Raw genomic sequence first — 126696 nt, 5'->3', positions numbered from 1 at the left:
ATTTTGTATTTCCTCATGCTTTTTTTTTTTTTTTTTTTTTTTTATATAATTTTTTTTCCATGCTTCCCCCCCCCTCTTTTTTTTTTTACATATATATATATATTTTTTTCATGCTTTTTTTTGTACATAGTGGTATTTTTTCTGTATTATCTGTATTTTCATATTGATTTTTGAACTGTTTGGTTGCTACTATATATGTCTATGAAATTAATTCAAGGACCCCAACGGAAACAAGTCCGCAAGGACTTTTTTGGCCGGACCTTTTAGACAAAAGTATTATAAATGTAACTGTGTTGTTTTACATTCTTTTGCCTAATAACATTTTCAATCAATCAATCAATCCTCAATCCTCTTCCTCCTCTTCCTCCTCCTCCTCCTCCTCCTCCTCCTCCTCTGTCTCTGTCCAGATCATCATAGCCATGATCCAGCTGATCTCTGATGTGACGGTAACAGACCAGATGTGTCGGCATGTCCAGGACTCTCTCTCCATCATCAACAGTTTGGCCAAAAGCGACCTCAGCAACTTCACAGAAAGTGACAAGGTAACAAGGTTACTTTACTACTTTATTAAGAACAAACACAGAGCTGTAGTACCAGAGGAGCACAGCGTTCACAGGGCACTTGGGCTCCATTACATTTGTATTATGACGTTTCAGGTCGATGAAGGCCCTTGTCATGCTTTTGTGATATACTTAGTTTTTCATGGAGCAAATTACTGTTGAAGGCAAGAACAGTTTATTTGTATAAACATTTCATACACAAAGGTGATTAAAAGCACTTTTCTTAAAAGTGTAATGGAAAGAATTAAATACAGAACAATTTAGATATAAACATTAAAAAGGCAATACATTGACTCTCCCTGTTTGTAACCTGTTTGTAACCTGTTTGTAACCTGTTTGTAACCTGTTTGTAACCTCTGTAACCTGTTTGTAACCTCTGTAACTCTTGAGCATTTCATTTAAAACTATAAAAATGTATGTGCTCCTCGGAGCGCAGGTCTCCGCCAGGCCAGGCCAGGCCAGCTTATTGTGGGCCATCAAAGTAAAAACAAAAACACAACATGGTGGAAATGGGCGTGGCTTATTTAGGGAGTTGCGTAATAATCCAAGGAATCCAAGTGGACAATAATTGTGATTGTATGACCTACAGTTCAAGAGCTACTGTACAGGCCAAAAGGTCAATCTGCCTGTTATAGCGCCAAACTGTGTGTCGTACTGTATATGTGTGTGTGTGTGCTTGCAGCCCACTGCTTTCCCCGTGGCGGTGGAAGGCCTGACCCAGCGGATCTGCACCGTGCTGAAGGTCAGCACTCAGATGAGGGAGCATGAGAAGGACCCTGAGATGCTGCTGGACCTGGAGGACGGCCTGGCTCGCTCCTACGCCAGCACCCCTCAGCTCAGATGCACCTGGCTGGACAACATGGCCCAGGCACACCTCAAGAACGGAGACATGTCTGAGGTGATGGAAGCTGTCTGTCTGTCTGTCTGTCTGTCTGTCTGTCTGTCTGTCTGTCTGTCTGTCTGTCTGTCTGTCTGTCTGTCTGTCTGTGACTCTTCGCATCAGCAATGCGTTGTGAGCTTGTAGATCAGTTTTTCTTGTGTGCTACATCGTCATACAACAAAGCATGCATCAGGCTTAATGCTTTGAGTCACAATTCAACTCAAGTAACAGATTATTGTCACAAGTACAGGTGTAAAATATAGGGTGAAATTATTCTCCATACACGCTCCCACAATCTGCAGTTACAACAAAGATAGAGGGGGGGGGGGAACCGGGGGAGGAACATTTCGATAACAAAACAACAATATGAAGTATACACAAGGTGTGTACTCACTACTCAATCATTTATTTGTATTTCTTTAAATAAAAGTAATCATAAAGGTAGAGTACCTCAGTCTCTTGTACAAGTAGCAGCAGATATGAATTATATATGAAGTGAGTGGTCCTAAGATATGAATTATATATGAATTATATATGAAGTGAGTGGTCCTAAGGCGCCAACCTGGTATTGAATGAACATTTGAACATGAACATGTTTTGGGAAAACATTTTTCCTCCTTATATTATAATAATAATAATAATAATAATAATAATAATACTTAGTGATCAGGATTTAGTGCGAAATAGAACCATTTTTTTAAGTAGCAGGGCCAATAGTGGGGGATGAGGCGCACCTCATAACAAGGTACCCTGCAGATATCAATGAGCCAGCTCTACAACCTTTACCGTTATCGTTGTTTCAGAGGAAAGTTATTGTGTTAAAAGACCCAAAACTACTTGTGCACACTGTGCAAAGATCAACGTGTGTTGCTCTTTGTATCTCTTCCTCACTCCGTCTCTGGCCGTGGATGTGATAATAATTCAAATTACAGTAGACCATATTTAATGAATTAGTTGAACCTTTGGTCAGTTAGTTTGTTAAGTCGCATGGCTTATTGGTGTACGTGTAGCATAGTAGCCCTGTCCGAATTATTTTCTTTGGCCATGCAGTTGGTATTCCCCTCTGGCTAGACCTTGACCTTAGTGTTGAAGCCCATACGGAAAATAAATTGGAGAGAAAAGAGAAAATTATTAATAACTTACATTCATTGCTCTTGTGTCAACAGGCGGCCATGTGTTACGTCCACATCGCTGCACTGGTGGCTGAATACCTCCACAGGAAAAGTAAGGCTCTCCATACAATCATCCAGACACAGTTACACAGTACAGAATGTGTTTCATTAACTGGACCCATAGTTAAAGGAGTAGTTCACCCAAAAAATTACTTATTTTCTATCCATTACACCAGCCCATGAAGCCTTGAATTCATGGAGATTTGTTTGTTTTTGTCGCATTCCTAATTATGTGATGACCGGCGGACTCTCCAGTAGGAGACTCAATGGAGACTCCTTTGTGTCTCCTACCGGATACATTAGCATCTTTCTGCCCGTCATCAAATTATTGTCTCAGGAATGAGGCAAAAACTGAAACATCTCCATGAATTCAATGCTTCATGGTGTGTGTAATTGATAAGAAATACGTAATTTTTTTAACTACTCTTTTAACACAGGATTTTGCTGTTTATTTTCACTTCCACTGATGTGTTTAATTCAGTATTAGTGTTTGTTTGTTTGTTTGTTTGTTTGTTTGTTTGTTTGTTTGTTTGATTGATTGAATGATTGAATGATTGATTGATTGAATACTTTATTAACAGTTTGCAAAGACAAGCACAGGGAAGTACAGTTCAATACAAGGTGTGATACAGTATACACTACAGTGATGCTACTGTATCCTATAGGTGGAGAGTTCTATTGTCCTGACTGGCTAAGAACTAACTATGTAAAGTTGGTTTAAAAAAGGCTTTGTGTCATATAATACTGGAATTAGATAAGATAAGATAAGACCTTTATTGATCCCGCTAGGGAAATGCAGGCACCAAAGACACAGCAGTTAAAAAACGATTACAGGACCAGGGCAAAACCAAAACCATTTACAACTAGCCTAAAGGAGAATTCCCCCTTGACACAGGGAGATATAGGACATAGCACTGCCGGCTTAAAATAATCAATATAAATATCTTCGGAAATCTCTATGGAAAGATGTATGGGCTTTCGATCAGTGGCACCACAAAAATGTCCGCCACTGCTTTGCCCTATTAGGCGTTTGGTCATCAGGCAGAGGCTCTGAGCCACAACTCCTACACATCTTAAAAGACGTAGAAAGACTCTATCCATAACCGGATAGAGAGATTATGTGATCCAGTTTGATGGTTGCCTGTAGATCGTTGAATGACCACACGGTCCCTGATCATTGATGATCATTTCTGCTCTGTCAGAGCTGTTCCCCAGTGGAGTGGAGGCTTTCCACAAGATAACCTTTAACATCCATGAAGAGGCGGCCATGATGGAAGACACCAAGGAAGACACAGGGATGCAGGACAGTTACTACACTGAGGTACAGTAACATTACAGGACAGTTACTACACTGAGGTACAGTAACATTACAGGACAGTTACTACACTGAGGTACAGTAACATTACAGGACAGTTACTACACTGAGGTACAGTAACATTACAGGACAGTTACTATACTGAGGTACAGTAACATTACAGGACAGTTACTACACTGAGGTACAGTAACATTACAGGACAGTTACTACACTGAGGTACAGTAACATTACAGGACAGTTACTACACTGAGGTACAGTAACATTACAGGACAGTTACTATACTGAGGTACAGTAACATTACAGGACAGTTACTACACTGAGGTACAGTAACATTACAGGACAGTTACTACACTGAGGTACAGTAACATTACAGGACAGTTACTATACTGAGGTACAGTAACATTACAGGACAGTTACTATACTGAGGTACAGTAACATTACAGTAACTACAAAAAGTGCTCCTCGGAGCACAGGTCTCCGCCAGGTCAGGTAGGTTATTGTGGCCTCCTGGTGGCGCTATAATAAGCCAATGTGAAAAGGGTGGCATTTCTTCTTAGGCCTTTCAATCAGACACTGCATTCATGATTTGAGGCATTTTGTTCCAAAAATGTGTTTTGCAAAATTAGACCTGCTGGTGGTGCTATAACAGGCCAATGTGAAATGGGTGCATTTCAGCCTAGTGGGAATGTGCGTGTGAAATTTCACTGAAATTGCATGCTGCGTTCATGATGTGAGGCATTTTGTTCAAAACGAACCAATCCTGCAAACTTTGGAAGCCAACCTTAGGCAATCAGGATGGAATATGGTAAATCTGACATATCCGTGTTGATCACATGACTATAAAGATACTGTGTACCGATTTGTGTGATGTTTGGACAAAATCTGTAGGAGTAGTATCAAAAAAAATGTTTTGCACAAATCGGCCTCCTGGTGGCGCTATAACAGGCCAATCTGAAAAATTGGAATCCAGGGAGTGTGTGTGCACAGTTTCGCAGTGACCGGGCCAACGGTGCCGGAGATTAGCTGTTCACAGACAGAAGGACGGACGGACGGACAGGGTGCAAAACATACTCTCTCGCCATGCCTTTCGGCCTGGTGGAGACAATAATATCACCGTGATATTATTGTCTCCACCAGGCCGAAAGGTATCACGGTTGCCTTTTACAGTTTATCCGTCCAGATGCCGGTAGTTGAAGAGACATAATCCATTCATCTCCATTCTAAGATTTTGTGTTAATTTTCCTCTGATGGGGCACAAATTTAACCAAATGGACCTGTTCCATTTGTACAGTGTAGGCTGCAGAAAGAAAACTGCTACCGCAAAGTCTGAATATTCAGTAGGAAGGATGCAATTACCTGTTTTGTGGGGTTTAAAGGAAAAGTAATATAACAAGTAGGCCTGTCCCCGACTAAGGATTTCTATAGTCGAATCTGATTGGCCAAATGTTGCCTATAGTTGACTAATGCAACACAACAATTGCCATGATTCTAAGAGATGAGATGACTAAGAGATTGGCAGTCGACTCAGACTCCCCTCGAATGATTAGTCGACTATTCGAATAATCGAGGTCAGGCCTAATAACAAGTAATGTAACTAGTTGGCAGGGAGTAATAAGTAAAGTTATATTACTTTTGAAAAGAGTAACGAGTAATATATTAGTGAATATTGTCATTATGATTGAGGGTGTCATATAATCCCATGAGGGATGGGCCACCAGGTGGCATGACGCTAAAATAAAACCATTCATTCATTCATTCATATTCCCTGCTTTTCAGTAATGAGTCCAACAGTGCTGAGGTATGTCAGATAGAATGGACCCCATGTCCATTCAGTAGCTGGGACAGAATCCAAGTCATTTTAAATACGTTTGAAGCAGTTGTTATGCACACAGAGGTGTCCTGTGGTAACTCGCCTCTAGTGCAACATACCGTGCTGAAATATTCCAAAGCTTCATTGAAATATACATATTTTCATTACAGGTGAACGTATACAGTAAATGTGTTGCAATGGCTTCTGGGGAAGTGTAAAGTCATATAGACTTACACATATAGTCTAACTTCTCATTTAATCTGTGAGAGGTTCAGTTTACATGTTATAACCCTGCACATTTACAGAGTTAACAGATGCTTTATCATCCTTTAAACTGCCACTGTTTTCAGGAGGTCCTGGTTGAATATCTGGAGTGGTGTGTGGAGGCGCTGGTCAAAGCCGAACGCTACGAGCTCGTCACCCACATCGCCAGTCTCCTCAGCCCCATGTATGATAAGCGCCACTTGTTCAAGGTATAGTACGCGGCAGCTGTGTGCCCCACACTACTACTATTACACATTACATGAAAACCCCAAATCTCTTACATGTTCTTTGTCTCTGCAGAAACTGCGGGATCTGCATGGCGAGCTGCAGAAGGCATACACAAAGGTCATTTTATTTATGCAGGCTCGAGGCTCGAGGCTGCTGGGGACTTACTACAGAGTGGCTTTCTATGGAAAGGTGATTATAAAAAAACACTCATACAGTAATATATATAATTATTATTTATTATTAACACTGCATCAAAACAGATATATCTATCTTTTAGAATTATAGTTACCTCTTGTTTTTACTGGTCTTTTACTGCGGTGTCTTTTAACTGTGATATATTCATTTGTCGTCTTGTCTGTACTCTGTACTGACCTGAGAACAATGTATTTCCCTTGTGCATAATGAAGGACATCTAATCTGATCTGATCTATTCTAATCTCATCTGATCAAGTCTTATGCCATGCATCTCTTTATTGTACTTGTATAAAGTGTATAAAAATTGGACAGCGTTGAGATGGACAGCGTTCAGCTTCACATTATGTTATTTATTTATGAATGATCAAACGTGTCTAGGAGTTCAAGGAGGAGGACAGGAAGCAGTACATCTACAAGGAGCCCAAAATCACCACACTGTCAGAGATCCAGAACCGCCTGCTGGCCCTTTACGGGGAGAAGTTTGGAGCAGAGAACATCAAGATCCTTCAGGACTCCAACAAGGTAACACGATGTGGAAAAAGTTTAATCATTTTTTCCCCTTTTTTTTAATTAACAATTCTGTCATTAAAATGTACTTGACATTTTGAGCTCTACTTGATACAGTTTCCACACCACATGAGATGCTTAGTATGCTTACAGTCACTGTTTCACCATCCTTGACTCAATTCAATTCAATTCAAAGGGCTTTATTGGCATGAGAAAACATACGTTTACATTGCCAAAGCAGAAAGCACAATACAACAATACAATCAAAACAAAAAATATGTACATTTTAAAGTCAGAATCTTCAATAGATAAATTTCTATGTACCAAGATCACTGGGTGCAGGTATAGTGCAGGAATATACACAATGACTCTCTGTGCTTACAGGTCAAACCTGAAGACTTGGAGCCCAGGTTCTCCTACATCCAGCTGACCTCTGTCCAGCCATACTTTGAGGAGGAGGAGGCGGACACTAAGACAGACTTTGAGAAGGTCCAGAACATCAAGCGCTTCATGTTTGAGACGCCGTACACCCTGGTGGGGGGGAAGCATGGCGGCATAGAGGACCAGTGGAAGAGGAGGACCTTGCTCACAAGTATGTACAACTCAATCTCTCTCTCTCTCTCTCTCTCTCTCTCTTAAGACATTTTTGAGCGGTGTAGCCGCTCCTATAAGGGGTTGGGAATTCGTCCTTCCCTGTACTGTGATTGGCTGACTCTATTCACACCCTTTCCGTCTTTCCCTGTACTGTGATTGGCTGACTCTATTCACACCCTTTTCGCCCTACCGTGATTGGCTGACTCTATTCAGACCCTTTGCTTTGATTGGCTAGCGAGACGCATGATGAAATTAATAACCTATAAATAGTACCACGCACTTCAAAAAAAATCATATTTTTTTTAAGTGAGCTTCACTATGATGACCTTATGATGACCTTAAATAACACCGCTCACTTCACACTGGGTGTGATTTTTATGATCAGTATTAACTTGTATCCTATAATAAAATAATAAAATGCTGTTTTGGTAGACCCACCCTTCTCATTAATAAACCAATTGTAATCCAACATTAGCAGAAATGTAGAAATAATGAAATAATGTACACAATTGCACCTAAAGTTGTATGAAGATAGAGTACAGCTCAGCTTACTGCAGCCCACAGCTCCCAGTCCTGTAAACTGCATTGGGTGCATGGATAAATCAAACAGACTAGCTGGGAGGGAATATGTCTAAAAGCATAAAGATTTGGCTCTTTGTGACAAGTTTCAGATTTTTGGCACGGTGTTGGGTATGGGCAGGTTGTCAAAAAACATTGCATGACTTGTATGGTCCTTTAACTATAGGTTGTACTTAAAGGGAAAGGACGCTTTGGGTTGTGTAGTTGGCAACTTTACCAAAGTGTCCATGCACTTCAACTGTGTGTGTGTGTGTGTGTGTGTGTGTGTGTGTGTGTGTGTGTGTGTGTGTGTGTGTGTGTGTGTGTGTGTGTGTGTGTGTGTGTGTGTGTGTGTGTGTGTGTGTGTGTGTGTGTGTGTGTGTGTGTGTGTGTGTGTGTGCGCGCGTGCGTGCATGTGCCCCCTGTGTGCATGTGACAGCTTCCCACACCTTCCCATACGTGAAGAAGCGCATGGAGGTGGTGCACCAGGAGGAGCAGGAGTTGGAGCCTCTCTCCATAGCCATCGATGAGGTGCGGAAGAGAACCTCCACCCTGACCAGACTCTGTACCTCTGGCCATGTAGACACCAAAATGCTGCAGCTGCAACTGTCAGGCAGTGTGGCCGCCAAGGTACAGGCTCTACCATTTAACATTTACCATTTAACATTTACCATTTGCCATTGCTGGAATTCATGGCCATTTTTTTGCATTCCTTCCTCTGGTAAATCCTAAAACGGACAGAATGTTTGATGAACTGAAGTTAATAGGACCCCAAGAAGAATAAAAGTTGTGTTTCCAGTCGTATGCTTACGACAAACAGTCTCGCACATGAACGAGGAGCATGCATGGGCAGTACAGTGGTGCCTGCGGACCTCAGTAAAGTAAAGGTTGAGCGAAAATGTACGTGTTTTGTAAGTACTGAGCATATGACTGGATATAATATACACTAGGATTATCCTGTGAGAGTTGTGTGACAATTTATAAACTGATTGTTTTGCTGTTGTTAAACTTGCCCTCCTATTAACTTCAATTCATCAAGCATTTGATCATTTTTTGTGTTCTTAATTTACCGTGAGAAAAGCCATAATCCGCTCTTTTTGGCAAGCGACTATAAGATGACATTTTAGAGGTAAAACTTGGTTAATGCAAATAAGTCATGATATGGCTATATTTTGTTCTCTTCTGTACAATGTAATTTGGCCAACTCTAAACTCATCAGAAACATACCGTAGGTGGTATTGTTTTCTTGATAAGAGAATGTTACTTATTGCACATCTGTGGCATGCAGGTGAATCCAGGTCCTGTGGCCTATGCCAGGGCCTTCCTGGATGACAGTAAACCCACCCAGTCTACCAAGGAAGCCAAGGATCTCAAAGAGAGATTCAGGTAGGCCACCGTTCCTCCCCAACGTCTTATCGTTTGGGCACTGTGTGTGTGTGTGTGTGTGTGTGTGTGTGTGTGTGTGTGTGTGTGTGTGTGTGTGTGTGTGTGTGTGTGTGTGTGTGTGTGTGTGTGTGTGTGTGTGTGTGTGTGTGTGTGTGTGTGTGTGTGTGTGTGTGTGTGTGTGTGTGTGTGTGTGTGTGTGCGCGTGCGCGTGCGCAGTGCATTGACCTCAGTGTCTGCATGTGATTGCAGGAAGTTTGTCCAGGTGTGCATGGTGGCTCTGGACACCAACGAGAGTCTCATCAAAGAGGACCAGCTGGAGTATCACACGGAACTGATGAACCAGTTCAACACCATGGTGGAGGAGCTCTCTGCCCTCATCAACTAGCACAATATACCAGGTGGGGGGCCATGTGACAGTATAGGAGCAGAACATACCAGGTGGGGGGCCAGGTGACAGTATAGGAGCAGAACATACCAGGTGGGGGGCCAGGTGGCAGTATAGGAGCAGAACATACCAGGTGGGGGGCCAGGTGACAGTATAGGAGCAGAACATACCAGGTGGGGGGCCAGGTGGCAGTATAGGAGCAGAACATACCAGGTGGGGGGCCAGGTGACAGTATAGGAGCAGAACATACCAGGTGGGGGGCCAGGTGGCAGTATAGGAGCAGAACATACCAGGTGGGGGGCCAGGTGACAGTATAGGAGCAGAACATACCAGGTGGGGGGCCAGGTGGCAGTATAGGAGCAGAACATACCAGGTGGGGGGCCAGGTGACAGTATAGGAGCAGAACATACCAGGTGGGGGGCCAGGTGACAGTATAGGAGCAGAACATACCAGGTGGGGGGCCAGGTGACAGTATAGGAGCAGAACATACCAGGTGGGGGGCCAGGTGACAGTATAGATGGGTTTCCGCGCGACGTCATCACAGAGCAGAGTGTGCATTCTGCGCATGCGGGAGGTAGAACGACCCGGAAGTGCCATTCACTCTATTGTTATTTTCGGGATTTAGATAGGCATAATGCTGCTATTATAGGCAGAATAGGCATAATGCTGCTATTATATACAGACAGATCCAACTTCCGACAAATCATTTTTATTGAGTAAAGAAGATATTACAAACTGCATCATTTAATCTACTTTCATTAAACCCGGTGAAGACCATTTATTTTATCAATGTACAGTGGCCAGAGATGCTGCGGGTAATAGCGCCCTCTACAGGCTCTTCCCTCCACTGCGCGCGCATCATCCTCAATGTTTACAAACGGGAAACCCATCTATAGGAGCAGAACATACCAGGTGGGGGGCCAGGTGACAGTATAGGAGCAGAACATACCAGGTGGGGGGCCAGGTGACAGTATAGGAGCAGAACATACCAGATGGCAGTAAAGGTTGACTTTCAGGTTGTCTATTGTTACAGATGAATGGAACACCAAAAAGGCCAGATTTCTGCTAATGAACAACCTTGTTTCAGACGCACACTGCCATTTATGTTTTCATTATTTTTTCTCTCATGCAATAGTTAAAATATGTATAATTTTTTTGTTCCACAATGTAGGAGGTTTGTGGTCTTCCTGAGACTGTAATGATTTATTGTTGAGTTTTTTTCTGTGAATGTGTTGCTTTACAGAGGCCTTTATTGTTGCACTTTGTACCTTTTATAAAACTTAATAGGACTCATCTTTGCATCAAAACGAAATTTTATGTAGCAGTAGTAACTCTTAATTACCTTTTTACATCAGCTAGAGGCAACAAGTACTAATCTCAGAGTATTGAACATTCTACTCAGAAGATTCACCACTGTCTTGCTACAACCACCCCCACCTTTCAAATGTCTGTGACGCCCCTGCCATCTCCTAACACCATCATTCAGCATACTGAACACTTTGCACGTCATTCTTCTAAGTTTAGGAACACCTGGTAGCGACCGTTCCGAGGTCACCGGATTTGACCCGGGGCGAGTCTGTTCATGTGTGCGTTGTGCTGATGTCCACGTTCTCTCTGACCACAGATCTACTAGGAGGCCATGATGAGAACTCTACAACTCGCGCAAAAAATGTATGCCCCAATATCCTATGGACAATATAATAACCCGCTCTTAAATATCCCTACCAACTGTTTTTATCTTAGTAGTTTTCTGTTATGGTCTTATTTAGTTTTTTTCTGTGTTTCATATCTGTATGTTTTACTGTATGTTTACTGAGGGCAAACCTCAATGCTCTTTTCGAGAATAAATAAAGGTTTCAATTAGTGACAGCCTGACAACAATCACAATGACAGGACAGCCCATATACCGCCCAGTCAGAAACGTACTCTGTGCTCTTTAGATACCTCAGTAAAATTTTATAGAAAAGAAAAGAGGCCAAAACACAAAGTGTGATGATGGTGTTTGTTGATATGTTTGACCACCCTGTTCTCGTTGACTTCAGTGCATTCCATCAAACTTCCAGCTCCAGTTTGCCTCGCAGTGTGTCACATGACATGGAACATATCCTTACCTTATTTACATAGAAATGGTCAGTTCTTAAAACTATTGTTACTGTGCGTATCTCTGTTGTGGCACTAGAAGGAATGGAAGCCTTCTAGTGTGTAGTTTTGGTGTTTTGTCTGAGCTACTCAGATTCTGTTCTGCCTAGTTTTTCGGTGTCTTCTGAATAAAGGGCTTCAATACCTTTAATAAATACATCTTTAACTTTATACTGCCTGCCTCCATGTTTGACTCTACACCTGGGTTCTCTACACCTGGGTTCACTTGCTACACACAACACCCTTATTTATTCTCTGCTGCATTTCATCCAAGGACCCTAAACTGAACCCTATACATTCACATGAGTCCTTTCTTTTTTGTATTGGATATACCGGTATATCAATTCATGGGACTTTGGTATTTACTGATGAACCCTAACCCTGTGATTTCTTCCCTCCTCTTCTCTACTACCTGCCAAAAAACCCTGTGCTGGTCATGTTGTTCAAGTACTGTAGCCTCACTTGCTGTGTGGATGTAGACCTTGGGGTGAAGCGCTGTGTTACAGCCCATGTACTTTGTATCACAGCCACACTATCAGTATTTTAGTGAATGTGACACAGAGCAGCAGAAAGTCAGGTTTAGTTGTGCCTCTGTCCTGCTGCTATGCAAATCGAAACAGTGGAGTCACTGGGGTATATGTTGTTGATCATTGAGTGCCATCTTGTGGTTTTTCTGAGTATTGCAATCTTAACAAATTATCCAATAAGATTAGACTAGAATCTTTATTGTCATCGTTTCTGGGAGGTTAGCCTACAGGCTATTACAGATGAAGATGTTTTGAGGAAAGCATTCTTTATGCCGATCTCACACCAGCTGCTGCTGTAGAAATGTCTACCTTTGTGTTTTTATGGATTCATGTTCTCAGTCGCCATGACTGAGTCATTTGGATTCCATATAAGCTAGCATGTCTTCTATGGAAGCATGTCATAGCTGATCTACAAGCTCTCAAAGCATTGCAGCGCAACGTGTTGTGAGCTTGTAGATCGGCTATTTTTGGTTATTAGTTATTTTACGATTAAGGAGTGTTTGGTTTAATGTTCAGAAGCATCTTCCATCAAAACATAATGGTCTCTGTTTTCATAAAAACAAAGGTTAAAGCCTCAATCTGCGATTTCATCAACTGGTTGGCTCACTTGGCTGTATGTAGAAGAGCAAGAACATATAGTTTTAGAACACATAATACAACAATTGTAATAAACAAAAACATTTTAGCCATGATATTGTATTTGGCTTTATTCCATAAGTCTGTCTGCTAAATGGGTGTGTAGAAATGTTTGAAACACCCACATCACATTCATGTGTCATTGCGTAGAGATGTAATCATGTGCTACAATACAGTATGCCAAACTACATGAACTTGAACTACTTGATTTGCAGGAGTCACTTCTCTGTGCAGGTTGACTCTGAAGGAAGAAGCTCAGAGACTGTGGACTCATATCTGATACGACACACATTAACTTACACAGGTAAGCACTTTGAATGAGAGAAATCACACACACACACACACACACACACACACACACACACACACCTTCTAGGCCCCACGGCTCACTGGGGCTATTGTTGTTTTTTTCCCCCTTTTTTTCCCCTCCTTTTTTTAATATATTTTTTTAATTGCCACAAAAACTTTCATTACAAGGATAAGGAATCTGACATGGTTCACATTGATTGATTGATTGATCGAATATTTTATTAGGCAAAAAATGTAAAACAGCACAGTAAAGGCGGTTACACACCGGCGAATGTGCGAATATACGCAAAATTCGGACTCGTTCCGAATAATTAAAAGACGCTTTTTCGCTTCGCTTTTCCGCTTTTTCGCGCCATGTACGCTTGCATTGACTTTATAAGGTTTTTAAAAAAAGCGTATTATTCGCACGAAAAAATCGCCCCGGTGTGTAAGGACCTTTACATTTAAAATACTTTGTCTAACAGGTCCGTTCATGGAAGTCCTTGCGGTCCTGTTTCCAATGAGGGCCTTGGTATTCAATTCATAGACATAATGAATGGAGTTGGAGTTTCAAGACTAATGGGTTTATTTAGGAAGGGGGCGTGTCTGATAAAATGAATATCAAATACCAAAATATTGAACCAAGCAACTTAAAAACAGTGTGGGATGCACACAAAAGCCTGAGTAGACGTTAGAATGACCCCAGAAGTGTTTTTTAAATTGAAATAACCCTTTTAAGTGTTTGATTGCAACTGCATAAACAAGACAGGGTGTCAAATGCAACATAGCTTGTCATTCTGTTGTTGCTTAATGTAATGATGGAATGATGAAGATAACAAATGGAAGATAGAACACACACAGAATGTAGCTTACATTCCATGGGTGTGTGTTCTATCTCTATACCCATCTGTGGTTGATTGTGGAGTGTTGATAGTGGCCTCTGTGTGGAGACTGAGACAGTCTGACAGTGGTTCTGTGAGCGGCTTTGTTCTGTTGGGTATTTTATCCCTGTGTGGCAGGGTGCTGGCTCACTCAAGACGAGTGGGCACAAGAAGAGTGGGCACAAGAAGAGTGGGCACAATGGAAGAGTGGGCACAAGAAGAGTGGGCACTTCGATGTAAAATTTGCTATTTTGTAGAAAACAAAAAAGGTAAGGTAAGGTATTGACAAAAGATGAGGCCGCACAGCTCTTAGTCACGATGCAAAACGTTTTAAATACTCATGGAACATGTACAGTATTCTCCAAATATAGTAGTGAACGCCTCGCTTTATTTTTTTGATTTAATTTACCTCTTAACTGGTCTGTCATCACAACTGACCTACAATTGACCTTAATAATCAGTCACCTTGGCATTAGCAGAACCAGCCTATTAACTGTTAAAACTACTTTCTACATGTGTATTATACTGTACTAAATACACTAAATATCATTTACACATTTATTATTATTATACACCTGCCACTTTACCTGCTGGTAACTGAATCCTGATCTGATTTGAAACTGTTGCTGAATTTATATATTATATAATGATCTATTATTATATTATATTTGGCTGTATAATTTGCAGCAAATCCTTAAATGTTGAAGTTGAGGTAGTAATAAAGTATTGCATTTTGGTGCATTACAGAGTATAAAGTAAAAAAGTAGAACATTATATCTAAATCTATATGACATGTGTATGTGTCAAAGGTAGCATAGTAAATGCAATAATAATAATAATAGGGTGCTGGAATTTATTTTACTGTTGTAGGTCAAACAATAGCTTTAGACAGGATGTCCAGTGGAACCTCAACATACATAGACACACGCACACGCACACACACACACACACACACACACACACACACACACACACACACACACACACACACACACACTAGTACACACACGCATTACGCACACACCTTCTGACCATGGTGACATGCAGAACAACAGAGAGTCCCTCTTTGTTCTCTCTTCTGTTTTGCCTTTTTGAGGTCAAGTTCGGGTGTCTTTTTCGATGTTGCTATGTAGGCTATATAGCAACATGATTCTTTGTATAGAAAGAATTATGCAAATTTGAATAGAAAATTGAAGTTTTTCAGAAAACTAAAATGTGGTTAAAAGTGGTTAATGGACATAGTAATGAATTAACCATGGCAATCAACAGTTCCCGAGTCATGTGGACTAAAACATGAACATCAATGGCAACCTTAGGCACGGGTACAACCATTGGCACAGGGGAGTGTAATCACTGGCACACTTGCATGAGTGTGAGAGAGAGGATTTTTCTTTAAAAATGAAATCTTGAAATTATTTTTACTGTCAATTAAGTCTCCTCGCATTTGCATTCAATGTATCCCCTGCTCATAATCCTTACATCTTGGAGCGTGTAGCCTGTATCTCACACTAGCTCGCAATGATTGCACAATAACACAGTTATGGCTCAGAGAAAATGGCAAAGACAGCTAAAATTGATGATCAGGCTCTCCAGCCCTCATGAAAAAAAAAGTGCTTTTGTCTATGTTTATGTCTTGAAAATGTTGAGACTAAACATGAGGGGTCTTTCTAAGATCAATAAGACGGGGAGGGAGTCTGGGAGATTGGTGGAGTTATTGATCTCAGGGCTAGTAAACAGGATATTTGCTCCGATTATGCTGACGGGGACCTTTTTTGGGGCTCGCCGACAAAACCCCCGATCTGACGCAGATCGGGCTTTGATCGCCGAGGTTTTGCTCGCTGTGTGTGAAAGGCTCTCGATTGCGAGCGAATCTTGGGCATAAATATTGTCTAGTATGACGGTTCAAAGATCCAATCATAACCCTCTCGAGTTGCTCACAAGACGGTCGGGGGCGCCCGACCATTTTCAAACATGTTTGATATTTATCTGGATCACCCCAGACAGCACCCAGCGTCGCTGCGACGTCAGAATAAGAGCGTCATATCGCCGATACATCGCGTTCGATTTATGTGCATAGCGTGGGTGTTGCTAGGGGATCGGCAGAGCGACTTATTTTCCCTGTGTTGGCTATGTAGGGGCTATGTTGCTGCTACATCGGTGCTATGTCGCGGTCAACAGGATGGATTTTAATCAAACTTAAACAGTTACCTCACTTGCCTGCCAGGCCACAGGGAGGAGCTGTGAACCACTCCCACTTTACTACTGAGCTGCCCTGAGCCCAGCTGGTGATATACAACATTTTCTCCGGCCGACCGTCGTTTCTCCTCATTTCAGCTGTTTAAAACAGGTTTGTAATGTAAAACATCACAGTTATGCACTAGAAATGGTTAGGTTATGTTCTAAACTTCATAATTTCATCGATGATATGTCAAATATGTTTATTTTTGACGTTATATCAAGCTGAAAACTTCAGTTCTGTTAGTAAAGTACCGTACGCCACGCTAGACTAGACACTACACACAGGGCAGTACCTGGTTTATGGCTACACATGTTTTTCTATTTAATATTCGACTCATTGACAGCTTCTTTTTTAAGATAATGGTTCAAAATGACACAGTGTACTGTACATAGCTGTAGAATACAACTCTCGTAGACTTATTTATGATTCTGACGTTTTCAATCTACGAGAGTTGTAGGGTTCACGCCCCATGGAGACAGGGACTTTCAGCACTATGCCCCGTAGACACTCCAAACATGTTCAAATTGAAAATAAAGGTGCTTACCCCCAAGCCCCAAATGTTAACTGTCTCTACGTGGTAGTAGTTTAATGTAATAATCCATATCTTTCAATAAAGAAGTGTTTTAATGCCGTCTGTGGCCGATTCTGGAAGTTCCCAATGGGCGGTAGTGACAGGTAGTGACGGGGCGCATCCGGTGAAACCCGGAATTACACTAAATGTAAACAGGAAGTAAACGAGGGTGAAAAAATGGCGTTCGGCCACAGACGGCATTAAAACACTTATTTATTGAAAGATATGGATTATTACATTAAACTACTACCGCGTAGAGACAGTTAACATATGGGGCTTGGGGTTAAGCACCTTTATTTTCAATTTGTACATGTTTGGAGTGTCTACGGGGCATAGTGCAGAAAGTCCCTGTCTCCATGGGGCGTGAACCCTACAACTCTCGTAGATTGAAAACGTCAGAATCATAAATACGAGAGTTGTATTATACAGCTAACTGTACACATGAGGAAAAGAGTGCCAGGCTTAGCTTATTATGGTATGCTCCTAGCCCTGTTTGGAACCTCACTCTGTACGAAAGCTATCGTGGAGATAGCCATGGTTCACATGACGCTTAGCGTCATGGTATGACAGTCATGTTTCAGGGCTATCGTGGAGAGTGAGGGTCACTGTGTGTATATATTTGGCCTTGAGAGAGAGGTGTGTGTGTGTACTAACCTGACATGTTGGAGATGATTCTTGAACAAATTGAATGATAAATAAATTGTTATTTATTTTTTATAATGTTGTGTATGTATTTTTATGTGATGTCTATCTGCTCTGTTTTTGTTTGATTGTTTATAGGCATTTTTTTCCCATACCATAAGAGCCATACTGTTTTATATAATTGAAAAATGCCAAAAGAATAAGGGGAAAAAAGGAAGAGATTGGTACTGGTACAGAACTTGTATTATCTGTTAAAACTGTTATTGTGTGTCATGCTTGGTGCCTTTAGATTTTTGGCTGATGGCTGCTGGGACTGATTCTGTGACCTATGAACTACGAATGAGACACATGACCAGACAAGACCACGGACATACAGTCAGTGACCGGCGACCACAGGGCACGAGAGATCCAGGCTGAGAAAGTATGCTGTGCATATGGTACGTACTCTGCTATTATATGTCCCTCTACATTAAATCTTTTTGCCAAAAATTGCAGATCTACTTTGAAAGCTCAACGTGTTGTGAGCTAGTATAATTGGCCATTTTTGCTAAATGTTCACCCCAGAATATGGACTCTAAGGTTCAATGTACACTAGTGTAGGTAAGATTACCTTTGGCTGCTCTGGAAAAAGCACAAAATCACTTGAATAGAGGACACTTATGAAGAGAACAACAATTTAAGCTAACATGTACACCAGGAGATTAATTGTGCAATGTATAGACATCACTGAAAATACCTTTTACTTCTGCGATGGTGGCACAGATGTTGATCTGGTCACCAAATATTTGAGCCTGAAAGACATTTACACATTTAAGACGTAGTGCAATGAAAAATAAGTTTATCACACTTTAGAGCATATCTGAGGTCTTAATATGGACATACCCAACAACAGATGCCATTGTGTATTTTTATATCAAAATCTTATCGTCCAATCTTAAATACATCATGTGAACGAAAACATGCTGCGCATATCTGAGGTCTTAATATGGACATTAAGACCTCAGATATGCTCTAAAGTGTGATAAACTTATTTTTCATTGCACTTACATCTTAAATGTGTAATGTCTTTCAGGCTCAAATATTTGGTGACCAGACCAACATCTGTCCCACCATCGCAGAAGTAAAAGGTATTTTCAGTGATGTCTATACATTGCACAATTAATCTCCTGGTGTACATGTTAGCTTAAATTGTTGTTCTCTTCATAAGTGTCCTCTATTCAAGTGATTTTGTGCCTTTTCCAGAGCAGCCAAAGGTAATCTTACCTACACTAGTGTCTACACATTGAACCTTAGAGTCCATATTCTGGGGTGAACATTTAGCAAAAATGGCCAATTATACTAGCTCACAACACGTTGAGCTTTCAAAGTAGATCTGCAGTGCAGGCGGCAGTGGCTCAGGGGTAGAGCGGCCGGGTAGAGTGAACTGGAAAACCGCAAGGTTCCCAGTTCGATCCCGGGCTGGGGCGCTCCCCTAGAGTTAGTGTCGAAGTGTCCTTGAGCAAGACGCTGAACCCCTAATTGCTCCCGATGAGCAGGTTGGTGCCTTGCATGGTTTCGTCCGCCATCGGTGTATGAATGTGTGTGTGAATGGGTTAATGGCACAATCAATGTAAAGCGCTTTGGATAAAAGCGCTATATAAATGCACCATTTACCATTTACCACCCTAGACTTCACCAGCGACTATATAGACGCCTTAACAGTCTACGTCACACTAATAAGAACCAGTATGCGCACGCAGGCCAGCACCAACTGAACCCCACCGCTCATAAGATGCGATGTAAAAGTGGTCACAGCCTCACGCGTAAAAATGCATCCCATTAAACTTTCAGATGCTGTTTTTCTCCCAGTATGGAGGAAGAATGCTTAGGATTGTTACTGTGATCTCTCGCTCTTGAAATATATAATCCTTGGTTTCTGTTGTGTGTAAACAATAATAGCAATTCAAAACAGTTGTCCCCCAAACCCCACCTCCAGTGGCTGTCATAAGAATGGAGGGAGCGCTCTATGATCATGGCACCAGAACCTGCTCTTGCTCGCGCAGCTGCAGCCCGTCCGCGAAGTTGCGTAGAGAACGTCTGAGAACAGCAGACCTCCAAGCGCACAACAGTCTCATCCGCGACGTGGTTGTGAGCTTGTATGTCAGCTGTTCTCGGCGCGCAATACCGTTGCGGGGTGAAGTATATATGTCTCACTAGGACGCACCTCACTAGCCAACACACAAGTTGAATGAACTAAAACCAGCGCACCCCAAAACAGCAGGTTTGGCGATCTGTTGGGAATTGATTACATGAAGCAGTCACCTGTGCGTCCAGTGTCAATGTTTGTTAACACATAATTGGTCTATACTACACTGACTACTTATATTGACACATCAAAATGTAAACTTTGTTCAATTGTAAACCTTTGTTGTATTGCCAAGTGTTCCATTTTTCTTTTCCCATCTTTTTTAAAAGATTTTTGTTGGGGTCTTTTCTGACTTTATTTATAGGTATAGTGGAGAAGGACAGGAAAAAAGATGTGAGAGATGGGGAGAGACGTGCAGTAAAGATCGTCGGGAACGGGACTCGAGGCCTCCCATCTTCTTTTTAAGTAGCTCAGCCAACACCAGACATTTCTGAGACTTGTATCCCAACAACCTGAATGTGAGTTTTTAATTTTGATGCTTTTTTATTCAATGGTGTCCTCTTTGTAGCTGAAGACTGAAGACTATCTATTCCACTGTACATTTGTAATAATTATCCTCTCTAGGTAACATGCTGGCCATGCCAGCATGTCACTGTTGTGCTGTTGACAGCCCTCTCCACACCAGGTATACTGTACTTAAAGAAAGGCTATCTTGATTGACTTATGATCCCTACCACCTAAGCCGTTTTTAATAAGCTACTGTGTGTGTGTGTGTGTGTAAAAACTAACCAAAAAACAGATGTTTCTTTTCAACTAATTGAATGATAAACCAATGTTTATTTAAAAATAGACTGATAAAGGTACAGAGAAACACAGCAACCAGTACCATATGTTCATTTCATCTGTTAATACTGACATTTATCTGTTATTGTGTGTCATGCTTGGTGCCTTAAGATTTTTGTCTGATGGCTGTTGGTACTGATTCTGTGATCTATAAACGAGACATATGACCAGAGAAGACCAAGGATATGCAGCTAGCGGCAGGCGACCACGGCATGAGGGGACTTGAGAGCAGCTCAGCCAACACCAGACACCTAAATGTAAGTTTGCAATTTGTATCTTTTTTTATTCAACGTGTCCTCATTGTAGCCAATTATGAAGACTGTATTCCACTGTACATATAGAATAAGTGTCCTCCCAGGTACATGCCGGCCATGTCAAATATGCTGGTGACAGCCCCTCCCCACACCTCAACACCAGGTATACTTAAAGAAAGGCTATGTTGATTAACTCCCAAACAAACGGATCAGGTTACTACTAAACCTCACACCTAGGACTCGCCTAACCCCCCGAAGGGGCGAGGCTTCCCCTATTGGGCGGGCACGCGGGCGGGGACTTCTTTCCTCTACATTAGAAGAGTCAGGACGCACTAACATAGCACTAACATAGCTCGCGTCGCCAGGCTCTCTCCCCACCCGCCACCCGCCCCCTTGCGCTTAAACTACATGCAAAAAGGCTGTTCGCAGGATGGCTCAGGGTAGAGGACAGAGTACAGCAACTTGCAATGGGCCTGGTCTTAAAGATACTCAAGGGATCATTGAGCCCATGTACCTGTCTAACTGCTTCAACAACGTGAGAGACACATGCAGGCACAACACCAGAAGGAGCTCCACTGAACTCGTTGAACCCAGATTCGGCACAAACTTGGGGTTAAATTTGTTCTGTTATGCCACCAAAATGTGGAATGCCCTACCAACACCCATCAAAAAGTGAGACTCCGTACCCTCCTTCAAAACCGCCATAAAGAGCACCTGTCTGCAATTTGCAACTGGTCCTAGACAAGTCTTCTAAGCTTGACACCAGAAATGTATTCAATCAATCAAAATAGCTTGATACCGTAATGTCAATCTTTACAGCAGCTATAAGTATAAATGTCAAACCACATAACATTGAATTTATTTCATTGTGTTTTCCGCTGTAGATCTTGAAAGTACTCTCTACTGCACATCAAGAGCCAGAACAAGCACAAGGTATCTATATGTATATATTAAAATATTGTTTATGTTGACTGTTTTTGTTCATTCGTTTTCTCACATGCATTATCAGGCCAAAAACTAAATATGCTCTAAGCCCTCTTGAAGAAAACGGCACAGGGCTAACAATCTGTAGAGCTGGAAAGTGTTAAACTGTATTTTGTATTCAACATTGGGGCCATATTCCTTTACAGCAAAGAGTGAAGACTGCACAAGGTACATTTTAGCCACATTAACCCTATAGTCCCTATTCTGGACACGTCATAATAGACAAACCATCTGTGAAAGTTGCCGATCTATAGCTCACAACATGTCGCGTTGCAACGCGTTGTGAGCTTGTAGATCAGCTATTTTCGGCACAATGGATTTGGTGTTGCAGTGATGGCATCGAAGAGATGCAAGGCTTTAACTAACACCATATTGGTGTATATCAGTGGTTTTCAACCTGTGGGTCGGGATCCCCAGGGGGGTCCCCACATGATTTTGGGGGGGACCATTACTGCATCAAACTATACCATAAACGGGTAAAACATTGGCCAAATTGTCAAATAGCCTAATATAACAAAATTGTGAAAATAGCCGATATACAAGCTCACAACGCCTCGCAACGTGAGGCATTTTGAGCTTGTAGATCTGCTATTTTCACAATATTTATCTGTGGAACCGAGTCAAACTAAATTGAATGCCTCAACTCCTTACATTCCAAGTGCTTATCAGGGTGAGGGGGTCCCGTTCAAATATGATCATTTTGGGGGGTCACGGCCTGAAAAGGTTGAGAACCACTGGTGTATATAACACCATATTGGGAGGCTTCCACGACTAGGTGGTCATATTAATGCTCTTCTCCTTAAACGGGAGAATGGCGAAAGCCTGAAACGTCACAGCAGCACTCGGGTGCAATGAAGCACTTTGCAACAGGAGCCCACAGTGTGCAAGCCTTTTTTGTTTTACAACATGGGAAGAGCGCCTTAAGGAAGACAGCCGCTGGGGCGCCCGCTGGCCTAGTGGTCCTTTGCTGTGTGTCACCCCCCATCTCTCTCCCTGTTTCCTGTCAGTCTACTTTCCTATCAATAAAGGCAGAAAAAGCCCCCAAAAATATCTTAAAAAGAAAGACAGCCATCCATTCTGTCAGTGGAAGAGTTATCTGTTGATTGCTTCTTCACGGTGTACACATGTGATTGATAAGATGTATAGTCATGAAGGATTTTTTTTTCTTGTCTGTACTACGCGACATCTACAGTATATTTGCTGTTGATGTTTTTTTGTTTGTTTGTTTTTTCATTGCAGAAGCCATTGGGACTACATGTACATGCTACAAAGCATCAAGTCAACAGCGCCATGACCGATCACTTCAAACAGGCTTCAGGTCGAAAGTGGTGGTGGGGGCTAAAGAAACGGACTGCAATCAACAACAGAATGAAGTGGTCTTCTTGTCTTTGTGGGCTCCTCAGCTTTATCAAGCCGTGAAACAGAAACCTTGCATGTCTAAAACTGTTTCGTTTTCAGGAAATGGGGAAAAAGAACCTGTGTTCCAATGTAGTATTTAGTCACAAGCTCTTTTCATTGGTTAAATATTTTTTTAACCCACAGACACACTTGACCACTTTCGCTTTAATTTTTTTTTTAAATGGCAGATCTATAAGATCACATTCTGTCGCTATGCGTTGTGAGCTTGTGGATTCACTGTTTTTGCTACTTAAACTCATGGTTCAAGGTTGTTTTATGTTGTTACATATTGTGCACAGATAAATGGACTGCATTTATGCATTTAACGGCTTTATAGTCTTTCCGGCCCTTCAAATCGCTGTACGATGTACTTCACATTCACCCATTCACACACCGATGGCGGAGGGAAACCATGCAAGGCACCAACCTACTATCAGAAGCAGTAGGGGTTCAGTGTCTTGCTCAAGGACACTTATGATACTTAGCCAGCTCTTGTATGTCAAAGTAGAGCATTAATTTACTAAATATTCTAAAATAATAGTCTGCACACTATGGCTTGCAGGGCACCCAGTTAAAAGCTTTATTGGGTATATCAGAGGTCTTCAACATTTTTCAGGCCAAGGACCCCTTAGCTGAGAGAGAGATGGAGCAGGGACCCCCCGCTACATACTGGATTCATGTTAAATGTGTGTTTTCAGACATTTACCCACTTAAAACCCTCAATACTTTGTAAACTTGAGCTTTGACCTGCTCTTTTTTTCCCTGTACACAAAACCTCTTTGCCGAAAATAGCAGATCTACAAGCTTGTATGCTATTTTCGGCTAATGTTCCCCCCAGAATAGGGATGCAAGGGTTCAAGTGGTTAATGTAAAAAATGAGAAAAAAAATCCCTATCACACAAAGATTTGACGGCCCCTCTTCAGTATCTCTGAGGGGTCCTAGGGGTCCCGGAGCCCCTGTTGAAGACCCCTGGTGTATATCATACAATAAAGCTTTTGACTGGGATCCCTGCAAGCCACAATGCAGACTATTTTAAAATTGCCTGTGATTTTTGACATTTGTGACATTCTGCATGATGAGTACTTTTACTTTTGGTACTTTAAGTACATTTTGATGCCAATACTTTTGTACTTTTACTCAAGTACATTTTGAATTCCGGACTTTTACTTGTAACTGAGTACTATATTGCAGTATTGATACTTTTACTTCAATAAAAAATTTGAGTACTCTTTCCACCACTGGTGTTGTGACACTGCACTTTTTGGACTTGTTTTATTTGTATATTCTGCTCTGTATATTATGATTATATTTGCACTGAAAATAACAGACTACATAAAGAAAAAGGTTTCGTACAAAGCTTTGCTAAATGTTTCTTTGTTGAAATGACAGGGAAAAGGGTATTGTGAATGAAGTAGAATTTTGCAAGGTATAGTAAGAAAATGTGTCATTTCTATGCAGTGGTAGGCTAAACAATTACTTCCACTAACTTATATTTAAATATCCAGTAAGAGACCAAGACATTTTAATTTATATTTATCATATGAAAGGCTTACCAGGTACAGCAGGTAAGGACTTTTTCTAATAAATGTTTTTGTTTTAATAAATGATATATTCATTTTAGATTTTTGGAAAATATTAACCATCATAAAACAATGTTTGCACATGTAGAGTAGTGTAGAATAAGTGTAGAATTGACAGCGTGAGAAGAGAGGATAAAGAGAGGACAAGGAGAGAATGAGGAGAGGGTGAAGGGAGGATAAGCGTCCAACCGTCGGAATTAAGATCGAACAGAGAGAGCAGCGATGTCGGCGCAAAAGCGGCCAGCGACGTCGCGGAGACATCTTCCCAGTGAGCAAACGCTCCCCACGCGACATAGCCCCTACAATGCTACAGAGGGAAGTAGGCATAGGCACTACATCGGCGCTATGTCACTGTGCTGTCTGGGACTACTGTATGGAACGGCACAGCGGGGGACTGAGAGACACTGCACGTGTGTGTGTGCGCGCGCACACACACACACACACACACACACACACACACACACACACACACACACACGTTACATACCGTCAGGTTGTTTATGTGTTGTTTTTTGCTGGCAGACAAGAAGTTAAATGTGGTACTATAGTATAGTAGTCAGACAAAGTTAAATATCTTGGTCACATCATTCAGGACAATTTATGTGATGATGATGATGATGATGATGTGTGTGAATTGTATGCACATGCCAACATGCTGGCGGGCAAATTCTGCATTTATTTAGTGACAATGTCAAAATATGTATTTTTAAACTAAGCTTACTGTACTTCACTGTACCCTGGCCACCTCTGGGGTTGGTATATTAACACATTGACTGCCAGAGTTTATTCATAATGTACTCACTCACTGCCAGCCATTTTAATGATTTATTATAGAAAAAAATGTGAATTATTTGTGTTCATTTTTTAACATTGAAGTGAATGAATTTTTTTTTTTTTTATATATATCTCCTAATTCGTTGTGAATATTTGAAAAAAATGTAATACTCAAAAATTAGAGAAACATTTTAGAAATTCAAAAACAAAATTAAAAAAATAATAAAAAAGGGAGAATTCTCCTTATTGGCGGTGAATGTGTTAAAGCTAAGATTACTAAGCTGCAGGTGAGGGTGCTCGGGTGGCGCAGTGTTACAGTGATTGGCACTGATTGCCCACCACCACAGAGGTTGTGGGTTCAAATCCGTCGAGGTGCGTCCGGCTTTATAGAGAGTATGCACGCGCCCCCCTCATCTAGACTGAGTGGTAAAACATTGAGCAGCATGGAGCGTTGGAGTTTGGAAGCACTCGTTGGAAATCACTCAATCACACATTTCCGTACAGCTGCCATGTTGGTGAGTTTAACGTCGTTTAATACAGTCAGACAGGACTTTTCTGTTTGGATGTATGGGCTGTCAAGACCAGAAAGTATTATTTTTTTTGCCACTGCAGTAGGCGTTCCCGTATAACTTCCGGGTAGGATGATATCACGCGCATAGCCTCTTATACGAACACAATTAGCCCGTGTTTGGGGGGGAGGGTGATATCACTGACTGTGTTTGGGGGGGGGGGGGTGATATCACTGACTGTGTTTGGGGGGGAGGGTGATATCACTGACTGTGTTTGGGGGGGAGGGTGATATCACTGACTGTGTTTGGGGGGGGGGGGGGTGATATCACTGACTGTGTTTGGGGGGGGGGGGGGTGATATCACTGACTGTGTTTGGGGGGGGGGGGGTGATATCACTGACTGTGTTTGGGGGGGGGGGGTGATATCACTGACTGTGTTTGGGGGGGGGGGTGATATCACTGACTGTGTTTGGGGGGGAGGGTGATATCACTGACTGTGTTTGGGGGGGAGGGTGATATCACTGACTGTGTTTGGGGGGGGGGGGTGATATCACTGACTGTGTTTGGGGGGGGGGTGATATCACTGACTGTGTTTGGGGGGGGGGGATATCACTGACTGTGTTTGGGGGGGGGGGTGATATCACTGACTGTGTTTGGGGGGGGGTGATATCACTGACTGTGTTTGGGGGGGGGGGGTGATATCACTGACTGTGTTTGGGGGGGGGGGGTGATATCACTGACTGTGTTTGGGGGGGGGGGATATCACTGACTGTGTTTGGGGGGGGGGGTGATATCACTGACTGTGTTTGGGGGGGGGTGATATCACTGACTGTGTTTGGGGGGGGGGGTGATATCACTGACTGTGTTTGGGGGGGAGGGTGATATCACTGACTGTTTGGGGGGGGGGGGGTGATATCACTGACTGTGTTTGGGGGGGAGGGTGATATCACTGACTGTGTTTGGGGGGGAGGGTGATATCACTGACTGTGTTTGGGGGGGAGGGTGATATCACTGACTGTGTTTGGGGGGGGGGGGTGATATCACTGACTGTGTTTGGGGGGGAGGGTGATATCACTGACTGTGTTTGGGGGGGAGGGTGATATCACTGACTGTGTTTGGGGGGGGGGGGGTGATATCACTGACTGTGTTTGGGGGGGAGGGTGATATCACTGACTGTGTTTGGGGGGGGGGGGTGATATCACTGACTGTGTTTGGGGGGGGGGTGATATCACTGACTGTGTTTGGGGGGGAGGGTGATATCACTGACTGTGTTTGGGGGGGGGGGGTGATATCACTGACTGTGTTTGGGGGGGGGGGTGATATCACTGACTGTGTTTGGGGGGGGGGGTGATATCACTGACTGTGTTTGGGGGGGAGGGTGATATCACTGACTGTGTTTGGGGGGGGGGGGGTGATATCACTGACTGTGTTTGGGGGGGGGGGTGATATCACTGACTGTGTTTGGGGGGGAGGGTGATATCACTGACTGTGTTTGGGGGGGGGGGGTGATATCACTGACTGTGTTTGGGGGGGAGGGTGATATCACTGACTGTGTTTGGGGGGGGTGATATCACTGACTGTGTTTGGGGGGGAGGGTGATATCACTGACTGTGTTTGGGGGGGAGGGTGATATCACTGACTGTGTTTGGGGGGGGAGGGTGATATCACTGACTGTGTTTGGGGGGGGGGGTGATATCACTGACTGTGTTTGGGGGGGAGGGTGATATCACTGACTGTGTTTGAGGGGGAGGGTGATATCACTGACTGTGTTTGCGGGGGAGGGTGATATCACTGACTGTGTTTGAGGGGGAGGGTGATATCACTGACTGTGTTTGAGGGGGAGGGTGATATCACTGACTGTGTTTGGGGGGGAGGGTGATATCACTGACTGTGTTTGGGGGGGAGGGTGATATCACTGACTGTGTTTGGGGGGGAGGGTGATATCACTGACTGTGTTTGGGGGGGGGGGGGGGTGATATCACTGACTGTGTTTGGGGGGGAGGGTGATATCACTGACTGTGTTTGGGGGGGGGGGGTGATATCACTGACTGTGTTTGGGGGGGGGGGTGATATCACTGACTGTGTTTGGGGGGGAGGGTGATATCACTGACTGTGTTTGGGGGGGGTGATATCACTGACTGTGTTTGGGGGGGGGGGGTGATATCACTGACTGTGTTTGGGGGGGGGGGTGATATCACTGACTGTGTTTGGGGGGGAGGGTGATATCACTGACTGTGTTTGGGGGGGGGGGGTGATATCACTGACTGTGTTTGGGGGGGGGGTGATATCACTGACTGTGTTTGGGGGGGAGGGTGATATCACTGACTGTGTTTGGGGGGGGGGGGGTGATATCACTGACTGTGTTTGGGGGGGAGGGTGATATCACTGACTGTGTTTGGGGGGGGGGTGATATCACTGACTGTGTTTGGGGGGGAGGGTGATATCACTGACTGTGTTTGGGGGGGAGGGTGATATCACTGACTGTGTTTGGGGGGGAGGGTGATATCACTGACTGTGTTTGGGGGGGTGATATCACTGACTGTGTTTGGGGGGGGGGGTGATATCACTGACTGTGTTTGGGGGGGAGGGTGATATCACTGACTGTGTTTGGGGGGGAGGGTGATATCACTGACTGTGTTTGGGGGGGAGGGTGATATCACTGAGTGTGTTTGGGGGGGTGATATCACTGACTGTGTTTGGGGGGGAGGGTGATATCACTGACTGTGTTTGGGGGGGTGATATCACTGACTGTGTTTGGGGGGGAGGGTGATATCACTGACTGTGTTTGGGGGGGAGGGTGATATCACTGAGTGTGTTTGGGGGGGTGATATCACTGACTGTGTTTGGGGGGGAGGGTGATATCACTGACTGTGTTTGGGGGGGGTGATATCACTGACTGTGTTTGGGGGGGGGAGGGTGATATCACTGACTGTGTTTGGGGGGGAGGGTGATATCACTGACTGTGTTTGGGGGGGAGGGTGATATCACTGAGTGTGTTTGGGGGGGTGATATCACTGACTGTGTTTGGGGGGGAGGGTGATATCACTGACTGTGTTTGCGGGGGGGGGAGGGTGATATCACTGACTGTGTTTGGGGGGGGGGAGGGTGATATCACTGACTGTGTTTGGGGGGGGGGGGGGAGGGTGATATCACTGACTGTTTGGGGGGGGGGGGGAGGGTGATATCACTGACTGTTTGGGGGGGGGGGGGGGAGGGTGATATCACTGACTGTTTGGGGGGGGGGGAGGGTGATATCACTGACTGTGTTTGGGGGGGGGGGGTGATATCACTGACTGTGTTTGGGGGGGAGGGTGATATCACTGACTGTGTTTGGGGGGGGTGATATCACTGACTGTGTTTGGGGGGGAGGGTGATATCACTGACTGTGTTTGGGGGGGAGGGTGATATCACTGACTGTGTTTGGGGGGGAGGGTGATATCACTGACTGTGTTTGGGGGGGGGGGTGATATCACTGACTGTGTTTGGGGGGGAGGGTGATATCACTGACTGTGTTTGAGGGGGAGGGTGATATCACTGACTGTGTTTGCGGGGGAGGGTGATATCACTGACTGTGTTTGAGGGGGAGGGTGATATCACTGACTGTGTTTGAGGGGGAGGGTGATATCACTGACTGTGTTTGGGGGGGAGGGTGATATCACTGACTGTGTTTGGGGGGGAGGGTGATATCACTGACTGTGTTTGGGGGGGAGGGTGATATCACTGACTGTGTTTGGGGGGGGGGGGTGATATCACTGACTGTGTTTGGGGGGGAGGGTGATATCACTGACTGTGTTTGGGGGGGGGGGGTGATATCACTGACTGTGTTTGGGGGGGGGGGGTGATATCACTGACTGTGTTTGGGGGGGAGGGTGATATCACTGACTGTGTTTGGGGGGGGTGATATCACTGACTGTGTTTGGGGGGGGGGGTGATATCACTGACTGTGTTTGGGGGGGGGGTGATATCACTGACTGTGTTTGGGGGGGAGGGTGATATCACTGACTGTGTTTGGGGGGGGGGGGTGATATCACTGACTGTGTTTGGGGGGGGGGTGATATCACTGACTGTGTTTGGGGGGGAGGGTGATATCACTGACTGTGTTTGGGGGGGGGGGGGTGATATCACTGACTGTGTTTGGGGGGGAGGGTGATATCACTGACTGTGTTTGGGGGGGGGTGATATCACTGACTGTGTTTGGGGGGGAGGGTGATATCACTGACTGTGTTTGGGGGGGAGGGTGATATCACTGACTGTGTTTGGGGGGGAGGGTGATATCACTGACTGTGTTTGGGGGGGTGATATCACTGACTGTGTTTGGGGGGGGGGGGTGATATCACTGACTGTGTTTGGGGGGGAGGGTGATATCACTGACTGTGTTTGGGGGGGAGGGTGATATCACTGACTGTGTTTGGGGGGGAGGGTGATATCACTGAGTGTGTTTGGGGGGGTGATATCACTGACTGTGTTTGGGGGGGAGGGTGATATCACTGACTGTGTTTGGGGGGGTGATATCACTGACTGTGTTTGGGGGGGAGGGTGATATCACTGACTGTGTTTGGGGGGGAGGGTGATATCACTGAGTGTGTTTGGGGGGGTGATATCACTGACTGTGTTTGGGGGGGAGGGTGATATCACTGACTGTGTTTGGGGGGGTGATATCACTGACTGTGTTTGGGGGGGAGGGTGATATCACTGACTGTGTTTGGGGGGGAGGGTGATATCACTGACTGTGTTTGGGGGGGAGGGTGATATCACTGACTGTGTTTGGGGGGGAGGGTGATATCACTGACTGTGTTTGGGGGGGAGGGTGATATCACTGAGTGTGTTTGGGGGGGTGATATCACTGACTGTGTTTGGGGGGGAGGGTGATATCACTGACTGTGTTTGGGGGGGTGATATCACTGACTGTGTTTGGGGGGGAGGGTGATATCACTGACTGTGTTTGGGGGGGAGGGTGATATCACTGAGTGTGTTTGGGGGGGTGATATCACTGACTGTGTTTGGGGGGGAGGGTGATATCACTGACTGTGTTTGGGGGGGTGATATCACTGACTGTGTTTGGGGGGGAGGGTGATATCACTGACTGTGTTTGGGGGGGAGGGTGATATCACTGACTGTGTTTGGGGGGGAGGGTGATATCACTGAGTGTGTTTGGGGGGTGATATCACTGACTGTGTTTGGGGGGGAGGGTGATATCACTGACTGTGTTTGCGGGGGGGGGAGGGTGATATCACTGACTGTGTTTGGGGGGGGGGAGGGTGATATCACTGACTGTGTTTGGGGGGGGGGGGGGAGGGTGATATCACTGACTGTTTGGGGGGGGGGGGGGAGGGTGATATCACTGACTGTTTGGGGGGGGGGGGGGGGGGAGGGTGATATCACTGACTGTTTGGGGGGGGGGGAGGGTGATATCACTGCATGTAATCCTACGGGCTGGAGGCTCCTCACTGGCAGGTGAGTCAGTAGAATACAGCAGTGACAACACACAACTGTACTGTTTGTGGTGACTAACTAAACTTTGTGGTAAAAGCAACCAAAAAAAGAGGTGACATTTGATATAATGATGCACACAATAGGACTGTTTACCCTACGAACGCAGGATACATTCAGGGAGGACTAATATGGTTATTAATTGTACAGTGATTTATGATATCATCAGTTCTGTGATATCAAATAAAAGATGTATTGTGGACCTTTTGATCAGAGTCATTCTTACAGCAGGTTAATGATTACAGTTTCCTCTTCATTTATAGGAATCACATCTCAGTGCATGTTGACACTGGAGGACTGAAGGTTTACCGTCTGGACATGTTTCTTGTGTAGACAGGTAATCCACTGAGCATGCACCAACCTTTCAATACGGGAAACACATTCACTTAATACTTCTCTGAGCCAGAAAGACAGCAGTGTGATTGCACAATCATTGTGAGCTGCCATGTGACGTAGGCTACAGGCTAATAAAACTAAATAGCACAGACTACATAAACAGGATGAAGGATTAGTGCAGGAGGTCATTTGAATGCAGATCTGAGGGTACTTAAAAAATAGATTTTTTTTTGTAGAACATTTATAAAAGATCTCTCTCACACTTATGCCAGTGTGCCGGTGATTACCTTTCCCTTTGCCAATGGTGGTACCCATGCCTATATAAGGTTGCCTACCACTGACCTAAAGTGTTGTGTTATAGCGCCACCATGAGGCCAATTAGAAAAGTATTTGGGAATTTACTTCCTTTTCCCACTGGCAGCATTCACCACATATATGACCCTGATCAGTGTAGGAGTTTGTGAGATTAGCCTGAAAACACTGCAGTTGAACATATAGAGTACGATTTCCCTCTTCTTTAATTATATGCGTGCGTGCGTTTAGAGAGAGAGAGAAAGTGCACAGGCTAACTTACAGCCCTCTTCCATTGTTTATAATGTTGTGTGATAAATAATGTTACTCTACACAGTCAGTAATATTGTAATATAAACTTAGTTTACTGTTTTACAGTTCAAACAACAGCTGTAGACATGATGTCCAGTGGAACCTCAGCTTCCATCAGAGGTGAGTTATTCTATTAAAGTTCTATTAAAACAGATGAAACCAACAAACTAATAATGGTTTAGTCACATCTGTGATCTTTGTGAATATTATATTAATTTTTCCAACCAGGGAAGAACAGCGACCCAGAACTGAGAATTGTTCTGATCGGGGGAAGAAGTGGATTTGAACCCAGTGGAAAGAGTGCAGTAGGAAACATCATCCTGGGCAGAGATGTTTTTGACACAAACACAAGAACAACCAAGAATGTCTTGAGACAACAGGAAGTGTCTGGGAGACAGGTCACTGTGGTCGACACTCTAGGATGGATGTCTTATCATCCCTTAGATCTGACCCCTAAACTGACTCAGTTAGAAATCCAACAGAGTGTGAATCTGTGTCCTCCAGGACCCAATGCCTTCGTCCTAGTGATGCCACTGGACAACACATATGATGAAACAGGGATCTCAGCAGAGGAGCATGTGAATCTTCTCCTCAGTGACAGAGTGTGGAAACACACTATTGTGGTGTTCACTGTAGCTGATAAAAACAAAATGATACCAGTGAGAGATCTCATTAGAGCTGACCCTAGCTTAAGATCTCTTATAGAGAAATGTGAAGGACGCTTCCATGTTCTTAACATTACTGACAGAGGAGATGGAAGTCAGGTCACAGAGCTGATGAAGAAGATAGATCAGATGGTGACTAGTAATGGTCACTATGAGACAGAAGAACACGTCTCAGAGGAACTGAAGGAGATGGAGAGAACTTTCAGAAGAACAGCAGAACAAAGGAGGACAGACGCTCAGAAACAAACAACTACACTTCCAAAAGCTATTGGTATGTTTTTGTTTTTAAGTAAACAATATTTCATGTTAATGTTCAGTTGATCTATAATAACCTGAATATTGTTGCTTTGTCCATTAAACAAAAAGGTGTCATAGTGAAAGTAAACAATATGTTTTCTCTGACAGGACTGACTGACCTCAGGATTCTGTTGTTGGGATGGTGTGGGTCTGGAAAGAGTTCAACAGGAAACACCATTCTGGGAGGAAGTGATTTTAAAGTTAGTCATGGAAGTCAGAGGTCAGCGCAGTGTGAGGTGAGACATGGTGAAGTAGCAGGGAGACATGTGACAGTGGTGGACTCACCAGGCTGGTGGTACAACAGTCCACTACAGGACACCTCAGAGATGGACAAACTGGAGATCCAGAACAGTGTGTCTCTCTGTGCTCCTGGACCACATGGAGTTCTTCTGATGATTCCTCTTGATACAGCATTCACCAAAGCACAGAGAGTAGCAGTAGAGGAACACATGACACTTCTGTCACACAGTGTGTGGAGTCACACTATAGCACTGTTCACTGCTGGAGACCGTCTGGGAGACAGAAGCATTGAGCAGCACATTGAGGCTGAAGGGGAAGACCTCCGCTGGCTTGTTGACAAATGTGGGAACAGGTTCCATGTCTTCAACAATAAGAAGAGAGATGACACTCAGGTCACAGAGCTTCTGGAGAAGATAGAGGAGATGGTGACAGGAAACAAAGAACATCATGAAGTTGATGGAGATGTTTCAGAGAAGTTGTCAGAGAGGAAGAGGAACATAGAGGAACATGTCCACTCATTCTTCACCAGGACACACAGACAGAAAGCTGCTCTGAAAGCTCTTTTTGAAGGTGATGATAACAAAAGCTGTCTGTCTGTATGTCTGTATGTCAATAATACATCACTTGTAGATTAGAGTACATTTTATATTTATTGTTGTAACATACGTTGTACATTCTTTGTCATGAAGTCCACTTTAAAAAATATGACCAGCCGTCTGATTACTACGACACTATATTTATAATATAAAATGAGTGATACATCAGTTCTATCATTCTGTGGTCACTTGGAACAACATTAATAATTCATAATAATTCATAATTCAATTCATTATTAATAACTTGATCTCTGAATATAGGCCTAAATGTTCAAATCACTGTGAAGTGAACTAATGTTGAGTTTGTGTTTGTCAGGAGAACATCAGAGTCTACCAGATGTGAGGTTGATGTTGGTTGGTGGAGAGCAGTATGAGAGGAGCACAGCTGGAAATCACATACTGCAGGAGTTTGTGTTTACAGTACCTCCACTGAAGGTGAATAATAATATATGAATTATTATTATGAATGTTTGAATGAATTATCTCAAAGAACACAGTAAAGAGAACCAATATAAATACTTTTCTGATGATGTGTTAAAGTATCTGCTGTCATGAATGACTGAGAACTGTCAGTGATCTATACACACTTCCCTCTTAATATAATTATTGTCCATTACATTTACATGAAATTGAAGATTGTCTTTGGTATTCTGGTAGTCAGTTAATTAAGTAATTTATGATGTTCTGGTTAAGAAGAACCACAGCAGAGGACACTTATGACCTCTAGTACCATTCTTTATCATTAGTGGGACATTGATTCTCCTGTCTGATGGCATCAAATATAATTATGATTTAATGGGTAGAATCGCTGTAGAACTGGGTTGTTCCTGTGGCACTGTTAGTGATGGAGAATAATACGTTCAGTGAGTTAGTCTCTGACCAGGTTGAGAGGGAACTCTTCAATGGGGACAGAATAGAAGGAAGGTTTTACTTAAATCCTGTTAAGAGTTGATAATGATGTCTAACATATTGTAAATCTCACAACATTCAAACTAACATGCAGTGAACCTCATATTCCAGGATTTTAGAGCCCAGACTAAACTGACAGAATGTGTCAGACAAAAGAGACAAGTTGCTGGAAGAAATGTGAGTGTGGTGAACTGTCCAGACTGGTCGACTACACCTCCATCACAGAAGACCAGAGATGTCCTTCTACACGGTGTGACTCTGTGTTCTCCTGGACCCCATGCTGTCCTGTTGAATGTTCCTGTCATGTCCAGTTTCTCTGAAGCTGACAGGAGATCAGTGGAGGAACACATGGAGCTGCTGGGGGACAGAGTCTGGAGACACATTCTGGTTCTGTTCACACAGGGTTGGTGGCTGGGAGAGAGACGTGTTGAGGAGTACATTGTGTCTGAAGGAGAAGCTCTGAGGTGGATCCTGGAAAAATGTGGCTACAGGTACCATGTTCTAGGGTGCTCTGGGAAGGACATTTCATGGGTAACAGAGCTTATGGAGAAAATAGAAGACATGGTGACGAGGAACAGAGGACACTTTGGACCTTCAGACTCAAGAGAAGACGGGTCTGTCAGAGACACTGGACCCTTCAGGGAGGGACATGAGAGAAGACAGAAAACACTGTTTGAAAGACTGACGGGAAAACAAACGATTACCACTGAAAAATTGAGCAGACGAGAAGAAGAATGGAAGAAGAGAGAGGCGGAATGGAGGAGGAGAGAGGAGGAATGGAGGAGGAGAGAGGAGGAATGGAGGAGGAGAGAGGAGGAGATGATAGAGAGGGTGTTGAAGTTTGTGGTGAAGGAGTCAGAAGAACCAACCCTGCCAGCTGTCAGGAGAAGGAACAGCATAGACATAGGCCACATGCCTCCAAGCAGTGAGTATCAATATAATTGATCTGCTAACAGACTTCAATGTGATCATTCTGACAGTGACTTTTCTTTAAGAGGTGGTGCCATGGTTTTGCACTTTTTCTGTTTTTCATGTGTCTATGAGGTTGATGGAACTTCATTAAGCCCCTTGGTGGTGTTTTTATGGTGTTTTATGTCTTCTCTGACTATTTTGAGTTTCTTCCTGGAGGCTGAAACCTTGAGGGTCAAACGTGCCAATAGAGAAACAGCACTTTAATGACAGTAAAAATATACCCTCCCCCTCATTATCATAACAAAACAGGTGTGGGCATGAGGAGGAGGAGGGACTAGGACAAGTGGGTGGTGCTAAGGTGGTGGAGGAGGTGCTAAGGTGAGAACCAGGTATAATTAATGAACTGGAGGCGTGTCCACATAAAAACATAATTTTAACACTTTCTGTACACTTTTTTGAAAAAAATCTTCCTCCTAGTATAACCATAATACCTGATGATTATGTTTTAGGGGGGGGGGAAATCACTGAAAATCACGGCACCCCATCTTTAATGTAACATTTCTTCACCAGATAAACTCTGGGTTATAGGGTTTTCATAACATTTGAATGTGAATAACATTTAATACTTGAAAAAGTGACCTACGGGGCACAGTGGCGCATTCGGTATCGCTGTCGCCTCACAGCTAGAAGGTCCTGGGTTTGATTCCCGCCGGGGACGCTGTGGGCGCCGGGGGCGTGTCTTCTCCTCCGCGTCATCAGCGCCCATACCCTAGGTGGGGTTGGCGAAAGGGCCTACTCTGTGTGGAGTTTGCATGTTCTCCCCGTGTCTCCTAGGGTAGTTAATACCCTCACAAAAACATGCAGTAATCCTGGTCGCTATACCGCCTCCCCCATGACAACCGGGGCGCCTGATGGAGGGGAAGGCAACTAGTTGGAATAACGTGTTCCTTCCACGCGCTACGTCCAACCAGGGAAACTCCCCCCTGTCAGGTGATAAGAAGGTCAGTTGGCTCTCATGCATTGAAGGAAGCATGAGCTCGGCCCTGGCCTCCCTAGGCTGTGGGGGACTAGTGTAGTGCTGGTGTAGGGCTGGTGTAGCGCCCAGGATCACTTAGGAAATTGGCACCAGGTGAAAAAAATGGGTTACAAAAATCGCGGGATAAAAAATAGAAAAAAAAGTGACCTAGACTTTAATAAATATTCCACTTTCAGTGAGTGCATCTAAACTGAATTTGTAAATATTAACATTATGTACGTAATATAATGTTTTGTTATTGTTGTTATTGATTATGACAACAATAAGAACCAACAACAATAATAATGATAATAATAACTAGTCCATACCCATCAATGTGCGCAGCCAAACTATATACAGACTTTTGGGTTATGCGCTTTGAGTCGGTTTGCATAGTTTAAAGTTTTGGACAGTGATTTAATTGCATTGACGTGTGTGTGTGTGTGTGTGTGTGTGTGTGTGTGTGTGTGTGTGTGTGTGTGTGTGTGTGTGTGTGTGTGTGTGTGTGTGTGTGTGTGTGTGTGTGTGTGTGTGTGTGTGTGTGTGTGTGTGTGACAACCCGATCATTTACGACCTGACGTGGAATGGTTGCCACCCACAACCATGAGAAGTTGATGTTTATGCTGTTCTAAGCAATGTGTGCTAATAACACAATGTGGATTCAAACAGTGAATGTGTCAATGTGCGTAACCATGGGCTGTAACCATGACGACTGATCCCATAGCCTGAACTTCGAATCTCCAGTGTTTAAAGGGATTACATAGTTTATAAACATAGTTTATGTTTGTCCGTTTGTCCCGGACAAACATAAACTGTTCGGTTTCACTCGAACAGTTCACACGGACACGGACGCGCACATGCGCGCACATGAGCGTCCATGTCCGTGTCCGGGACAAACATAAACTATAGGGAAAATACGGATTTCAGAAAGAGGACTGTGTTTCAATGCAGGATAACACCCCAGCATCATTATATAGTAGCTGATAGAGGGGAACAAATTCAAAATATATATATATAAATATATTTAAAATGTAGGCTTAATGTTGCCTAGAATCCCTTTAAAGGAGAATTCCGGACAAATTAAGTGTTATCTTTGATGTCTCGTTACTCACCTACCGATGTGAAAAGTAGCGTTCTTTTTTTTCATATATTCCCCTGTCGTCATTTTTTAAACACCCTCCGTTGTTATAATGGGAGCGTGAGGGTTAGTGAAATTCGTCTATTATAACCGACGCAAAGTTGTTTTTTTCACTACTAGTATTCATAGTAGAGTCTCATGATAGTCAAACATGCGTTGAAACTATCTGCGAGGCTGCCGTCAATGGCGAACGATTTAACACTGGTTGCTTGTTTCTTCCAGAACCTGGCAACTCGTGTTGCCAGATTCTGGAAACAAGCAACCAGTGTTAAATCGTTCGCCATTAACGGCAGGCTCGCAGGAATTTTCAGCGCATGTTTGACTATCATGAGACTCTACAATGAATCGTAGTAGAGAAAAAAATAACATTGCGTCGGTTATAATAGACGAACTTCACTAACCCTCACGCTCCCATTATAACAACGGAGGGTGTTTAAAAAATGACGACAGGGGAATATATGAAAAAAAATAACGCTACTTTTCACATCGGTAGGTGAGTAACGAGACATCAAAGATAACACTTAATTTGTCCGGAATTCTCCTTTAACAAACAGCTTAAATTTTGGGAAAGTGAAAAACGGACTTGGTCACTGTCTGCATGCTAATGGTCAATGTCCGTGTGCAAGTTCAGATCAAATGCTTAACCCACTGAGGAGAACCATGCTGAGTGACTGAGTGAATGACAATAGTGCAAATAGTACAGTGTAGGACAGAGGTTTCCTTATTTATATGTAGGATAATAATTATACATGTTGTGTGTTGTGTTGTGTTGTGTTGCAGTGAGTGGTGGAATACCATCTGAAACAGGAAGTTCATACTGCTGGTCACCTGCCAAGGTTTCTGATTGGCTGCTGAAGAGACATCTTGGACCAATAGCGTCCTCTTCAGGATATGAGACCATGATGGAAGCTCCCAGGCAGGCAGACACTGACGTGATGAGTGTGAGCGATGAAACTTCACACACACACACACACACACACACACGCGCGCGCATACACGCACACACACACACATACATCACTTACTACATACAGTATAACATACATATAGGTTGGTTGGTCATACATTCATGCACACAGCAACTGCAGCATGGAATGTGTTAACCTGCAGACAGAGTAACAGTTCCTATGTTTCTTGTAAATCTTCTCTAATGGTTAAGGGGGAGCAGAGACAGGGTCTAGACTAGCAAACAATATCATATAATGAAATGGTTCACCGAAGAATCACCTAAAATACAAATAAAGTCAGAATAAACCACACCCAGCATACATCTCTTAAAGGGATATTTCACTTTAGAAAAAACTTTAGGTTTGTGAATTCCCCAGACAGTTTTTAAGTTGCTTGATTAATTATTTAGATATTTGATATTCATTTGATCAGACATGCCCCCTTCCTATACAAACCCATTATAACTTCAAACTCAATTTTTAACATGTTAGATTTATCAAACACACCCGTCCTTGGTTCTGGTGACTCACCCTGCCCTCCTAATACGTGAGGGGGCCGTGTTTTTTTTATTACTTTTTTCATGTATTTTATAAAAAAAATGTATTGTATTTTTCTTTTCCAATAAAAAAAAAGAAGAAATGATAAAAGAAAAAACACGGCCCCCTCGCGTATTAGGAGGGCAGGGTGTGTCACCAGAACCAAGGACGGTGTTTTTGATGAATCTAACAGGTTAAAAATGAAGTTTGAAGTTATAATGGGTTTGTATAGGAAGGGGGCGTGTCTGATCAAATTAATATCAAATATCTAAATACTGAATCAAGCAACTTAAAAACTGTCTGGGGGCTCACAAAGGCCTGAGTAGACGATAAAATGACCCAAAGTTTTTTTTAAAGTGAAATATCCCTTTAACATTATATTAAAAGGGTAGTTCACCCAAAAAAAAACTTTTTTTCTTATTGCTTAGTCACCCCATTGTTTTTGTCTCATTCCTAAGCCAATAATTTGATGACCAGCGGACCGGTAGGCAACGGTTCCGGTAGGAGACACAAAGGAGACACTTTGTGTCTCCTACCGGAACCGCTGCCGGTCATCAAATTATTGGTTTAGACAATGAGACAAAAACTAAAAAATATCCATGAATTCAAGTCTCCATGGGGTGAGTAATCCATAGGAAAAAATGTAATTTTGAACTATCCCTTTAAAGGACAACTTTGTTTTTTTACAACCAAGGTTTATGTTTTAGCTTGTAATTAAAGTAAATAAAAGAGTTTTAGCAGTTTTCGCGATATTTTTTACAGTGGGCGGGGGCATTCGGGCAGGTGGCTAAATATGTATTTTTTACACCATAACAAAAGGTCCCGTGGTCTTTGACGGCCAGTTATTAGAAAAACAAAGTTGTCCTTTAATGTTTAAATGCTCATTCTAAATGTTGAAGGGTTCTAGCCTATACCTGACATGTCCTTCCTCTGCTCTGATTAATGGTGCTCTCTTTCTTTAAGGTACCTGATGAGTCCATGAGCTCTGGTGAGTCCATGACCTCCGGTGAGTCCATGACCTCTGGTGAGTCCATGAGCTGGGGCGAGGCCTTTAAGGCGGCAGCTCTTCCCCTGTCTGTTTGGGGCCGGGCGAGGGCGTCCATGTTGGTTTGGTTGGGTTTCTTGTTTGTTTTCTACCAAGCAACATCCCTAAATATTCACTGATCACTAATACACCTCACACTGATGTCCTGAACTTAAAGGTCCAGTGCAATGACATTTTCAGTCATTTTATTTTTGAAGTTTCAGTCTGAAACGGCCTCGCAACCAATCAGAAGGTTCCATCCCTTCAGACTATGGCACGGTAGAACCTCACTCACATGGTGCGCAATTTCATTGTTGGTAGCCTGCAGGGGCAGGCTGGCCAAGGGAGAGAGAGACGGCACTGTGCAGAATGTTTATTACCAAGTTGCTTATTTCTAACCTAAAATGTTTTCAGACACATATTTTAGTGCTGATTAAGTTTACAATGAGTAATACACCGTCTGGACGTCATCTTGAATGAGATTCAAAACGGAGTAGTTCTGTAATTAAAATCAGCTGTGTTTGGAAGAACGTGCAGGTATGGGAATCACACAGGTGAACGAAATCAAGATTCATTTATATTCATGAAAGTGAATATATAATATGTCATCATGCAGCACGTTTTCGATTGGCTTTTTATGGCTTTTGATATAAAAATACAAAAAAAAAAAAAAATTGTTTAGCATCTATTGTGTTACTGTAGCTATACCCATACGAAGACCACGTCTATGCTTTAAAATTGTGAAAAATATATTTTTCATTTCACTGACTAGATGATGCAAATGATTAGGTTTTTGTGGCGGGGAAAGGTTCAATCTGTAGACAGACATACAGTAGTAACCAATGTCATTAAGACATACAGACACGCACGCACGCACACACACACGCACAGTTAATTCGGACAAGGTATTAAGCACTTTTTTTGATTGAGTGAATACTATTGAGGTACAGGCAGCGAGTTAAAAAACAAATGGATGACACAAAAAGCCAGAGGCTTTTTTTCCATTGTGGTCCATTCATATTCAACACTCATATTTTCGGACAATATTTGTTTCCAGTGTACCATTCACGACTAGGCAGTCAATAAGATCATGACTTGTCTGCTGAAGTGAACACACATCCTGGATCAATAGCGCCCTCTTCAGGATGTGACGCCATAGAGAAGCTCACACACGTTTTAATTCTTATTTCTTTACAATTGAAACAAACATGTAACACTGATTCATTCATCTTATTTATTCAATCATTCATCATTCATGATCATTGTAAGAACAGTAATATTTGTTCCTTTTTCCTCTCTGGGTCTTATTTCTGTTATAATTTTAGGGAAACAGGAATATTTGCATTTCATTTTCATAACATTGAACAAATCTGCTCTCTTTGAACTTCAAAGGGGTGTGACTGCACTGAGTTGATTGATTGGGCCATAAAAGTGTCAAACTCGTTCTGTGCTCGTTATGCTCTCTCTAATCAATTAATGCATCAAAGACAGCCATCACTTTGATACCTGTCAGAGAGGGGGGGGGGGTGTGTGTTTAACTTTAGTGTGTGTAAAACTTACCTATTGGCCTTTAGATATAAATAGTAACTATGTCTACCTGCTGATTCATTGTGAACACAGAGATTATGTTTGAAATACAGATTCATGCATTTTATATTGATTTATGGATTCATGTTGTATTTGTTTTATATTCCATGTTGTGTGTGATCCTGTAAATTAATATACAGTTGTTTTGTATCAAATAAATCACTGGTTTGACCTATTGGCCTTCGTCAGCGTTTTGTTTGAAGTAAGAGAAATATAAATTTGATTGACTATAAGATGGGGTCTGGGGGGTTCATGAGAGACTGAGAAATGGAGAGAGAGAGGGGGAGGGAGAGACGGAGAGAGAGAGAGAGAGGGGGAGGAAGAGGGAGAGAGAGAGAGGGGGAGGAAGGGAGGAAGGAAGTGAGAGAGAGGGAGAGTGAGAGATGGAGGGAGGGAGAAAGAGAGGGAGGGAGGGAGGGAGAGAGAGAGACATATTGTATGTGACACACGCACGCACGCACACACATTTATTTAGGGCTGTTGTGAGGCCCTCGATATTCTACTACTGTATATATACTATAGACAACTAATCTGTTCAGACAGAGACTACTTATTTATGTATATATTATATTATACACCTGCCACTTTACCTGCTGGTAACTGAATCCTGATCTGACCTCATTTGAAACTGTTGTTGAATTAATATATTATATTATTATCTATTAGTATATGATAATTGTCTTCTGGCTGTATAATTTGTATGAGCTAATGCAGAAAATCCTTCAATGTTGAAGTTGAAGTAGTAATAAAGTATTGAATTTTGGTGCATTACAGAGTATAAAGTAAAAAAGTAGAACATTATATCTAGATCTATATGACATGTGTCAAAGGTAGCAGTTCAGATGTGTTGTCTGAGCATAGTAAATGCAATAATAATAATAATAGGGTGCTGGAACTTATATCACTGTTGTAGGTCAAACAATAGCTTTAGACAGGATGTCCAGTGGAACCTCAACATACATAGACACGCACACGCACACACACACACACACACACACACACACACACACACACACACACACACACACACACACACACACACACACACACACTAGTACACACACGCATCACGCACACACCCTCTGACCATGGTGACATGCAGAACAACAGAGAGTCCCTCTTTGTTCTCTCTTCTGTTTTGCCTTTTTGAGGTCAGGTTCAGGGGTCAAATTGATGATCAGGCTCTCCAGCCCTCATGAAAAAAAAAAGTGCTTTTGTCTATGTTTATGTCTTGAAAATGTTGAGACTAAACATGAGGGGTCTTTCTAAGATCAATAAGATGGGGAGAGAGTCTGGGAGATTGGTGGAGTTATTGATCTCAGGGCTAGTAAACAAGATATTTGCTCCGATTATGCTGTCGGGGACCTTTTTTGGGGCTCGCCGACAAAACCCCCGATCTGACGCAGATCGGGCTTTGATCACCGAGGTTTTGCTCGCTGTGTGTGAAAAGCTCAGCCTAGATTGCGAGCGATTCTCGGGCATAAATATTGTCTAGTAAGACGGTTCAAAGATCCAATCATAACCCTCTCGAGTTGCTCACAAGACGGTCGGGGGCGCCCGACCATTTTCAAACATGTTTGATATTTATCTAACATTAACGGTACATGTTACATACCGTCAGGTTGTTTATGTACAGTAGGATGGACAATCAGGTGCAGCTGCGGTGGATCAAATTGAGTGACAGGTGATGACATAATATATTTTCATATTTCACCCGTCATCCCTTCATTTATGTGCAGTAGGCTATGTATTTTATGTTTACCATACCAAAACTCTAGGTGTTTTTCCGTATAATGTATCTATCTATCTATCTATCTATCTATCTGTCTGTCTGTCTGTCTGTCTGTCTATCTATCTGTCTGTCTGTCTGTCTGTCTGTCTGTCTGTCTGTCTGTCTTGATTGACACATTGTGGTAAAAAGCAACCAAAAAAAAGAGATGACATTTGATATAATGATGCACTTAGAATCCTATTGAAGCTCAGTTGGACGAGTGCAAGTCAATCGTTTGTGTGCAGTGATGTTCCCACCTTGGACGCCTTGCTTACAAAGTGTATGTATACGTTTATGGAGTGCCTAAAAGGTTAATATTAAAATGCAGTACCACTGTGTACTGTAATAATGAATGATAAATGCATGGATGACTTCTATAATGTTAAGACTGTTTACCGTACGAATGCAGGATAAATTAATGGAGTACTTGTATGGTTATATTTGTACTTCACTATCAAGTGCAGCGTACCTTTGATCAGAGTCATTCTTACAGCAGGTTAATGATTACAGTTTCCTCTTCATTTATAGGAATCACATGTCAGTGCATGTTGACACTGGAGGACTGATCGTTACTGTCTGGACGTGTTTCTTCTGTAGACAGGTAACACACTGACAACTTATAATCTTACTATCTGGGTAACCTGTTCAATAATTAAAAAACTCTTGAGAGATGACTAATATTTCAATATAAATGATGGATGTGCAGTATAACATAGTGTGGGAATCCCTGTCTGTCTGTCTGTCTGTCTGTCTGTCTGTCTGTCTGTCTGTCTGTCTGTCTGTCTGTCTGTCTGTCTGTCTGTCCACCTATTTTGGGAACGGTTCTCGAGAGCCATTCATCCGATTGACTTCACACTTGACTGCATGGGTGCTGATTTATGTGTCTGTGGGTGCTTCGGTGGGTGCTCAGTTGGGTGAGCACCCACCCACCACCTCAGCACTCCCACAAGGAGTGCTGGGCATGCTACATGTTGGATGTTGCATGCAAACAAGTGAGGATCGCATTGTGCACCAACTGGTTCCTGAGATGGGCACATGTAACAGAAAACCATGATAGTCATGGGGGCCATTGCAGTCGAATTGCAGCCACCTGTAAGTGCTCTTTTAGAGCGGTTTTGAAGGAGAGTAGGGATTTACACTCCTTTATGACTGTTGGTAGACATTTTTGTGGCATAGCAGGAGAATGAATTTAACCCCTTGTTTGAGCCAAATCTGGGTTGAAACGTGATTAGTGGAACTCCCTCTAGTGATTGTGGACGTCATGTGACGTTTGTTTGTTTGACAGGTACATGGGTGTCTTTGTGGTGTAGTGTATCTTGTAGACCAGGCCCATTGCAAGTTGTACTCTGTCCCCTGAGACATCCCACCCTAACATAATGAGCAGGGGTTAGATGAGTTGTAGATGTAAGGTTTGGTTAACTTTTTTGATTACTTTATTTGCCATTTTATCACTGGAAAGATTTGCCTCTAAAATGGAACGCAGGTAGGTAATTTCCTTTTTTCTTGCTCAGCTTTCTCCATGGGTGCTCGGGCCCTGAAGCAGCCACAGAATCAGCGCCTATACAGTGTCTAGTGTGAAGTTGATCGGATGTGTGGTTCTCCAGAACCAGTCAACACTGAGTGGGTCTGCGTTCAGAACGGCAGACATGGGCATGGCTGATTGTCATTGCAGTTGATTGGATGTACATTTGACCTCATACCTCATACTACTGCAGTTAGTTCAGATACGCATATGGGAGTTTCAATGTGAGGTTGGCAGAAACCCTTATAATGATTAACTACATTCATTCACACTGGCAGTGTAAGAGTTATGACATTGTTTGGTGTGCGTGTGCGTGCGTGTTTCAGGCTAATCTCACAAACTCCTACACTGATCAGGGTCATATATCTGGTGAATGCTGCCAGTGGGAAAAGGAAGTCAATTCCCAAATATTTTTCTAATTGGCCTCATGGTGGCGCTATAATGGAACACTTTAGGTCCCACCATTGGCAAAGGGAATGGTAATCAATTTTTTAACACATCAGGTGCCAGCATTTTATAATAACAGATTATGTTCGGTGCCGAAATCTCACCGTTGAGCTGCGCAGCGCTGTTTAAACTGTAGACTCCACGACGTGCATTCCATGAGAAAAAAAAGCATGTCTCCATTTTAGCCGATGGTGCTGGCTAACGCCTGAAACGATAACATCTCTCACGCGAGTAACAATGGCGGAGCGATCGTGCACACAAAATGAGTCGTTTTCCCCAGCGTAAAATGTTTCGGAGTTATAGGGGTTTTAGAGAAGGAAATAGAGCGGAAGCGGATGTGCGCCATGTTTTTTGACACGATGATGCATCTGGCCCATCCTTGTCAGATTCACCGTGGGTGATCCCAAAGCTGCTCCAGCCCCTTACCTCCCGTATGGGAAAAAACGGCACCAGAGCGCTACTATGTGAAAACACGGTCCAGACCGTGATCGGCACCCGATGTGTTAAGTTCCCTCGCATCTGCATACAAATGACCTCCCACTAATCCTTCATCCTGTTTATGTAGTCTGTGTTATTTAGTTTTATTAGCCTGTAGCCTACGTCACATGGCAGCTCACAATGATTGTGCAATCACACTGCTGTCTTTCTGGCTCAGTGAACAATGGCAAAAACGGAAACGTGTGTGTGGGTGTAATAGTAATTCATTACATGTCACTATATATTTGCACATACGTGAAGCATGGAGCAGTGAGCAGCCACTGTGCGGCACTCGGGACATACAGGCTCTGGCTCCCCTGTGTGTGTGCGTGCGTGCGTGCGTGCGTGGGTGCGTGTGTGTGTGTGTGTGTGTGCGTGCGTGCGTGTGTAAATGGTAATGATTAACAAAAAGCAGCATGAAGCTCATTGTCACATGATACCTGGGACCTCATTTAAAGTAGTTCACCCCAAAATGACTTTTTTTCTATGGATGACTCACACCATGGAGCCTTGAATTCATGGAGATTTTTTAGTTTTTTCCGCATTTCTAAGCCAATAATTTGACCCACACACAAAAACAAAAAATCTCCTTGAATTCAAGGCTCCATGGTGTGAGAACTGTTTACTGTACATATTTTAAAAATGTCTTTCCTTTAAGCTGTTTATATGATGTTCTGCATAGTAGTGTATATCTGTCTGTTTTTTAATGTCTCCATGAATTGAGTAGGCTACATGGGGATCTCATTTGAAACAAGCCATTGCGGCTTTTATTAGCGATCCATTTTAGTTGACCTTGCATTGTAAACTGTACTTCCATGTGCTTTTTCTCTGCAAACTTCTGAATAAAGTATTCAATCAATCAATCAGTAATCGATAGAAAATAAGTAAGTTTTGGGGTGAACTACTCCTTTAAGGAACATTGGTCCAAAAATAATAATGATCCTAAAAGCAAGGTTCAACAACCTCTGTCTCATGAAGTGCCATGTTTTTATTTTCTTGATAGTTGGCGTACCATATCAACATAAAGCATCATTATGACACCACATTAAAATTTAGATTTAGATTGTCCACATAAATGCGTCAACATTTTTAAGAAACATTTTATTTCACAGCAGGACATTATAATGATCACTATAAACTTGTCTTAGAGCCACAAACCACCAATCTCCCAGACTCCGAGCTCCCCATCTTATTCATCAGCTTACATATACTGTACTTGGACTTTCAAAAATGTTTGAAAGTCCAAATATCCATTTAACACTGGATGTTCGGCCAACAAATTATGTTCGAGACATAAAACCATATTTCTTTGCCGTTTTTGCCATTGTTCACTGAGCCAGAAAGACAGCAGTGTGATTGCACAATCATTGTGAGCTGCCATGTGATGTAGGCTACAGGCTAATAAAACTAAATAGCACAGACTACATAAACAGGATGAAGGATTAGTGCAGGAGGTCATTTGAATGCAGATGCGAGGGTACTTAAAAAATAGATTATTTTTCGTAGAACATTTATAAAAGATCTCTCTCACACTTATGCCAGTGTGCCGGTGATTACCTTTCCCTTTGCCAATGGTGGTACCCATGCCTCTAAGGTTGCCTACCCCTGACCTAAAGTGTTGTGTTATAGCGCCACCATGAGGCCAATTAGAAAAATATTTGGGAATTGACTTCCTTTTCCCACTGGCAGCATTCACCACATATATGACCCCTGATCAGTGTAGGAGTTGATATGTGTGTGTGTGTGTGTGTGTGTGTGTGTGTGTGTGTGTGTGTGTGTGTGTGTGTGTGTGTGTACGCATTGTGTTGATCTGTGTCTGGTTTTTGTTTGTATTCATGGTGTGTCTATATACTATATTATGCTGGCATAGTTTTTTGTCATATAAATTAATTTAACAAATCATAACAAAAAGGACTTTATGCATAATGGGAATATTTCATACAGTATGTTGTTATCTGACTGTGTGTGTGTGTGTGTGTGTGTGTGTGTGTGTGTGTGTGTGTGTGTGTGTGTGTGTGTGTGTGTGTGTGTGTGTGTGTGTGTGTGTGTGTGTGTGTGTGTGTGTGTGTGTGTGTGTGTGTGTTTAGAGAGAGATTAAGTGCACAGGCTCACTTACTGCCCTCTTCCATTGTTTAATGGTGTGTGATAAATAATGTTACTCTACACAGTCAGTAATATTGTAATAAGTAACTTATTTGACTGTTTTACAGTTCAAACAACAGCTGCAGACAAGATGTCCAGTGGAACCTCAGCTTCCATCAGAGGTGAGTTCCATTAAAACACATGAAATCAACAAACTGATACAGGTTTACTCACATTATGTGATCTTTATGAATATTATATTTATTTTTCCAACCAGGGAAGAACAGCGACCCATCAGAACTGAGAATTGTTCTGATCGGGGGAAGACACAGAGTTATACCCAGTGGAAAGAGTTCATTAGGAAACATCATCCTGGGCAGAGATGTTTTTGACACAAACACAAGAACAACTAAGAGTGTCATGAGACAAGAGGTAGTGTCAGGGAAACGGGTCACTGTGGTCGACACTCCAGGATGGATATCTCATTGTCCCCTAGATCTAACACCTAAACGGACTCAGTTAGAAATCCAACAGAGTGTGTATCTGTGTCCTCCAGGACCCAATGCCTTTGTCCTGGTGATGCCATTACAATACATAAATGAAGCAGATGTAATGTCAGCAGAGGAGCATGTAAATCTTCTCCTCAGTGACCGTATGTGGAAACACACTATTGTGGCGTTCACTGTAGCTGATAAAACCAAAATGATACCTGTGAGAGATCTCATTAGTGCAGCTCCTAACTTAAGATCTCTTAATGAGAAATGTGAAGGCCGCTTCCATGTTCTTAGCTTGACCGACAGTGGAGATGGAAGTCAGGAGTTAATGGAGAAGATAGAGCAGATGGTGGCTAGTAATGGTTGTCACTATGAGACAGACAAACATGTCTCAAAGAAACTAAAGGAGATGGAGAGAACTATCAGAAGAAGAGCAGAACAAAGGAGGGCAGATGCTCAGAATCAAACAACTAGACTTCCAAAAGACATTGGTATGTTTTGTTTAACTTTTTTGAGTATTTGTAAATTCCATGTTAATTTCCAGTTGATCTAATTTGTCTCCATTTGATTATTATAGAAATTGATTATTATATAGAAACACAAAAAGGTGTCATAGTAAAAGTAAATGTTTTTTTCTGACAGGACTGACTGACCTCAGGATTGTGTTGTTGGGACAGGATTATTCTGGGAAGAGTTCAGCAGGAAACACCATTCTGGGAGGAAGTGATTTTAAAGTAAATCAGGGATTTCACAGGTCAGTGCAGTGTGAGGTGAGACATGGTAAAGTAGCAGGGAGACAGCTGACGGTAGTGGACTCACCAGGCTGGCACTACAACAGACAACTACAGGACACCTCAGAGATGGACAAACTGGAGATCCAGAACAGTGTTTCTCTCTGTCCTCCTGGACCACATGCTGCTCTTCTGATGGTTCCCATTGATGAAGCATTCACCAACGCAATGAAAGTAGCAGTAGAGGAACACATGACACTTCTGTCACATCATGTGTGGAGTCACACAGTAGTACTGTTCAACTATGGAGACTGTCTGGGAGACACAAGCATTGAGCAGCACATTGAGGCTGAAGGGGAAGACCTCTGCTGGCTTGTTGACAAATGTGGGAACAGGTTCCATGTCTTCAACAATAAGAAGAGAGATGACACTCAGGTCACAGAGCTCCTGGAGATGATAGAGGAGATGGTGGCAGGAAACAAAGAACATTATGAAGTTGATGAAGATGTTTCAGATAAGTTGTCAGAGAGGAAGAGGAACATAGAGGAACATGTCCACACATTCATCACCAGGACACACAGACAAAGAACTGCTCTGAAAGCTCTGTTTGAAGGTGATGTTTATAAAAGCTCTAGTCTGTCTGTCTGTCTGTCTGTCTGTCTGTCTGTCTGTCTGTCTGTCTGTCTGTCTGTCTGTCTGTCTGTCTGTCTGTCTGTCTGTCTGTGTGTGTGTCTATATACTGTAGCTATCTGTCTGTCTGTCAATCTGTCTGTTTGCATCTTAAGAATCTGGCTGGTAAAGTATTACTAATTACTGCCATAAGGTGTGTACAGGCCATGACTGTATGGTCCAGTCTACCGCTCTTATTTTTATTATTGTTATTGTGCCTTTTTGTATTTAGTAATAAAGCTCAGTAATTTGAATATAAGTCAGTGATCTGCTCTGCTACATGCCCTTTGCTCTTGGTTACATAATGACCAACTCATTCACATCTTCAATGATTAATTTATCAATTTTCAACACATTACATTGATCACATGGGAACATACACTATAATATCAACCCAAGAACCCAAGATATGATGATTTGAAGATTTGCTGCTCCATTCACTTCTTGTTTAACTTTTTACTGAAAAAGGCTGTATCTCGGCTCCTAAGCACTTTTTTTTTTACAATCAATTTTGGTTGTGGCACTCAGAACCAAAATTCCATAAATAAGCATGGCATTGAAAGAGTTAAGTGATCTAATGTTGATTTTGTGTTTTATAGGAGAACATCAGAGTCTACCAGATGTGAGGCTGATGTTGGTTGGCGGAGAGCAGATGTATAGGACCATAGCTGGAAATCGCATACTGTGGGCGTTTGCGTTAACAGAAATTATTACAGAGGTGAGTCATTTTATATGAATTATATATATATATATATATATATATATATATATATATATATATATATATATATATATATATATATATATTTCCCTTTGCCAATGGTGGTGTGTGTATATATATATATATATATATATATATATATATATATATATATATATATATATATATATATATATATATATATATATATATTTCCCTTTGCCAATGGTGGTGTGTGTATATATATATATATATATATATATATATATATATATATATATATATATATATATATCAATCACACACACGCACACACACACACACCATGATAGATTCATTGAAAACACACATTCGTTCTGGTGACTGATATTGTCCTTCTAATGCGTGAGGGTTGTGGGCTGTGTCAATTGCTTTTTCATTTATTTTAGTTATTTTATTTATTAAAAAAAAAAAAATACATGAAAAAAGTAATTGAAAAAACACGACCTCACGTATTAGAAGGCCAATATCAGTCACCAGAACCAAAGAAGGGTGTTTTCAATAAATGTAACATGGTTAGTTAGCATCTCCATGAAGTCAAGGCTTGGGGTGTGGGCTGTGTAATTGATAGAAAATTTGTATTTTTTTGGGTGAACTACTCCTTTAAAATGGAGTTAATGGGTTTATAGGAAGGGGGCGTGTCTGATAAAATGAATACCAAATATCTAAATACTGAATCAAGCAACTTAAAAACTGTCTGGGGTGCTCTCAAAAGCCAGACTATACGTTAAAATAGCCACAAACATGTTTGAAAGTGAAATATCCCTTTAATGTGGAAGTATCTGCTGTCATGTTTAAGCCATGACCAATGTAATATAAGTGATCAATACACACAGATGTTCCCTCACAAATTAATGTACAGTTATCAATTAAGATAATATTGAAACATTTAAGTGTCTTTGTTATTCTGATAGCAGTTAGCAGTTAAGACTTGTGGTTAAGCCTGGTGGAGAAAGGCTTGGAAAATGGCCAAACATGTTCAGATATATTTAGGTTGTTAAATGATTCAATTAACGTGTCACTGTTAGGCAACATGGTGAAGAATAATACATTTAGTGAGTTAGTCTCTGAAAAGGTTGAGAAATAACTTTTCAATGGGTTAGGGTTAGTGAGTACAGAATAGAAGGAATGTTTTACTTAAATCATGTTAGGTATTGGTTATTATGTCTAACAGCAAACCTCATAATATTCAAACTAACATACAGTAAACCTCATATTCCAGGAGTTTAAAAACCAGACTAAACTGACAGAATGCGTTGGACACCAGAACCATTTCGAAGGAAGAAAAGTGAGTGTGGTGAACTGTCCAGACTGGTCGACTACACCTCCATCACAGAAGATCAAAGATGTCCTTCAATGCGGTGTAACTCTGTTTTCTCCTGGACCCCACGCTGTCCTGTTGAATGTTTGTGTCATGTCCAGTTTCTCTGAAGCTGACAGGAGATCAGTGGAGGAACACATGGAGCTGCTTGGGGACAGAGTCTGGAGACACACTCTGGTTCTGTTCACACGAGGACGGTGGCTGGGAGGGAGACGTGTTGAGGAGTACATCGAGTCTGAAGGAGAACCTCTGAGGTGGATCATGGAGAAATGTGGCTACAGGTACCATGTTCTAGACTGCTTTAAGTGGGACATTTCAGAGGTAACAGAGCTGATGGAGAAAATAGAAGACATGGTGACGAGGAACAGAGGACACTTTGAACGATCAGACTCAAGAGAAGACGGGTCTGTCAGAGACACTGGACACCTCAGGATGGGACAGAAGACACTGTTTGAAAGACTGGCAGGAAAGAAAACATTTACTGCTGAAGAATGGGACAGACGAGAAGAAGAATGGAAGAAGGACGAGGAGAAGAAGAGAGAGGAGGAAGGAAGGAAGAGAGAGGAGGAATGGAGGAGGAGAGAGGAGGAGATGGTAGAGAGGATGTTGACGTTTGTGGTGAAGGAGCCAGAAGAACCAAGCCTTCCAGCTATCAGGAAATGTGAGAGCATGGATGGCCGTCGTCCAAGCAGTGAGTATCAATAGAATTTACCTGCTAACAGACAATGTGATGTAACATTTCTTTATCAGATTAACTCTAACAAAGTGACCTAGGCTTTAATAAATACTCCACTTTCAGTGATGGTGCATCTAAACTGAAATTGTAAATATTAACAGTATATATATATATATATATATATATATATATATATATATATATATATATATATATATTTATATATATATATATATTTGTTTTTATTGATTATATAGGCAAACAACAATAATAATAATACTGTAATAATGAGCAGTTGCAGTATTTTCTTATTTCATTATTATTAATTATTGCAAATATTTTGCTTTGTGTTGCAGTGAGTGGTGGTATATTATCAGTGGTGGAAAAAGTACTCAAATGTTTTACTTAAGTAAAAGTATCAATACTGCAATGTAGAGTCCGGAATTCAAAATTTACTTGAGTAAAAGTACAAAGGTATCAAAATGTACTTAAAGTACCAAAAGTAAAAGTGCTAAAATGTTTGAAAATGGCAGATCTACAAGCTCACAACACGTCGCGATGTGACGCGTTGTGAGCTTGTAGATCGGCTATTTTCAAATAGCCTATGTATAAAATAGGGTTAATGTGGTTAAAGTGGTTAATGTATGTTTTATAATGTAATAATTTATATCTGCAAAGTAACTAGTAACTAAAGTTTTCAAATAATTGTAGTGGAGTAAAAGTACACTATTTGCCTCTGACATGTAGTGGAGTAGAAGTAAAAGTACTGAACATTGGAAATACTCCAGTAAAGTAAAAGTACCTCAAAACTGTACTTAAGTACAGTACTTGAGTAAATGTACTTAGTTACTTTACACCACTGTATATTATCATTATTATTGATAATGATATTTTTCTTTCTAATAATAATGCATACATGTTGTGTTGTGTTGTGTTGTGTTGTGTTGTGTTGCAGTGTGTGGTGGAACACCATCTGAAGCAGGAAGTTCATACTGCTGGTCGCCTGACAAGGTTTCTGATTGGCTGCTGAAGAGACATCCTGGACCAATAGCGTCCTCTTCAGGATTTGACACCATGAGTGAAGCTCCCAGCCAGACAGACACTGATGTGATGAGTGGGAGAGATGAAGATGTTTAATTCAGAGATTAAACTTTAGTTTGACTTCAATTACACACATTTTAATTCATTCATTAAGGGAAATATTTGCACCGCCATAATATGTGTTGGTGCAGAACAACCATCTATCAACTCATAGGAGATTGGTGGAAAATTACAAATCATGGCAACTAAGAACAATATCTATTATCTACACTGCTTCACCATGACAACCATGACAAAAACAAATACAATATTTATTGAAAAAAAACAACAACAACTAAGAAACCAAAACTCCCACTTCACTTGTAAAGCGAAAACCCACAAATCTTAAGATGTTTTTAAGTTGACAACATTTTTTAACAACAATCAGGGTCATTTGTCTGTATGACAGCATCATCCTATACGCTGTACATTTATATGATGCAAACATTTCATCTTTAGGTTGTTGTGACAGTGACAGGGTCAATCTGTATCATAGACATAGACTTACAGTAGACAAGTAGTAGTGTTGGACACACATTCTGAATCAATAGCGCCCTCTTCAGCATGTGACAGTAAGCTCACACATTGGAATTCTTATTTCTTTACATTTATATATACTGTACCTGCTGATCATTATGAAGTCCAGTTCACTCTGAAATTATCATTGAAATACAGATTCAATTATTTTACATTGATTTATGGATTAATGTTTGTCATATTGTCTCATATTCCTTGTCATGTGTGATTCTGTATATTAATGTACAGTGTTTTGTATCAGTAAATAAACCACTGGTTCATGTAAATGTCCGGTACTGCAAGTTATTATTTTACTAAATGATAAAATTATGTTTACTAGATGAGTGATATAAATAGATGTATAATGTTTACTACCGTTATCTACTGTGTGTGTGCGTGTGCGTGTGCGTGTGCGTGTGCGTGTGCGTGTGCGTGCGCGTGCGCGTGCGTGTGTGTATATATATATATATAATTTGACAAATGAAAGGTGAGTTTCTCTTCAGTATAAATGGAACAAACATCATCGTAGGACAGTGGATTTTAACAAGTTACAGTAGATAGAAGTTCTAAGGGACATTCTTTATCTCATTACGTTAATGTTATGCTTCAAATAAGGTTCAATACAGACCCTTCTGATGTGTTACAAGTTATTACCTGTTGTGTACCGATAATACAGTTAAACTATTAACATCCCGTCATGCTCTGTGGCATGTATACTAATGCTGACAGGCCCAGTTGAGGTAAATTTAGGATCAAGATAGGAAGAGAAATAGAAATTAAAAGAACAACCTCATTCCGTGGCATAGTAGCTGCAAACCCAATTAAATTTAATTAAATCGCAATTTCTAGAGTGACAATTAATAGTCAAAAGGTATTGTGTATTTTCCCACACAATGACAGTGTACACACACACACACACACACACACACACACACACACACACACACACACACACACACACACACACACACACACACACACACACACAGGGAGTGCAGCTCACCTGCTGCGTCAGCAGTGGTGTAAAGTAACTAAGTACATTTACTCAAATAATATACTTAAGTACAGTTTTGAGGTATTTTGACTTTACTGGAGTATTTACAAATTTCAGTTTTACTTTTACTTTTACTTCTACTCCACTACATCTCAGAGGACAATATTGTACTTTTACTCCACTACAATTATTTGAAAACTTTAGGTACTAGTTACTTTTCAGATATAAATTATGATATTATGAAACATACATTAACCACTTCAGCCCTATTTTATACATATTGATCTACAAGCTCACAACGCGTCGCGTCATGTTGTGAGCTTGTAGATCTGCTATTTTCAAATATTTTACAACTTTTACTTTTGGTACTTTAAGTACATTTTGATGCTGATGCCAATACCTTTGTACTTTTACTCAAGTGAATTTTGAATTCTGGACTTTTACTTTTTAACAGAGTATTTCTATATTGCTGTATTGGTACTTTTTCTTAAGTAAAGAATTTGAGTACTTTTTACACCACTGTGCGTCAGTGGGTGCCTGGCGACGGCCAGCGGTATCGTGGGGGGGCCTGGCTCCCTTGTCGACCATAGCGAGGCGCCCGTGGGACACAGATCACAGCAGCTTCAGTCATAAACAACAAACACATCTTCTTACTGTAGAGGTGACTGAATATCAATGCAGGACGGGATCGGATTGTATCAGTAATCTATTAACAACTACAAAGAGAGATATTATAAAATGCATACCCCTCTTTACAAAGATGAATTAGATTAGAGAGTTCAGTGATGACAGAAACCATCAACACTGGGTCTACAGAGATGTGGGAGATTGTTATATGTTCATTTGAGTAATCCTTCACTCTTCTCTACAACATGGTGAGTACATGTGTTGTTCAGTGTTGATTTTGACAGCAAATTCTGATGTAGTTTTAGTCATAGTCTTTTGAATAAAATTCCATTTAGTTTTAGTCATATTTTAGTCATTCTGAAATGTTTTAGTTTTTGTCTAGTTTTAGTCGACTAAATATAAGATTATAGTCGACTAAATCTACAGGTGATTTAGTCGACTAAAATGTATTCTGACGGTGCCTTGATGGTGTCGTAATGGCTGATTTTACACTTGGTTGCATGCTGAAAATAGACGATCTGCTTGTAGAGCTTGTAGATCTGCTATTTTCAGAGCACAACACCGGAGCAACCAAACATAAAATGACTTGTCTTTTAGTTCTACTGGGTCTCTTCTCCACTAGATCCTCACTAACATTTTAGTCTAGTTTTTATTTGTTGACGAAATTGTGAATATAATTAGTCTCAGTTTTAGTCATCATAGCTTAGTTTTATTTTGTTTTTATTTAGTTTTCGTCAGTGAAAAAAGGTAGTCGACCAACATTTTTCGTCATAGTTGTAGTCCACGAAATCAACCACTGCTGTGGTGTAATGTACACACAGAGAACTGTACAGGTCTGAATGTTTGACCCCTCTCACAGTGAGGGGGTCCGATTGTTCTGTTATGCTGTGGGCATGCTGTGGGGGGGCATTGTCTTGACCTGTTTGGGGTCCACTTGCACCCTTAGAGGGAAGGGTCACCGCAAATCAATACAAAGTCATTCTGAGTGACCACCTTTATCCTGTGATGAAACATTTATATTCTGGTGGGAGTGGTCTCTTCCAGGATGACAACGCCCCCTCCAACCACAGGACACGATGGACCTGATGGTTTGATGAGAATGAAGATGATGACCTTCTCACAGCTAGAAGGTCCTGGGTTCGATTCCCGCCGGGGACGCTGTGGGCGCTGGGGGGGCGTGTCTTCTCCTCCGCGTCATCAACACCCATACCCTGGGTGGGGTTGGTGAAAGGGCCTACTCTGTGTGGAGTTTGCATGTTCTCCCCGTGTCTCCTAGGGTAGTTAATACCCTCACAAAAACATGTAGTAAACCCCTCCTGTCAGGTGAAAAGAAGGTCAGTTGGCTCTCATGCATTGAAGGAGGCATGAGCTCGGCCCTGGGCTCCCTAGGCTGTGGGGGGAGTGTAGCGCCCAGGATTAAAAAAACGGGTGAAAAAAAGGGTTACAAAAATCACGGGATGAAATGAAAAAAAGAAAAAAAAGAATGAAGATGATGTGAATCATATTCTATGACCAGATCTCAGTTAGTTGAACATCCTATGGACATTTAACCTTAACCCTACACTTAACCCTAATCCTAACCTTAAAGTTGTACAATGCAGAATCACAAATAACGATTTTTAGCAACCTCTGCTGGTCACTACCGTCACTGCATACAATTTCCCTAGTCCTCGATTACCCAGAATTCCATTCGTTTTCACCGGAAGCCGGAAGCGTTTCAAAAAGCGATCTTTTAATTGTTTTATACTATCTACGGATCGTTTCTCTTAGCCAGTGGAGCATTAGTTACCATGAGCTGTGCTTTCTTTTTCTGTTCTTTTTCGATCTTCCAATCCTACATTATCTTAAAATCAGCGTGAGGTTCCTTTTTGTTAATAGCGCGGTAGTTCCTGGCCAAACAGGAAACCGTTGCGGTAGTTCCTGAGGACGTCGGCCACGACGTCATGACGTTGGCCAGGAACGTCATTTTCCCGGGAAAGTCCCCCCCGTCCACGTTCAATAGAAAATATATAAATAAAAGGCTTCCGGGGGTGAAATTCACGGAGTGGGTGTTGTGAAACTTTTGCCACTCGCAAAAGATATACAATTTAACTTTAGTTTTGTTGAAAACGTTACCTAGTATTAATTTAACCTCACACAAAACTATGCCTGATAATCTCACAAAAACTATGCATACTAAACCTGACCTTAACCTCACAAAAAACTAAGCCTAAACCTAAACCTAACCCTAACCTTATAACCTTAACAATTAACCTAAATGTTGAAACGCAACATACCTAAAATGTAACATTGTTGGGGTACAGAAACGATGTTAAATTCTACCGCAGAAAGATGCAGTGACAACACAGCGGGGGATATACACCATCCAACAAACAGAGAACAGATGCATTGTGCAGTCTTCTCTTAAACCACACCTGTGCATAATGTAACGGGTAGTGCAGGTGCTTTGCAGGTAAGGCAGGTGTCCCAAAATATAAACTTTTGCACGTAAAAGCCCCTTGCGCACTTATAAATGGCAAATTAGTGGGTTTAGCCAGTCTGGCCCATTATAGGGGCCTATTTGTTTTCCCCTTCTTTTTTAAATATATATTTTAATGACCAAAACATTTTCATTAAAAGCATGAGGACAGTATGGTTTACATGGAGTTTGAAGACAGGGTTAGAAGGGGTTTATATAGAAATGTTCATGTCTTCCTGCTTTTTTTGCTCCCTCCATTGGCTCTGTTGCTGCCGCACCCACAAAACACTGATTTTGGCTGATAAAATGAATATCAAATGTCTAAATATTGAATCAAGCAATTGAAAAACTGTCAGGGATGCAAACAAATGCCTGAGTAGACGTTGACATGACCCCAGAAGTTTGATTGCAACTGCGTTACAAGACCGAGTATCAAATGCCATTGTTGCATAATGCAATGATGGAATGAAAGGAATGAGATAACAAACACACACAGAATGTAACTTACATTCCATGCATGTATATGTTCTATTCTCTACACATCTATGGCTGATTGTGTAGCGTTGATAGTTTTTTTTTACTGCAAACTCACTGCCTCTGTGGAGACTGAGACAGTCAGACGGCGGTTCTGTGAGCTGCTTTGCTCTCGTGGGGTTATTTTATCCCTGATGGGAATATAAGGCATGGTGCTGGCTGGGTCACAGCCCGCATGGCCTGTCGCTGTCCATCAGAGGTGGTGCTGAACCATTCACCAATCCATGCATGTAGAGAGGGACATGTGCTGCTGTCCTAGACCCTTTCGGAACCCTGTATTCACCTTATACAGGGTTCCAGGGGGGGGGGGTTCCTCCTGTTTACCAGTGTTGCCATGTCTGCTTATAATAAGTGACTTTGGGCTTGTTTTCTAAGTGTAGTTGCATATTTGGGCTTGCTTCCTAATGTTGTTTAAACCAGTGGTTCCCTCAGGGCAGATTTATGTAAAACAGTGACCCCTATTGGCAGGTTTATTTGTAGCGCTCCTTACGTAACCTGAAGCAGGTGCAGCTAATATACTAATCAAACAGGTGTTGTTACTTTGCTAATTAGCAGAGACTCTGGGCAGAAGCTACAGTTGCTTGTAGATTACATGTTTTTTTTGTCTCCTGATGTGATGCTGTAAGTAAGATTATGTTGTATGTTATGTCTGGAAATGTATGTTTAATAGGCAATGTACACAATTTTATGAGCATATCAGTGAATGTATGTATTTTTGTATTGTTTCAGTTTTCACTCTATATTCACCTGTAAAAAAATAAAAGGAGCAAGGGGCTAATCCTGACCCTTGTGAAAAAAGGAGTTTGGCTACTGTCGAGTTTGTGGTATCGGGCACCCTAACTGGACAGAATACAGACCGTGACCCCCAAAAATAATCATTTTTGAACTGGGGACCCTATAATCACTAGGAGCAGTGATGTCATTTACCCATCCTATAACTACTAGGAGCAGTGATGTCATTTACCCATCCTATAACTACTAGGAGCAGTCATGTCATTTACCCATCCTATAACTACTAGGAGCAGTGATGTCATTTACCCATCCTATAACTACTAGGAGCAGTGATGTCATTTACCCATCCTATAACTACTAGGAGCAGTGATGTCATTTACCCATCCTATAACTACTAGGAGCAGTGATGTCATTTACCCATCCTATAACTACTAGGAGCAGTGATGTCATTTACCCATCCTATAACTACTAGGAGCAGTGATGTCATTTACCCATCCTATAACTACTAGGAGCAGTGACGTCATTTACCCATCCTATAACTACTAGGAGCAGTGATGTCATTTACCCATAATCACAATACGTTTACAGTATACTCCAAATATATTGAATGCAATTTCTATTTGTGCATAATATACCTCACACTTTTACTTATTTTTATACACCTGCCACTTTACCTGTTGGTAAGTGAATCCTGATCTGACCTCATTTGAAGCTGTTGTTGAATTAATTTATTGGTCTTTGGCTGTATGAGCAAATGCAGCAAATCCTTAAATGTTGAAGATTTTGGTGCATTACAGAGTATAAAGTAAAACAGTAGAAAATTATATTTAATTCTTTTTTTACTTTCCATGTGTATGTGTCAAAGGTCGCAGTGCAGATATATCGTCTGAGCATAGTAGCTGCAATAATAATAATAATAAAAAATAGAGTATTGGAATGTGTTTTACAGATCAACCAACAGCTGTAGACAGGATGTCCAGTGGAACCTCAGCTTCCATCAGAGGTGAGTTCTATTAAAACACCTGTTCTATTAAAGTTCTATATTAAAACAAATAAAACCAACCAACTGATAATGGTTTACACATATCTGTGATCTTTATGATTATATATATATATATATATATATATATATATATATATATATATATATATATATACATACACATACACATACACATACACATACACATACACATATATTATATGTATTTATTTATTTTATAATTTTTTTTCCAACCAGGGAAGAACAGTGACCCGTCAGAACTGAGAATTGTTCTGATCGGGGGAAGACATGGATATGAACCCAGTGGAAAGAGTTCAGTAGGAAACATCATCCTGGGCAGAGATGTTTTTGACACAAACACAAGAACAACTAAGAGTGTCATGAGACAAGAGGAAGTGTCTGGGAGACAGGTCACTGTGGTCGACACTCCAGGATGGACGTCTTATGATCGCTTAAATCTGACCCCAAAACTGACTCAGTTAGAAATCCAACAGAGTGTGAATCTGTGTCCTCCAGGACCCCATGCCTTTGGCCTAGTGATGCCAATGGACAACACATATGAAGGAACATGGATGTCAGCAGAGGAGCATGTGAATCTTCTCCTCAGTGACAGAGTGTGGAAACACACTATTGTGGTGTTCACTGTAGCTGATAAAAACAAAATGATACCAGTGAGAGATCTCATTAGAGCTGACCCTAGCTTAAGATATCTCATTAAGAAATGTGAAGGACGCTTCCATGTCCTTAACATTAGTGACGGAGGAGATGGAAGTCAGGTCACAGAGCTGCTGGAGAAGATGGATCAGATGGTGACTAGTAATGGTTGTCACTATGAGACATGGATGGAGAGAACTATCAGAAGAAGAGCAGAACAAAGGAGGGCAGACGCTCAGAAACAAACTACACTTCAAAAAGATATCGGTATGTTTGGTTTTATTTAAAGTATATGTCATGTTCATGTATTGAATGTTCATTAAAGAGTTCACCCCCCCCCAAAAAAATGATCGATTAGTCACCATGGAGACTTGAATTCATGGATAATTTTTTTCGCTGCTGGTCATCAAATTATTGGTTTAGGAATGAGACAAAAACTAAAAAAGATCCACAAATTCAAGTCTCGATGGGGCGACTAATCGATAGAAAAGAAAACATTTTGGGCAGGAACCCCTTTTTGTAACTATACCTTTCAGGACGGGAAACCCTCTTGGGGTTCCTGTTGCTATGTACAGTATATATAGCATTAGTAACATACATGTTTTGTAAATTTTTAATAAATATTTGAAGTTTTTCAGAAAATGTTATTAAGGTTAACTTATGATAATCTGAACATTGTGGATTTGTCCATTACACAAAAAGGTGTAATTGTGAAAGTAAAATTGTGAAAGTAAACAATGTTTTCTCTGACAGGACTGACAGACCTCAGGATTCTGTTGTTGGGATGGTGTGGGTCTGGAAAGAGTTCATCAGGAAACACCATTATGGGAGGAAATGTCTTTAAAGTTAGTCAAGGAGGTCAGAGGTCAGCGCAGTGTGAGGTGAGACAGGGTAAAGTAGCAGGGAGACAGGTGACAGTGGTGGGCTCACCAGGCTGGTGGTACAACAGTCCACTACAGGACACCTCAGAGATGGACAAACTGGAGATACAGAACAGTGTGTCTCTCTGTCCTCCTGGACCCCATGCTGTTCTTCTGATGATTCCTGTTAATGAAGCATTCACCAAAGCACAGAGAGTATCAGTAGAGGAACACATGACACTTCTGTCACACAGTGTGTGGAGTCACACTATAGCACTGTTCACTGGTGGAGACCGTCTGGGAGACAGAAGCATTGAGCAGTACATTGAGGCTGAAGGGGGAGACCTCCGCTGGCTTGTTGACAAATGTGGGAACAGGTTCCATGTCTTCAACAACAAGAAGAGAGATGACACTCAGGTCACAGAGCTTCTGGAGATGATAGGAAACAAACATCATCATGAAGTTGATGGAGATGTTTCAGAGAAGTTGTCAGAGAGAAAGAGTAACATAGAGGAACATGTCCACACGTTCATCACCGGGACACACAGACAAAGAACTGCTCTGAAAGCTCTGTTTGAAGGTGATGATTACAGAAGCTGTCTGTCTGTCTGTCAATAAAACATGACTTGTAGAATAGAGTACATTTGATATGTATCGGAACATACATTGTACAGTCTTTGTCATGAAGTCTACTTTTATAAATATGACCACCTGTCTGATTACTATGACATTGTATTTATAATACATCAGTTCTATCATTTTGTGGTCACTTGAGAGAAAATGAACAGATTGAGTGCCAAGCATGTAGATTTGTCTCAAATCCAACCGTCGAGTGCCATAAACGTAGATCTGTCTTTTCCAAAACTTGTTTTTAATTCCACAAGAGAGCGCTCTAACACAACATAGGAATGATTCCCCGATGCTGATAGAAGGAATGGAGGGATGTGACATCATCCCAAAAAACCTTCCATCCATTCCTATATTAGGATTTGTAGAAAAACACTCCTAGCTTGGATTTTTGTTGTTGTTGATGAAAACCAGCCATTTTCAACGCGCAATCGCTCCAAAATAGCCTATCGCGGTAGAAATGTTTTTGTTCCAGTGGATAGACGGGACCCTTTTTTTTTTTACATCCATTTTCACGTTGTGGCTTCTGTGGCTGTCCAAAGATTGTCAAAACGAGGTAAAAAACGCTGGCACTCTGAGGATGATTTGGATGCATATACCTGGCACTCAATGTGTTAATAATTCATAATAATTCATAATTCAATCTTATTTATTACTTGATCTCTGAATATAGGCCTAAATGTTCAAATCACTGTGAAGTGAACTAATGTGTTGAGTTTGTGTTTGTCAGGAGAACATCAGAGTCTACCAGATGTGAGGTTGATGTTGGTTGGTGGAGAGCAGTATGAGAGGAGCACAGCTGGAAATCACATACTGCAGGAGTTTGTGTTTACAGTACCTCCACTGAAGGTGAATAATAATATATGAATTATTATTATGAATGTTTGGATAAGGATAAGGATAGTTTGAATGAATTATCTCAAATTAAACAGTAAAGAGAACCAATATAAATACTTTTCTGATGATAGTGTTAAAGTATCTGCCGTCATGAATGACTGAGAACTGTCAGTGATCTATACACACTTCCCTCTTAATATGATTATTGTCCATTACATTTACATGAAGTTGAAGATTGTCTTTGTTATTCTGGTAGTACATAGGCTATAATATTATATAATATATATATAATATTATGTTGGACAAACTGGTTATTTTGGTCATAACTGTTTTTGCTTTGTTCAATCTATAGTTTGTCTTCGTTATTCAAGTTGCTATTGTCTTGTTTACTTATATATTCAGTGGTTAAAAGATAATTCATAGATTTCTAACAATCTGTTATACATTTGCATTTCTCTGTTATGTTAGCTAACTGTCACTGTTAGCTATTCTGCTTAATTCCATATAGTAGCTGTATACTGGTAGTCACTATCAACCATCTCCAGGTATATTAAATGTATTACATTGTTCCACATAGTTCATTATTGTTTGTTTATTTTTGTAGTGATCCTGTGGCACTGTTAGTGATGGAGAATAATATACATTGAGGGCCCTATTCTAGTCCAGACTGGCTAAACCCACTATTTGAGGATTTAGAAGTGCGCAAGGGGCGTTCCTGTGCAAAAGTTTCTATTTTGGGACACCTGCCTTACCCGCAAAACACCTGCACTACCCGTTACATTATGCATAGGTGTGGTTTGGGCGTTACAATAATAAAACCAATCACCATGCCAGATGCCATTGCCTTTAAGAGAAGACTGCGCAAGCCATTATCCCCATTGGAATCTTACGCTCTCCTCTCTCCCTGTCTGCAGTGTTGCCTGGGGCCTATTACACGAAAGGTGAATTAAGTAAGCCTGGGCTTAAGCCAAATCCAAAGTCTGGTCCGCACAGCCTGGTTTATTCCGTTCCATGAACGCCAAGCCAGGCTGAAAAGGAGCAACTTTGTCGAGCTAGACCTTGTCAAGCCAGGCTGTGTCGAGCCAGGATGGTAAAGCCAGGCTTCACGTATTCCTGTAAAAGACCATGAAAGTCGATCCTTGAACGTTCTTCTCTCTGGCTGAACAGCAGCACTGCAGCAGCTCATGGAATCATATGAGGAAGTAAAGTGGCAAAGTATTGAATGCACAAGTCGTCCAAAAATATATACAATTTAAGTCCTTAAATATATTGTCCATAAATATATAATTCTGTTAGGCTTAAACATGAGGAGTTTAAGTGAATATCGCCTACTAATCTACAATGCTATTATATGCGACATGGAATCCGTCTATGTATATGTTACAGGGAAATTGGAGAACCAGGGAAATTGGAGAAGGAGCACTCGTTTTCACCGCCCCCCAAGCAATTCTGTAGAAACAACACTAGAGGGAGCCACGAGCCAGGCTTCCCAACTAAAGTGCACACACATATATGGCCGCGACCACACACACACACACGCGCACGCACACGCGCACACGCTCATGCTTTCAATTTAGAAACAACACTAGAGGGAGCCACGAGCCAGGCTTCCCAACTAAAGTGCACACACATATATGGCCGCGACCACACACACACACACGCGCACGCAAACGTGCACGCGCTCATGCTTTCAATTTGGTTTATTGAAAGCAGGACTGTTAAGATACTTTTATTGTGTTCTGGCTTTTGTTTTAGTTTCTCCCTGACACACACACACACACACACACACACACACACACACACACACACACACACACACACACACACACACACACACACACACACACACACACACACAGTGATCCATGAAAAGAACTATTCTGTCCCTATCGGTTCACAACTCGGACGGCGCTGATTCGACTAGCAGAGCATCGGCCGGTCAGCGCGGGCCTCCTCGGCCTCAAGCTCTGCTGAGTCGGCGCGCCTCCGTCATGGACAATAACTAGTATCACGTGTGCGTGTGAACGCGTGTTCAGCGTTCCCCTAGCGTAGCTTCCTGGTTGCTACGTGGGGGGGAACAACAAAAGACAGGTCCGCGTCGCATCAAAGCCCCGCCTCGCCCCGAAGCCCCGTGCCTAAAAACGAGCGCTCTGTCTTCAATCTCCCTGGTTCTCCAATCTCCCTGTGACATATATATCTGCAGTGCCGTCCACGGGAGTAACGGGGGTCCCCGTGGCGGGATACGGGGGTCGCCGTTACCCGCGGCAGTAACGGGGGGGGGTCCCCGTGGCGGGATACGGGGGTCGCCGTTACCCGCGGCAGTAACGGGGGGGGGTCCCCGTGGCGGGATACGGGGGTCGCCGTTACCCGCGGCAGTAACGGGGGGGGTCCCCCTTGCGGTGACGGGGGTCGCCGTTACGGCCATACCTTTTGGCGGTCCGGCCGCCAAAAGGTATGGCCTACGTTTTTTTCGGGCTTGTAGATCTTCGATTCTCCGCATAAGAATGTAATAAGTGTGGGAAAACTCATTGTTTTTCAGATTGACTGCTTAAAGGGCAATCTGGTCAAAAAAAAATCTCCATTGACTAGAAATAGATAATTTAAAATATGCTCCTCATTGACATTGTACAAGAGGCTCTTTTAAGCCCGTCACTAATAATTTACACACACACACACGCACGCACGCACGCACGCACGCACGCACGCACGCACGCACGCACGCACACACACACACACACACACACACACACACACACACACACACACACACACACACACACACACACACACACACACACACACACGGTTGGTATGAACAGAGTGACAATGACATGTCACATGAGTCATTGTGAAAGAATTATGATTCATGGTCACACTATTTCAGTAGTATAATTAAATGTATTATATCTTATTGTATTTATTTCATTTTATTTGAATGCAGGGTCATTAAAATGAGTCCATATACAAACATAGGTGTTGAATTAACTGTGGAAAAAATCATTGGCTTACAATTGGAGTCATTTCCCAAAACTTGAAGAACAAGGCACTGGATTAATTAAGCTTAGCTGTTAGTAACTAAGGTAGGATGGCGTAAATTTTCTTTCCTGAAATCTAGTCATGGATAAACTTAGCCAAGGTGAACTGGCTAAGCTAATCTGGCAAGATAATTCAGCTTTCATGAAACTGATTAATCGCAAATCCTGTCTAAATTAAGCCAGGATAGGTGTTAAATCCAGGCTTAACCCTTAATTCTGCTTTTGTAAAATAGGGCCCAGGTCTGCTTATTATAAGCCACATTGGACTTTTTCTGTAAAGTTGCTTGCAAATAATGGTAGTTGTGGTTGTGAGCTTGTAGATCGTCTATTTTCAAATAGCCAACATATATAAATATTGTTTAATGGCCGACATATAGGTTTGAAGTGCTCATGTGACCTAGTCGCTTTATTTTGGTGATAATGCAACAACACGCCCACGGGCCCACCCCCAGGCGCATATAAAGGAGTCGGCATAATGAATAGCGGGTATAGCAGCAGCAAAATACCGCTTAGGGACAGTGACCAAAATACCGCTTAGGGACAGACTCCCTTATCCGTAATTCACAGGTAACAGGCAGAAATTCACAGCTAGTGGGCAGCGGGTGCGGGTATAGCAGTGCCAAAACTAGGGCCCTCAGTGAGTTAGTCTCTGACTAGGTTGAGAGGGAACTCTTCAATGGGGACAGAATAGAAGGAAGGTCTAACTTAGATCCTGTTAAGAGTTGATAATGATGTCTAACATATTGTAAACCTCACAACATTCAAACAATGGGGACAGAATAGAAGGAAGGTTTAACTTAAATCCTGTTAAGAGTTGATAATGGTGTCTAACATATTGTAAACATCACAACATTCAAACTAACATACAGTGAACCTCATATTCCAGGAGTTTAGAGCCCAGACTAAACTGACAGAATGTGTCAGACAACAGAGACGTGTTGCTGGAAGAAAAGTGAGTGTGGTGAACTGTCCAGACTGGTCAACTGCACCTCCATCACAGAAGACCAGAGATGTCCTTCAACGCGGTGTGACTCTGTGTTCTCCTGGACTCCATGCTGTCGTGTTGAATGTTCCTGTCATGTCCAGTTTCTCTGAAGCTGACAGGAGATCAGTGGAGGAACACATGGAGCTGCTCGGGGACAGAGTCTGGAGACACACTCTGGTTCTGTTCACAGAGGGATGGTGGCTGGGAGAGAGACGTGTTGAGGAGTACATCGAGTCTGAAGGAGAAGCTCTGAGGTGGATCCTGGAGAAATGTGGCTACAGGTACCATGTTCTACAGTTCCTCAAGTGGGACATTTCAGAGGTAACAGAGCTTATGGAGAAAATAGAAGACATGGTGACGAGGAACAGAGGACACTTTGGACCTTCAGACTCAAGAGAAGACGGGTCTGTCAGAGACACTGGACCCTTCAGGGAGGGACAGGGGACAAAACAGAAGACACTGTTTGAAAGACTGACAGGAAAACAAAAAATTACTGCTGAAAAATGGAACAGACGAGAAGAAGAATGGAAGAAGGGAGAGGAGGAATGGAGGAGGAGAGAGGAGGAATGGAGGAGGAGAGAGGAGGAGATGATAGAGAGGGTGTTGAAGTTTGTGGTGAAGGAGCCAGAAGAACCAACCCTGCCAGCTGTCAGGAGAAGGAACAGCAAAGGGAAATTTAATCCAAGCAGTGAGTATCAATATAATTGATCTGCTTCAACACAGACTTCAATGTGATCGTTCTGACAGTGACTTTTCTAAATGTAACATTTCTTCATCAGATAAACTCTGGGTTATAGGGTTCATAACATTTGAAAACATGTGAATTACATTTAATTCTTGAAAAAGTGACACAGACTTTAATAAATATCCCACTTTTAGTGATAGTGCATCTAAACTGAATTTGTAAATATTAACATTATGTACGTAATATTATTATGACAACAACAAAAACAAACAACAACAATAATAATAATAACTAGTCCATACCCATCAATGTGAATGTAGGAGGAGGTGAATGTAGGAGGAGAGAGGAGGAATGGAGGAGGAGAGAGGAGGAGATGATAGAGAGGGTGTTGAAGTTTGTGGTGAAGGAACCAGAAGAACCAACCCTGACAGCTGTCAGGAGAAGGAGCAGCATAGACATAGGCCATTGTCCTCCAAGCAGTGAGTATCAATAGACGCATTTCCAGACAACGTCACACTGAACCAGTATGCGTGCGCAGGTCGGGGCCAAAAGAGCCCACCTCTCATTAGATGCAATGTAAAAGTGGTCACAGCCTCACGTGTAAAAATGCATCCCATCATCAAACTTTCAGATGCTGTTTTCCTCCCAGTGTGGAAGAAGAAGAAGGTTTAGGATGGATGTTTACTGTGATCTCTGCCTCTTGAAATATATATACCTTGGTTTATGTTGCGTCAACTTGTGTGTAAAGAATTATAGCGATTCTCAAAGCAGTTGTCCCCCAAACCCCACCTCCAGTCGCAGAGGGAGCGCTCTATGATCACGGCACCAGAGCCTGCTTGATCACGCAGCTGCCTGTATCCCGTCAAACCTAATTTATACTCTGCCGTGCGAAGGTGTTGCGTGCAGAAAACGACAGAGAGTAGCAGACCTCCAAGCTCAAGTATATATGTTACAGGGTGAATGGAGAACCAGGGTGATTGAAGAAGGCTCGCTCGTTTTTACCACCCACCCAGCAATTCTGTAGAAGCAACACTAGACACTAGAGGGAGCCACAAGCCAGGCTTGTGCACAAGCATATATGGCCGCTACCACACACACACACACAGTCACACACACACACGCGCGTGCGCGCACGCACACGCGCACATGCTTTCAATGGACTGTTAAGATACTTTTATTGTGTTCTGCTGGCTTTTGTTTTAGTTTCTCCCTGACACACACACACACACACACACACACACACACACACACACACACACACACACACACACACACACACACACACACACACACACACACACAGTGATCCATGAAAAGAACTATTCTGTCCCTATCGGTTTACAAATCAAACGGCGCTGAGTCGACTAGTGGAGCGTCGGCCGGTCACCGCGGGCACTCGCGCCTGGAGGCGCGAGGGCGCGCTTCCTCGGCCTCAAGCTCCACTAAGTCGGCGCGCCGTGCGTGTGAACGCGTGTTCAGCGTTCCCCTCATAGATATTATGGTTCCCCTATAGCTATGTGGGGGGGAACAACAAAAGACAGGTCTCCGTCGGCGCATCAAAGCCCCGCCTCTCCGCGCTCTCCTTCTCCTCCTCCTCCTCGGAGGAGAAGGAGAGAAGGAGAGGACGGGACGGTTTAAAACGCGAGGAGGAGGAGGAGGAGGAGGAGGCTCCTCTTCCTCGCGAGCCTCGCGTAATAACCCCCCGCATCGCAGCGCCGTCCTCCTCCTCCTCCTCACGAGCCTCGCTAATAAACCCTGTCTCGAAAAGCCCCGCATCGCCCTGAAGCCCCGTGCCTAAAAACAAGCGCTCTGTCTTCAATCACCCTGGCTCTCCAAACACCCTGTGACATATACAGTATGCGAAGTATATGGGCGCGTTCGAAAATACAGCACTGAGCGCACTGGCCAATACAAACTAATAGGCGAGTGTGCTCCGGTGCGTAATTTCCGAACGCACCCTATATGTCTCGCCAGGAGCGTCTCACCAGCGAACACACAGAGGAGGTTGAATGAACTGAAACCAGTGCTCCCCAGTGTGATCCCCAAAACAACAGGTTTGGGGATCTGTTGTGAATACATTACATGAAACAATGTTGGTAAACAAGATCCGTCTACATAATTGATCTGCTGATTCTGACAGTGACTTTTCTAAATGTAACATTTCTTCATCAGATGAACTCTGGGTTATAGGGTTCATAACATTTGAAAACATGTGAATAACATTTAATGCTTGAAAAAGTGAAAAAAAAAGACTTTAATAAATATTCAATTTTCAGCGATAGTGCATCTAAACTGAATTTGTAAATATTAACATTATGTACGAAATATTTTTTTTGTATTATTGATGTTATTGATTATGACAACAACAAGAACAAACAACAACAATAATAATATGAACAATAATGATAATAATAATAACTATATGCAGACTTTTGAGTTATGCGCTCACAGTCGGTTTGCATAGTTTAAGTTTTGGACAGTGATTTAATTGCATTGACGTGTGTGTGTGTGTGTGTGTGTGTGTGTGTGTGTGTGTGTGTGTGTGTGTGTGTGTGTGTGTGTGTGTGTGTGTGTGTGTGTGTGTGTGTGTGTGTGTGTGTGTGTGTGACAACCCGATCATTTACGACCTGACGTGGAATGGTTGCCACCCACAACCATGAGAAGTTGATGTTTATGCTGTTCTAAGCAATGTGTGCTAATAACACAATGTGGATTCAAACAGTGAATGTGTCAATGTGCGTAACCATGGGCTGTAACCATGACGACTGATCCCATAGCCTGAACTTCGAATCTCCAGTGTTTAACAAACAGCTTAAATTTTGGGAAAGTGAAAAACGGACTTGGTCACTGTCTGCATATGCTAATGGTCAATGTCCGTGTGCAAGTTCAGATCAAATGCTCAACCCACTGAGGAGAACCATGTGGGACTGAGTGACTGAGTGAATGACATTGATTGATTGATTGATTGAATACTTTATTAACAGTTTGCAAATAGTACAGTGATAGGACATAGGTTTCCTTATTTATATGTAGGATAATAATAATACATGTTGTGTGTTGTGTTGTGTTGTGTTGTGTTGTGTTGTGTTGTGTTGTGTTGCAGTGAGTGGTGGAACACCATCTGAAACAGGAAGTTCATACTGCTGGTCACCTGCCAAGGTTTCTGATTGGCTGCTGAAGAGACATCTTGGACCAATAGCGTCCTCTTCAGGATATGAGACCATGACGGAAGCTCCCAGCCAGGCAGACACTGACGTGATGAGTGTGAGCGATGAAACTTCACACACACACGCACATACGCACGCACTCACGCACACACACGCACACGCGCATACATATAACATACATATAGGTTGGTTGGTCATACATTCATGCACACAGCAGCTGTAGCATGGAATGTGTTAACCTGCAGACAGAGTAACAGTTCCTATGTTTCTTTTAAATCTTCTCTAATGGGATGGTTAAGGGGGAGCAGAGACAGGGTCTAGACTCTAGGGTCTAAGTGAACTGAAATACCTGCACATAGTTTCTTTGTCAAGCCTGGTGTTTTATTTTATTAATCTTGTGCAGTTGTTGTTTGTATTGTTTTTGTATTATTTTGTGTTTGTATTGTACCCCCCACCACCCATCAAATCGCAATCACGATGTGATGTACAATATTATCACACTGCCAACAAACTCAGTATACACATTAATATGTGTATGTATACTCCTATGTAAACATGTATACTCATATGTAAACATGTATACTCATATGTAAACATGTATACTCATATGTATACTCATATGTAAACATGTATACTCATATGTAAACATGTATACTCATATGTAAACATGTATACTCATATGTAAACATGTATACTCATATGTAAACATGTAAACTCATATGTAAACATGTATACTCATATGTAAACATGTATACTCATATGTAAACATGTATACTCATATGTAAACATGTATACTCATATGTAAACATGTATACTCATATGTAAACATATGTAAACATGTATACTCATATGTAAACATGTATACTCATATGTAAACATATGTAAACATGTATACTCATATGTAAACATGTATACTCATATGTAAACATGTATACTCATTGTAGGCCTAATTAATTTAGAATACATTTTCAAGCAGGTTACAGCAGTGGTTCCCAAACAGTGGATCGCGGATCAATTTTTATGGGTTGTGAGTAAATATCCTTTTATAATTTTTTTGGTTTTAAACTATTACTTCAAAAGATTCTCAAAAAATAAATCCACAAACATTTAAACATTTTCATGAATTAAAAACTAATTAAGAATTTCATAAATAAATTGCTTTTAAGAAGTAGTGAAAATAGCAGATCTATAAGATCACAAAGCATTGCGATGCGTTGTGAGCTTGTAGATCTGCTTTTTTCACTCGTTTGGGACCTGGGTAGACAGCAAATGTCTCTTTTGGGTCTCGAGCTAAAAAGCTCCCAGCCAGGGGATGAGTGTGAGACATTAAACTTTAGTTTGACAACGATCACACACATTTTTATTATTATTTCTGTCATTAAATAAAAAAATATGAACCTAAAATAAATGACTAAATAATTATTCACATCGGTTGGAGCTTGAAAGAACTGTCTCAGAACCTGTCCCTAGACAAAAGGAGAGAGGAGACAAAATTACTTTTACAATTTAGCCATTTAGGAGACTCTCTTATCAAGAGCAAGAAAATGAAATGATTCACAGAAGAATAACCTAAAATACAAATAAAGTCAGAATAAATCACACCCAGCATACATCTCTTAACATGATATTAAAAGGGATAGTTCACCTGCCGGTCATCAAATTATTGGCTTAGGAATGCCACAAAAACAAATATCCATGAATTCAAGTCTCCATGGGGTGACTAATCGATAGAAAAACAATAATTTTGGGGGTGAACTATCCCTTTAATGTTGAAGGGTTCTGGCCTATACCTGACATGTCTTTCCCCTGCTCTGATTAATGGTGCTCTCTTTCTTTAAGGTACCTGATGAGTCCATGAGCTCTGGTGAGTCCATGACCTCCGGTGAGTCCATGACCTCTGGTGAGTCCATGAGCTGGGGCGAGGCCTTTAAGGCGGCAGCTCTTCCCCTGTCTGTTTGGGGCCGGGCGAGGGCGTCCATGTTGGTTTGGTTGGGTTTCTTGTTTGTTTTCTACCAAGCAACATCCCTAAATATTCACTGATCACTAATACACCTCACACTGATGTCCTGAACTTAAAGGTCCAGTGCAATGACATTTTCAGTCATTTTATGTTTGAAGTTTAAGTCTGAAACGGCCTCGCAACCAATCAGAAGGTTCCATCCCTTCAGACTATGGCACGGTAGAACCTCACTCACATGGTGCGCAATTTCATTGTTGGTAGCCTGCAGGAGCAGGCTGGCCAAGGGAGAGAGAGACGGCACTGTGCAGAATGTTTGTTACCAAGTTGCTTATTTCTAACCTAAAATGTTTTCAGATACATATTTGAGTGTGCTGATGAAGTTTACAATGAGTAATACACCGTCTGGACGTCATCTTGAATGAGATTCAAAACGGAGTAGTTCTGTAATTAAAATCAACTGTGTTTGGAAGAACGTGCAGCTATAGGAATCACACAGGTGAACGAAATCAAGATTCATTTATATTCATGAAAGTTAATATATAATATGTCATCATGCAGCACGTTTTCTATTGGCTTTTTATGGCTTTTGATATATAAAAAAAAAAACGTTTGGAATCTATTGTTACTGTAGCTATGCCCATATGATGACCACGGATATGCTTTAAAATTGTGAAAAACATCTTTTTCATTTCACTAGACGATGCAAACATGACATTTCATAATTAGTTTTTTTTAGGAAAGGAAATCTGTAGACAGATATACAGTAGTAGAATACTCAACCAATGTCATTAAGACACACACAAACACACACACACACACACACACACACACACACACACACACACACACACACACACACACACACACACACACACACACACACACACAGTTAATTCGGACAAGGTATTGTGCACTTTTTTTGATTGAGTGAATACTATTGAGGTACAGGCAGCGAGTTCAAAAATTCATTCATTCATGATCATTGTAAGAACAGTAATATTTGTTCCTTTTTCCTCTCTGGTTCTTATTTCTGTTATAATTTTAGGGAAACAGGAATATTTTTTAATAACATTGAACAATATCTACTCTCTATGAACTTCGAAGGGGTTGTGCACTGAGTTGATTGATTGGGCCATAAAAGTTTCAAACTCGTTCTGTGCTCGTTATGCTCTCTCTGATCAATTAATGCATCAAAGACAGCAATCACTTTGATACCTGTCAGAGAGGGGAGGGGGGAGTGTGTGTGTGTACACACACAGATCTGAAAAGTTACCTAGTTGGCCTTTAAATATAAATATTAACTATGTCTACCTGCTGATTCACTGTGAACTCCAGTTCACACAGCAGTTATGTTTGAAATACAGATTCATGCATTTTATATTGATTTATGGATTCATGTTGTATTTGTTTTATATTTGTTTTTATGTTGTGTGTGATCCTGTAAATTAATGTACAGTTGTTTTGTATCAAATAAATCACTGGTTCGACCTATTGGCCTTCGTCAGCGTTTTATTTGAAGTAAGAGATACAAAGATACATTTTATTGACTATAAGATGTGACTTTGAGAACTATTGCCTTAGAGGGAAGGGTCACTGCAAATCAATACAAAGTATTGAGTACAGAGTTGATCACCTTTATCTTATGATGAAACATTTCTATCCTGACGGGAGTGGTCTCTTCCAGGATGACCACGCCCCCTCCAACCACAGGACACGATGGACCTGATGGTTTGATGATAATGAAGATGATGTGAATCATATTCTATGACGTTCAGTCACCAGATCTCAGTTGGTTGAATGAACACCCTATGGGACATTTAACCCTAACCCTACACTTAACCCTAATCCTAACCTTAACCTCACACAAAACTATGTCTGATAATCTCACAAAAACTATGCCTAAACCTAACCCTAAACCTGACCTTAACCTCACAAAAAACTAAGCCTAAACCTAAACCTAACCTTAACCTTAACAATTAACCTAGACATTTAAATGCAACATGCCTAAAATGTAACGGGGGTACAGAAACCATGTTAAATGCTACTGCAGAAAGATGCAGTGACAACACAGCGGGGGACATACCTGTAAACAGAGAACAGATGCATTGTGGGCCACAATGACCTCCACACCTGTCCTGAACGAAGGGGAAACGAGCCTCTGACAATAATAATAATAATAAAAAGCTTCTGGGTTGAGGGGAAAAACTGAATCATGGTTTTTACCTAAACTACTGGTTCTCAGGGTCCGGGGACCACCAGCGGTCCAAATGGACCTTTACGGGTCTGTAACTCTGAGTGTACAAATGAAACCAAATGGACCCGTGAGGGTTCCCTAAGGATTCCGTTTGTACACTCTCTGAGTTATAGGCTGGTAAACCATACCGGTCGCATGAATTCACATTATCATATAAAGTGAATTCACACGACCGGGATGGTTTACCAGGCTATCTGAGTTACAGACTCGTAAGCATCCATTTTGGACCACTATTGGTCCCTGGACCCTAGGCTGAGAACCAGTTACCTTCAATTGATTGATTCATTAATTAATTCATAAATTCATACCAGGCACCAACAAATCAGCTGATCAGCGTGGTGTTACTGACAGAGAGGGCTGACAGCTAAAAACTAAAAACATCTGGTAGTGTTTAAATCACACGAGTTCAATGATGAAATATAACATTAATATGAAAAGAAAACGTAAAGAAAAGATTTAAAGGTATGACTCTATAAAACCTTGAAAAATTGCAATGCTTAGGAAGTACACTAGATAGGAAGTACACTAAATAGGAAGTACACTAAATAGGAAGTACACTATGTTAGTTCCGTCGATCCAAGCCGGAACACAATCGATTCATTCATGATCATTAAAAATAAACACGCGGCCCACCCATATGTCCCACGCTTAAGTGGGTCAGATGGGTGGGCCGTGAACACTTTAGAGATTTCCGCGTGGGGGCCCTGATCCAGAAGAGGTGGAGAACCCGCTGCTTTTACCGTATTCTGCGTCATCTCAAAGCATCTGGAAGAACTGATGCTTTGAGCGGCACGCGTCAGGCGGCGTGAAAAAGAAAACGTCAAGATCTCAGCATCCGTCTTTCCAGTTGTCAGTGTCCGTATACTCGCCCTCATCTTCGGTGTATTTGGCGGTGGGTTGGAAGGAGGCTTGATGGATTAGCAGGTCGCTGGTCTTCTGCTCCACCAGCTCCAGGAAGGTCAAGATGTTGTCCTCCGTGATCCCCGCCGATTTCAGCTTGTCCTCGATGGCCTTGCGCTCGGTCTGGGCGATGCCGTTCAGGATGCCGTCCACCAGGGCCTTGATCTGCTCCATGATGCTGTTGGTGTTGTTCAGCAGAAGCACCGTCTCTTGGATCTTCACGTCCAACTGTTTCTGGTTGTCCTCCGTGTCTCTCATCATGGCCAGATGCCGGCGCTCTTGCTCCAGGTCGTCGGTTCTGATCTGCCTCATCTCCTCCTGCACCTGCCGGATGTGCTCCCTCATCCTCTCCATCTTGGCCACTTGTGTCGCTATCATTCTGGTGAGCGCCGCGTTGAGCTCCTCCCCTTGGATGAACCTGGTGACCACCATGTCCAGGCCCATGTTGTACTCTCCCGTCACCGCCTTGATCCTCATGAACACCTCCTCCAGGCTCTCCGCCGCCTCACCGCCGCCGTCCAACCACTTCTGCTCCTCGGCGTCGGGGCTGATCCTCTCGTTGCACTTGGTGGTGGTGAACACCCTGAGGTGCTGCTGGAGCGCCAGAACCTGGGCCTGCTCCTTTACCTCGGCGCCGTGGCGGGCCAGGTCCCGGACGACCTTCTCCCTCAGCCCGCTCATCTTCCGCTGGGCCTCCACCCGGGCGTCGTACATGGCGTTGGTCAGGCCGATCATGTCCATCACCTCCTTGCGCACCTCCCGCAGCTCCTTGTCCAGCCGGTGGTAGAACTCCTGGAAGTGGAGGCGCTCCTTGCGTAGGATGTCCAGCTCGTCTCTCAGGTGGCTGTTCTTGGTCATCTGGCCGCCGAAGTAGGACAGAGCCACCTCCAGCCTGTAGTCCAGGGTGCGGATGCCCCTCTGGGTCACCCCCGCCTGAGACTTCTGTTTGTCACTCGTGTGGGCTTTCTTCTTCAGGATCCTCAGCAGGCTGGAGATCTCCTTGTCCAGCTCCGCCTGACACTGCTTCTCTCGGTCGTAAGCCTCGTCGATCTCGTCCATCTCCAGGAGGAGGCAGAGGCGCCGGGTGTGCTCCGAGTCCTGAACATTCTCCGATGCTACAAGACTTTGCTGGATGTCGTGCTGCCGCTTCTGCAGCTTGTCTATCTCGCGACGTTGTTTGCGTATGACCTCCTGGCAGTGGGTGTTGTACAGCTGCCGCCGTCGCCGCTCTCTTTTCAGGGTCCTGTAATCCCGGTGGAGTTTGTCCAGGGTCTTAACATCCTGCTCGCTGCCGTGAGAGCTCGTGGCTGAGCTCTCGTCATCGTTCATGCTTTCATACATCTTCAGTATTCATATATTTATAGATGTTTCAGTGAGCTCTTATATAAATATAATCTGTGGCGTAGGGTGACGTCACCAGCTGTGCAGAGCTATGGGAGAGCATTGCCATGGCGATTCGTTTAGGTCTTTGAGAAGTTGATGTAACAATTACATTCTCGTAACATAAAGGAGTCACAAAATGAACCCCAGAAAAGAGATGGAAGGGAGAGGATACGTTGTCGTGCATTATAGATGATGATGACTTGGACATTCTGTTTGTGGAAACACAGCGCACCAATGAGACACAGGGCACGCTGGACAAGACCTAGCCGGTAGAGTGTCTAAGTGGAAGCACCGGAATTTGGCGGAAGTACCGCCCAAGGAAATGACGTTGACGCTTTACAAATCTGTTAACATTCTCTGTGAATGAAACGAGTGTTGTGATTGGTCAAAAAAGGAAATACGTACAACGGAAGTCCCGCCCCTATAGACACTCTCTGCATTAGGCTTTTCTCTTGGCAGATGAGTGAAGGCTGGGAACGAGGCTAGGCTAGACAGAGTGAGTAGATGAGTAAAGAGTAGATGAGTAAAGAGTAGATGAGTAAAGAGTAAAGAGCAGATGAGTAAAGAGCAGATGAGTAAAGAGTAGATGAGTAAAGAGTAGATGAGTAAAGAGTAGATGAGTAAAGAGTAAAGAGCAGATGAGTAAAGAGCAGATGAGTAAAGAGTAGATGAGTAAAGAGTAGATGAGTAAAGAGTAGATGAGTAAAGAGTAAAGAGTAGATGAGTAAAGAGTAGATGAGTAAAGAGTAGATGAGTAAAGAGTAAAGAGCAGATGAGTAAAGAGTAGATGAGTAAAGAGTAGATGAGTAAAGGCTGGGAACGAGGCTAGGCTAGACAGAGTGAGTAGATGACTAAAGAGTAGATGAGTAAAGGCTGGGAACAAGGCTAGGCTAGACAGAGTGAGCAGATGAGTAAAGAGTAGATGAGTAAAGAGCAGATGAGTAAAGGCTGGGAACGAGGCTAGGCTAGACAGAGTGAGTAGATGAGTAAAGAGTAGATGAGTAAAGAGCAGATGAGTAAAGAGTAGATGAGTAAAGAGCAGATGAGTAAAGAGTAGATGAGTAAAGAGCAGATGAGTAAAGGCTGGGAACGAGGCTAGGCTAGACAGATGAGTAAATAGATGAGTAAAGAGTAGATGAGTAAAGAGTAGATGAGTAAAGAGTAGATGAGTAAATAGTAGATGAGTAAAGAGTAGATGCGTAAAGGCTGGGAACGAGGCTAGGCTAGACAGAGTGAGGAGACAGAAATGGTGTCATCTTATAATGAGCATTATTGAGGACCAATTATACGAAGATAAGATGAAAATGTGTATTAAGACCAGCTCCATAAATACTATCTATTTAACAACATTCAGTGGCGAACAGCCAATGGAGAAGCTTGAACTTAGCCTGTTTAAAGGACCCTGATGGATAGTATGACCTTTTTATTTGTTTTGTTTTGTTTTAAAGGAAGGAACATGAAAACTAGCCGCACCACCAATTGGTGTCCATTGCTAGGATACAGCTAGTAAATAAGTTCTGCTCAGACTTGATATTTGCCAGACCCAGAGGGTCGGGCTACATGAGGCTCTGCCCCCTTTCGTCCATACATGGGCGAAAAAGACCGGCTGTATAAAAGGGACTCTTTCTTCTCCATACATGGGCATAAAAGGGACACAGGCTGACACGTAATACGAAGTCCGTCATACGAAGTCCTTATAAAGTACTAGGAATTTATTCTGGGTCTGGCAGAACCAGGTCTCCTGGTCTTGTTTTATTGACAACACCTCAGCCAATCACAATGCGAGGTCTGAACTAACTCTGACGTCACTGACGCACATATAAAAACATGTGCAGGTTGCCTTGCTTTCATTGTAGTTTAGAAAACGCTTTTAGAGCTGAGAATAAATGTAAGAATAATGTAAATGTATGAACAATATAATCATAAAGGATTATTATTGTGTTATTCAGAGGTCCAGAGGGTTCAACAACATGGTGTGCCTACAACAACATGGTGCAGTTGCATGTGAAACGGGAGGATGAGGTTTATTTTAATGATCAATCAATTGATCGTTTTCAGGGGGCATCGCCATGCTGGCTTGTGGTGGACATTTTTGACAGAATTCTATTTTTTGCCATGGACATACAATATAGACAAACACATAAAGAGCTAGCCCTAAATGACCATTACAGGTCTGTAACTCTGAGTGTGTACAAATACACTTTTTCTGTAAAGCACTCATGCTTTATTCTTGCTCTGTAAAGCACGTTGAGCTGCATTTCATGTCATGAAAGGTTCTATAGAAATAAAGTGTATTATTATCCTACTACTATAATTGACGACCTCCAAAAGTACGTCCGGGGTTGCTCAACACACGATCGCTCCACTTGCCCCGAAACTTGCCACAGACTGTTGATCAGTGCTCTGGCGAATACTTAGGCTTCTTTCCCCGCCTTCAATGTACTTACATATTGTACAATTAATATAAAACTTCATTTTAACATTTTAGCCACAGCAGCTTTCCGTCTTCTTGGCCGCAGCATAAGTTATCTTTGGCCGCAGCAACTTTTGTTTTTGATCGGGCCTAGATGAAACCTCTAGTTACGGGGCCAGAGCTCAGCTCTGGACCTGTTTTAATGTTGCCTGTATTCTGTTTCTGCCACTTTTCGCAGTTCTGGGTGAACCGTGCTGTCGCTTTTTACGAAACTCAGCCATATGGTAGATGGTCATGAAAAACGATCAAGAAATAATTCTCACAATCTTTCGTCAAAAGGTGGCGCTATAGCACTCAATTGAAAATGCCAACTTTGAACAGGTACAACTCATGCCCTGTTTGACCTACAGCCATGAAACTTCAATACACACATGCGTCTACTCATGATGAACAACTTTCACCCTCTGACTTTTGACCTCTGACCTTTAGATCTCCCACCATTTTGAATTATATGAAAAGAAGCTAAAATCTATCTCCTCCTGGGATTTTTGAGCAATCTGCAAAACTTTTTACACATGAACTTTGGACCTATGCCGACTCAACGATGCAGCGGATTTTCCATAAGTGAAAAAATGAAGCTTTAATGAGCCAATGAATATTGCAGTTTTATGACAATTATTCATCTTCCCTGCAGATTCATACATGCAGACTCACATTTCTTTGAAGATTTGCAGTAATGTACAGGGTCATTCCAAATATCACTGAAACCAATCTTACTCCAATTGGTCAAACGGGGGCGCTATAGCAATTTTTTGAAAATGGAAACCCTTTCACGCATAACGGTCACTACAGTGGACAGCTCATAGGTTTTGATGTCAGAGTTGCATACTAGCCTATACAGGGGACGCTAGAGCATCACCTCAATACTGCCATCCAGTGGCCAGGTGTTGTAACTGCAACATAATTTTTTCAACATCCAAGATGGCTGACAGAAATGTAAACAAGCCCAACAGCTCAGGAATATCTATCCATTCCTTCTAAAGTAGGAGACCCCTGCAGGTAAAAAAAACATTATTACATCAAGTAACATCTAATAAGCACTATAGTTGTGAAAAATTCCAAGTATTGATTTTATATTGGGAGGAAATTATGATTGATCATCTGTCCACTAAATTGGACTGCATGCATCACTGGCTCTATTTCAACTACAATTCATACTTTTGCTGCCACAGTTTGCTCTTGAAAATGCTTCATCTGCAGTAACCTTTCTGGATATAAATCAATGTATTCATGTTATTAGAAAGTAACCTGCATTGTTTGTATCAAAAATAATATTTTATGCATATTTTTGTACATTATGGGAGTACATTTGTGTCTATTTATATTTTTTAGAGGTCATGTGCAGCTCATTATAGACCTATTCCTACAGGATAGTGGAGTAACTATTATATGACTAAAGTGAGGATGATGATAGTGGCCAGTGGTGATCAATGGCTGCCAGAAAAAGAAGGATAAGCAAATATGATTAGCAGTGACAGTGAAGCTGTATGATGATGATGATAATAATAATAATAATAATAATACGGGTAATAATAATAATAATAACCTATTTGAACCTACAAGGGAAATTCAGTTTTGACCCAAGTGGTCAGACTTCAGCAAAAACTGTGTGATGGGTGATGGTTGATTGAAGTAGTCTCACCTGGCCTGAGTCAAACTAATTGGACTCACAGTGCCCAACTCTGAGTCCAATTAGTCCAATTAGTTTGACTCAGGCCAGGTCAGCCATCCCCCATCCCACACAAACAAAAACAATCCCCATGGAGCTATTTGAATTGATTACAGTTGTAATAAAAACTGTTGCAGTAGGTTATCAGCAGTCATTACTGTTGGAACACATAACATGTTGCCTATCCAATCATTTTGGCATATAATCCTTTTTGCTAAAATGCACAGAGAAAGAAATAGTAGTGTGTGTGTGTGTGTGTGTGTGTGTGTGTGTGTGTGTGTGTGTGTGTGTGTGTGTGTGTGTGTGTGTGTGTGTGTGTGTGTGTGTGTGCGCGTGTGTGTGTGTGTGTGTTTATTTTTTGCATCATCAGGCTATTATTGTGGGTAGCCTACTTGTGTTGTTGTGGAGTGGAGCTCTTGCTATAACAAAGTATAGGCATATAGTAGTGTCATTACTGTAACCTGGTATCTGGAATGTGATGCTGTTGCTGCAGGGTGAACTATATAGGTAGCTTATAGTATAATAGATTTCTTAGCCCCCCACCCAATTCACCACCAACCGCCACCATTATTTTGATGAACATTTTCTACAAAAATAACAGAGGACATTGTGAGTAACTCTCCCAACACTCTCTTTCAGATGTATTTCAGTAATACAGTCTCTTCAGTTTTACTGACCTATATCCTGTACTATATCGCTTCACCAAGTCCATCTTGTATGAACATTGTGAAACACATTGCAGTGTCCAAGGCACCCCTGAGACCAGGTTTGCCCCTGGAAACCACTGGCCCCAGCATACAGACACAAAACAATGCAAACAGATGCCATGATGTTGCATGCACAGGAACATCCAAGTACATCTGCATAAAATGCGTGCAGGCTTTGTGCCCTAGGTGCTTAGTCAATTTAGTTTGACTCAGGCCAGGTGCGACTACTTCAATCTAGCCTGCACTAGTCTGGCCATGCCAGGCTAACTTCAAACAGCCATCACCCATCACACAGTTTGGTTTTCACTAGACAGTAAGCACTCATGTTGGTGTTCAATTTAGAGTTATTTTGGTTTTCACTTGACAGTAGAAACACTATTATTTATGTGTTTTGTGTTTGTTGAGCCGAGGAGTCAAGAGAAAGTTAATAAATAGTATTAGAATATGTTAGAAATGTGAAAAAATTAGTTTTACAGCATTACAAATATATTTGATTTGATATTATTAGATTTTTATAATTTTATTCATTGGTTGTATTTGATCCTTATTCTTTTCAGTTAAAAACACAAATGCATGCTGTCCTCCTGAGTGGACAGGTCAATAACTCCTTAAAAAATTGTTGTTTTAAAAAAATGTAAGTGCAGTTGTTATATGTATGTCTAAAGACACATAAAAACACTTAGTAACATTTTTTTTTCTCAGGTTATCATAATTCATGCATGAAAGGGTTAGGCAAAAGTCATGCCTCGTTTGGCCGACAGCCATTAAACCTGCTTACACATGTGCCTTGACTCATGAGGAACACATGTATCACTTTAACCAGTTAGCTCCGCCCTTAGATTGTCCGCAATTTTGAGCAGTTTGAAAAACACTTAAACCCAGGATTTTCTGCTATTTGCGTGAAATGGTATCATCTTTCTGACCTCCGTTTTCACTAGATCAGGTCTGTTGGTCCAATGGCTTCCCACTTAAGTGAATGTCTCACAACATCAAGGTCACTGGTTCAAGCCTCACTTGTGCAGACTTCATTTAAAGTGCATTGCAAACAACAAGACTGCATCAATGAACACATGTGCAATTGATAAAGATAACATGAAAAGCTTATTTGAGAGGGTATGTTTTTGCAATGTATGACATACTTCATTCTGAAAATAGCCGATCTACAATCTCAAAACTTTCAGATAGCAACGTGTTTCTGAGCTTGTAGATCGGCTGCTTTCACTGGTTCAGTTTTATCTTCAAAAGACAACCTCAGCCTGGACAAAGCTATAGCACTATAGGTAGTGTTGCAGCCTGTCAATCCGAAGGTTGAGGGTTCGATTCCTGTTAATGGCTATAGGTTGAGATGTCCAATCAATCCATTCTGCTTCCATCTCTCTTCAATCTATTCCCCCTCTCTCTCTCTCTCTCTCTCTCTCGGTGAGAGGTGGCATTGCAAAAAACATGACCTTAAGCTCAGTCTTCTATGGCTTATTGTGCATATTACTTATAGTTTTGTCTCTCTTTTAATGTATGACATACTTCATTGTGAAAATAGCCGATCTACAACCTCACAACTTTTCAGATAGCAACGTTTTGTGAGCTTGTAGATCGGCTACTTTCACTAGTTTTCGTTCTGAGGAGACACAAAAATGCCTTTATTGGTAAATGGTTTGTGAACCAGTGATCTAGAGTAGTTCGGGACACAGAGGCCTGGTTCAAAATGAACGGAAATACCTATAATTATCAACAGACACTATCAGGGAGGCCATATATCTAGCTCAATGAGAAGAAAGGCAGTCTTGGAGTCCGTAGGTCGCTAGTTCGATCCCTGTCCACGACAATGCATTGAGGTGATCATGATTTGGCATTATTCGGATTACACATAGTGTGTCTTGAGGATAGGCTAAGGCGTTGTTTTACTGAGGTGAGGGTTTAAAATGCTCATGTTAATTGCATGGTCTTCTTTCTCTCAAGTTCAGTCTTCTATGTTTCAATGGCTTATTGTGCATATTACTTATCATTGCTTCTTTCTTTTTTCTTTCTGCATTCCCTGGCCCCGCTTATCGCTGCTTGCAGCTATATTTATTATTATTATTGTCTCCGCCAGAGGTGGAGAGTATGTTTTCGTTCTTGTCCTTCCGTGTGTCCCCCCGTCTCAGCCAAGCTAACATTGGTCAAGCTTCACGTAATCTATCAAGAACAGATTCTGCTCTGCGTTGGAATCTGTCGTGAAGGTTCGTCATAACGTGTACACACTGGGCTACAAGTGGGCGTGGCTTCAGATCAGGAAGCAGGCCGCGCTTTACCCAATCAAATGTAGTGGGCGGGATTTACGTGTCCGCCGATCCTTCCCCACTCGAAACCAACCAAAACTAATTTAACAGTAGCGTCCGCGGAGCAGACAAAACCACAAAAAGATATTCACATTTTAACTTGCTCTTTCATCATAGAAACAAGTGGGCTTATAACCAAAACGATCCATGTTCTCTGGGAGAAGTGGTGTTCGCACCACCGGAAGTGAAACGCTGAAGGCAGACCAAAACCCCGGTTTCCTTGCGCACGGGTGCTCCGTCGTCATTGTCCCAGAGCCAAGTGAGATAGTACAAACAGCAGAGGGCGCTGTTTTTGTCTCCGCCAGAGGCGGAGAGTATGTTTTCGCTTCGTCCCGCCGTGTGTTCACCTCCCTCCTAGCCAAGCTAACATTGGTCAAGCTCCACGTGACACGTGTCAATATGTTGACACCAATGCCTTTGATTGGCTAGAGGGACGCATGACGAAATAAAATCCTATAAATAGGTGTGTCACTTCAAAAAGCCATTTATGTTTTTGAAGTGAGGTAAGACTGGATCAATCAGTCTTGATTGGAACAGTACCTTCCAGTACAAATCACCCATCCGTGCGTGTGTGTGTCCCTCTGAGAACACATAACATTGGTCAAGCAAAGGCGCAGAAGGCCAAAGCTAAGAAAGCATACTCATCTACAACAGTAACACAGAAGAGGACTATAGAGTTGAATTGATCCCACAACAAGGCCGAAGTCTTAATACTGTAACAATTGGCCACCTTGATCAAATACATTATGTAGCACTAGAGAAAACTGACATAGATCAAACACACCAATCAACTGCTGAAACTGTTCAAGACAATGAAGATGAAGAAGACAGACAAGCATTTGAACAAACCAGTCAATTACGACGACTCCCATATGACACATTGCTTCAAGAAGAATTTCTTTTTAGATGCAGACACTACATATTCAGTCGCCCCTGCAGAACACCAAAAACCACGCGCATTCTACCAAGACGACCCGTTCTACCAAGACGACCCGTGCTATTAAAATAGCACGGGTCTGCTGGCGGAGACCTGTGCTCCGAGGAGCACATTTTCTAGTTCCTTCTCATTTGGCTTTGGGTTCCCAGATTGAGCTTCACGTGACACGTGACGATATGTTGTCACCAATGCTTTTGATTGGCTAGCGAGACGCATGACGAAATAAAAACCTATAAATAGGTGTGTCACTTCAAAAAATGATTTATATTTTTTGAAGTGAGCTTCCATCAGCCAAGCTAACATTGGTCAAGTGACACGTGACAATATGTAATATAAATAGGTAAGACAGGATTAATCAGGAACAGTACTGGCGGAGACCTGTGCTCCGAGGAGCACATTTTCTAGTTATTATTATTATTATTTGATAGAGTTAAATCTCGTTATCTTAATTATCATAATGTGTCTAGGGTCCATAAACCTGCTTAAAATGTCAATTTAATATAATGGTATCATATTGGCCTAATTCAGTCATGTTAAATGTTGCTTCTGTACTCCTATTCTCTCTGTGTCTATGCAAGGTCAAACTAGCTACAGGCTTTCTGTGGCTATCTGTTGTTTTGAGAACACTATATCGGTGTTCTTTTCTACGCTAACCCTTCCTTCAGTGTCACGAAATCACCACTGACCAGTGACCGGTCAGAGCCGAGGTCAACGTGTTGACCCAGACATGTGGACGCTGTTTGTCCAAAGATAAACTGTCACACCATCATCATCATCTTCATCATCTACCATCCTCATCTTCATCTGACGACAACTAGCATCATCACTCTCCACCAATGGCAAGATGACACCTCCAACGGCTGGACGCTTGATCTGTCTTCCATGATGTCATATGTTTATGTTAACGGACGCTGTTAAAGTCCAGTGCTTTCTCTGTTAAACTTCAGAGAGACGACGACCGATGATGCGTTAATACCTGTGATACTGTAACCTTCCATATCTCTCTGTCTGTTAATACAAGATATTTCACTATACCCAATGGCTGCCTGTGTTCTGAGTCTGGTTTTTCTTTGTCGCCTCTTTATGAAAGTGTCTGGTACTTTGTTTGGGTGATAGGGAAAAACAGCTCCATCATTATTATTATTATTATTATTATTATTATATATAGGGGATGAGTGGTCAAATGTGGTGTGTATTGAAGGGACGGAGGATGCCAGTTAGACGTCAAACTGATTGGGAGGGAGGGGATGGATACAAATGGCTGAGCTGTATGTTGTTGGCAGCAATATTGTGATGATTATATTAAACTGTAGTTTGTGTGAAAATGATTTGTCTTCCTTTTGTCTTTGTGTCTATATGTGGTGTTGTACCCTATGTGTTGTCATGCTCGTGGAGTATCGTCCTTTTTTGTTTAATAATAATATTGAAACGCTTCTCAAAACCGCTCTAAAAGAGAACTTACAGGCCCGAACTGTTTACTGAACATATTTTGTATTTGATTTCTAATCTATTTATATGATGTTTTGCATAGCAGCCTATTGTATATTTGTTTGACATTAAATGTTTTGATGAATTGAGTACTGTACAAAGGACTCAATGGAAACAAGCCATATTGCTTTCTTGGGTTTTAAAATCCTCTTATCTGACCTTTCCTGTGATTTCCCCCCCCAAACCGCTAATAAAGTATTCAATCAATCAAACAAACAATTGGAACTGGGGGCCATACATGCCAGCGCACAAGTACCGTTTCCGTATCCGCTCCAGTCAGACCGGATACGGATGCAGACATGCATTGGAGGTGAATGGACGCTGTACCCCGGTGCTGCTCTGACAGTTTGACCCGGAGGAGAAGCAGCCTGCAGGCCGCGGCCATTTTGCTCTGTGTGTGTGTGTGTGTGTGTGTGTGTGTGTGTGTGTGTGTGTGTGTGTGTGTGTGTGTGTGTGTGTGTGTGTGTGTGTGTGTGTGTGTGTGTGTGTGTGTGTGTGTGTGTGTGTGTGTGTGTGTCTGTCAGCCCAGAGAGAGCACTGAGGCCCTGGTTCTTCTCACCACGTGAGAGAGGAGGAGCAGAGGAGGAGCGGAGACACCGACACACCGCGCACACACAGCCCGGAGGAGAGGAGGCCCAGCCCCGCAGAGCACCCAGCCTGCTCACCATGCCGTCGGTCACTCTGCCGCCCAAAGAGAACGCTCTGTTCAAGAGGATTCTGGTACGACTAAACCCGCTAGCCCGGCGGCTAATGCTAACATCAACAGTCATTTCTTTTGCTTAGCTTAGCTTAGCTAACTCGGCTAGCCACACCGACATTGGTTAGCCTATCGAACTGTGTGACGCCTCCCGGTTGGGGCTGCGTTTTGGACGGTAGGGCAACCTATTTCGATAGGTCGCCGATTTCGACGTGACGCCGTTAGCCTGTTCGCTAACACGCCTGTTTTTAAAGTTGAGCCCCGTTTAAGTGCCGAGCGGTTTCACTTTTGTAGTGAAGTGTTTAAATGTCTGTTAAAGTAACGGGATGGTTAAATAAAAAAGTAGTGTAACGTTACAGACTCCTCGTTACTCGTGTCGTTACTTTTTTTTGTTACTGTGAACCGGCTACAACAAAACCAAAGCATAACACTGGAGCATCCATGGAGTCATTGTGTCTCCATGGTTGTTGTTGTAAAGCTTCATTCAATCAACACACAACTCTGACATGATGATTGTTTAAACAGAGTTGACAGGTCTGTGATGGACATGTATGTGTTCAGTGTTTAAACAGAGCTGACAGGTCTGTGATGGACATGTGTTCAGTGTTTTGACAGAGTTGACAGGTCTGTGATGGACATGTATGTGTTCAGTGTTTAAACAGTTCTCATGTCTGTGATGGACATGTGTTCAGTGTTTAAACAGAGCTGACAGGACTGTGATGGATATGTGTTCAGTGTTTTGACATAGCTGACAGGTCTGTGATGGACATGTGTTCATTGTTTAAACAGAGCTGACAGGTCTGTGATGGACATGTGTTCAGTGTTTAAACAGAGTTGACAGGACTGTGATGGACATGTGTTCAGTGTTTAAACAGAGTTGACAGGTCTGTGATGGACATGTGTTCAGTGTTTAAACAGAGTTGACAGGACTGTGATGGACATGTGTTCAGTGTTTAAACAGAGTTGACAGGTCTGTGATGGACATGTGTTCAGTGTTTTAACATAGTTGACAGGACTGTGATGGACATGTGTTCAGTGTTTTAACATAGTTGACAGGTCTGTGATGGACATGTGTTCAGTGTTTAAACAGAGTTGACAGGACTGTGATGGACATGTGTTCAGTGTTTAAACAGAGTTGACAGGACTGTGATGGACATGTGTTCAGTGTTTAAACAGAGTTGACAGGACTGTGATGGACATGTGTTCAGTGTTTAAACAGAGTTGACAGGTCTGTGATGGACATGTGTTCAGTGTTTTAACATAGTTGACAGGACTGTGATGGACATGTGTTCAGTGTTTTAACATAGTTGACAGGTCTGTGATGGACATGTGTTCAGTGTTTAAACAGAGTTGACAGGACTGTGATGGACATGTGTTCAGTGTTTAAACAGAGTTGACAGGACTGTGATGGACATGTGTTCAGTGTTTTAACAGAGTTGACAGGTCTGTGATGGACATGTGTTCAGTGTTTAAACAGTTGACAGGACTGTGATGGACATGTGTTGAGTGTTTAAACAGAGTTAACAGGTCTGTGATGGACATGTGTTTAAACAGAGTTGACAGGACTGTGATGGACATGTGTTCAGTGTTTAAACAGAGTTGACAGGTCTGTGATGGACATGTGTTCAGTGTTTTAACTTAGTTGACAGGTCTGTGATGGACATGTGTTCAGTGTTTAAACAGAGTTGACAGGACTGTGATGGACATGTGTTCAGTGTTTTAACAGAGTTGACAGGACTGTGATGGACATGTGTTCAGTGTTTAAACAGAGTTGACAGGACTGTGATGGACATGTGTTCAGTGTTTAAACAGAGTTGACAGGACTGTGATGGACATGTGTTCAGTGTTTTAACAGAGTTGACAGGACTGTGATGGACATGTGTTCAGTGTTTTAACAGAGTTGACAGGTCTGTGATGGACATGTGTTCCGTGTTTAAACAGTTGACAGGTCTGTGATGGACATGTGTTTTAACAGAGTTGACAGGTCTGTGATGGACATGTGTTCAGTGTTTTGACACAGTTGACAGGTGTGTGATGGACATGTGTTCAGTGTTTAAACAGAGTTGACAGGACTGTGATGGACATGTGTTCAGTGTTTAAACAGTTGACAGGACTGTGATGGACATGTGTTCAGTGTTTTGACAGGTCTGTGATGGACATGTGTTCAGTGTTTTGACAGGTCTGTGATGGACATGTGTTCAGTGTTTTGAGTTGACAGGTGTGTGATGGACATGTGTTCAGTGTTTGAACAGAGTTGACAGGACTGTGATGGACATGTGTTCAGTGTTTTGAGTTGACAGGTGTGTGATGGACATGTGTTCAGTGTTTTAACAGAGTTGACAGGTGTGTGATGGACATGTGTTCAGTGTTTTAACAGAGTTGACAGGTCTGTGATTGACATGTGTTCAGTGTTTTAACAGAGTTGACAGGACTTTGATGGACATGTGTTCAGTGTTTAAACAGAGTTGACAGGTCTGTGATGGACATGTGTTCAGTGTTTTAACATAGTTGACAGGACTGTGATGGACATGTGTTCAGTGTTTTAACAGAGTTGACAGGTCTGTGATGGACATGTGTTCAGTGTTTAAACAGAGTTGACAGGACTGTGATGGACATGTGTTCAGTGTTTAAACAGAGTTGACAGGACTGTGATGGACATGTGTTCAGTGTTTTAACAGAGTTGACAGGACTGTGATGGACATGTGTTCAGTGTTTAAACAGAGTTGACAGGACTGTGATGGACATGTGTTCAGTGTTTTAACAGAGTTGACAGGTCTGTGATGGACATGTGTTCAGTGTTTAAACAGAGTTGACAGGACTGTGATGGACATGTGTTCAGTGTTTTAACAGAGTTGACAGGACTGTGATGGACATGTGTTCAGTGTTTTAACAGAGTTGACAGGTCTGTGATGGACATGTGTTCAGTGTTTAAACAGAGTTGACAGGACTGTGATGGACATGTGTTCAGTGTTTAAACAGAGTTGACAGGACTGTGATGGACATGTGTTCAGTGTTTTAACAGAGTTGACAGGTCTGTGATGGACATGTGTTCAGTGTTTAAACAGAGTTGACAGGACTGTGATGGACATGTGTTCAGTGTTTTAACATAGTTGACAGGTCTGTGATGGACATGTGTTCAGTGTTTAAACAGAGTTGACAGGACTGTGATGGACATGTGTTCAGTGTTTAAACAGAGTTGACAGGACTGTGATGGACATGTGTTCAGTGTTTAAACAGAGTTGACAGGACTGTGATGGACATGTGTTCAGTGTTTAAACAGAGTTGACAGGACTGTGATGGACATGTGTTCAGTGTTTTAACAGAGTTGACAGGACTGTGATGGACATGTGTTCAGTGTTTTAACAGAGTTGACAGGACTGTGATGGACATGTGTTCAGTGTTTAAACAGAGTTGACAGGACTGTGATGGACATGTGTTCAGTGTTTAAACAGAGTTGACAGGACTGTGATGGACATGTGTTCAGTGTTTAAACAGAGTTGACAGGACTGTGATGGACATGTGTTCAGTGTTTAAACAGAGTTGACAGGTCTGTGATGGACATGTGTTCAGTGTTTAAACAGAGTTGACAGGACTGTGATGGACATGTGTTCAGTGTTTAAACAGTTGACAGGTCTGTGATGGATGTGTTCAGTGTTTTGACAGGTCTGTGATGGACATGTGTTCAGTGTTTAAACAGAGTTGACAGGACTGTGATGGACATGTGTTCAGTGTTTAAACAGAGTTGACAGGACTGTGATGGACATGTGTTCAGTGTTTTAACAGAACAACACGACCACATTTTGCTGTAAAAATTCCTCCAGCAAGCTGCTAATCAAACTGACAAGAACCACTGTTCTTCTATAGACAAGAACCACTGTTCTTCTATAGACAAGAACCACTGTTCTTCTATAGATAAGGGCTCTTCAACGTTTGTCAGGCCAAGGACCCCTTAGCTGAGAGAGTGATGAAGCAGGGACCCCCCATTACATATTGTATAACATTGTGTTGCAGATTAAACTGTTTCCCACAACTTGTTAATATAATCTTTTTCAAAATGGCCAAAAAATAGTATCCGCTGTGACTGTGAGCCACAAGCTCATAGCTTTGAGCACTATTTTCTGCCAGAGTTTTCATCAGAATTGAGATGCTGGGCTTTAAGTTCAGCTTTAACCCATTAAGACCTGGAACGCATCTGTGTGTCATTTTAAGATGTCTTTGGCTATTCAAAAATAGCTGATCTACAAGCTCATAGCGCGGCACCGAGTGCCGCGCTATGAGCTTGTAGATCTGCTATTTTTGAAAAATCGTGAAAATGTGTGCAAATCTTTGAACATAATATATTTTTAAAGCGAACATTTGTAACTAAAATCTTTGCTTCTGGGGGGTCCCTGGAACAGCATATTTTGAGATGGGGTTCCGTGGCCAAATACATATAATTTTGGGGGTCCTTTACATGTAAACGTTTGAGAACCACTGATACTATAGCAACATACGTTTTTTTTTTAGGATTTAGAAGATATTTGTAGAATTCCCCAAAAGAAAAGATTTGAGTTAAAATGTTCGCTTTAAAAAAAAAATATATATATTCAAAGATTTGCACACATTTTCACGATTTTTTCAAAAATAGCAGATCTACAAGCTCATAGCGCGGCACTCGGTGCCGCGCTGTGAGCTTGTAGATCTGCTGTCCCTGAAGAGCCTGGAACCACTTGCAGACGATGAGATGATCTGATCCCTATTAGGGCTCGTAGTGAAGGGTTTGGTGGCAGGCAGACTATATTGGAATGTGTAACTGTATCCTGGGCTAGATTCAGTTTCCTTGTCCATCTTGCAGGCATATCATTCTGTGAGTTCCTGCTGTGTGTTTAGTTTGCTATACGTGCGTTTGTAATGTTTATGTTTACAGCATCTTGATTGCTGGTATCTTGGCCAGGGCTCCATCAAAACAAGAGCGCTTATATTCTCAATGGGACTCACCGGGTTAACAATGTTCAAACTCACTGGCCACAGTATCGGCATTCAAACCGTAGTAGAGTAACAGTAAATGTACATGCATAGATAGTAATAGTAAATGTGTACATGCATAGATAGTAATAGTAAATGTGTACATGCATAGATAGTAATAGTAAATGTGTACATGCATAGATAGTAATGGTAAATGTGTACATGCATAGATAGTAATAGTAAATGTGTACATGCATAGATAGTAATAGTAAATGTGTACATGCATAGATAGTAATAGTAAATGTACATGCAGAGTAACAGTAAATGTGCATGCAGTTGAGCTCAGGTTCAGTGCATCACTGGCTTTGGCCTCAGGTGTCTGGATTTTCAACAGGCTCCACACTTCCACACTTTTTGTAAAATGTCATTGTGGTTGCAGGTATGTTATGAACACAAGCAATACAGAAATGTATTGATTTAGACCTGGAACACCAATACATTGTTATACCTTTCAATCCGGGAACCCCTTTGTGTAACCTTTTTTTTAAACAACGTAACATATATATTTTTGAAAGTTTTTAATTAAAATCTGAAGTTTTTCAGAAAACGTAGGTCAGGATTTAGAAGGCGTTTTTAGACTCAGGTGTAAATGGGTTAATGTCTTGTCATTGTGTTTGCAGAGATGTTACGAACACAAGCAATACAGAAATGGACTCAAGTTCTGCAAACAGATCCTCTCCAACCCAAAGTTTGCAGAACACGGAGGTAAGAGCTGCCGGCCTGGATCCCTCCTTTTACCTTTGTGTACATGGGTGGGAGAAAAGTATTGTATGTATTGTTTAACATGGAGCCAGACATACTCTTTTCTGGGGGAATACATATAGTATTTTATTTCCTCAGAAACCGTTTATTACACAATAACATCACAACATGTGAAATATTCACCAGTATATTAACCACATGAACTCTTGGCGTCTGTATTTTGGGCATGTCATGTCATTACAGGCAAACCATTTCCTAAATGGTTTGCCTGTAATTTTGTTAACAAAATTGTTTGCCCCCCCCCCCCCCCTCTATACAAGCTCACAATGCATTGTTCCCATCACTACGCATGGAAAGCTTATAGCACATAGGGTTTAAGTGATTACATGTAACAAAGTGTTGAATCTAATGCACTTAATGTGTGGTTAGTTAGGAGGCTTTGGGAGAAATGATAGTGAATAAACGCCAACTGGAAGTGAGTGCCACCTCTAGAACTCTGACATGGGCAGAATATCTGTCTTCACTACAGCTAGAAGCAGTGAAAGGGACCACTCTTAAAAATTTAGAGTGTGTGGATAAATAAAGGACCACTCTTAAAGTTTACAGTATGTGGATAAATAAAGGACCACTCTTAAAGTTTAGAGTATGTGGATAAATAAAGGACCACTCTTAAAGTTTAGAGTATGTGGATAAATAAAGGACCACTCTTTATAGTATGTGGATAAATAAAGGACCACTCTTTATAGTATGTGGATAAATAAAGGACCACTCTGTAGAGTTTGTGGGATAAATAAAGGACCACTCTGTAGAGTTTGTGGGATAAAGGACTTTTCTTTGGCTGGAATTTCAACACTTCTCTTGCCTCAGTTTACATAACAGAGTTGTGAAAGGAAGTAACACAAGTGTTATTGCGTACGCAGGATTAAATGAATGTAAATGATACTATGAATAGAATACCAGATAAAAAAGTTACGCACCATCGTGTGTGTGTGTGTGTGTGTGTGTGTGACCCTCAGGGTTTCCTTTAGTGGGTTCCACTGAGAGCAAGGTCTAAATGTATCATTATAAATGTATCATTATAAATGTATCATTATAAATGAACAGTCAGGATAAAAGCTTATGATGTCATCTGAAACATTTACTGTGCAATTAAATCACCAACATCCTCCTCTGTCTGTCTGTCTGTCTGTCTGTCTGTCTGTCTGTCTGTCTGTCTGTCTGTCTGTCTGTCTGTCTGTCTGTCTGTCTGTCTGTCTGTCTGTCTGTCTGTCCAACAGAGACTCTGGCCATGAAGGGTTTAACCCTTAACTGTCTGGGTAAGAAGGAGGAGGCCTATGAGCTGGTGAGACGAGGCCTGAGGAACGACCTGAAGAGTCATGTCTGTATCCTTCACCACCTAGTGTTACCTTACCACCTAGCATCTACCACACACAGCTTAACACCTAGTGTTACCTTACCACCTAGCATCTACCACACACCGCTTAACACCTAGTGTTACCTTACCACCTAGCATCTACTACACACACCGTAACACCTAGTGTTACCTTACCACCTAGCATCTACCACACACAGCTTAACACCTAGTGTTACCTTACCACCTAGCATTTACTACACACAGCTTAACACCTAGTGTTACCTTACCACCTAGCATCTACCACACACAGCTTAACACCTAGTGTTACCTTACCACCTAGCATCTACTACACACCGCTTAACACCTAGTGTTACCTTACCACCTAGCATTTACTACACACAGCTTAACACCTAGAGTCACGTCTGTATCCTTCACCACCTAGTGTTACCTTACCACCTAGCATTTACTACACACAGCTTAACACCTAGAGTCATGTCTGTATCCTTCACCACCTAGTGTTACCTTACCACCTAGCATCTACCACACACAGCTTAACACCTAGTGTTACCTTACCACCTAGCATCTACTACACACCGCTTAACACCTAGTGTTACCTTACCACCTAGCATTTACTACACACAGCTTAACACCTAGAGTCACGTCTGTATCCTTCACCACCTAGTGTTACCTTACCACCTAGCATCTACCACACACAGCTTAACACCTAGTGTTACCTTACCACCTAGCATCTACCACACACAGCTTAACACCTAGTGTTACCTTACCACCTAGCATCTACTACACACCGCTTAACACCTAGTGTTACCTTACCACCTAGCATCTACCACACACAGCTTAACACCTAGTGTTACCTTACCACCTAGCATCTACTACACACACCTTAACACCTAGTGTTACCTTACCACCTAGCATTTACTACACACACCTTAACACCTAGAGTCACGTCTGTATCCTTCACCTAGTGTTACCTTACCACCTAGCATTTACTACACACAGCTTAACACCTAGAGTCACGTCTGTATCCTTCACCTAGTGTTACCTTACCACCTAGCAACGACTACACACAGTTTAACACCTAGCATCTACCACACACACCTTAACACCTAGCATCTACCACACACAGCTTACCACCTAGTGTTTATCGCACACACACCTAACCACCTAGCATTTACCACACACACTTTAATTCCTGTAGCTTTGTAGCGTTGTAGCATCCAGTGTGAACCCAGCTATCATTAGCGTTAGCTCCCTGACCAGCGCCCCCTCCAGGCTGGCATGTGTACGGTCTGCTGCAGCGCAGCGATAAGAAGTACGACGAGGCCATCAAGTGTTACCGTAACGCTCTGAAGTGGGACAAGGACAACCTGCAGATCCTCAGAGACCTGAGTCTACTGCAGGTCCAGATGAGAGACCTGGAGGGATACCGGGTAATTACACACACACACACACACACACACACACACACACACACACACACACACACACACACACACACACACACACACACACACACACACACACCAGAGGTCACGCTAGGATTTTAAACTCCCGGTCATCATGTCCAGAATGATTACAGTTTATCGGACATCTGATAAAAACAACGGACATTATGAATGAATGACAAGCAGGTGCATAAACGTAGCATAACAACGGTTAAATTATATTTATTTAACCGTTATATTTGGGACTGAAAACAATTTTAATGTAAAAGAGTAGGATCTAGAAAAAGAACACGGCTACATTTCGCATAAGGGGATTAATTATCTACAGTATATTATGCTACAATCGTGCAGGTTGTGCTGTGTGTGTGTGTGCACAGTGATTTCTCAACAACATGTTGCATCATTAGTTTAGGAACATGTTATTCAGAATAATGATAAGCAATAAGAGAGCCAGGGGTACTGGGTAAGAATCACACTTGTTCTGATACCAGTATTGGAAAAGTTGTCGATGCTGCCTACAATGCTGCTATCTGTATCGATTATTTTTCATAATGTGTGAAATCGATTGCACCCCTAAATATGACTGCGTGCGTGTGTGTGTGTGTGTGGTCTCTCTCTCTCTCCAGGAGACCAGGTACCAGCTGTTACAGCTGCGTCCGGCGCAGCGCGCCTCGTGGATCGGCTACGCCGTGGCCTACCACCTGCTGGAGGACTTTGAGATGGCAGCCAAGATCGTAGAAGAGTTCCGTAAAACGCAACAGGTACGAGGACGTCTCTGCGCATCCAACTGCCATGGGTTAAAGTTGTTGTTGTGGCGGCGGATCTCTGTCATTTGGATTCCATCTAGGCTAGCCTATTGAGGTTGTGCGATATGCCAAAATATATTCCTATCGGCCACCGTCAGCCCAAATATCGTCCACCGCCGATATATTCACAGTAGAAAATTAAATAGTGTGAGAAGCACAGCTCCGCTCCTCAATTAAATTTATACACCTGTTTCCGCGGGAATTTACTGGAGCAAAAATCCTGTGTGGGAAACCGGAAGTAGGAAATAGCGGCTCAGTGTGTTTACATTTGCCAGCAGAACGTAGCTGTACTGCGAACGGGCCTTTTGCATGTAGTTGAAGCGCAAGGGGGCGGGGGGCGGGGGGGGAGAGAGTCAGCGCACTGAAGTCAAGGCACAGACTACTGTGTTGTTGACGGACAACGGATGCACGCTTATGAGAAACAACACAAATAAAACCTGGCAAAACAGTTGCGTGCATTAGCGCAAGATGAGGATAAATGAAACATTCAGTCTAAATGTCCAGCAACTACTACCAATACTTTTGTATTTGAAACCTTACATTTCTCTAAATATTATAAACTCTTAGGACAGCCTAATACAAATATAATTTATGAAAAGGCTACTATAGGCTACAGTGAAGTCGGACTGAATGACTGAAACGTTTTTTCTTTTTTAACTCTCTTGGTGATTATCTGGCACAGTAGTTGTGGATTAGCAAACTGGACATTAATGTTTCCTTTTCGCGTGCGAATTACTGGACATTTAGACTGAATGTTTCCTTTACCCTCATCTTGCACTAATGCACGCAACTGTTTTGCCATGTTTTATTTGTGTTGTTTCTCATAATAAGCGTGCATCCGTTGTCTGTCAACAACACAGTAGTCTGTAGTGTGCCTTGACTTCAGTGCGCTGACTCTCTCCCCATGCACAGCCCCCCCGCCCCCTTGCGCTTCAACTACATGCAAAAGGCCCGTTCGCCAGCTGCGAACGAGCTACGTTCTGCTGGCAAATGTAAACACACTGAGCGGCTATTTCCTACTTCCGGTCCCCCCGCAGGATGTTTCCCACACAGGATTTTTGCTCCAGTAAATTCCCGCGGAAACAGGTGGATACATCGTCGTACAGCGGGCCACGTGTCGAAAATAGCAGATCTATAAGCTCGCAATGCGTTGCGTCCACGACGTGTTGTGAGCTTGTAGATCTGTTATTTTACATGCGTTCCTGCGTTGTCAAGATTGTAATGGGATTTGGATTATAGAAACCAGCTACTATAATGAGTTTACTTTCATTTTGAGTTTTTATGGCTCGTCTTTGAAAATATAAACACGTCTTTGCTCTCAGTAGCTGATAAACAGATGACTAGCTATACAAGCTATTCCCTCTTTCTTCCGCTCTCCTCCGCTCCATTTGAGCAGCCTACCGGGGACACCGGTCCAGGACAGCTGGTTTGTTAGACTTGTCGTTGTCGGAAATCAGTGCAACAAGAACGAAAATTGTAATAATTAGAACAGCCCAAATTGATTAACATTTTTCACTGCTTTACATTTAACTCTTTCGTTGCCACACTTATTTCAGACTGTGTCGTCCCAGTGCCACGAAAAAGGTGCATTTTTCCTCCGTTTGTTTTTTAACATTGAAGTGAATGGAGCAGCAATTTTTTGGATAGCGTTATCTCCTAGTTCCTTTGAGATAAACAATAAAAAACAAGACCAAAAAAATATATATATATAATTATTTATTTATTTTAACACATTAACCGCCAAGAACGTAGTCCTACGGTCCGTTAAATCCAACTGTTAAGCGCCGAGACCGTAGCCCTACGGTCCACGGTCTTTTCGCGCATGCGCGGTCCGGGTTCACTTTCGGATTTTTTTTTATCCACTTCCGTTTCCGGTTTGATGACCGGAAATAGAATTATTTGGGATCCGGTTTTGACGATCACGTCCGCTCCCATTCTACAGACGAAACTGAAACTCAATTCTCTTCCTGTAGTTTTTTCTCCTCGCATTTCACTGTTTAACGTAATCCGCTCTAACTACAACATGGATGCCCCGTTTGACACGTGATTTTCACTGGGAGATACGTTGAGATGTCGCGGATGTAAACAGACCGTTTACGGCTCAATCTTAACGATTTTAACAAGATCTATGGCGACATGAAAAAAACAAAAAAACAACAAAAACACCTTGGCACTGGTGAGTACATTATGAGATTAACCTCTGGCGGTCGATGTGTTAATAATTTTGTCATTTCCGTCTGTGGCCATGATAGCCATAGAGCCATCGGACGGGAATTCCCGTTTTTGGCAATAAAAGAGTTAAGAGTTGTGTTCTGGAGGAGGCAGACCATTACATTTTCAAAATAAAATGACAAATATTGCCCCATAAAACAACCGACGATTGGACTCATCCAATCGCTGATTGCCAATATGTTCGCCATATCGTCCAACCTTAGTGTATATATAAAATATAGTATAGTGTGTAATATCTAGTATATGTATGTACGGTACATACAGACGTCTCCAGACAAGGTGGTCTATGAGTACAGTGATATATATAATATATTTATATGTTTTATAGACGTCTCCAGACAAGGTGGACTATGAGTACAGTGATATATATAATATATTTATATGTTTTATAGACGTCTCCAGACAAGGTGGACTATGAGTACAGTGATATATATATAATATATTTATATGTTTTATAGACGTCTCCAGACAAGGTGGACTATGAGTACAGTGATATATATAATGTATTATGTGTATATACATACAGACGTCTCCAGACAAGGTGGACTATGAGTACAGTGATATATATAATGTATTATGTGTATATACATACAGACGTCTCCAGACAAGGTGGACTATGAGTACAGTGATATATATATAATATATTTATATGTTTATAGACGTCTCCAGACAAGGTGGACTATGAGTACAGTGAGCTACTGCTGTATCAGAACCAGGTGCTGAGGGAGGCAGGTCTCCACAAGGAGGCGCTAGAGCACCTCAACACCTACCAGAAACAGATCTGTGACAAGATGGCGGTGGAGGAGACACGAGGTCAGAGGTCAACATGCACGCACACGCGTGTACACACACACACACACTACGTCTTATTTTAACCGCTTTAAACCAGTGGGGTCCTTGAGGGGGTCCCCAGCTAAATTAGTTAAATCCCTTTAACCACTTAAACCCTATATATTATGTTATACTGGCTATTTGAAAATAGCAGATGTACAAGCTGCATTGTGAGCTTGTAGATCTGCAAAGAGTTTAGTAGTAGTAGTGTTCAAATCATACAGTCTGCAACAGAAGCTCTGAAAATACATACATTATGTTTCATCTTTACTGTTAAAGTAAATCAAATGACTTTAAGCATATCTACTGTATATAGAACCTTTTATTTAATCAGTAAAAATACATTGAGACAAAATCTCTTTTACAAGTATGCACTGGCCAAGATGCAGGAGATGCACACATTCCATGCTATTGATTGATTGAATACTTTATCAGACAGAAATGCTAAGTGCATGAGGTACAGTGATACATTAAGGCACGGGTACAGTCATACATTAAGGTTAAAAGGATAACACAAAAGAGTCCTGAGGACTTGTTTCCATTGTGGTCCTATGTATTATACATTAACAATACAAGGCATAAAGACATACACACTGACTACCAGCTTGCTGCTTTTTATAAAAAGTAGTTTTTAAAGATATTTTAAAACATGTATTTTGGTGAAGGGACATGACAAACAGATGACAGCGTTCTGTGCGCTGCTTTCAGGAAGCATAGCTCCAGTTCCAGACTCTATGCTGCATTCACATCGTCTGGCTGGGCAGACTATAGGTCTAGAGGGGGAAACGGTACAAAGTCAGCACCAAAGAAACTTTGTGTGTTTGTGTGTGCGTGTGTGTGTGCGTGTGTGTATTACAGGAGAGTTGCTGCTGAACCTAGAGCGGCCAGAGGAGGCGCTAGAGGTGTACAGGAGACTGCAGGAGAGGAACCCTGAGAACTGGTTGTATTACCAGGGCCTGGAGAAAGCTCTGAAACCTGGTAATTCATATTCATAACTATATCATATATACTGTACATACATTACTATTCATAGGTATAAGGGTCAATAAGGCTTTAACTTACGATTATTTCCATAATTGAATAAGTGTGTGTGTGTGTGTGTGTGTGTGTGTGTGTGTGTGTGTGTTACAGCTAGCATGGAGGAGCGGCACAAGATTTACGAGGAGGCCTGGGTGAAGTTCCCTAGAGGCCTGGTTCCCAGAAGACTTCCCCTCAACTTCCTCACAGGTACACACACACACATTTAATCATTTATTTAAGTCCACATAAGAGATACAATACAAGGACACAAATATTACAAGGTGCTGTAAAAAATATACAGTCAGCAAATCATGGACAAATACCCCCACACCCTTCAGGGGTACAAATACCCCCACACCCTTCAGGGGTACAAATAACAGCGTCTTCGCCATATTTGGCGGCTACCGATAGAAGAAGAGATTCCACAGAATTTTGCAAGCCGTTTAGCTGCTTTTTTTGGCATCCCAAGTTGTTGGAAGTCTCTTACAACCAACATATGTGGACTAGGCTGCCAAAAATATACTCAAGTAGATTGCACCTACACACACACAGGGAAACAACATGTTCTCTTATACAAGTCAATAAGTATACAGGTTAAGAATAACACGTAGCTGGTTTTGGGCCCTAAGTTCCCCCCAAATAATTCCCAACCTTCCACCCCTGCACTGTTTGCATGCCTGAGTTACATCTGTGCAGATATCCTGTTTAAGTGAGGATGTGATATTTTGTTCTTCCAGGGGAGAAGTTTGGTGAATGTTTGGACCACTATCTGAGGTTGAACCTGAGTAAAGGATGTCCTCCTCTGTTCACCACGCTGAAGTCCCTCTACAATGATAAGGACAAGGTAATAATAATAATAATATTAATATGTCCCTCTACAATGATAAGGACAAGGTAATAATAATATTGATATGTCCCTCTAATGATAAGGACATGGTAATAATAAGTCCCTCTACAATGATAAGGACATGGTAATAATAATAAGTCCCTCTACAATGATAAGGACATGGTAATAATAATAAGTCCCTCTACAATGATAAGGACATGGTAATAATAAGTCCCTCTACAATGATAAGGACATGGTAATGATAATAAGTCCCTCTACAATGATAAGGACATGGTAATAATAATAAGTCCCTCTACAATGATAAGGACATGGTAATAATAAGTCCCTCTACAATGATAAGGACAAGGTAATAATAAGTCCCTCTACAATGATAAGGACATGGTAATAATAAGTCCCTCTACAATGATAAGGACAAGGTAATAATAATAAGTCCCTCTACAATGATAAGGACATGGTAATAATAAGTCCCTCTACAATGATAAGGACAAGGTAATACAATTACAAAGACAATGTATGGAAGACTTGGTGCTGTTAGGAAGACTTCTTATAGTTTTCAAATATTCATCTGCTGTAGTTTTAATTAAGTTTTCCCAGTTTGGTGTTTGATTTGATTTTAGTTATAGTTATAATTTATCAGTAGTTTCAGTTTTGAGAATTGACTAGTCGTAGTTTCGTTTTTATTTAGTTTTCAGTATTAATGAAGAAAGCCTTGATTTATAGAAGATGATATTACGGTACGAATACATGACATCACTATGATGGAAAAACCTAAATGATTTTACATGCAATTCTATTTACTTCTAATTAATTTGACATCGTTCATTTTAATAGTTTTTATTTAGTAAGTTAAATATAAGTATAATAACTATATTCTAGGTTTACCACTTAGTGAAGTTTGTTTTGTTCTCTCCTCACACAGGTGTCAATCATTGAGGAGTTAGTAGTCGGTTATGAAACGTCTTTAAAAAGCTGTCGAATGTTTAGTCCAAACGGTGAGTGACATTTCTTTACCTTTCAATAATACTTTACCTTAATGTCAAACACACACATACTCCCACGGTCTGTGTACTGTTTATACATGTACTGTAATAAATTAATTGTACTCCAATTAAGGTCACACCAGGTGTGACTTTCCACAGTTTGACTCCCAAACTGTGGAACAAACTCCCCATTACAGTTAGAACTGCAGATTCACTCCCAATTTTCTGCCGTAATCTGAAGACTCACCTCCTCAGACTCCATCTTAACCTGTAGCACTTGACTTAGTCTTGACAAGCTTGCAGTCTTATTCAAAGGTTAAAATGTAATGTGTTATTTAGACAGATGCCAGGTTAATTTGTTGACCTGGCATCCTATAGTTTCTATATTTTCAATGTACATATTATTATTTTTATAGTACATTGTTCAGTCTAGGTTCATAGTTTACCTGTGATCCTAGTTTACTGAGACACTACACTGTCTCTCTGTATTCTATGATCCTATAGTTTACTGAGACACTACACTGTCTCTCTGTATTCTATGATCCTATAGTTTACTGAGACACTACACTGTCTCTGTATTCTATGATCCTATAGTTTACAGAGACGCTACACTGTCTCTCTGTATTCTATGATCCTATAGTTTACTGAGACACTACACTGTCTCTGTATTCTATGATCCTATAGTTTACAGAGACGCTACACTGTCTCTGTATTCTATGATCCTATAGTTTACTGAGACGCTACACTGTCTCTGTATTCTATGATCCTATAGTTTACTGAGACACTACACTGTCTCTCTGTATTCTATGATCCTATAGTTTACTGAGACACTACACTGTCTCTCTGTATTCTATGATCCTATAGTTTACTGAGACACTACACTGTCTCTCTGTATTCTATGATCCTATAGTTTACTGAGACACTACACTGTCTCTGTATTCTATGATCCTATAGTTTACTGAGACACTACACTGTCTCTCTGTATTCTATGATCCTATAGTTTACTGAGACACTACACTGTCTCTATGTATTCTATGATCCTATAGTTTACTGAGACACTACACTGTCTCTGTATTCTATGATCCTATAGTTTACTGAGACACTGCACTGTCTCTCTGTATTATATGATCCTATAGTTTACTGAGACACTACACTGTCTCTCTGTATTCTATGATCCTATAGTTTACTGAGACACTACACTGTCTCTCTGTATTCTATGATCCTATAGTTTACTGAGACACTACACTGTCTCTCTGTATTCTATGATCCTATAGTTTACTGAGACACTACACTGTCTCTGTATTCTATGATCCTATAGTTTACTGAGACACTACACTGTCTCTGTATTCTATGATCCTATAGTTTACTGAGACACTACACTGTCTCTGTATTCTATGATCCTATAGTTTACTGAGACACTACACTGTCTCTGTATTCTATGATCCTATAGTTTACTGAGACACTACACTGTCTCTGTATTCTATGATCCTATAGTTTACTGAGACACTACACTGTCTCTGTATTCTATGATCCTATAGTTTACTGAGACACTACACTGTCTCTCTGTATTCTATGATCCTATAGTTTACTGAGACACTACACTGTCTCTCTGTATTCTATGTACGTGTTTACCTTGTTTATTGTAAGTCACTCTGGATAAAGAGCTTCTGATAAATGACTACATTGTAAATTGTAGCGTAAGGTGGAGCCCCTCACCACTCTGTTTTGGGTGCAGTATTTCTAACACTGTGTGTGTGTGTGTATGTGTGTGTGTGTGTGTGTGTGTGTGTAGATGACGGTAAGGTGGAGCCCCCCACCACCCTCCTATGGGTGCAGTATTTCTTGGCGCAGCATTTTGACCACCGGGGGCAGCAGACTCTGTCGTTGGACTACATCAACGCTGCCATCGACAGCACGCCTACCCTTATAGAACTGTTCCTCATCAAGGCTAAGATCTACAAGGTACACACACACACACACACACACACACACACACACACACACACACACACACACACACACACACACACACACACACACACACAAATACACGCACACATGTAAGTAAAATATGTGTTTTTGAAATGTAGTATCCGAGTATATACATAAAAGAAGAATGCTTACAGATACTTGTACTTAAGTACAGTACTTTGTTGCTGTCCCCAGCATGCAGGGAACATCCAGGAAGCAGCCAGGTGGATGGACGAGGCCCAGGCTCTGGACACCGCTGACCGCTTCATCAACTCCAAGTGTGCAAAGTACATGTTGAAGGCCTGTCTGGTGAAGGAGGCCGAGGACATGTGCTCCAAGTTCACCAGGGTGCGTTCTACCACTGACTCACCCAAAGGGAACCTTATCTTCATAGAACAGGCTCTATGCACAGCACACATATTGTAAAGAAACCGGGGGCCTCTTCCTTACTTTCCTTCACAGGTTGTTACCAATGATACTAATGAAGGCTCTGTTCCATTCTGGTTGTTACAATGATACTAATGAAGGCTCTGTTCAATTCTGGTCAAACAGAGTCAGGGTGTTGACTCACTGGAAACACTCTGCTACACCAGTGGGTCTCAAAGTGTGGTCCAGGGACCCTCATGGGTCCTTGAGGGGGTTCCAAATGGACCCCTTACGGGTGTGTAACTCTGAGAGTGTACAAATGGAACCAAATGGACCCGTACGGGTCCATTTGGTTCCATTTGTTACACTCAGAGTTATGGAGGTCTTGGAAATAAATGAAAAAAACAGCCTTCTCTAGTATAATTGGTAACACCAAGTAAGGAAGAAGTCTAATTTCTTTCCAATAGAGCTGCTGTTCATAGAGCCTGTTGGTCCTCATTAATGCTCAGTACAAGATGAGACTTACTCTGGCCCTCATTTATCAATGGAGCGTAAAAACCGGCTTATATTTTTGCCTATATTTCGCCAAAGAAACAAAGTCCAAGTGACATTTCCTATCCTAGCGTACATTTTGAAAATAGCAGATCTACAAGCTCACAACACCTCTTTTTGGCAAAGAGGTGTAGAGGGAAAAAAAGAGCAGACCAAGTTAAACATTTTTAACACATTTTTATTCAATATAGAGGGGGGTCCCTGCTTCATCTCTGGGGGTCCTTGGCCTGAAGACGTTGAAGACCCCTGCGCTAATGGGCAAAGTCAGGATATATTGATAAATGCCGAAAGTTGCGGTGATCTCGCCGTACAACCATTATTTGGTCTACAGCACGTTGATACATGAGGGCCACTGTGTCTCATTGGTTTCACTGTGGACCGTTCAGAAACTCACCTACCAGTGACATCATCGATGGGGATTCCAAGCTATTAGAAACGACAGCCTTTGTCTTCCTGTAAAGTTAGCATGCCGACATAGAAGACATTGTTCTCTTTTTAATAATAATAATAAAATGTGTGTTTCAGGAGGGGGCGTCGGCTGTGGAGAACCTGAATGAGATGCAGTGCATGTGGTTCCAGACAGAGTGCGCTGTGGCCTACAAGACCATGAACAAGCTGGGAGAAGCCCTGAAGAAGTGTCACGAGATAGAGAGGGTGACTGACGCACTCACGCACGCACACACAGTCACACACACACACACACACACACACACACACACACACACGCGTGCGTGCGTGCGTGCGCGCGTGCGTGCGTGCGTGCGCGCGCGCGCACACATACACACACATACTCACAAGTATACACACACACACACACACACACACACACACACCCTCAAGGCCTACAGTATATACGTATTTGACATTTTCCTCCTCTACACCAAATCACTTTGTCAAAATATCAGACAAAAAGTTTTCCGAGTACACCTAGTAGTTCCCCAAAGTACTTTGTAAAGAGAAACAATAATAAAAAAAGGTGAACTAGCTTATAGATGGGTAAAGGTTGTGGGGTCCCAGAACTCAGTGTTGTAGCAGCTCCTGAGCAGGACCCAAATGATGTTGTGTGAACCTTGTGTCATAGTGTAATGGAAACACACACACACACACAACCTGTCCAATACGTAACACCACACGGTTCACTTAGTTCTTGTAGTTGAAAAGAACCAGATGTAGGCCTGTCACAGTTATTGCATAATCGTCTAATCGCAATTATTTTGTCATATTCGTCGTCATCGTTTCCATTCTGAAACATTTTCATACGTTAAAAATACATCAGAAATAGCAGATCTACAAGCTTACAACGCATCACTTCGCGGAGCGTTGTAAGCTTGTAGATCTGCTATTTCTGCTGTTTTTACCTTTCTTGTGTAAAAGTGTAAAATTTATTAAAAATGCCAGTAATTTCTTGGTATATTTCAGTTATTTGTCATATTCTGCCCTGTGCACTTTTTTATTACGAAGCCTTAACACATTGAATGCCAATCGCGTAGATCTACGCGAACCGCCGGTTCGCGTAGATCCCCCCCCAGGTGCACTTTCGGAATTTTTTGATCCATTTCCGGTTCCGGTTTGAAGACCGGAAACAGAATTATTTGGGATCCGGTTTTGCCGATCACGTCGGCCCTCGTTCTAATGACGAAACTGAAACTCCATTTTCTCCTTGTAGTTTTTTCTCCTCGCATATCACTGTTTAACGTAAACCGTTCTAACTACAACCATGGAGCTCCGTTTGACACGTGGTTTTCACTGGTAGATTCAGTGAGATGTCGCGGATGTATACAGACAGTGCACAGCTCAATCTTAAGGATTTTAACAAGGTCTATGGCGACGTGAAAAAAACAAAAAAACAACAATAACACGTTGGCACTGGTGAGTACATTATGAGATTAACGTCTGGCATGGAATGTGTTAAAGGGCAACAGAAATGTAATTTCTATTCATAATGTTCCAATGTTCCATGGCCAAACACACAATTAAATCGTTAATCGCAATTATGTGTGACAATTAAATCGTCAACTTAATTTGTAATTGTGACAGCCCCTAACTAGATGTATATTAACCACGGCGTGTCCTCCTATCCCCTCCCCCACCTCCCCCCTCCCCCTCCCCCGGCAGCATTTTGTGGAGATCACGGACGACCAGTTTGACTTCCACACGTACTGCATGCGTAAGATGACGCTGCGCTCCTACGTGGACCTGCTGAAGCTGGAGGACGTTCTGAGGCAGCATCCCTTCTACTACAAGGCTGCCTGCACGGCCATCACCATCTACCTGGACCTCCACGACAAGCCTCTGGCCCACGACGACCAGGAGAGCCAGGCTCACACCGGTGAGACCTCATGGTTATTATTATGATTATAGGGATGGTTAAAGGGAACCTTTAACACTCTCACCGCCGGGCCCGTAGCCTATACGGGCCGATAAATCCAACCGTAAAGCGCCGATCCCGTAGCCTACGGGCTGTGGTGCTTTTTCATTTTTTTCTGAAATTTTTTTTTTTTCTATACGGCACATTTCATTGTAACACCACCGGAAATGGAATGATTCGGGATCACGTTTTGCAGATCCCGTTGGCCTCCATTCTAAAGCGCACACTGAAACGCCATTTTCTTCGATTGTAGTTTTTCTCCTCGCTGATCACTGTTTAACATAAACCGTTCTAACTACAACATGGCGGCTCCGTTTGACTCGTGGTTTGGACTGGTACACGCAGGGAGATCTCCGCGATGTATACAAACAGTGCACAGCTCAATCTTAAGGATTTTAACGAGGTCTATGGCGACGTGAAAAAAACAAAAAACAACAATAAAACGTTGGCACTGGTGAGTACATTATGAGATTAACCTCTGGCGGTCAATGTGTTAAGGAATGGGACCGTTGAGAGGGAATCGTTCAGCCATTACGTTTTCTGAAAAAAAATGTGTTTCTATATCAGTAGTTCTCAAACTTTTTCATGTCAAGGACCCCCAAAATTATATGTATTTGGCCGCCGACGCCCATCTCAAAATATGTTGTTCCAGGGACCCCCCAGAAGCAAAGATTTGAGTTACAAATGTTCGCTTTAAAAGAATAAAAGATTTGCACACATTTTCAAGATTTTTCAGCTACGAGCTTGTAGATCTGCTATTTTTGAATAGCCCAAAGTGTAAAATCATGCTTTTTAGCTCAAATCAAAAAATGACACCAGGTCTTAATGGGTTAAGACCTGGAATGGGTTAATCAAGTGGAATCGTTAAACTCTAATTAATACATAATTACTTATGACAACCATGAGAGCCAGAACTGACTAAAACTATGACTAAATATACTGACAATTTCGTCCAAAAACATTTGAAATAAAGACTAAAGGGACTAAAGAGAAGAGATCCATTAGAACGACGACAGGTCATTTTATGCTCCTATTCTTTGGTTATTTCTGTTTGTTTTCTGCACACAGCTAATTATAAATTAGGCTTTATGACGCCTTCAAGTCCCGCCAACATAAACTTCAGTCAACTGTAGATTTAGTTGACAAAAATCTTATGCTATTTAGTCAACAGCAACTAGACTAAAACATGTCAGAGGACTAAAATATGACTAAAGCTACATTAAATTTTATTCAAAAGACTATGACTAGTCATCAACATTTGCTGTCAAAATGAACACTGTTTTAAAGTGTAATACCCTTTGCCCCCACCACTCAGAGAACCTGAATGACAAGGAGATGAAGAAGCAGCGTAACAAGCAGCGCAGAGCGCAGAAGAAAGCTCAGCTGGAGGAGGAGAAGAAGAACGCAGAGAAGGAGAAACAGCTGAAAAACCAGAAGAAGAAGAAAGAGGACGACGACGAGGAGATTGGAGGACCTAAAGAAGAGCTGATACCAGACAAACTGGCCAAGGTCAGTCAAAGTACTGAAGACATTAAATGATTCACTGCCAATCACGTAGATCTACGCAAAACCTATTTAAAGCCGCCATGTGCCAATCGCGTAGATCTACTGTACGTGAACTAATTTTTTTTTTTATATATATTTTTTTTCCAATTTGACCCAAAGACAAAGGAGATATGATTTTTCGAAGATCTAGACTCCTATCCACTTCCTTGTTAACTTAAAACTTAAAAATTCTGTATCTCGGCTCCTGAGTACTTTTTTTTTTCAATGAAAAATCTCTGGCAGTGGCTAAAAAATATATGAAAATACCTCTGGCAGTTAATGGGTTAAGACCGGGAACGCATCTGTGTCATTTTTAGATTTCTTTGGCTATTCAAAAATAGCAGATAAACAAGTTTTTAAGCTGCTTTTTTGAAAAATCATGAAGATGTGTGCAAAAATAATATATATATATAAAAAAAATTAAACCGAACACTTTTGTTCCAGAGATCTCCAGAAGCAAAGATTTGAGTTACAAATGTTCGCTTTGTAATATATATATATATATATATATATATATATTCAAAGATTTGCACACATTTTCCATTTATTTATTTTCAAAAATAGCAGATCTACAAGCTCATAGCACGGCAGTCCACACTATCCTTTCCTTCGGGGGCTAAACACGACCCACACACTCCATTCACACCACTGACTACCAACAACAACTTGTCCCCCAATAAAAACTGTATCAGTGTTGAGCCAAGTTTGATTTAGTTTTGGTCATATTTTAGTCTTTTGAATAAAATTGCATTTAGTTTTAGTCATATTTTAGTCACCTGAAATGTTTTAGTCATATTTTAGACGGGTCTTGATGGCGTCACAATGGCTGATTTTGCACCTGGTTGCATGCTGAAAATAGACGATCTACACGCTCACAACGCGTCGCGCTGCATGAGCTGTGAGCTTGTAGATCTGCTATTTTCAGAGCGCAACACCCGAGCGCAACCGAACATAAAATGACTCGTCTTAGTTCTTGTCTTAGTTCTTGTCTTAGTTCTTGTCTTAGTTCTTGTCTTAGTTCTTGTCTTAGTTCTTGTCTTAGTTCTGATTCTAGTGGGATCTCTTCTCCACTAGTCCTTCACTAACATAGTTAGTCTAGTTTTTATTTGTTGACGAAATTGTCACTATATTTAGTCTTAGTTTTAGTCATCGTAGCTTAATTTATATTTAGTTTATATTTAGTTTTTGTCAGTGAAAAAAAGGTTAGTCGACGAACATTTTTCGTCATAGTTTTAGTTGACTAAATCAACAATGAAAGTAGTCAAAGTATAGACACTCCTGGTCAGATATTACCCCACTAGACCACTAGACCACTAGACCACTACTAGTGGAAGTTGCTCTGAAATTTGTACTAAAAGTTAAAGTACTGGAGTACTTGCTTTTAAATATATTAAAAGGTACATGATTAAAAAAAAAAAAATCACACCCTGTGTGAAGTGGGTGGTGTCTTGCTAGCTAATCACAATACTGAATGGAGTCAACCAATCATGTACAAAAAATAAATACATTTATTGAAACACTCTTTATGATGGAAGAAACCATAACTTAAAAAAACTAATTTATGTTTTTTTTAAAGTTATGGTTTCTTATATAGGACTATGCACATGTGTCATGTGACACTGGCCAATCACAGTCCTGAATAGACTGTGCAGGGTTAGGCGGGGTACATTTTTGGCCAATCACAGCGCAGGATTTGTTGTACAAATATCCAAACCTCACTTATAGGGGCGGTTTCACCGCCCAAAAATCACACCCAGTGTGAAGTGTGCGGTGTCTTGCTAGCTAATCACAATGTGTGATTCACTTGAAAAAAACCATAAATGTGTTTTTTTTAAGTGCATAGTCCTATTTATAGGGCTATGCACATGTGTCATGTTTCACTAGCCAATCACAGTCCTGAATAGACTGTGATTGGCCAATCACGGTGCAGGGTTAGGGGGGTACACTGGTGGCCAATCACAGCGCAGGATTGGGGGGTGCAAATATCCAAACCTCACATATAGGGGCGGTTTCACCGCCCAAAAAGACTTAAGTATTCAAGAGAACAAATGACCAAGTTGTATGAATGCATTGTGTTGTTCAGGTGGAGAGTCCTCTGGAGGAAGCAGTGAAGTTTCTGACTCCTCTGAAGAACCTGGTGAGAAGCAAGATAGAGACTCACCTGTTAGCCTTCGAGATCTACTACAGGAAAGGTATATATACATCTACTGTCTCACCACACTCCACAGTATATGTAGATCTACTACAGGAAAGGTATATATATGTTACAGGGAAATTGGCATTCTTTGGGACATTGTAAAGGTATGCTCGTTTTTAGGCGTGGGGCTTCGGCGCGAGGCAGGGCTTTGATGCGAGGAGGAAAAAAAATAAATAAAATAAAAATGAAAATAAAATGGATAATATGAGAGAAATATTCTATGACAGGTTGGATAATGAAGCGGTTAGCCAAACTGAGCAGAGTAACGCTGTGTTTTTAACTCACGAGACGGTGATAATAGTTATTTTTATTTTCACATAATTTGTATTGAAGATGTCAGTTTTACAGGAGGATAAACAATGACACAGGACTCTTCAAATTTTCTGTGAAACAAACAAACAAACGCACAAGACAAACACAACCCCCCCCACCCGGCCCTCACAAGATTGTAATTGACAATGTATTAAAAAGTACAGGAAAGAGGGCAAAAAGTGGAAAAGGAGAAAATAAAAAGACAAAAAGAAAAAAAACCTGAGAAAAATAAAATGATAAAACTCAGCCAAAAGAGTATCAAAGTAGATGACATGACAGCTTGTGTTATACAAACAAGGCACAGAGAAAGCTCAACCCACACTGTTCTCAAACACTTGAGGGGCCACCTCGAGCACGGGCTCCGTCACAGGAGACCGACCACCTATCCAACAGGGGTTGCCATATTTTCAGAAAGACCTTATCTTTTTTGATGATTGCATACCGAATTCTCTCCATGTGTAGGACATTGCCCAAGTCTCTAAGCCACTGCTGGAACAGAGGACTAGATTCAGATTTCCATTGTTGCAAAATTAAACGTTTGGCCAGCAGTGTGCACAAGGAGATGGCTTGACCCTCGAATGATTTAATAGAGGGATTGAATGCCACGGATCCAAACATAGCCAGTAGTGGATCTGGCTCAATGTTTTTATTCAATGCCTTTGAAATATAATCAAAAATAAGTGACCAGAATGTGTTTAGTTTTGAGCAGAACCAGAACTGGTGAGCAAGTGTGCCGGTCTCCTGTTTGCACTTATCACATAAGGGAGAGGTATTGGGATATATGGCATGAAGCCTTGACTTCGAATGGTGTAGTCTGTGCACAACTTTGAACTGGACCAGGGTGTGTCTGGCATTTATAGAACTGGAATGTATGTTACCCAAAATTGACTCCCAAACATCTTCCGAAATTGTAATATCCAAATCCCTCTCCCAGTCGCACCTAGATTTATCACTGGAAACAACATCAGAAGCCTGTAGACTGTCATAGAAAGAGGAAACTGAACCCATAAAACCAGGTGTAAGCTGAAGAATACTGTCTAGTGTGTCGTGTTTTGGTAAATGTATAAAGTTAGGTATATGAGTTCTAAGATAGTTCCTGATCTGAAGGAACCTAAAGAAGTGTGCTGCTGGCAGGTTATGAGACTTTTGTAGTTGTTGAAAAGACAAGAGGTTACCCTCTGCATACAGATCCTTAATAGTTACAATGTTTTTGTTCTTCCAAGTAGAGAAAACAGGGTCTGTTAAGGCAGCAGGAAAGGCATGGTTATGACAGATTGGACTATCCAAGTGCACCTTGGGCAGATTAAGAAATGACTGAATTTGTTTCCATATTTTTAAAGAGTATAATAGGGTTGGTTATGTAGGGTGGTATTTTACGCTTGGCTGGATTGTTAAGCAACGCAAGAAGAGAGGTAACACCGACTGAAGCCATCTCAATCTGAAGCCAAGTTGGACCATTTACATGCTCTGCTGATAGGCAGTTGCGCCAGAAAGATAGCGCATACAAGTTGGCTGCCCAGTAGTACAATTTAAATTGCGGTAGTCCGAAGCCCCCTGCTGCCTTAGACTTACATAAATGTTTTTTAGATATCCTCACAGATTTGTTACTCCAAAGAAAAGATGAAACAACGGAATCCAACTTTTTGAAATAGTAGAGAGGTATAAACACCGGTAAACAATTGAAGTTGTATAAAAATCTAGGCAGAGCGACCATCTTTATGGCATTAATACGACCAACCATGGATATGGGTAAAGTATTCCAGAATTCAATGTTATTTTTCAATTGCTGCATCTTGCAATCCCAGTTCTTCTTTAAAAGTTCCCCATGTTTACGAGTGGCTATTATACCCAGGGTTTTAAATTTGTCTGTGGAAACCTTAAAAGGTGTCGGAGACGGTGATAATAGTTATTGTCCATGACGGAGGCGCGCCGACTCAGCAGACCTTGAGGCGTAGGAGGCGCGCCCGAGTGCCTCCAGGCGCGAGTGCCCGCGCCGACCGGCCGATGATCTGCTAGTCGAATCAGCGCCGTCCAAGTTGTAAACCGATAGGGGGAGAATAGATCTTTTCATGGGTTACTATCCACGACACTCTCTAATTAGTGTGTGTGCGTGTGTGTGTGTGGGGGGGGGGGGCTCTAGTGTGGCTTGCATTGCCCTCCAGTGTTGGTTCTACAGAATTGCCTAGTAACAGGTGTGTTGATTACATAGACAGATTAACGTCACCAGTTGCAATCAAAGTGAATCGATAACAAAGGGGGAAGCGAGGGGGGTGAAAACGAGTGCTCCTTTTCAATTTCACTGGTTTTCCAATTTCCTTGTAACATAAACATCTACTGTCTCACCACACTCCACTATATATATATATATATATATATATATATATATATATATATATATATATATATATATATATATATATATATATATATATATATATATATATATATATATATATATATATATATATATATATATATATATATATATATATATATATATATATATATATATATATATATATCTCGAGCCCTGTTCTTCTGTCTACAGGGGACCCTTCAAGGACCCCTGAGGGGCAGCAGGACTTACTGAACGCTCAAAATAAACATGTCATGTTGTGTCTTGGGTTTCAGAGAAGTTCCTGTTGATGCTTCAGTCGGTGAAGCGGGCGGTGACCATAGACTCCACCCACCCATGGCTCCACCAGTGTCTGGTACGCTTCTTCAAAGCAGGTGAGAAAAATACCCCCCAAAACACCTCAAATACCCCCCTAAACACCTCAAATACCCCCCAAAACACCCCAAATACCCCCCTAAACACCTCAAATACCCCCCAAAACACCTCAAATACCCCCCAAAACACCTCAAATACCCCCCTAAACACCTCAAATACCCTCCAAAATATATGGTAGAGTATGTTAATACAATAACTAACACAACTGCAGTGATTGTATTTGGTCTCCCTGCTCTTCTATTGAGACATTTAGATCCTGTGTCAGGACTTCAATTTCAATTCATTTCAATGTCAATTCAGGGTGGAACAGGAAAGGTACAGAATAGCTTTAAACCTGCAGTCTGTAACGTTGATGTCCAACCTGGATTCAAACCCAGGTCAAAGCGCTCAAATGTCATCCTTTGACGGAGAACAGAAAGTCTGTGATTATGTTTCATCTTGTGAGGGAGAACACAAAGTCTGTGATTATGTTTCATCTTGTGAGGGAGAACAGAAAGTCTGTGATTATGTTTCATCTTGTGAGGGAGAACAGAAAGTCTGTGATTATGTTTCATCTTGTGAGAGAGAACACAAAGTCTGTGATTATGTTTCATCTTGTGAGAGAGAACACAAAGTCTGATTATGTTTCATCTTGTGAGGGAGAACAGAAAGTCTGTGATTATGTTTCATCTTGTGAGGGAGAACACAAAGTCTGATTATGTTTCATCTTGTGAGAGAGAACAGAAAGTCTGTGATTATGTTTCATCTTGTGAGGGAGAACAGAAAGTCTGTGATTATGTTTCATCTTGTGAGGGAGAACACAAAGTCTGTGATTATGTTTCATCTTGTGAGGGAGAACACAAAGTCTGTGATTATGTTTCATCTTGTGAGGGAGAACAGAAAGTCTGTGATTATGTTTCTTGTGAGGGAGAACAGACAGTCTGTGATTATGTTTCATCTTGTGAGAGAGAACAGAAAGTCTGTGATTATGTTTCATCTTGTGAGGGAGAACAGAAAGTCTGATTATGTTTCATTCTTTGAGGGAGAACAGAAAGTCTGTGATTATGTTTCATCTTGTGAGGGAGAACAGAAAGTCTGATTATGTTTCATCTTTTGAGGGAGAACACAAAGTCTGTGATTATGTGTCATCTTGTGAGGGAGAACACAAAGTCTGATTATGGCAGATGACAAGTTGCACTTTGACTATCATGCAGTACCTCTTGTCGACCAGTAGGTGTCCTACCAGACCACAGGATATAAAGGTCTCAACAGAAGAGCAGGGAGAACAACTACAACCACTGTAGTTGTATTAGTTATAAGGACCCCTTAGCTGTGAGAGAGATGAAGCAGGGACCCCCCACTACATATTGTATCAAATATTGTGTTGCAGATTACACTTTTTCATTGATTTCATAGATAACTTCATAGACTTGTTTCACAGCCACTATCATCAGTGTTTTCAGACATTATTTAACCACTTAAAGCCTCAATACTTATTAAACTTGACCTTTGGCTCTGTACTTGGTCTGCTCTTTTTTCCCTCTACACATAAACCTCTTTGCCAAAAATAGCCGATCTCCAAGCTGGAGCTATTTATTTTTGGCTAATGTTCCCCTCAGAATAGAGATGCTAGGGTTGAAGTGGTTAATTGGCAAATTGGCTAAACAGGAATAAATAAATAGTCCATTAGATTAAGCTTTCCCCCAAATATACATACAGAGTCTACAGACTCTTTAATGCCATCTACCATCAGACTGTATAGAGACTGTATAATGCATAAGAACTATATAATGTATATACACTGTATAATGCATAAGAACAATATAATGTATATAGACTGTATAATGCATAAGAACTCTCTCCCTCAATGCATACGGTCCTGGTCTGTGTGATTATGTCCATCTGTGTGTCTGATGTGTTTCATGTTTGTCTCATAGATTATTTATTTGATCACATTTATGCTGCTGTAAGGCCTCCCTTAACACATTGAATGCCAGTCGCGTAGATCTACGCGAACCTATTTAAAGCCGCAGCGTGCCAGTCGCGTAGATCTACGCGAACCGCCGATTCCCATTGAAATTGCCCCAGGTGCACTTTCCGATTTTTTTTGATCCATTTCCGTTTCCGGTTTCCGGTCGGAAACAGAATTATTCGGGTTCCGTTTTTTTCGATCGTATCCGCTTCCTGTCTGGGATCCTGTTTAAAACTCGATTTTCTCGGTTGTTGTTTTTCTCCTCGCTGATCACTGTTTAGCGTTGATCGGCTGTATCTTCAAGATGGCGGCTCGCATTTGGAAACTGTTTTCGCTGGCCGTTTCTCACAGATCCGCTGTGTGTTTAGAACCAAATGAACGCGCACTTTTAACTTATTTAGCGAGGTCTGTGGCGACATGAAAAAAACTAAAAAACAACAATAAAACGCTGGCACTGGTGAGTACATTATGAGATTAAACTCTGGCATGGAATGTGTTAACACATTGACTGCCAGAATTATTTCATATTTTTTTAGCCAGTGCCAGAGTTTTTCATTGGAAAAAAAAAAGTACTCAGGAGCCGAAATACAGCATTTTTAAGTTTTAAGTTAACAAGGAAGTGGATAGGAGTCTAGATCTTCAACTAATCATATCTCCTTGGTCTTTGGGTGAAATTGGAAAAAAAAAACATTAAAAATGTTAATGTTTTTTTTTCCCACTTCACGTAGATCTACGCGATTGGCACGTGGTGGCTTTAAATAGGTTCGCGTAGATCTACGCGATTGGCACTCAATGTGTTAAGGGGATTAATAAAGTATATCTCATCTCATCTCAAAGTCAGATGGAAAACTATCTCCCACATTAATGGTCAAAAACCTCCTAAAGGTCGTAACACACGGCAAGCGGTTCAGCGGTGATCGCGCCGCGATCATTGTTGTTTTTTTTCCTCCTGCGCGGTGCAGTGAAAAGAGAAGCTCACCCACAATCCAGCTCTTGCCGCCCGCAGCAAGAGCTGCTCGCGTGAATTTCACCTTAACTCCACTTGAGCTGTATTTGGGTAAAGTGATGATAATATAATGACACGTTCAAGTATCTGACAATGTATAAAGTCACCATACCAACTTTGATGAGGCAGCATTGTGTTGTATTAAAAAATATATATCTGAAAAGTTTATATTTTGGACTTGGTTTCTGCCTGACAACACATACATGCAGTTTTAAAGTAGCACAGTAGTTTACCCACACTGAGCATAATGGAGCCAGCTGAAGGTCCTCACAGTTGTACTAATGTGTGTGTGTGTGTGTGTGTGTGTGTGTGTGTGTGTAGTGGATGAGAGTGCAGAGCTTCCCTCGACAGTGAGGACGGTGTTGAAGCAGGAGATCTCCAGGCTGTTTGGTGACAACAACCCAACCAGTTTTAATAAGAACTACCTGAGTCAGCACTCCAACTCTATCCCACACCGCCTGGCAGGTACGTACCTAATCAAAACTACAACTCCCATCCCACACCGCCTAGCCGGTACATAAAACTACAACTCCCATCCCACACCACCTGGCCGGTACGTCCGTCTAGCCAAATTCCAGTGCCCAAATCTCTGCTCACTCCGCACTCCTCCAGCTTAACCCGGAAATCGTTTGTGTCCCAAATGGTCATTTTCTCTTGGTGGAGCCGAGACCATAGAGTGATTGAGCTCCCTGAGCCGCTTGGAAAGACAAACAGCGAGTGTACAATACATCCTGTCCAAGTGTTCACTTCAGAGAGTTTTGAGTATTTCTATGTTTTGATACTTTGTATCCTCCTCCTGCAGCTGCTAAGATGATGGTTTATCTGGAGCCTTCCTCTGACAAGATGGCGTGTGATCTGGCCACGGCATTGGACGAGGCCCTCACTGGGCGGAGCATCCAGGTACCGCCCCTTCCTCCTCAAAATACATGACATCATGATGATGATACAAAGAATGAATGCACAGTTTATATCAAGAGTAAAGGTCCTTACACACCGGGGCGATTTTTTTCATGCGAATAATACGTTTTTCTTTAAATCCTTATAAAGTCAATGCAAGCTTCCACACCAGTTTCGCGGAGCGAAAAAAGCGCCTTTTAATTATTCGGAACGAGTCCGAATTTTGCGTATATTCGCATATTCGCCGGTGTGTAACCGCCTTTAATCTCAAGTGAGAAATAAACTAGACCATACATGGGCAACTGGCGGCCCGTACCTTCACTGGGACCGCAGGTTAATATCAGAATAGTGATATATTATTGATTTCAGCTGTTACAATTGCAAACATGCAAACATGACCCGCTTTAGTTACTTGAGTCTATATTAGTAGCTTAATGACTAGTGTTAAAATTCTATTGTCTTTTTTATGTCCAATGTATTTGCATTTAACTCATTCACTGCCACAATTATTGCTGGCCGCGTTTGCCCACTGCCAGAGATTTTTCATCGAGGAAAAAAAAAGTACTCAGGAGCCGAGATACAGAATTTTTAAGTTTTAAGTTAACAAGGAAGTGGATGGGAGTCTAGATCTTCGAAAAATCATATCTCCTTGGTGTTTGGGTCAAATTTGAAAAAAAAAAATGAAATGGAAAAAATGAAAACATTAAAATTACGTTTTTTACGTCAGTGGCAGTGAATGAGTTCATAAAGTTAACATAAGTATAACTATATGCATTTGAAATTAAATACAAATATTACTTTTCAGGATTCCAATTCTAAAATGGCAAAAGGAAATTCTGGATTCCAATAAAAAAATGGCAACAAATAGCCGATCTACGAGCTCAAAACCCGTCGCACTGCGACACGTTTTGAGCTTGTAGATCGGCTATTTTTGCTACTTTTGTTTGACATAGAATTGTGTGTTCATTAATTTACGAACAAAGTTAAAATTGGGAGATGGAGAGGTGTCTGCCTGACAGTATATGTAATGTGACCCTCTGGAGTGAGTGTGGAAATATATAGTGGCCCTCTACCAGTGTTTATCAACCCTGGCAAACGTCCCAATTTTGGGCCGGGGCTACTGCTGAGGTGTGCCGCGCCGTTTGAAGGAGGTGTGACTGTGAACCCAGCCCCTCGATTTTTTTTTTCTTTTTTTTCTACTTTCATATTGTAATTATGTCATGTATCTCCTATCCAACCACTAGCGTTATTATTTTAGTATGCAATAAAAAAATTACGTAATGATTTTACAATGGGGGTGTTTGGGGGGGGCCACCAAAAAGAATCTTCCTTAGGGGCCACGAAAATCCTAGGGCCGGCCCTGTGTGTGTGTGTGTGTGTGTGTGTGTGTGTGTGTGTGTATATATATATATATATATATATATATATATATATATATATATATATATATATATATATATATATACACACACACACACACACACACACCGTATATCTAGGTGTGCCCTGGGATCTTTTGGCTATGCCAGGTGTGCCTTGGCACAAAAAAGGTTGATAAACACTGCTCTACATCATCAAGATTGCATCACCCCTGAACGAGATGATAAAATGCAATTGCAACCGTAAAACGTAAATGGAAAAAAAAGAACAAGAGCTGACATACTGTTGATAAGAAAAGAGAAAATAATATAAGTGTAATGAAATATAATGCAGAATACTCTGTCTAACAATGTGTGTTTTATGTATTCACTGCAATGTGTGTTTTATGTATTCACTGCAATGTGTGTTTTATGTATTCACTGCAATGTGTGTTTTATGTATTCACTGCAATGTGTGTTTTATGTATTCACTGCAATGTGTGTTTTATGTATTCACTGCAATGTGTGTTTTATGTATTCACTGCAATGTGTGTTCCACGTGATAAAAATGAAAGTTGTGTTTTTGCAGGGTAAAACATGTGTGTCTGGGTTCAGATAACTTGTGTTAAATATTTACTATTATGTTGTATTTGCATTAATTTTTATCATCCAATTTAATGACTATAATGTGTCTCCTGGGTCCAGATCTGTACTGAGGCTCTGGAGGCGGTGCGCGGCGGTCAGCTGGGCGCCAGCGGTCAGCGGGCGGCGGAGGCGTACCGCGCGGCGTGCCACGCCCTCTACCCCTACACCCTGGCCTTCATGCCCCCCGGGTACCAGCACAACAGCGCCCCCTGCAGCGCCAACGGAGAACTGTCGGCCGAGGGAGAGCACGACGACACCGCCAACGACATGTGAGAGAGAGGAGGAGGAGGGGCCTGGAGAGAGGGAGGAGGGGCCTGGAGAGAGGAGGAGGGGCCTGGAGAGAGGGAGGAGGGGCCTGGAGAGAGGGAGGAGGGGCCTGGAGAGAGGGAGGAGGGGCCTGGAGAGAGGGAGGAGGGGCCTGGAGAGAGGGAGGAGAAACGGAACGAGAGGAGCGAGCGCGCCGGGCGGGGGAAGGGTGTGTCCACGTGTCTGCTATAATGTTGGTTCTCAACGTCAGGGGGTTCTAGGGGTCTTTGAGGGGGTCCCCACCCAAGCTAAATGATGGATAGTTGGGAACCATAATGGACCCCTTATACGGTATGGGCCCATCCTGCCTTATATTAACCCATTAAGACCTGAGGTTTTTTGAAAGTTTTGAAATTTTGAAACATTTTGAAAAAAAAAATCTAAAAAATTTTTTTCAAGATTTTTTCAAAAATTCAAAATTTCAAAAATAGCAGATCTACAAGTTCATAGCGCGGCACTCGGTGCCGCGCTATGAACTTGTATATCTGCTATTTTTGAATAGCCTAAAGAAATCTAAAGTGACACAGATGCGTTCCAGGTATCAATGGGTTAATGACCCTTTATGCCTAAACCTTTGAGACATTTTTTACTATTTTGAAAAAACATTTTAAGATAGTTCAAATAGCCGATCTACAAGCTCACAACGTGTCGATGTAGATCAGCTGTTTTCACAATAGTACAAAATAGTAAAAAATGCTTAAACAGTTTAGGCATCTGGGTTCAGGCTAAATAGGGTGTCTAACTCTGAGAGTGTAGAAATGAAACCAAACGGACCCTTACATTTCTACACTCTCAGAGATATTACATTTACACTGAGGATTTTACTGTGTAGAATAGGGGGGGGGAGGGATCCCAGAGATCAGAAATGGTATTTAATTTAATGGGGGGGGTCCTGGAAATTGAGAAAAGGTTGAGACTGGCGCTATAACGACACATAAAACGTAGCCCCTCCCCCCCCGCCCCGGGACCTCCCACTGCGCCCCGCTCCGCCCGTTTGTGACTCATCCCTGCATTGCACTGATCTGGATGGACTGAGACAGAAGACGCGCTACGGGGTTAAAATAAGACCCTTGTTTTACATTACACAGAAAACAATGCCCTGGCCACACCTAAAAATATTACAGTTTGCACTCAAAACGATTGGGACCTCACCGCTGAAAACTAGGTTTATTTGGGGGGGAAATATGCAAACATGTCAGCTTTCTGCAATAAACAGATCAAACAAGAACAGTTTAAGTAGCTCAACACAACTAACATTACCAGTGGTTTCTCCAAATTAAACACAAAATGCCACAGGATGTCATGACCAGCATATTTAGACGCTAGTCACCAAGGGTCTGAATAAATACACAGCAGTCATATTGGAAAGAAACTGGGCCTCTTCCTTACTTCCCTCACAGGTCTTAACCAATGATACTAATGAAGGCTCTGTTCCATTCTGGTCAAACGCTCACTGGAAACACTCTGCTACACCAGTGGGCCTCAAAGTGTGGTCCAGGGACCCTCATGATTCCTTGAGGGGGTTCTAAATGGACCCTTTCGGGTGTGTAACTCTGAGAGTGTATAAACCATTTGGTTCCATAAGTCTAGCTATGGAGTTATTATGGGGGTCCTTGAAATAAAAATGTAAATCTTGAGAACCACTGCTGCGCTAAATGGAACAGAGCCTTCATTAGTATAATTAACACCTGTGAAGGAAGTAAGGAAGAGGCCCAATTTCTTTCCAATATGACTGCTGTGCATAGCGTCTACTCTGAGACCGTAACAGTCACTGAAAGTGTCATTTCGTGTTGAATTAGGAGAAACCACTTGTGGTATTAGTTGTGTGGAGCTAAATTGTCCTTGTTTGATTTGATTGGCTGACAGTTTGTGAGTTTTGCCAATAAAGCAGATGTAGCCGCGGTGGTCCGAGTCCTTTAGAGGTCAACCGTAACTCAGTACAGTTTGGGGAGAGAAAAGGATTGTGGGTAAATAAAGGTGGGACGATGGCTTCCTGGTTGGAGGTTTTCTACGACGCCATCATGCCCTCTTAACGTTGCATCCTGCTTCTCATGTTTTTAAGAGGTAATTTATATATTACAAACTTGACAAATTTAATTAATAAAAGATAATGTTTGCAAAAAAAAGAATGAAACTGTACCATTGTTAATAGTGGTGGTGGTGTGTGGGGAGGTGTATTCTTTTTTTCTCTTTTCTTTCGGTGTGTGCGTGTGTGTGTGCCAAACTAAAAGGTTAAAACGTTTTATTTTTCACTGGTTGTCCAATGGGAGAAGAGCACTGACACACTCATCAACTTTACTTTACTTTATTTGTTTATTTAGACAGGACAGAGCATATTAATGAACGTCACATGAACGTAAATACACCGGATTTAGCAAAGATGCTAATTTTCATCCGCAGTCCTCACACAAAACAGAAAAACAATAACATCAGAAAACAGACAAACGGTGAAATACAATTACATAACATCACATAGCCTAAAAATGAACCTAAAATATGATCACAAATGGTTGCAGCTTTGGTTTTCAAGCAACCATCTTTTCACATTGAATTTAAAAGATGGAAATGTAGCACAATCCCTTATATGTAGAGGAAGGCCATTCCATGCTACACAACCCTGTACTGAGAGGACATTTTGACCGAAGGTTGTTTGCCGGTGCGGCACTTCACAATCTCCACGAGTGGTTGCTCTGGTACTGATTCCTCTTTCAGGCTTCCTTTTAATGAATTCCCTTAGGGGTGGCGGGCACAGACCATGTAAGGTCTTGTATATGACCCCAACCTGTTTGAACTTTTTGAAATTGTCGAAGCAAAAAAAATTGAGCCTCCTGAGTATGTTACAATGATAAGAGTGAGGCTTCCTGTCAAACACCTTGAGCGCACTTTTGTAGAGCTGTTCGATGGGTTTTAGGATCGTCACGCCTGTGCAAGACCAGTTTGTAAAACAGTATTCAATGTGTGATAGGATCATACAGTGAAGATACGATCTGGCAGCTCCAACTGTCAGGAAGGGTCTAATTTGTTTAAAATTTTGAAGGTTGAATTTAATCGTATTTGTGACTTTCTTCACATGTTTTTTAAAAGTTAGGGTTGAGTCTAGTATGACTCCGAGGTACTTGAACTCTGGGACAAGTTCAAGTTCCTCCCCACCCAGAAACACATTTGAGGACTCCAACAACACTGGTCTTTTGGAGAAGGCCATGCAGACTGTCTTTTTGGCATTCAAGAGCAGACATGAATCTATAAGCCAGTCTTGAATGCTTGTCAGAGCTGAGGTTAAGATTATTGACACCTCTGCATAGCTTTTACCATGGGCAAGTCTCTACAGTTCTCTGCCCAGCCACAAGACTAAATAACTGACCCTGCAAACACCAAAGCTCTGAGAACAAAACCAGCAGGTCCTCTTCCTCTGAATGTTTCTATAGCAGTGGATGCTCAGCTACACAAACAACTAGTTAAACAGCGGATATAACGACACTCCTGACATGAAGAGAATGCAGGACGAAGGCTCAGATGCACATTGTTTTGGGGGCTTCCAGTTCTCAGATTAACAATCTGCTCTGAGGAAGGCTGAGGTCAGCCTGCTCTGAATAATCAGACTTCGAACGCTGTCAATGCAATCTGCGATTTATCAGACCACCATTGAATGGGCGAAGTAGGCGACATTCTGACCTACCCGCGATTTATCAGACCATTCATTGGTTCGGGACGGCAACTCGTTCACTTTAGCGCGCTCAGTGGACCCTCACGTGGTTCCAGTTCGCTTGAGACTGTGCGCCTCCGTCATGGTCCCAAACCCAAGACTTTATAAGTCATCTACGTCGGTAGGTCAGTATGTCCTGATAACACCCAATGAATGCTCTGATAAATGGCGGGTAGGTCAGTATGTCGCCCACTTCGCCCATTCAATGGTCTGATAAAATGTGATAATGTCCCATTCAATGCATTGATAGCATCCGAATGGGGTGGAATAATCCTTTAGACCGGAGCCCGATTTAAAAAAAACACCTAAATCCTAACCGTTTCCGAAAAACTTCCAATTATTTTTATTCAAAAAAATGTAAAAGAAAAACGTATAGGCTTTCCTGGTCATTCATTTTTGGAGTGGTGCTACTTCCACTTGGGTGTTTCTTTTTAACCAAAGCTCTGAGCGTGTGCAACACTTAACTCTGAGAGAGTGATACCTAAACGCTGCACGCTTCCAC

At 41.9% G+C, this 126696-nt stretch overlaps 4 protein-coding genes across 5 annotated transcripts in view; 3 read left to right on the top strand and 1 right to left on the bottom strand.

Annotated features, from left to right (window-relative positions):
• The window catches only part of LOC308076478 (dedicator of cytokinesis protein 11-like), a 47250-nt gene extending 37317 nt beyond the window's left edge, over positions 1-9933 (top strand). For both annotated transcript variants that reach the window (XM_080416785.1, XM_080416784.1), the window contains exons 39-49: positions 408-542; positions 1243-1458; positions 2607-2664; positions 3815-3933; positions 6088-6210; positions 6302-6418; positions 6803-6946; positions 7316-7523; positions 8523-8713; positions 9372-9469; positions 9719-9933. In XM_080416785.1, coding sequence (XP_080272911.1) covers positions 408-542; positions 1243-1458; positions 2607-2664; positions 3815-3933; positions 6088-6210; positions 6302-6418; positions 6803-6946; positions 7316-7523; positions 8523-8713; positions 9372-9469; positions 9719-9854 — 1545 coding nt within the window. In that variant the 3' untranslated portion in view covers positions 9855-9933. The remainder of the gene's footprint in view (positions 1-407; positions 543-1242; positions 1459-2606; positions 2665-3814; positions 3934-6087; positions 6211-6301; positions 6419-6802; positions 6947-7315; positions 7524-8522; positions 8714-9371; positions 9470-9718) is intronic.
• A 3472-nt stretch (positions 9934-13405) lies between these two features.
• Positions 13406-74721, top strand: LOC308075739 (uncharacterized protein). Its single transcript, XM_080415685.1, has 16 exons — positions 13406-13460; positions 31999-32072; positions 32741-32794; positions 32903-33610; positions 33745-34446; positions 34789-34907; positions 35493-36306; positions 39227-39387; positions 40894-41089; positions 48969-49022; positions 49118-49272; positions 50012-50678; positions 64286-64404; positions 68314-69100; positions 72201-72361; positions 74104-74721. The coding sequence occupies exons 3-16, from the start codon at positions 32761-32763 to the stop codon at positions 74302-74304; spliced, it is 4878 nt and encodes a 1625-aa protein (XP_080271811.1). The 5' UTR covers positions 13406-13460; positions 31999-32072; positions 32741-32760; the 3' UTR covers positions 74305-74721.
• Positions 74722-77306: 2585 nt separating this feature from the next.
• On the bottom strand, positions 77307-78707 carry LOC308075738 (coiled-coil domain-containing protein 63-like; the record flags this gene model as incomplete). Its single annotated transcript, XM_080415684.1, has 1 exon — positions 77307-78707. The coding sequence occupies one exon, from the start codon at positions 78705-78707 to the stop codon at positions 77307-77309; it is 1401 nt and encodes a 466-aa protein (XP_080271810.1).
• Positions 78708-88783: 10076 nt separating this feature from the next.
• Positions 88784-123236, top strand: naa15a (N-alpha-acetyltransferase 15, NatA auxiliary subunit a). Its single transcript, XM_080416809.1, has 20 exons — positions 88784-89070; positions 94672-94756; positions 96031-96135; positions 97398-97555; positions 98197-98331; positions 101268-101421; positions 102298-102417; positions 102571-102666; positions 103197-103303; positions 104226-104298; positions 106079-106248; positions 106453-106605; positions 107701-107829; positions 109291-109504; positions 110859-111052; positions 113172-113280; positions 116229-116327; positions 119607-119750; positions 120088-120185; positions 122246-123236. The coding sequence occupies exons 1-20, from the start codon at positions 89017-89019 to the stop codon at positions 122456-122458; spliced, it is 2610 nt and encodes an 869-aa protein (XP_080272935.1). The 5' UTR covers positions 88784-89016; the 3' UTR covers positions 122459-123236.
• The last annotated feature ends 3460 nt before the right edge of the window (positions 123237-126696 follow it).

The sequence above is a fragment of the Gymnoscopelus braueri genome (genome assembly GCF_963280865.1).
Source record: "Gymnoscopelus braueri genome assembly, chromosome: 20".
Taxonomy (NCBI): Eukaryota; Metazoa; Chordata; class Actinopteri; order Myctophiformes; family Myctophidae; genus Gymnoscopelus; species Gymnoscopelus braueri.
The sequence above is the reverse complement of the archived record's forward strand: the minus strand, read 5'-3'. Positions and strand labels throughout refer to the sequence as shown.

Bases quoted from the DNA above. Each gene is read 5' to 3' on its own strand.
- naa15a (XM_080416809.1), top strand. From the start codon at position 89,017: ATGCCGTCGGTCACTCTGCCGCCCAAAGAGAACGCTCTGTTCAAGAGG. The intron at 104,299-106,078 runs GTGAGTGACATT...GTGTGTGTGTAG, and splicing joins TCGAATGTTTAGTCCAAACG to ATGACGGTAAGGTGGAGCCC. The intron at 119,751-120,087 runs GTACGTACCTAA...CTCCTCCTGCAG, and splicing joins TATCCCACACCGCCTGGCAG to CTGCTAAGATGATGGTTTAT.
- LOC308075739 (XM_080415685.1), top strand. From the start codon at position 32,761: ATGATGTCCAGTGGAACCTCAGCTTCCATCAGAG. The intron at 34,447-34,788 runs GTGATGATAACA...TGTGTTTGTCAG, and splicing joins TCTGAAAGCTCTTTTTGAAG to GAGAACATCAGAGTCTACCA. The intron at 39,388-40,893 runs GTGAGCGATGAA...TCTTTCTTTAAG, and splicing joins CAGACACTGACGTGATGAGT to GTACCTGATGAGTCCATGAG.